We start from the raw sequence: 122,095 nt of genomic DNA on the forward strand, positions 1-122,095 counted from the left end.
TACATAATGTTTTTTTCTTAATGAGATGAGATGGGTGTCTGATATCTGAAGTTGGAAATTATATATTTGTATTTAAGTTACATAATTTAATTCATATCACATACAGGTATACGTTTTAGATTTCCTTAGACCATATTTTGAACTATATCATGAAAATATTACACAAAGTACAGTATACTAAAACTGTGCTAACAGTAAACTGGTAATATTATAGTTGTGTGGTATATTTTAAATGCTACATATAAGCCCTGTTGAATGAGTTATAATTTAAACTCCAACTATTTTTTTTTCTCTATAGATAACAATTTAAATATGAATCATAAAAAGCAATTTTCAAAGGATATATTATTATAGTGATGGGTACAAAAATATTAATGTAATTTAGCATACACAGTGTTACTGACATAATGTTAATTACAATATGTTTCTATAATACCACAATGATGGCTGCTTTTTATTTCAGTGATAAACTAACACACCCAGGTCAAACAAGCTGAATCTTCCATTCGAAGTGAAACCTTGCTGACTGTGTAATATCCTAGCATTAGTATGAATTGTAATCTTATTTAAAATGTGATGAGAAAAAAATGGCTTATTTTAGATTTTTTCTTAATTCTGGGGGGTTTGGGATATATAATTAAGCAAAATTACATCCCACCAGTGTTTTCCAAGTGTTTTCCAACCACATTCTTGAAATAAATCCTGCTTTAACTACATCAATCTCAATCCAAATGTATTTTCTATGTACATAGCAGAACCATACTAAAGGGAATGTGGTCCTAGAACAAGGTGTAAAGGATAGCACACATGCAGGTGTAATGCTTTTCTGTAAGGTTGAATTAATCCAGTCAGTTCCTTGAACAGCATGATTGGATATGATACATGTTCATAGGACTTTATGTTGCATCACAGGTGGGGAGTTTATTTCTCAGTTGATTTGATTTCTTTCTTGATTTCCTTATTGATTATAATGGAGATTGAAGAGCAGGCACAGTATGTGAATGAGGAGAGAGAGAAGCCTGAAAAGATCTCAGAATATAGTGGACGGGTGAATCTGTATTAGATAATCTTACCATTTAAATGCCACCCAGAATTCTGCATTATTTCTAAATATCAATGACTGCAACAGCCATAGGCACTTACCTACCAAAGGAAGTTATATTTACTGGCACTATGGTAGGTAACATTGTAAATACAACAGATGTAGAAATGTATTTTACATCCTTGATTGCTTCCAACAGTGAATGTCACAGGTGATCGATGCAAATGTGATTAGGAACACTATTTTAATACAATCGTTCCTGCTTCCAAGAAAGAGCCTTTTTGTAGCATAAACTGTGGCTGATGAAATAGAAGGTGTTCAGTGTTTACAGTAGGTTTTCCGTTTCATGCAGCTTGTGTTCCAAAAGATGTGACATATTTTTAAATGAGAACGGAAACCCAAACTTCTTCTCAAATTCCCTTGCTGTTTTTTTTTTTTTTTTAAATGATAACATCCTTACACCGCAGTAATTGTGATCCATTGTGAAATATGCAGGGTTATTCAAAAGTCAGTAAGACCAGGATGTAATATAACCCTTCAAAATTTTTGTTGGCTCGGGTTCAAAGGGAGCTATCCCAGTAACTGCAAGTGTCAGCACTGTGGAGTACTTCTAGTGAGATTATTGCACATGCTTCCCTGATGTTAGTCCTTTTCAATTGTCATGGGCAGGTTTTTGGTATATATTTGACATAAACTAAACCAGAGGTGTCCGATCTGCTGATCAAAGCACGGAGGAAATAAAACAATACTGGTCTTGTGGTAAATGGATCAGAGGGTGCCTGGAAACTACCAAAAGAAATCACTGCAATCACTTTCTATATATGTGCATACAAATTCCACTGGTATCTATTACTTTCATTAATGTTCTTGACTTATACCAGTATTGGCTATTGTAACCACTGTGCACATGCCTCTGTGGCTAGTGTCACACTTGTGGTATTTTTTATTTTATTTTTTTCTCTAGGTCCTCTTCATCCTATTTGCAGTTGCAAGCTTAATTTAACTAAAACCAATCAACATCCAATCTACTGTGTACCTATTTGAATGGACTAGTTATCCATCTTAAAACGACAAACACATATACAGTCCCAACTGCCTAGAACCACCTAATCTTTGTCTAGTCTTTGAGATTTTGCTGTGCTGCATGTGGTAATGCACAACTTGCAGCACAGCCAAGCTGTAACAGGGCTGTTTTAGACACTAAAGCTGTAACAATAAAGAAATACTGTACATGCACTGACAAACCTTCACAATAAGCCAAAAAATTGGGAATATGATTTGCTGCATATACATTTGCCTTGGTTGCAATGCCTGTGGATATTTTGTATTTTTATTTATTTTTCTACTGTGGCATCTGACAAGAAAAAATATGACAACTGCACAGTATGTTGCTTGGCTTTTGGCAAATAACAATACTTTAAATAGAATGTGTTTATTGAGTATTGTATCTTACTCAGCATTTGAAGAAAAACACTTCAAATGTAATTCTGTTTTATAGAATGCAATTATTCTGATGTGCAGTAATGTTAATGCCCTTTTTAACATTTGTAGTGTCCTTGTGCCTGGGATTGTGATTTTTTGTGTCTGAGACTTTGAATATTTTCAGGCAGTAGTTTCTGGCCCGGTCTGCGCAGGTCAGTGTGTTTGTTTTCCTCATCCAGCTGGGAGTGGGATCCTGGCTTGAGCTCCTGTACCTGTGAACTTTTCCCTGTCATGTTTAATAAAAGAGCTCAGCTGATTGTATTATTTAACATTTTTAAAAATAAAGGATGGTAAAAGTACTAGATAGTACAGTATTTTAGTTCTATAAAGCAGTTTTTTTTTAATTAGTACTATTGTTAGTTTAATAAAACAGTGGTGTTCTTCAATTGCAGCGTGTGAAAGTGGTGCACTGTTGTGCCATCAGTTGGTCCAAATTCACAATTCCAAAAATCTTTTTTTTTTTTTAAAGGGCGTGGTGTGGTTTACAAATGCTTTGTATGAAACATGGGGGCCTATTAACAAAGCTTTAATTAATGAGTTACTTAAAGTCTGATTTGATAGTGTACAGTTTGATCTCTGATTTGGTAGTGTACAGTTTGATCTCTGATTTGATAGTGTACAGTTCGATCTCTGATTTGATAGTGTACAGTTCGATCTCTGATTTGATAGTGTACAGTTTGATCTCTGATTTGGTAGTTTGATCTCTGATTTGATAGTGTGCAGTTTGACCTCTGATTTGATAGTGTACAGTTTGATCTCTGATTTGGTAGTTTGATCTCTGATTTGATAGTGTACAGTTTGATCTCTGATTTGGTAGTTTGATCTCTGATTTGATAGTGTGCAGTTTGATCTCTGATTTGGTAGTTTGATCTCTGATTTGATAGTGTGCAGTTTGATCTCTGATTTGGTAGTTTGATCTCTGATTTGATAGTGTGCAGTTTGACCTCTGATTTGATAGTGTACAGTTTGATATCCGATTTGGTAGTTTGATCTCTGATTTGATAGTGTACAGTTTGATCTCTGATTTGGTAGTTTGATCTCTGATTTGATAGTGTGCAGTTTGACCTCTGATTTGATAGTGTACAGTTTGATATCCGATTTGAAAGTGTACAGTTTGATCTCTGATAAGCTGTTCTGGGTTTGTGTTTCTTTAGTAAAAATGAAGTTTGACTGATAAGTACTGAAGCTTTAAAAATCAATTAAAGCTGTGTAAATAAGGCTCATAGCATGTAATGTGCCCACTATCTACAATAATGTTTAAAGACAATTGTTCTGTTTTAATGAAAGTAAGGGAGTGAAGCTGAAGGTACAAGAGGAAGTGTTTTATTTAGACTGTTTAATGTCAAAACTTCTGTTCTAGTTTCATTTATCTTTTTCATCTGTCAGTACATAGGGTATAAAACTAGTTCATGTAACATCTACCAGCAATGAAAAGAGAACAACCAGCCATCCACCTTATTTGGTGTTCTGAAATACGTCCAGACTATTTTTTTCTAGGCTGAGGGAGTATTGTTTGAGTTGAAAATATTTAAAGATAGTCGTATATATTGTATGTATATCATTTTATTCATGCTTGTGTTATCTTACTGAGCAGGGGACAACATGTGGAGTTTATTTGGTTGTTTCTTTGGGGGTGATTTTTCTCATAGAAGAAGCTGGATCTTATTAAAACACATACTTCAGCTGCACCCACTATGCATTGTCTACAGAAAAAGCATTGGCCCCTGGCTTTCTGGCCAGATGCAGGTGGTCCAACGATTGATACACCAACACAGCTGTAGTTTTTACAAAGAAGTTACCACAGGCTGCAGCTATCAACGTCTTAACAGTAGTATCACTTCCAGAAAGTTATTCAGTTATGAAATTAAAAAAAATAATGGTCAAGGATTCTCACATGATTTCAGCAGATCAAAATGTTCTATTCAGTTTGAAAGCAAATCAGCTATAGCAACAGAATCACAAAATGACATGCCCGATCCTCTGTGAGCCGCAGGACAGCAGGGAGTGAACTGCTAGGCTGCTCTGCTCAGCTGCACTGTTTTTAATCAGACGCTGGCACATTTGCTGCAACTAATTGGAACTCCATTTCCTGCTGTAATTATTCCATCACAAGTTTGCTGTGAGAAGCCGAAAATGAAGCAGCTCACTAAGGAAAGAATGAATTGTTAATGAATAATCATTCATAGGAAGTCAGTTTCATTATCTTCAAATATGTAATCAGGGAGTAACCACAAACCTCTACATGTTGTGCATGTCAGTACATTAATCACAAATAACCAAACTCACTAACTTCATCAATTATTTTCCATTGTGGAGGACTGTAACCCATGTTTGCCTGTGCTGTTTAATGATGGTGGTAATGTTCATACTTGGTTGTGTTAATTGCAAGGTGTTACATTTGGAGGGCTGTGGGTTATGGTTAGAAGTTCTTCATTAGCACATGATCCTGTGAATGAGATGACATGGAGTGTGCACCATGGTGAGACTTGCTCAGTATGTTTCACGACCCTTTATGTTTCTTTTATCCGTATGGCAATAATGATGATCATTGTCATGCATTAAAAAAATAAAAAAATAGACATTTGAATTACCAGTAATATGTTGTACACAATTGTGTATAACATCCACCCAATAGACTTCCTCTTACATGACTGATTTGTGATACAAATGGCATCCTTGACATGTATTCTGCTCTATAAATAAAGTTTCACCCCAAGTTGCAAATCAGTTTCAGTCCAATACATTTTAGAGGGCTGATAGTAGGTGCTGTGCTGGCAGGTGCTTCTGTATGCACAACAAGCTATGCCACTGAATGGTAAGAAACTGACTTCAGTGCAGATTATAACCACCCCAACTTCCCAGAACAATTGAAACAACTTGCAGACATGTCACATTAAAGCAGGGCCACCCTGTCTCTCCATTCAGACCCTCACCCAATTGACAGTGTTCTGACAGGGGATTCTAATTGTCTTATCCAATCCCTTTAATTGCTTTCTGTTTCTTTCTTTTGCTATCTTTTGAATTTATAGTTGTTGTTTTTTTTTATAGCCAGGACAGACACTGAATGTCACTGCAGCAAAACTTCTGAAGGTATCATAAAGCTTGTCCTCTGTAATTCTATTTATATACCTCTATTTTATTTGCCATGACACACGCTCTGAAAAACTAAAGAGAAAGATGTTGTAAATGCATCCGTGGGAGAGCTAACATTTAATCTTTCGTATGGTACGTGTACTTTCACTACTCAGTTAGCATTCAACCAGAGAATGAAACTTAATGATATATTATTAATAATGGGCGTATGCGCAGCTTACCATATGACTTATATTAATAATAGCCTTGGGTATCCCCTAATTTACTTTAGCAGACGAATGAAAGTGCTTGATGCTTGTTTATAGGTTAGCTTCATCAGTCCCTGTTAACATTTTCACCTAGTTAAGATGCACTGCTGTTTCTTTCTTACAAACTAATTGCAATATCTTTGGCACATTTTTTCCTTTTTTCCTTATGTTAACAGCACAAATAGTCTCACTAACAAATTCTGATAATATGAGTCAGTCACACTGATTTGTTTGCCTGTATCAGAAAGGTTGCTATTCATTGGAAATTACAGTGATGTTCTTGACTGAAGAATAATTTTATACAAGAGGAAAACATTGTTTCTTTGGTTAAGTGAAACTTTTGTTTTTCTCCTTTAATTTTGTAATTAAAATAGGAGGCTGTGTGGTCCAGTGGTTAAACAAAAGGGCTTGTAACCAGGAGGTCCCCAGTTCAAATCCCACCTCAGCCACTGACTCATTGTGTGACCCTGAGCAAGTCACTTAACCTCCTTGTGCTCCGTCTTTCAGGTGAGACGTAGTTGTAAGTGACTCTGCAGCTGATGCATAGTTCACACACCCTAGTCTCTGTAAGTCGCCTTGGATAAAGGCGTCTGCTAAATAAACAAATAATAATAATAATTAAAAACAGCCCTAATTATTAACAAAAGTTATATCTTTACTATATATATATATATATATATATATATATATATATATATATATATATATATATATATATATATATATATATATATATAGTCAACCTCGGTTAACTCGACATCCCACGCCATTAGTGCTGACTTATCCGAAGTGTCGTGTTAACCACAGGTGCACATGAACCATGGCATAAACGTGCATATAAGTAACAGAACTCACACGTTTACAGTATAACAGTATTTACAAGTTTATTTTTAGTTAAATGTCCTTATGAAAAAGGTTGAAAGAACTGCAGTGAATGAACCAATTACAGTATACCCTACTGTTCAAATGCAGTTCAACTCGTATAGTTCGATTAAAATAAGAATTAATAAAATAACTACAGCAATATTTTTACTAAAACAATCGAACCACAAACTGTTCACAAACTGCTGACTATACCTTTAGTTATTGACTTGTATTGTCTAATTTGATGGCTTTAATAGCAAAAGTTAACAAAGGAACATTATACAGAATTAACTCGGTGAACAAAAACAATAAGAAACTTACAGTTTCACACAGAAATCAAGCATTGGGGATTGTTTTGCATGCAAAAACACACGCTTTGAAAGTTCTGCTGATAAAGATCCGAGAGTCTTTGGAATATCTTCAATGTCCTCTTGAGCCAAAAACATTTGAACTGTGTCCAGGGTGGAGATGGCTTTATCCAGTTTGATAGGGGGCTCTGGAAGTTCAGGTGTTGAGTTATCCTCTAGTCTTTTTAATAGTTTATACATTGTGTATGTATATATATATATATATATATATATATATATATATATATATATATATATATATATATATATACACATACACAAATAAATAAAACAAGATAAATAAAACACCTTGTTTACACCATGTTGATTTTAAAAAACACTAACATTTCTTATTTTCTTGGAAACATTTCTATTTCTTGGAAACACATGATATATGAGCAATAGGATGGAGAAAGAGAACAATGGCAGATTCCATTCAAATCTCTCCTTTATATGAGTGGTTTCATTAAACTTTAACTGCAAAGCCCTTCTGTTTCAAAATCTGTTTCGTTTTGCCCCAAACCTTCCTCCTTTCCCTGTCTATGACACCACATGGAATTTGTGAACATGGCTAAGTCACACAAACATATTTGCCCTAGAGAATTGGCCTCTTTTAACATACAAACCTTCACTAACATTATTTTTTCATTAAGGTTTTCAATTTGGAAACCTTCCAAATTACCCCCCTATTCCAATCAAAACCCTTAGTAATTACACCCATGTCTTGATCTAAATTGGAAAAACACAATTACATATCGTATGGTGTCCTTAGGAAGGTAGCTCAGTTTTGAATAGCTATTTCAAAATATAATACCAGCAATTAATAATGTTGCTTACCTTCCATTGTTCCTTACTAATCGGGTTAAGCCCATTGTGACTGTTTTAAGTCTGGTATAACTGATATCACTATCAGAAATATAAAGATGCATACAAATCTGAGAACACATGTTCTTTAGACAAATGATGAGAACAAACAACCAAGTAATCTTCAGCCACCTAGTATATGCATTTAACAAAAGCATTTCAAGCATTAGGTGGCTATATATTTTATGTTTATATGAATGCGTTGGTGTACGTGTTTGTGCACAGATTTGATTTGATCGGATGCAAAAGATTACATTGTGACATTAAAAAGCTTTAACACTTTTAGTATGAATTTCATTACGAAGGTTACGCAGAATTCAGGGTGAATCTTTGCATTCTAAATAGTTGTAAACCTCAAACAAAAACAACATACAGGGAAACTGAATGAAAAGCTCTCTTATGATACAAAATAATTTGGCCATCGTGGTTGCACTTGTTTGTTTTAAAAATACATTTTCTGTAGACTTTTTCTAATAATATTGAATCAAGTGAAATACATTGTGTTTAAGTATCTTCTATGTATTTTATCCTTTGTTGCTGAGATTCCCAGCTACTTGCTCAGAATGAACTGGAATTTGGTAATTCAGCATACTTTCATTTATAAAAGCATTGGCATAGCTTGTGCAAAACAAGTCCTTCTTGGATTTTAAAGAAGAAATACTGCATTTGTGGTTTTAATGTAGTATCCAGATACCCTATTTTCTCATTTGGAAGGTTATGTTTTTGTTTTTGTCTTATTATTTATTTTTATTATTTATTTTTATTACACTTAAGACAGCGAGGCCTACCGATATATTACTGAAATATTGAAAGGCCTAAGCTGTACGTTGCCTCACTAATTTATCTGCAAGCTAGCTGTGTTTAGTCTCCTGGTGTGCTGTATTCATGGGAGTGTTTTGTTTAAAAAAGCACAAAGGTACCTTATTAAATAATGTCACAAACATGAAGTTCATTATTATGCAAATAGTATCTTCTGAACAGATTAGTTAATTGCAACTCATTTGCATAATTAATGAACTCTCAGATGAATAATGCCTTTGCAAATGTGTGCAGCGTTGTTTTAAAATAAATTATAAAATACTTGTCAAACTGAGAGCTCTTTGGTTTCCCACTGCATTGTTTGAAAATTAATTACCAAGCACTAGTCAAATCCAAACAAGTTTGTAATGTGTACAATATTATTTGGAAATCAATCATAAAATAAATGTCAGTCTACCTTAATAAACAGATCACGGACTGCTTTATGAGAGTAATACATACTGGAGCCCAGCTTTTACATGTTACTACATTTGTTTCAAGTGTCTGCAATATTTTGTTAATTGTATTATCATACACTGGCATTATAAAGTTGGCAGTTGTTAGTATGATAATCCTTAAATAAATTGAGATTAATTTTAAATGTAGATTAGTGAATGAAGATTAATGTAAATGCATGCAAGCAAGGCACAAAGATGCCAGCCGTGTCTTTGAGATGGGTGTGCCCAAGTTTGATACCCAGTTTTGTACTTTTGGCTTAGCGTGATTTAAGCATGTTGTTTTTCCTCTTGTAATACATTCACACACCAAAACATTACATTGAAAAGGAAGTATGGTTAATTATACTCCACTAAATGTCTCCTCTATTTCAGCATCCGGTGAAACAAACTTTCTTACAGAAGTACCAAGTGGTGCAGTCACATGTGCCTGTGGCAATCGCAGAAACAGTTTACCCCCCTTTTAATAGGCGCCAGCTCTATTATGCTATAGGACAGCAGGAAAGAGTGAGGATTATTTTTAAGATATGCACATTGTAAAATATGTGAATGAAAAAGAACAGAGAAGTATGGTGAAGGATGGTTACAAGATTTATTTTGTATATTTATCATGTTTTTTTTTGCCTTGTTTAATTTACAATTGAACAACTTTATTGTGTGTCTGTGAGTGTATATATATTTAAAAAGTTTACCTAGTACAAGACTGTTTGGATAAAAAAGAAACATTTATGAAAGAGATGCAAAACCTTAGTTTTACCCAGATTAACAGCAAAAGTAAAAAAAAAAGATATAAATAGAAAATGTAATGAAATGCCTCTCTGACCATTTCTTAATCACTGCCAATATTAATCTTCCCGCACCTTCAGCTACTACTGATTCTGTTATTTCCTTCTGTCTCAAAAATCTGCAAATTCCTATAATACTCTCAGAATGTGTCTCTTCTTCCCCTGACTGGCACTCTTCCGTCTTCTGTCGATGAGGTGGTGTCCCTCTAAAACGCCACCCTTACTCAGTTCATCTACACAGTTGCCCCGCTTACAACTAGAACAGTGAAGAAACATCGCAACTGTCCATGGTATACCCTCGAACTTCGACTGCTTAAGTCTGCTTGTCGCAAGTCTGAGTGCAAATGGAGGACCGATCACCTCAGCAGCTACAGGCGTGTGCTTGCTGCTGCCAGGTTGAAGTACTACTCTGAAATCATATAGATGGGTCATGATAAACTAAATATTCTCTTCAAAACCATTGATCAAATCCTGCATCCAGCCATCGATAAATCCATTTCCCATTCATCCTCCTCTCTTACCTTCCATGATTTCTTTCGGAAAAAAATCGACACCATTTATTCTATGCCCTCCTGCCATAAACCCAGTATAGTACCTGACCACCTTGCCCCTCCTGCTCTCTCATCCTTCTCTCCTCTCTACATTACTGATGTCTCCAGGCTATTGTTGAAATCAACTACTGCAACGTGCCCCTTGGACACCTGGCCAACAAATCTCGTCCGTCTCTGTGCTTCTGACCTTGCTCCTTCCATTATGCACACTCTCAACCTATCCCTGGTTTCAGGCCTGGTTCTTGCTGTCCTCAAGACTGCCTGAGTAACGCCAGTGCTCAAAAAACCCTCCCTTGACCCGGCTGTCTTATCTAACTTCTGACCCATATCCAATCTTCCTTTTCTCTCCAAAACTCTTGAAAAGGCTATAGCCTGCCAGCTGATGAAACATCCCACAGATAACAATCTGATTTAATCTCTGCAGTTTGGCTTCTGGCCGCATCACAGTACCGAAACTGCTCTGCTCTGGATTGTAAATGATCTTCTGCTTAATGCTGATGCTGCTGCTCCCTCTGTCCTTGTCCTCCTTGACCTAACTGCTGCTTTTGATCATAGCACTCTTCTTGACTGCCTTCAGAAGTATACTGGGATCTCTGGAACCTGACTGTCCTCTTACCTATCTGGACGAATGCAGTCCGTTTTCTATGATGGAAGCAGTGCTGAGGCAAACCCGGTCACTTGCGGTGTCCCTCAAGGATCTGTTCCTGGGCCTCTTCTCTTTAACATCTACCTGCTTCCCTTGGGTCACCTCATCCGCCAACATAGCCTCATGTTTCACTCCTATGCAGATGACACCCAGCTCTACCTAAAACTAGACCCTGGATGTCCCTCTGCCATGGTCCGGCTCTCAGCTTACATCCAAGACATCGAGGCCTGGATGTCTGCCAATTTTCTTCAGCTCAACACTAAGAAATCTGAACTTCTTCTAGTAGGATCGAAAACTCAACTCAAGAATCTCAATATTGCTTCCTTGAACCTTGGAAACTGTCTGCTGCTGCCTTCCCCCACTGTACGAAGCCTTGGTGTACTTCTGGATAGTAACCTTTCCTTTGATGCCCAAATCTCCTCTGTAGTCAAATCTACCACCTCCGAAACATCTCAAAGTTCCGTCCCTACCTTTCCCTCCCTTTACCTCCAGAGATACTCTGTCGTATTCATCTCCTCTCGACTTGACTACTGCAACTCTCTCTATGGTGGTCTTCCATCACGAGCCATAACCCGATTGCAGCAGGTTGAAAATGACGCTGCTGGAATTCTTACCAGATGTAAAAAACATGATCACGTTCCCCCCTGGCTTGCCCAGCTGCACTGGCTACCTGTAAAGTTCAGATTACTTTCAAAATTCTCCTCCTTGCCTACAAGGCCCGTCATCACACAGGTCCAGAGTAACTCTCCAACCTGCTGACCTGCTATGTCTCTGCACGCAAGCTGAGGTCCTCTGACTCTGGCCTGCTTGTTATACCCAAGCAAAAGTGCACCACACTCAGAGAGCTCTCTTTTAGCTTTATGGCTCTGACTCTCTGGAACTCTCTCCCAGCTTCAGTGCATGTAGCTCCCACAGTTGTGCGCTTCAAATCAACTCTCAAGACCCACTTGTTCTCTCTTGCTTTCAATGCTCTTTAAGTCTGATATCTGTTATTAGCTGTTGTTTAAATTGCTATTTCAGGTTTTTCAATCCATCTTATTCGTATGATTCTGTATGACACATGCATTCACAATGTATAGAATTCACATCCTAGCCCTGTATTCAATGTAATATGCTTGTAGTTAATGTATTTGCATTGTAATATGCCTGTATTTAATGTATTTGCATTGTTTTTTACTGTTTGTATTTAATGTACTATGCCCTGTATTTCACTGTATTTAATGTATTATGCATTGTTCCTCACTATCTTGTAAAGCGCTTTGTGATGGTCTACTATGAAAGGCGCTATATAAAATAAACACTGATTGATTGAAAATACAAGCTTTGAAAATTAGAAGTCAATTTATAAATTGAATGGAAATATCCCTCAGCTAAAGTCGACCACAGAGGGATTACTGTAGACTTAGTTATACTATAATCTTCAATTTACTGTCGCTTTAGATTTCTTAGGTATTAATTCCACTCTATTTCATTAACCTGTAGCAAGGATTTATATTTCAATGCATGTTATCCTTGCATCTAATTTACTCTGTCCGGATTCCAAAAAGAGTAATCTCAGATATTTCTTATTGTGACCTACACATCAAAGGCACTTAAAACCATTAAGTTAATCTCAAACTATTTTTAAATCTTTTTTTATGAACATAAATCAGTAGAACAGGCATAATGCATTTACAATGTCATGTGTTACTGCTGTTGCTAAGCAATCTGGAATATTTTAAATAGCTGAGTTTATATCATATAGCAAAAGCAGTATTTTAATATGCATGGGGTAAACTTGTGAATACAATTTCTCAATCTGTTATGGATGTAAAACTGCAGAGGTCATCACCTTTGACAGCACACAACACATGCAGGCTTTTGCTATGTTCTGTCATCTCAAAGATGGATTTTTAGTTGAATAGCTGACTTAGAAATAGCATAGTCCTCAATGCAAATGTCTCTGGTTAACATCAAATGAGACTACAGAGATGAACAACGGGTGGCATTAGTTGCAGCTGAAACCAAAAAAGATTAAATGGTTCATGTGAGGTTGAACAAAAAACAGTGTGCAGACCTCTGTATATGTAAATTCTGTAGGAAAGGCCTGCAAATGAGCCCAACAATTCTTGATTACCACTTAAATTTGCTTGGAAATTAGTGTGGCGATTAATAAATTGCATGCGTTGGGGAGTGAAACTTACACTTGGAAAGCTGTGCACTGATACGTGCATTTAAATGAGGTCCCGTAAGTTTGTCAGTGTCTGCTCCACACAAATTGCTGATAGAATGCCATTACAGGCTGCGTCGGAAATGATGTGCGTGTTAATAAGCTGGGACATCTGGTAACCAGCTTTTTTTTCTGATTCATTAACTGCTGTGGCCAGAGGGGGTGATAAGGAAAATCTGTGAGGCTTTTTACAGCCCAAAAGATGGACCCAATGTATGCCTCACTGACTCAACACTGCTTTAGCCCTGAAAGCGTGCCCCTGATTCATGCTGTTCAAATTAACAGTATTCAATACGATGAAAACCAACTGAAAAGACATTATCACCTCATAAGCTTGAAGTTGCAGATGAATGATAAAGCTTTGCCTCAGTCCCCTTTAGTTTTTGACAAAATGATCAGACGAAGGCAAGCTTAAGGTGAAAATTCTTCTTCCTAAAGCAGCTCACTTAGATATATTGTTGTAAAGTAGAAACTGTTAAATACACATAGGGTTTCTACCAAACCAAGTACATTCTGGAAGCAGAAAAGGGCATTAAAAGTTTTAAGAAATTGAAAAACAGTAAAATACCTCTGGAATTAATGAGCTCTGAAGCTAGTTTAAAATACAATTATTATGCAACCCCATAAAGTGCTGTTTGTGCTTATCTCACACAAATGAAACTGCTCTAAATGCTCCTGAGAGAATGATTGAGCAAAAGAAATCTGACTTGATAGTACATGTTGAGGGATGAAATGGACAATGAAGTTTCCATATGTTGTTTTTGCACAGTAATTAGAAGCTGTCACACTGTTTTTGTTTTGTTTTGTTTCCTTGTGCTTATTTGCATGTACAATCTTTCCTTAGAACAAAATTGTGGGCATCAGACTGGCACCTTATCGGAAGCCAAGGCAAGAGCACCTGGGCTGCTTCCACTTACTGGACAAGAAAGCAGAGGAGGGTACTATTAACACACTAATCAATCACACAGACATGGACAGTCACCAGGGCAGCAATAGCTCCAAAATTACTTCACTGTTCATTCCAACTTTGCCAAAAGACTCTCAGAAGTAGGGGCCTGAATGCTGTTTGGAACGTATGAGTTAAAGCTCTAAATTGGAATGGCCAAAAAGACTGGATGGCTGCTGTGAATTGTAGCCTGTTCTTAATATTAAGGTCAGACATTGACACTGGCCATATGATGGCCTTATACTCTTAGAAACTACCCTTTATTGGCCTACATTGACTTGAGTATGGGCATAGGCCTTTGAAGACCTCCATAGTATAAACAGTAAAGTTCAAAACAGTTTATGTTTAATCCATTGCCTGCTTACGAAACAAACTAGACTGTCTAGACTGTCCATGGTTCCTGATGCCATTCAATCATCCCCATAACAACCTTTGAGCTGCTTCTCTGCAAGTGCCAGGATGTGTCTGACACCCATCACAGATGCTGTTAATGTGCATTCACTAGATATGCAAATTTGCATGTGCCTGCTAATTAATATTCACAAAATCACTTATTCTGTGAGATTCAGTGATTTAATTCAGTATGTTTCCATATGTTTATTTAAAGAATAAGATCAACTTTAAATCAGGTTTGCCATAATGTTAAAGGATATTTAAATGAACTGAAATGTTTACAACAGAGAACATCAATTAAAATGGTTAAAAAAATATATGTAAAAATAAATCATACACAACTATTTCCTCTTCAGTGAGCTGGGGGCCCATGGAGAGAAGGCGCTGGGCTGTGAGACTGGCAGGAAAGTCATTGGTCTGTGCAGTTGACAGGATGTCAGTGGTGGTGGCACAGCTGTTGGAAGAGACTGTTGGTATCTACGGCATGTTGATGTGTGAAGTACAAAACTGAATCCTATTCCTCAGGAGAGTCCTGCATATGTCAAGTACATTGTCCCATTAAGCCAATCCATTTACCAACCCACTGAATGCCAATTAAATTGCACAGGATGGTGCAGGTATATGGTGGGCTGTTTGGTGCCAAACTTTATGACAGCTGAGCTTTTCTGGCTCAGTACATTTTACACATTTGCTTAAAACAACAGACAAGTAATAACCACTTTTCTCTCGTTTGCAGAGGCTGCAGTGATATAAATTGCCCTTCGATAAAGGACATGTATCAGAGATTGGCAGTGCCCATGCTGATATGTTATGAGGTTTCTTTTTATACAATTTGTCCTTCAATAAAGATGTCAGGGCTTGGGTCCAAGTGGCACCAAATGTCTTCACAGCATGGAAATTAAATCAGTGTAATGTCATCAGAATGATAAAACAAGCTCTACTGCAGTTTCAGCTGGATTCACTGCCACTGCTGACTGCCATCCTCAAAATAAATGACAGGGAGGAAAAATGTAAAAAACAATTTGACTTCCAATCATTCCCGTTCTGCCACCATTGAATACTAGCAGTCCCAATTTGTAAATAGGGATGAATCAGGTTCAGCCATCGATCATGTGGACACCGGTACAGCTTGAGATGTTTGCACACCTGAAAGATCAGGAATGTGCTCACTGTAACCACATTCACTGTATGTAGTATACAGGGTTCAAAACAGACTTTATCTGTTTTTTAATCTAAATTAATTTAACAAAACTGTGACAAATAGTCCTTTAAAAACATTTGATTCTAGCCTTTGAAAAGAGTAATCTGCTGAGGAAATTGCTTAGCCCCTCCTCCCTTTGTATTTTGATCCTTGCTTACATGTAGGTATTTTAAAAGTGCTCCAGTGTAAATATTAGAGCACATACACGTTCAAAGGGAGGCTATGTGGCATCGGAGTATAAGCACACTACACTCACATGCCTGAGTTAAAATCTGGCTCAGGTCATGAAGTGAAATTAATTTAGTAACCCCTTGTTCTCATTTGGCCACAACACCATATTGTAGCAATCCTGGGGGAGGGAGGGGCAGTAGCCCCACTATACTACATGGATCATTTTAAGGGTCATAGGTCACAGTGGTTCCTGTAGTTCCGGCACTAGTTTCTATCTGGATTACTGAAGAATCCACAGCCAGCTGGAGGTGTTCGATGGACTTGCAATTAGAAGAGACCCTTGCTAAATGAATCCATTTGCTTGGTTTTGTGTTATTCGGAACGGGTTGTGAACAAACACTGCATGAGCTCCATTATGCAGCCCGCTTGTGTGGTCGTGTAGGGAATCATGTTTTAAGAAAAGCTCAGCGTTTGGGGCGTGGTGCTCCACGGTGGGGTTTTCTAACAAGCCTTGGCCTCAGATTTCTTTGTTTTTCTGTGTGCGCGGGTCTGCAACCGATCGTGTTTCGTGACGGTATAATTCCTGACGATTAGACAGTCTCTACCTGTAAGAAGCCCAGCAATAATTGGCAGGGAGGGTTCAGGTCACGTCTGCTGGCACCGTACCTGATTTTTGTCCCCTATTCTCCACATTCATCTAGGTCTCTGTGATAAATGTTTAGATGCAATCATAAGAAATTTGCAAAAGAGTCACAGCTTTCTAGGACCGACAGTATGTGCCAGTTCCAATTGGACCAGCATGCCATCCTAAAACTCTGTGAGGAATTGAAGGAAGATTTTAATCTCCAACCTTAGGGATTTGCGCATTGCCAGTTTATATTAAAGTAACATCTGTTCTTTATTTTACGGGGTAGAACTGGCAATTAACATTCTGCCGCCATTTTATTTATGATTTATTCTCAGATGATAGAAGCATAATTAATCAGTGTATGTATTGCATGAAGTAATATACAGTATTTTGTTAACACTTAATGCACTTCGTACAACCAGTCATTTTATTTCCAAAACTAATTAAATGTGTTGTAAAGGTCATCAATAATTTATTTGAAATGCAGTATATTAATATATATATATATATATATATATATATATATATATATATATATATATATATATATATATATATATATATATATATATTGGTCTGACCATTTCTCTGGAAATGGCAAGTTTAAAATGGCCCTGCAGTTCAGCCACATGCTTTTGAAGTGCACAAGTAGTTTAGGAGAATTAAAAATAAAATATGCTATTCTCATGTCTAATGGAAAAGGAGGTATTTGGTTTACGATCTGATCTTCTTTTTAAATGTACCACCTATTTGTAACATCACTATAGTAATAGACTCCAGTGGGTGAGTACCTTGAAATAACCACCGACCTGGGGATTATGAGGTAAGCGGGTGATCTCATTATCTCTTCTAACCTTGGGGAAATGCTTACCTTATGGTAACCCACCCCCTATGGTGCCTTACTGCTATTATAAAAGGGTTTAAAATCCACTTGAATTTTTAAATGTACCCTTTTAGTGAGTGGACAGTTAAGTTACTTGGGGGTATATTTTTATTGAGGTATTTAACGTGCTAAAAACAGTATGAAACTCTTGACAAAACAAAAAAAAAATTCAAATTTTCTATTTTCATGTTTAATGGCTCACTACTATAATGACCTGAGGCAGCATGAACAACATCTCATAATTCAAAAATCTTGCATAGCTGCACTGAATTATCTTGGCAAAGTTACATATATCTTATCCTCAATAAAGAAACAAGAAATGTTAACTGGAAAAGAAACTTCTAATCAATTCACAACTGAATTATTATTTGTGTTAAAAATTAACACTGAAGGTAATGATATCTTTTTTTTTAATATGTGTATTCATTTTAACAAATACATCTTATTGTCTCCAAAGTAAATTTATCATGGCTTAGAAACAGTGGTCACAACCGCCAAGTATAGATTGCAATAATGAAAGTGTTGGGTTTATGTTGGTGATAATGTAATGACACAGACCTAGAGTAGTGTGAGTTTTTATAAAAAAAAAAAAATGAATTAAAAAACCCTGTTAGAACATCATAAGTTCAAACCAAAACAATTAAATAAACACAATTTGCTACTGATCCATATGTTCTGGTACTTGTGAAAGGGTAATCTAGAAGGGTACACTAGTTTCAGTATTTAAACAGCTAATAGTTTATGTACATTGACACAGTGCCAGTCTGGAGGACTTTGCTAAAACACCTCTGGTATAGATTAAGCCTGTCTGATTGCTGTCACATATCAGTCACTTTGCAGTGTGACTGCAGTGTCACTTTCCACCTTCCAAGTTCTTCACCTTGTTTCACTGTCAATTAGACCCTGGCATTTTCTCTCCTTATTATACAACATCCCAAAGGTGTTTTTTTTTATGTTTCTTTTTAAATGTTAAAACTGTAGTGTAAAATTGGGTGCAAATAAATAAAAGATGCAGCTTGTCTCTAACTCCAGAAGTGAATGCTCCTGAAACATCCACAATTCTGGGAGCATCTAGAAATATACTTAATCCTAATGTTTACCCCATAACTTAATAAAAACCTTGAATTTAGATTTCAAAATTGCTATTCAGTGTCTCAATAGATGATTAAAATATGGCTCAGCTGAAATGTGCAGTTTCTAAAACCCTGGAGATCTAAACCAGGCTCCGGTTGATCTTCAAGGCCTGGCTCATGTGTCATTCCAGGCTGGGGGAGGCATCCCTGTGAACTTTCTTATGGTTCATTGAGATTTCTCTAAATTGTCCCTTTCCAGAGTATGGGTCCATTCCAGCCATTATTGGGAATCGCCCTCAGTCAGTATTCTAATTGAGACAAGAAGGTTCTATGTCTGTTTTTGCCATTTAAGGTGGCAGGAAGGACTTGTGTGTAAACAACTGTTTTATTTTGTTTTCCTAAAGATGTAACCTAATTCTGATGGGTCTCCATTTGCCTGGCAATAAACTGACTCCCCTAGTGCCAATAAAAACAGGATGGAAAGAGGATACGGTACGGGCAGACGGGTTGACAAAGAAAGATAGACTTGCTCGGAAGAGCAAAAGTACTCATTAACTGATGACTGACTCCAGGAATTGAAATATGCAGTGCTGACACACATTCATCCCACAAATAGCTGGAGATGATCCAAAATAAGGTGCTGCTCACATGCATGAACCCCTGCTGAACTTGACAATATGCAGATTTCCGACTGCTAATGCAAAAACCAAGTCAAGCCCACTGTAATCTGTAAGCAATGGATACGTCTAGTTCTAGATATGATCAATATGATAATGATCTAGTCTAGAATTACTTTGTTATAGACTAAAAATCCATGGTAAAACCAGTACAGAGGGCGATGTTTGATCTCATCTGGCATGTATGTCTTCTTTATTGTACTTCCTCATTGGCAGATATTTGCTAAATACATTTGCTTCACAATACACGAATATACACAAGTCTTTATTTCTTCTGCATTGTAGCTTTAAACAGCTGTTTTACTTGAGAGGCCACTCATCCTGTTTATTATTTTTATTTAAATGAAAGATAAACTGGGTGTTTCATTGGATACAATAAAGAGTGTTCAGCTTATCTGATGCATTATGTTATCTTAGTCTGGCAATAAGATGTTGGGCTTTATTTCCTGTTTATAACTTTTAAAGTTAATTAACAAGATCCTGGGAAAACATATATTGTGAATAAAAGTCTCTACAAAACCATAGTAAAACCTCAACTACGTAGTTTATTTGCATGGTTAAAGTACTACAAACTGCAGGAGACTTCTTCGACTTGGTATTTAGTAGAATCATTTTCCTTGAATGGCGCTCAATTTGCTGCAAATTACTCATGAGGTTGTTGACTCACGTGAAATGCAACATCTGAATATCAAGTAGCATGTGTTTTGTTAAATGTTGTTAAATGGCAATACAATATTGTAATACAAATGGAATGCATTGTTTGTTTAAGAGCAGTATTGTATTGTCTTGTTACAAAAATAATAAAATGCGATGCCATATAACCAAAAAATTCTCATCTCATGAGGTAGTGGGGTTATGCTAATCTAGATATACTGCATTTTTGCAAAAGGTATGACTTGGGACTTCCACAATATTCTTTCCTTACTGAAAACAGTCAATTATTTCCTGGTGCTCTCTATCAAGCAAACAACAGCTCATTCCACGAAATTCATAATACCAAATGAATCCAGTCAGGGTGGACTGTTGGAATTGGAGCTTCTATTCCTTATATGTCTTCTGTATTAGGGTTATATTTACTTACAGGAGTTTGTGAAAAGTGAAAGTGATTTTAATTTGTATAATATGTCCATTCAAAATTCCCAACTCCCAATGATAAAGGGTCGTTTATATATTGCCCACATCCGGGACAGTAAAAAAAACAAACCAAAAAAAACAGGGCTGCATTTGCGACATCAACAGAGAAATTATATGTTGTCGCTCAGCAGTCTGTGAGAATGACAACAAACAAACGAAAAGCGGTTAGCATTCAAAATAAAATTAAAATAATAAACAATATTTCAAATGGGGAAAAAAAAAATCAAGCATCGAAAGAATGGAACTTACCGAAAACCACAGTAAACACAATAATGAAGAACAGAGACAAGATTGGCAGGCAGTTTGAGCAAGGTGGGAGCAAAGGCGCCAAACGAATTCGAACTTCTACTTTTGCCGAACTAGACAAAGCACTGCTTCAGTGGTTTAAATCAGCACATACCAGAAACTTACCAATGAGCGGTCCTATACTTCACGAAAAAGCCCAACAACTTGCTGATGCTTTGGGCTGTGAAAACTTCTCCAACAGCAGCAGCTGGCTCCATGAGTGCTTCCGACAACGATAGCCGATTGGGAACCAAAAGATATTTTTAATGCAGACAAAAGCTTCCTTTTCTATCGCCTTTTGCCCCACAAAACATTGACCTTTTCTGGTGAAAATTACAGTGGAGAGAAGAAAAGTAAGGAAGGGCTTACAGTTATGTTTTGTGCAAACAGCGACGGTAGTGAAAAACAAAAATTAATGGTCATTAGCAAATCTCAAAACCCTCGCTGCATGAAAGGAGTGAAATCCCTGCCTGTTATTTACAAAGCTAACAAAAATACACACATTGCAGGATACACACGATACTCCAGAGACTTTGATACGTTTGTGGACATTGACAAAAACGTTGACATAACGAGTCTACGATCGAGGAGAAGTCAGACATCAGCACTCTACTGCGGACGATGATAATGATGTCGATGATACTGATGAAGAACAGCAAGATCCAGCACCCACAGTTATTTCAAGTTGTTCTGCACTTCAGTACCTCGCTGCGCTGCGATCTTACTTTCAGCAAAAATAGGGTTGTGATGTGCTACCGGGTTTAAATGATTTGGAAACTAAAATACTGAAGAAAATCTCAAAATCAAAATCTCAGAAGAAAATAACTGATTATTTAGTCTAAGATGTTAACCTTTTTTTTTTGGGGGGGGGGCAGTCAGGAAAAGGAATATATATATTTATTTGTACTCTGTTGTTGATGACGTTGTACAAATTAAAACTAATGGTTACAATGTACTTCGTTTGTAATATACTGATTTTTAGTGGTCCCTTGGGGTACGTTATAAGTGGAGTGTCAGAGCCTGTCACGTAACTTAGGCTAATTCTCACCCCCACGAATTTTAGCTTGGGCTAATTCTCATCCCCATCGAGAGAATTAGCCTAGGGATGAGAATGAACCCGGGCTAAAATTCATCATACTGCCCCTTCCTATCGCCAATCCCTTGTGTCTCCTTATATTCCCTCTCATCCTCTCCATCATCCTCTACTGGCCGACTTGTTCTCTTCCCTTGTCCCCCTGTGGTGGAAGCAGCTACTGGTTAATCTCAGGACTGTTCAATCTTTTACTGCTTTCGGTCGACTTCTCAAAACCCACTTATTCAATCTTTATTTGTAAATTCCTGTGTATTTTCCTTTATTTAAATTTATTTTGTAGATATTGTATATTCGTGTTTGTTTTTGCATTTTTATTGCCTGTAATTTATATACCTTTATATTTTGTTTAATTTTCTGTAAATTGAATAAAAGTGTCTGCTAAATAATTAAGTAATAATAATTTAAAAAAATAATAATAATAACTCAGCGCGAGAGCATCCAGAGAGTTACGTCTTCAGAATGTAGATAAATAAATTAACAAGACACAACAGTAAGAATTCATATACATCAGTTTACTTTCATGGGTTTGATTTGATCAGGTTCGTGTTCGTGTGCTTTTTATATATTCATTTACATTTCGTTTAAATAAGTAGCTTATCCAGTATTGCCAACCGCACCTCTGCAGAAATCATGAGACAAACTCTTAGAAATCAAGAGATTTGGGGTTCGATTCGCGAATTTTTTTTTTTCAAAACATAAACTAATATTTCAGTGCTGAGACAACCAATATTTTCAGTTGTTTTTTAAACCTTGTTAACAACAGCTTATATTAACTCTATAACACTTCAAATCTCTTACAAACCTCTTAGTGCTTCTCAAAATGCATAACAAAAACATACAATCCGTTCAACATTACAAACAACATGATCTGTTATTGTACCTGTTACTGCTGTGATGACAGCTACTGGAGTGTTGCATGTTTAGCAATATGAAGGAGCTGGAAAGCAACTGCTCCAGTCTGGATTGAATTTGCATCTACAGTGTTTGCGCTTCTTTGAGTTTTCTGCCATGACTACCGTATATCTTTCGAAAAGCGAAAAATCTCGAGATCCAACAGTACTGTCGCGAGATCGCGAGCAGGTGTTAATCTAATTTAGAAATCGCGTGTCTCGCAATGAATTTGCAAGAGTTGGCAATACTGCTAATCAGATATGTAACCAATATGTGTGTAATGCATTTTACTGGTAGATAGCCGTTTAACGATGTAGGCAAGTCATGTAAAGCTATTTCATGTTTTAACTATTTCAACAAAGCAGACCTGAATACAGGTCTAGGAAAATAACACAGCAGTAAACTGATCTCATATACGATGTGTATATCTATGGCTGTTTTCATTTTTTTCCAGTATGGATACTGTTTATTTAATTATCCTAGGGTAGTGTAACTCCTTAGTGCTGAAAGACTTACTGAAATTGTACCTTAAGTTTTTGGCAGTATTAGTGGACAGTTATTGCAGAAATGTTCTGAAAACTAATTTTAAGAATGGATGTTTTGCCCAAAGCTTATGCGTATGTTTTATTGTTCTGCATAGCCTACACCCAATTGTTTGTTTTTAATTAAGTTTTTTCAATCAACACTCTTAAAATAAGGCACCAGGGAGATTCTTTTTTTTTCATTTTGTTAACTGGAAAGTTGAACAAAACAGTTCATACGCAATTTTGCACAGTGAAAAATCTTGTACAAATTTTTAAACACAGCAAATGTGTTTTGTTCATCTAATTTTAGTTTAATAGGGTAATATAATGCATTTACTTGTAGGAATTATGTCTGGAGCCGCCCCTGGCTCATGGTTCCTGTATTATAACATTGATATAATTGCAGGATGTTATTATTATTATTTGTTGTTAATCTAAGTGTCCATTCCAACCTGAACAACGGTCCCTTGCTTGCTTGAATAAAAATAAGCTACATTGATATGGAACGTGTGTGTATCTGTGGGGTGGAGGGCGAGGGGACCGGGCGGCGGGTGGGTAAATGAGTCAAGGATAAAAAAATAAACCTCATAGCAGCCATTCATTACTAATGGTATACAGCAGTGTGGAGTAGTGGTTAGGGCTCTGGACTCTTGACCGGAGGGTTGTGGGTTCAATCCCCAGTGGGGGACACTGCTGTTGTACCCTTGAGCAAGGTACTTTACCTAGATTGCTCCAGTAAAAACCCAACTGTATAAATGGGTAATTGTATGTAAAAATAATGTGATATCTGTATAATGTGAAATAATGTATAATGTGATATCTTGTAACAATTGTAAGTCGCCCTGGATAAGGGCGCCTGCTAAGAAATAAATAATAATAATAATAATAATATACTGCCAAAAAGTTTTACGCATCTGCAGTGCAAACTGCAGCTGTGTGCCCTGAGCGCGAGTGCCTGGATGGTCATGCTCCCTCTAACGGGGTTTGTGTGGCTCTATTCTCACGTGACAGTCTTCAACAGTCCAAGTCGCCCCGTTGATGAGGGTAGAATAAAAGCAACAGGGGAAAGCACTGTAACTTTAAAGCTGCTGTAACATTTGAGCAGTGTAGTGTAAAAATAGCACATTGGATTCCTTTTTTTTTCTTTTTTTTGTTTTCTTTTACTGTTGGATTGTTTTCTTGCAGCAAATATTCCAGAAGGACACCTGGCGACAGTTTAAAATATGGCACAGATTTTTTTAAATACACGTTTTAGGTGGACTGATATCTTGAGGTTGGCGTGCGTTTTTTGTTTCGTTGGATGTGCGGGTTGCTACAATTTGGATGTGGAACATTCTATGGCTTTTCGCGGGCCAAATGGTTCTTTATTTGGATATTCAGTTTCATTGCACAGCCATGGAAATCAAAAATGGTAAGTTTAAACCTGAACATTGCTGCAAAATGAATGAGTGACAAAACTATTCTCAACTCTTCCATTCAAAACATGCGACCACAGCACAGCAAGAGACTTAAAAAAAAGTTTTCCTGTGCCATGTGCCTTAGACGTTACATTTACTAATTTCAGATTGACCTACAGTCTGCGAATATAGGGTAGCGTTTTATTACACATTGTGTCTTGCTTTTAAATTTGATTTATATGGAACATTGTGACTAAAAATGATAATGTCAATATATGGAACTTTTTGTAACGCTTATGTCTAGCATACTCAGCCATTTAATTGTTTCTATCGCGATTATAATTTAATATATGAATAGAAAGAACAACAGCTTCCCCATTAAAACAGACGGTAGTATGAATCAAATAAAATACATTAACTGCAGTAGCGAGTGTACAATAATTCTACAGTTTAGTAAATTGGGTATTCTGTATAGCAATGTCACCTTGCATTCAATTTGCAATTTATTTGCGTAAACTCAAGTCTGTCACGACTCACAAGCATCATTCTATGTGTTTTAGGGTCTTAGTGGGAGCTCCAGTGGCAAATTCAACTTTCAACCCTTCCATCGCAAACCCCGGTGCGGTTTACAAATGCAACATCAAAAACACGTTTAAGGATTGTGAGCAGCTATCAATGGGTTGGTATTGGGCTTTGAAACTTTTGTATTAAAACTTCATATTGCTGTTGCTATTGATTTTAACAAATTGTATCGATTTAAACATCATGGAGTACCCTAATCTACCCTCTTATCGAAGCTTGCATTTCAACCAGAAATACTGAAACTATTTTTTCTGCACTTCAAAGTCGCAGGTAGTTACAGTGCATCATTTTTGGACCTACCAAGCCAAATGTGCAAGAAAACACAATGTGATGTTCTCACTTTGGCCTTTTTATGAACACAACACAAATGATTGCATTGCCCTATATGTGTTAACTTGCGCAAACCCTGATAAACTTGGAAACTTGGATTTCCCAGTCTTTGTTGTTTCTGTAGTAGGGTAAACAAAAATCTAGTAGCCTATTGTACATTGAGAGAGAGAGAGAGAGAGAGACAGAGAGAGAGAGAGAGAGAGAGAGAGAGAGAGAGAGAGAGAGAGAGAGAGAGAGAGAGAGAGAGAGAGATTGTACAAAATATGTCAGTTCTTAGCTGGTAAATGGACCCCAGTTACAAAACCCTACACACAGGAATGAACCCTGAGACCTGAGGACGTTTACAGTATTTGAGGCTGAGGCTTATAGGGAATGAATCATCAAAGTTACATGTCAGTAGTAGCTATTGCTTAATATAGTAGTCAATCATCTGATCTTTGATCAACCCTATTGTCTAATCAACCGAACGCACCTGTAATCACGTGATGAATTACATTAGCACACAACTTCTGCTGCTAAAACAGCTTGGAGATTTAGCTGCCATAAAAGTGCCAGCAGACTGAGGCAAATGAAAGTTACAGAATTATTCACCAAAACCTTAGATGGAGCAATGTGTGCTTTAAATTGTTGCAGTTAAGCAACAGTCACCTCGTTCTTGATTGTATTCTTTGATGATTTTCAAAGTTTGGTATATGGTACATTTTATTATTTCATTACCTTAACTGTAAGTTTTACTGAATTGCATTAATTTAATGATTTGTAAAGCTATGTAATTTTGTATGCTTAATGTGATAGAATTACTCTATACATTATTAAAGGTACAGTAATTGTTATTAATACCTGTTCGATTATCCATACAAATCGATTATGCAAACTAGTATCAGTCCCAATTAGTTTGGATAATTGACTCTCTACTGTATTATACATTTTTATCTTAATATAAACTTTTGAATTATTATTTTTTTTTTTAAAACATATGTGCAAGTACTGTATGTGCATTTTTTTCCTTTCATATAGCCTATACATATACTGTATATCTGAAAGCCCCACAAGTTCTATTAGAAGCCAATGTATAATTAAACTGACATGCAAAATTATTCCTCAAGAGGAAAATATGCTGAAATCTTACACAACAAAAGTTGTATGTCCGTTTTGTATGCCCTTGCTTTCCAGACAGGAATATAATGTCACACCAATTCCCTTTATTTCATTCCAAAAGGAAATGCACGATCAATATTTAGGGTCAGGGATGTCAAACACAGCCCTTTTAAAACTACAAGAAGTAATATATATATATATATATATATATATATATATATATATATATATATATATATATATATATATATATATATATATATATTATTGTGCACAAAAATAAATGACAAGGATGATTCTAAGTATCTCTGAAAAATGTAAAATATGTGACTCTTGCTGTGTGTATTACCCCAACTTTTCCAAATGTGAAGCTTTGGAGCTTCAAAAAGAAAGTAGATGGTAACTTTACAAGTAAAGTTGTAAGGCTTGCTTTAGCTCTTTGAAAGTATTTTTGTGGTAGTGGAAGAAGTTTAAATAGTTTTACTTTTTAAAGCAAAGCAGTTACATACAGTCAAAGTTAAATTTAGTAAAATAATTGGTCTGATTACTTTGATAGACTACTATATCAACCTTATTACTTTGGACTGTGGGGCTGTTAGATCACACATTTCATCAGACATGTACCGTTTGATTGGTAGAAGATATTTTTGAACTGTTTTCAGATTTGAATAACAGAGAAGTAGAGGAAGATGTCATACACTAACTTTTTGTCTAAAAGTCAAAAGTCACATTGTATACTAATTGTCACATACTTAGAATGTGTTATAATTAGAAATATCAAAGTTCTATGACAGTTAATTCAACAGTTGGAAGTAGACTACTGAAAGAAGTTGGTACGGTTACTAAAACAGGTGTACCTCTTGATTGGTAAAAGTTATTTCTGTTTTGATTTCAGATTTGAATAGCAGAGTAGAGGAAGATTCCATATACTCTTTTTGTCTTACTTGTTGGGAAAGTAGTCAAATAGAATGTTGGAAGTGGGAGTTTTTAAACAATGGGGAGCTTTAGAATGTTGAAAAAAGTCCCATTAAAGTGAATGAAAATTGACAAAAAAAGGACAAAAAGCTTAATAGTTTAAAAAGTATAAAAGATATAAAAAAAGTTGTGTACAAGCACACCATTCCAGACCGGTCTACAGGTTTTGAAGTTTGAACGGCGTTTCTAGCTTAAACGGTGTAAGAGGAGTAGCGTGCCGAAGAAGAAGAAGAAGAAGATTTAAAGTGGGGACTCTTGCTTTGCAAGCCCCACTAATTACTGCTTTGAAAAAGATGTCAAGTCAGATAGTAGTGACTGCCAGCTAGGAAGGAGAAAATGAATGGCAGCCAGACTAAACAGTCACTAGTTCAGGGTTTTTTAGGTGTCAGTCTCTATTCTGTGCAGCTTCAACTTCCTCTACAGATTTCTCCTTTGAAGTACTGTATTATATACTCTCTACAGAACATATTTAATATTAAGTTCTCTCAGGAGGTTTTTGCAGTTGTTCTGCTTTTTCCTATTGTTTTTTTTTCAGAAGCCAGCAGTGCAGTGCATTCATTGAAATCTATTTGAACATTCAGACTGGGAGTAAACAGAATTAATGGTTGGCTTGTGGCAAGATTGGCATGTGTGCCAGGGCTGGCATGATTTGCAAAATGATAATCTTTTCTATTTTACAAAATCCTATACTCAAACAACCCCTTAGAAAAGTTTACCATGGTCAATTTGCACAGTAATGTTGCTGTTTTCCCATGCTTTTGCAATGGCTTGCCATGTTTTTTTAAGATCCCTTACCATACCTCTCTAGGCTTTACAATGCTTTCTGCTTCATGACACTATGCTAGCATAAAACTGCATCACAACTAGGTACCAGTGTTACCTTAAGGCTTCATTCACAACTTTGTGTGAAAGTAACATGTTGTTTAATGGACACACGTTTAAACAAAAACAGATTGTGAAGTGTGATTGTCTTGTTTGGTGCACTTTTCTTATGCTACATATTGACACACCAAAAGGGTGGTCATTGCAAGCTATTAACTGCTGGTATGTTCCAGACAAATGAATTTGCATATCAAATGGCAGGTCTAAATTAAAATGCAAAGCTGGGATGAGTTTTAAAGAGCTTAAATCTTTCCTCTGACTTGTTAATTGCTGCCTTTTTAACATCAAATTAGAATAAAGTAAACTGTTAATGTGAAAGACTGAATATTATTATTAAGCATCACTGTGAGGGGAGCTTTAATGTTTTTGTAAACCCACCTCGGGTGTCACCACTATTTAAACCAATTGAGATGTGGACTTCATCCTTAAAATGTTATGGAAGAATCTAATTGTTTGCTTTGACATGTGACCGATATGCATCCTACAATGACCTTCTATTGCATATGTTATGGTCATGTGACTTTTCAGGGTTTCCAGGTGCTGTAGACCTAACACTGTTTAATATTTGCTTCACATACATAGTCAAGTTCGATCATGGGTATTTTATATATATATATATATATATATATATATATATATATATATATAGTTTCTTCTGTAGTGTTGCTTCCAGATCATATAACAAACATCACTAATTATATTTTAGGAAGTGAAAAGGAAGTCCAGTGTGGAAAGACATGCCAAGCAGAGAGAGATAACCAGTGGTTTGGTGTTAGTTTATCCAGACAACCCCAAACTGATGGGTATATTGTGGTATGTAACTCTAAAGTGAAAAAAAATATTCTGCCTAATTTGTGTATAAAATAGTGTTTTTCTTCTGTACAGGCTATACATACATCCATAACTATTAAACACTGAATTAAGAAAAACTACAATAACTTAATAAATTCAATGACAATTGTTTTGACTAAGTCTTTCAATATCATCGCATTTTAAAAGGCTGTATATAGAGTGAACTCTTTTTTCTTCAATAGGCATGTGGACATCGCTGGAAAAACATTTTTTACACGCATAGAGATCAGCAAAATAAACTACCCAATGGTGTTTGCTACAAGATTCAACCAGACTTAAACTCCAGCAGTCAGCCAATGACTCCATGTTATATAGGTAAGCATGACACTTTATGTATGGCAGTACTTACAAACCTGGTGTCACAGAGATGGAACGAAAAGATCAAGAAGAAAGCAATTGGCTTCTCACTTTTATTTTCTCAAAAATAAAACAGGTTTTGCAGCTCAGGAACTCCCAAGTCTGACACCACAGTGGTGCATGATACATCTGTTCAATCCTAGCATTGCAGGCAATTGAAACATTTATCAAGTAATCAATGTCCAGGTGGTTGTATTAATCTAAACAATTAGATTGGTTACACTGGCTGAACTATCCACATTCTCAGGGGCATAGTTTGGGTCTGTACATTCAAGATTCTGGGCAGGGAATAAGCCAAATAAAACACATCATAGCTTTTGCTTTTAATGTGTTACATACAACAGATGAATACATCCCTGTACTTGTTGTCTAGCCTGTTTATTGCTCAATACAATGATACTGTGTAACATACAGATTTACATAGACACAGCAGTGTAGTGAGGTCCACTTGTTGTATATTTAAAGGTACACTAAATTATTCCTAAAATATATGAATTGTCCTGCTTACATTGTTAGGTGTGGATGTCAGTTTATTTTTTGTCTGTTTTATTTTCAGATCACCAACGAAAATTTGGTGACAGGTATGGCTCTTGTCAAGCTGGGATGTCTAATTTCCTAATGGAGGTATCATGCTATTTCCTATTGTCTCCTTGTAGAAAAAGGGTCATATAGACCACAGTGTCTATTTTAATGAGCTATACAGCAGCATCCCCTTTATTAACATCACTAAATGGTGGTAATACTTACAATTAATATGTTTAGATCACTCATGTAACTAGGGGTTCTGAATTTTATGTTTTATTTAAAAAAAGCATACTCAGTGATTAAGAACAAGTCTAACATTTCTGGTTAAATCTTTTAAAAATAACAAAATAACCAATAAAATCAGAAGCTCTTTGTGACGCGGTACACTCCGCCCCTGTGTGCATATGTATTATTTTGTATTTGTGTTGTGTTATTATTATTTTGTTGTATAGTTTAGTGTGTAAAAACACAATGTTTTGTTATTATTGTTTACAGCCTGGATGTGGTTAAAATGCCCCATCCAGATAAAATCGTGAGAATGTGTGGTTAACAGCAAGTGATTATTGACAAACTGGCTGCGGACCACGCATATGAGAAAACCTGTGCCGAATGTGGTTGAGGGATAAACTAAGTAATTGATAGCCAGTTAATCCCTCAGCCACAATATAAAAACAAGCAGCTTTGGCTGGACGGGGTTAGTGTGTTCAGAGGCGGAACGAGAGTCGGGAGGTAAAACAAAACAAAAAAACAGAAATACACCAGTGTTACACCAGCATGATACTTGTTTTATTTTACACCAGCACGACACTTGTTCTGTTTTACACCAGCACGATACTTGTTCTGTTTTACACCAGCACGATACTTGTTCTGTTTTACACTAGCACGATACTTGTTTTGTTTTACACCAGCACGATACTTGTTCTGTTTTACACTAGCACGATACTTGTTCTGTTTTACACTAGCACGATACTTGTTTTGTTTTACACCAGCATGATACTTGTTCTGTTTTACACCAGCACGACACTTGTTTTGTTTTACACCAGCACGATACTTGTTCTGTTTTACACTAGCACGATACTTGTTCTGTTTTACACCAGCATGATACTTGTTCTGTTTTACACCAGCACGACACTTGTTCTGTTTTACACTAGCACGATACTTGTTCTGTTTTACACCAGCATGATACTTGTTCTGTTTTACACTAGCACGATACTTGTTCTGTTTTACACCAGCATGATACTTGTTTTGTTTTACACCAGCATGATACTTGTTCTGTTTTACACCAGCATGATACTAGTTCTGTTTTACACCAGCATGATACTTGTTCTGTTTTATACCAGCACGACACTTGTTCTGTTTTACACCAGCACGACACTTGTTCTGTTTTACACCAGCATGATACTAGTTCTGTTTTACACCAGCATGATACTTGTTTTGTTCTGTGTCTGTTTGTCTGTTTGTTTGTACCAATGTTTGGTGTTAGTTTAAATCTTTGTTTTATTCCATAACCCAAGTACTGTGTCTGTCTCCTCCCTGGTCTGACATCTCCCACAAGCCATCTTGCCACACCCTTACATATCATTTAGTAGTTGAACATTATTTATTCGTAACTACAAACACGAAATCTGAATAAACTTTAAAGACATGTCTTAGCCATGCTTGAACTTTCTGCCTTCCACAGTGTTAAACATGCAGATTTTTCTAACATTTAATGCATATTGTTTTGTAGGACTTGATTGTTATTGGAGCCCCTGGATCTTTTTACTGGACAGGTTCTGTTTTAGTGTATAACACATCCGACAACACATTATGTGCGTACGTCGATGATGAAAACGAAGTCCTTTATGGAAGCTACCTAGGTAAGAATCTCTTGGATTTACTTAAGTTAAAGCGGTCCTCCTGCAAAAATACACCACACAATGTAGCACAATTCAGCTGGCAATGGAGCTCTCTTGAGAGTGGAGTGGGGCTTTTAGGGCAGGACAGGTCTGATCACAGAGCTATGAGGGAAAGCTGAAAGCTTCTACGCTATGGGACCTAGTACATATGCTTGTCCCTTTCTATCTATCCGTCTGTCTGTCTATAAATAATACTTGCATATTTCCAGATATTTAGATTTTCAGTTCCCCTAGAGCATGTGAAATACTGTTTGTGTATTCTTTGGACTCAAAGAAGCAATTTAAATCATCCTTTGTACAAGCTATATAATAACAGGATGTGGATTTGTAGCTGTGTAGCTTGCTATCACAGTTTGAACATATCTTGTTTTTATTTTTTATTTATTTATTTTTTTAGGATATTCTGTTGGTGCTGGACACTTCATTAACCCACAGGGCACTGAAGTTGTAGGAGGGGCACCCCAGCATGGGCAGACTGGTAAAGTAAGAATTCATTGTAATAGTTAAACTTTTTTGGTAAGAATTGTTGAAAAAATGAATGTACTCCACTTCCTTAGATTACAGTAATTTTGCTATGTTAACGTTGACAAACATAGCAGAGACTCATTCAAGAATGTTAGCATTTGGCTGCAGTGCTTTGTGGCTTGTAATACTGATCTAAATAGAGCAATGTCTCAGGTTTAATTGAAATTCACTGGGCGTGAGCTGGGGGGGAAAGATAAGCAGAAGAAGCAGCAAGGAGCAGTTAGTAGGACAGAATGTGGTCACCGACTGGGGCCGACGCTGTCGACATCACAGGGGCGTAGGACCCGGCAACCGGAAAGGATAGAAAAGAGGTCGTCGACTGGGGCCGACGCTGACGACATCCCAGGGGCGGAGGACCCGGCAACCGGAAACGGGATAGAAAAGAGGTCACCGACTGGGGCCGACGCTGTCGACATCCCAGGGGCGGAGGACCCGGCAACTGGAAACGGGATAGAAAAGAGGTCGTCGACTGGGGCCGACGCTGTCGACATCCCAGGGGCGGAGGACCCGGCAACCTGAAACGGGATAGAAAAGAGGTCGTCGACTGGGGCCGACGCTGTCGACATCCCAGGGGCGGAGGACCCGGCAACCTGAAAACACATATGAGGGTTAGACTTGAAAAGCCACCCCTCGGGAGGAGATGAGAGAGGTACCCAGCATTTGAGGCTTATGTAAGGGGCGCTCGTAAAACCCCTGATTGGCCGAGACATCACGCTGCCTGGGACCTGAAAATAAGGACAGAGCATTGAGGTTAGTATAGGACTCGGCCCGAGTGACCACGTCCTGAAGAGAGGCAGAATAGAAGAGAGCCTCGAGTGAGATGAGCGCAGGAGCTGCGACAGGACAGAGTTTGGCCGGGGGTCCGCTCTGACTCACGCGGTGAGAACCCCTGAAGGTAAGGGAGGCGGCTGCCTAGCCCTGAGGTCGGGGAAGTGAGCCTCACTTGCCCCCCAGAGATGAATTAACTGGAGATTAGAAAATTGAAAGATTAGAGATTAGCAGCCCCCCCAGCTTCACGCCCCCCGAACCTCGCAAGCTAACATTTAATTTCACATTGATTTGTTGCATACAATGTTGCTCTACAAAGTAACATTTGACAGGAACTTGTTATGTTCATATATATATCGTGTGAATTTGGTTATCAGCTGTTAGCTGTCCTTTACACCTGTATAAACAATTGTGCTCCTTTATAACTGTATACAACAATAAACAGCAGTGATCCTTTTATGGAGAGTCTAACTTTATACAGTTAGTGCTTCTATATTGTGAATACCACTTTTGAAAGCAAATGGAATCATACTTTGTACATGCTGGATAATAGTGAACCTGACTGTGTGTCTCAAGTATTCAAGTATGCTGGATGTACTGGAATATTTGTTGATTACTGTGCTAGTCCCATGTACAGTAGGCTGGAAACCCCTTTCAAATGTACTGACAAATAAAAATGTGCTCTTTTTCAGGCCTATATCTTCAAATATGAGTCCAATTATTTGTCAATAGTTTTTAAAGCAAGCGGCAAGAAGGTAAGAACCGTATATGTTTAATTTAATGCAGTTGGTTTTATTTTTATTAAAAATGTTAACCAAGGAGTATTTTTTCTTCTATGCAGCTCGGTTCCTATTTTGGTTCTTCTGTCTGTGCTGTTGACCTCAATTCAGATGGGCTGTCTGACTTACTGGTTGGGGCTCCAATGTACAGCACTGTAAGGGAGGAAGGAAGAGTTTACATTTATATGAACCTGGGCAATGTAAGTAAAACACTTTTGTAGTGCTTTGTCTGTTCATTTTACAATAGCCAGTGCATGAAATATGTATGTGAGTTTAAAAAAAAGAATAAAAATAACTAAAACCCAACAGAAAACCACAGAAAATGTATAATTTTGCATTGATTATGAAGGTTTAAATAATGGGTTTCCTGTAATAAAGGGTTTACTGTAAGGTAGAATACCATGCAGTGTAACAGGCAAAGATCTAAGCCTCAGAAGCCATACTTTAATGTAATGTACTGTATGTCCAGTGTTGTTAAAATACCCATTAACTTTGTACAGAGTTCTCAGCCTACCACAATTTGAGGGTCATTCTGAGTATTAAATGCTTGTTTTTAAAAAAAAGAAGCATAAAAGGCAATGGTGTAAGAGCATAATTATCCAGAACATGTTTTCATTAACATTTTCATTCATTTTAGTGTGTAGGTCACATCATAAATTTTAATGTAGATCATATATGGTATAATTTACAGCAGCATTTTTTTAGTAATTTGGCTGGAGACAGCTTGATCCTATAAATAAATATATATATATATATATATATATATATATATATATATATATATATATATATATATATATATATATATATATTTTAGGAAACAATAAATGTTATTCTTTAAAATTACAACATTTATGACAAATTTATGTTTGTGTTTTTCAAGGCTGATATGAAGGAGCTAGATTTTGAATTAGCGGGGAGCGACTCGTATTCAGGAAGGTTTGGAGAAACTATCACAAATCTAGGAGACATCGATGATGATGGTTTTCCAGGTAAGAAGCAGGCCTATACTGTACGCCATATTGCATCTAAGAAATATTTAACACTCTCAAGCCATTTCATTGGAGGAATCAAGAAAAACAAGGAATTCCAGCATTATATTATTTTGTTATATTAATTAAGCAATCTACTAAAAACAAACAAATAACTGGATGTAGTTGTATAATGAAAACATTAAACTACAGGTATCATATTTTAAGTGACTTTTTTACCATTACCATTGAAGCTAGAAGTTGTTTTTAATATATATTTCATGGTTCCTTTAGGTTTAAGTTTGGCCATTTTGTGTTTTGAACTTCAATTTGCCTAAAGTGCTAACTAGCACCTGTATGACAAAGGCATGCAGCTTAGTGAGAAGGGTTCTATGCCTTTTTAAAATTCCAATTTAAATAAGCATTTTTATACAAGATTTCACATGTTTACTTGAAATCAGGGTGGTGATTTATTTTTATCTAAATCCCTTGCAGATGTTGCTATTGGGGCTCCACAGGAAGAAGATCTACAGGGAGCTATTTACATCTACAATGGCAGGAAGAAAGGGATATCTCAGTCATATTCCCAAGTAAGTTTAAAGATGCCATATGTGCACTGAACAGTAAAAAGCCTTGATGGGAATTTGCAGGGTTTTGTGCATGACATTCTGAGGTCAGGACTTCCTCTGTGTGTCATAATATCTTCCATCCTGTGACAATCAGAGCATTATGTAGGTTTTCTGTCACTGAATGGTTGACTTGTACAGTGCTTAGAAAGAAAATCACAGACTGAATTGCTGCTACAGCATTTTAGCAGTATTCTTTTAACACAATGGGATCTTAAGTGTGTAACAGTCAGTAAAACTGGGCCTATGTCATTTGGCTACATCCTAAATATGTGCCCACCATGCATACTGTGTTGTTGGTAGTGTGAACATGTAGGCTTTGTGAACAGATTGATATGGATTTAGATTATGGCATAGCAATTTAAATCATTTTTTTATTACATTTGAAATACTATGCAAATAATACCTTTGTAAGAAATATATTAAGGTGTAGTAAAATCACATAAAGTTTGGAAATATAATGGGGAAAATGTAAAAAGAATACAGTGTGACATGCAAATTAACTTAACCCCCACGACACAGAATGATAATGAATGATATTTATTTGATTTTGGAGTATGATACAAGATGAAACAGCACTTTGTCAATTGAATTTTTTTTACGATTGACTGAAAGGTGACGTAATATATTTGTGTTTGTGTGTGTGTGTGTGTGTGTGTTTGTGTGTGTCCTCCTTCCCGAACTAAAGTTAGAAACTTACATTTAGGGGCAGCTCAGATATTGGTATCAAACTTAGTAGAATATGTCTGCGTTTTTTTCAGTGATTTACTCGGAAACATATCCTGTCCATAAAAGTATACCCCAGTTGTAATGCGCTTTAACTATGACTACTAATTGTTGTTTAGGACTTGAAATACAAAATGTTGCGTATAGTAAGGGCAATATACAGTGCTATAATATAAACAGCAGTATTTTCTTTTGCATTTCAGAGAATAAGTGGATACATAAATGGCAATGTCTTCAAGATGTTTGGCCAGTCCGTGTCTGGAGGCATTGATGTGGATGGCAATGGTTACCCAGGTAACATAAGTGCTCTTTTAACCTTTAAAACTGTTAAAGAAACAGTAAACATGACGTACAGTACCCTAGATCATGGCTTATGTACACTAGTGAATTATTGATGTCTATCACTATTGGTAGATTACCTGCAGTTAAGGAAGTGTTCCTCTAATCCCAGTGCTGCCAGTGGGAGGGGAGGGGGCACATCAGGGGAGGTGGTATGATAAGCTTATTAATTCATTTTCAAAAGCTTTTTATTTTTCTTAATTATGCACTCATGTTGTTTGGGGTTCTGTTCAGCCTGTGGGCTTTCAACCTCCCCTTACTCCTCTTCCAGTAAGAATATTAAAAGCAAAATAGGTTGCAATTTGGGAAAGAAAATCAAAGCAGTAGTAATATGAAACCAGTTAAAAAAAAAAAAAAAAGTGGACTTCGGATATGAAATTCTTGACCTGTTTGTGATTACTTGTTTTGTAAACATTATCAGTATTATTTTCTATTGAGTCATATTAAGTGGGTTTTCAGCTACCCAGGGTTTAAGTGACCAATATCAGTGTCCACACAGAGATAAAAGACCACATACATGAATTCAGTGATGCCTTTTGTTACAGGTTGGAAGATTTGCTAAAAGTAATCCATATTAAAAGGTGAATCCATATTAAGGGGCTTATGACTGAAAGTGATATCTGGATAATCGCGATTTTGTATTTTTCTACACAGATGTAGCAGTTGGTGCCTTTATGTCTGATTCTGCTGTAGTACTGAGGTAAGACTGATTCATTAAACTCAACTAACAACTAATTAAAATAATTCTATACAGTATGAGGCTTGGCAATGACCTTTGTGTGCTTGATACTGTTTGAGCATCACATACAAACAACATTCTGGTTACTTTGTAGAAAAAAAAACCTGTGTATATAAACAGCCTAGAGCTTTGCAATAAAATCGCATAACTGAACCTGTTTTGGATAGAGAACAATTTATCAATGCATTTCATGACATTGCTTGCAGCAGATTACAGAACCTGTAATGTGCAAAGTGGTAAACTGGTTCTTTTTTTAGAATGATGCCTTTAAGAACAATGATGCACAGTAGTTTACTAGATAAGCATGCTTCATTAAATGAACCTTTGTACATTTCTTTTCAATTCACTCAAGGACACGGGTCGTGGTGATTGTAGAGGCCGCCTTGATTCTTCCTCCTTCTGTCAATCGCACCAAGCTTGAGTGTGTTGAAAATGGACAGCCCGCTGTCTGTATGAATATCACTCTATGCTTTAAGATCAAAGGCAGGGACATTCCAGGACACATAGGTAAGCTACTTAGACTTCATATAATACAATTTTTTTCATCAGTTTTCTTTATGCCTCAATAATTTCATGATATAAGAATTGTGTTTTATTTTACGTTGGAAGTGTCTGAACTTAAATTCTTCCTGAGATGCCAGTTAGTTGTACTTGCTACCTTAGACATTCTGGAATTAAATAAGGGACTGTGAAAGGGTGGAAAAACCCTGCCCAGGAACTGGCAGATACAGGGCTCATTCTGTTCTTCTAACAGCCTAATCCCCTCATGAGAATGTGCGGAATTCTGTTAACGATTGGGTCTTCAATCATTTGCATAGCCACTCCCAGTATAAATGCAGGTAAATGTATGTGACTGGAGTGTATGTTTGGCTGGGAGCAACAAAGCATTGGGTTGTGTCTGCGAACAGTATAAAACACAGAGAAACACTGTCTGCTAGCCACCAAATACAGCAATACCTTTCATAAAGCCTGACAGAATGAAGTTTATGTTTAAAAGGTTTTTCTTTTGGCAGTTTAAGGCAATGTTATGCATTGAGGCAGGGCAAATCTAATTGATGTGGATTCCACCAGTCATTGTATTATTATTATTATTATTATTATTATTATTATTATTATTATTATTATTATTATTATTATTATTATTATTATTTTATTAGCAGACACCCTTACCCAGGGCGACTTACAGTTGTTACAAAATATCACAGTACAAAATATTACATTATAGAATATCACATTACAAATAAGAGCAGTTATAAGATACAGTACAGTCAGTAGGAAATAAGATCATATTCAAATAAGAGCAAAATAAAGAATACAGAGTAAATAATTACATTTAAGAGCGAGTTTGACTATACGAGTCAAGTCCATTAAGAGCACGTAGTAAGTATGATAAACAGATAAGAATGATTTCAAAGTATTGTTAGTATATGATTACTTTACAGAGGGGAAATCTGTCAAACACTGCACAGCCATCTGTACCAGCCCTTTATTGTATTCTATACTGTTATGATTGAAGGAGCAGACTAAAAAGACTGAAAAGACTGACGTTTAAAAAGAACACATTTGGTTAACAACGTGATGACGAGTTAATTGTTCGTTTATTGTTACAACTCTTCCTAACTCAGAATCCTTGCAGCTAGCACCAGAATGCAGGTAGTTGTGCCTTTAATAGTTGATATTTATTTTTCAGGGAACCATGGTTACAGAAAGTAACCTAACGTTATCTACTGAGAACATACTGTCTTGTGGGGGAATTCAGTTGAAACCTGGCTGAGTGTTCTGCTTCTTTTCTTAGTAAACAAGGGTAGTTTCCAACTGAACATTACACAGAGCATGCTTATTGAGAAGGAGTTTGATACTCAAGAAGTTATCTTGTGTTTGTGTCGTTGGGTTACTACTGGGAATCGTAGTAACTATAGAGAGGCGACTATTGGTCAACAAGCTTTGGGAGATAGGTGTTGTGGTTTACAGGAGCAACTCATGGCTTACTAATGGTATACAATGCTTGTGTGCAATATGTCTGTAAACGGTTTCAACTGTGTGGCATACTACACATGGCAAGCAAATTTAGTTAGTGCGAAAATAAAACAAATAAAGACACAGCAGATACAAGATGTATAATTTACTGTGGTAGTTTTATCAGTTAGTTTGAGGATTAAGGTTAAATATGATATTTAAAGACAGATTAGTTAGAGACATAGGAAAATCCATTAATAGTCCTTCTGTTCTGATTACTGCATATTGAAAGCCAAAAGAGAAAATAAAAGCACATTCCCCATCTGTAAGTACTTTAAAATGGTCGAACTGGCGAAGAGGAATATAACCACAGAATAAAGATAAAGCAAAAACAATGAATTGGGTATGCTTTTTTTTCTCTTGCTATTAAATTGATAACACGTGTATCTCAAAGTTCTGCAGTGCATTTGGCGTCCCCCTGTTTTTCACTCCAATATATCTGTTTCCATCCTGCAGGCCTCCTGTACAATCTGACTGCCGATGTCCACAGAGAGGCTGGCTTTCCTTCTCGGTTTTATTTCATTGGAAATGGAACCTCCAACTGCACATCAGGAAAGGTTGAGGTGTCCCACAATCATGTAAACTGTGTGACTCACCAGGCCTTTATGAGAGTAAGTTCATTTCAGTTATTTTACTCATTTTGAAGTCAATTACAGAATTTAAGAATACTAAATTACAAAGAATAATCAGTAAAGCTATTTATTATGTTTATTTAAAATGTTTAGCAGACATCCATAGTTGAACTGTTTTCATTATTATTATTATTATTATTATTATTATTATTATTATTATTATTATTATTATTATTATTATTATTATTATATAAGTTATCAAATAATTACACCACAGAGTATTTGACAATGGTGTTGTTCATAAAGTACACATGGATATCGGTTGGAGCTCTGTTTATCGAAGAAATTGAATACAATTTGTTTTAGAATTAAAAAGTTAGGTTGTATTGTTTCTGGATTACAAATGACACACTCTGGAACTGGACTGGAAACTGGAAGCTGAACTCATTATCATAAATCATTATTCTGGTAAAGTACAAAAGACTCCTTAATTTTCTCTGTTGGTTTGCCGTGTAACGTAGATTTGCAGATTGAATAGTAAATACCAAGCAGTCATATAAATACTGTCAGCTATAGCTTGAAATCTAAGTTTGACCTCGGTAGAATGTCAGCTCTGGTTACGTTGCTGATTGTAAGCACTGTTATAATCATAAATGTAATCTTAAAAGAAACAGGAACAATCCTGGTAACACCCAAAGAGAGAAACTGTAGGACGGGCTGTTCTGTCATAACTCACCAGTAGCAGGCAGGATACATTTTGTTCCCTGATAATGTTTCCCCACAGGCATTCATACAGTATTGATTTCAGAAGCAGTGGGCCATATTTTTAAAGCATTTACTACAGTGTCCAAGTTAATCTTACAGAATGAGAGAACAAACCACTGGAGACAGTTTAGGAAACCTTGAATTATATTACTCCTCTCCTTTTTAAAATAGTATTACAAAATCTAAACTACACACTGCAAAGACTACATATGCAATGAAAAAAACATGCAATTAGCATTTAAAGTTTAAATACTCAAATCATGAGACATGCTCAGATCTTAAAAAAAAACAAAACAAAAGGTTATTGTGCTGAGCCAGCAATCCAAATCCAATACAAGTAAGGAAGTTGTTAGAGATAAGTATGGTTATATCGTTCAGAAACAATCCCTACAACGCTACGGGAACATTTTTATATATTTTTAGAATTGAATAATTAACATGTAATTAGAGTAATGAATGTAATGCACAACAGATGCAGCAAAGACCTGGTGGAAAATTAGAATGAATTAGATAACATGTGATTCGGTCAAAGCGAGCTTGTAGCTGTGAATTGAAACAGTGGACATGTGGAAGGACAATCAGTGGCTGTCTATCTCCCACACATGGGGAATCATGTAATCAAGTATGCTATTGTAATAGTAAAGGCTTCAAGCTGTTCAGTTTTCACATGCCGACAACTTGGGATTTGAGCTGGGGAGCTGCAGAATTCCTGTACTGTGTGGAGATGGGTTGTCACCAAAACTGTTTACAGCAAACCTTGTCTCTGAACATCACTAGCAAATCCTTTTTTTTTTTTTTAAAGGCCTGAGGCAGGGGCACAGTACATTTATTCCCATACAAATTAAACAATGTTAAGTAATACAGTATAAAATAATATAACTGTGTAGGGTTAATTCAGAACCAGTTAATTACAGCCTGTGGCAGGGCAAAAGCCCTGCTTGTATAAATAGTGTGTGTGGGAATTTAAGGATGACAGGGATGGGGTTCATTTTATCCCTGCCAACAATTATAGGTGTGGCCATTCCCCAATTAGGTAATTGAGTGCTAATTGTGGAGTGGCTTCCTGTATAAAGGGGAGCAGAACTGTCTTTGTTTGGAGAGGCAGTTTTGAATTATAGTGGTGAATGCCTGGCCTATAGTATGCATTTTTGTTTTTATTTAGTTTTGATTAAATCTTTATTTTGGCCCTTGCCCTGTCGATTTGTTCCTTTGTTTTGTTTGCTCGATTTGTGTCTTAAGCGTGCCCAACAGTGCTTCGCTACAGTTTCTTGACTCTGTGTCTTGTTCCTGCCGGTAACAGCTTGTGGCGTGACGCTACCCTGTCACACAGCCATTTACAGTTCTTTTGAAATAAGGTTAGAAATGTGTTAAACACTACCAGATTTATTTGTACACCTCCCTTAACTGCATTCACAACTTGAAACACAAATCCTCAATCCTGTACAGGGGCAGACCCTTCTTTGTAAACATTACAAAACCTGGCTTAAGATCTCGGCAGGTGTTTCCTATGCACTTTGACATAAGAGAACATTTTTATAATATTCCTGTGTCTGCTCAGAAAGATCATTTAAGGTACAGTGTTCAGTGCATTCTGAGGTTTCATTCTTATACATGTATTGTCTTGTTGTGATGTCGTTGTATAGATGGTACATAAGACTGTTTCTGCTACTATTCTAAAATACAAATATTACAACCCTGAAAGGCTGTTTGTTAGCTTCAGCCATACAGCAGTATTCATGTCTTTCCTTTACTGCACCAGGTATATTTATAGATTTAGTTTTCATTGTACTTTCACTTCCCTCTTTAAAAATAAAATAAGCGCATACCGTGCACACGGTAGCAAAAGAGATGGCCAGTATCAAACAGAAACCGTCATTGATTTCCAAAAATTGATGATACTAAAAATGAGCCAAACGAATCAATTACAATGAAAAATGTATGTGGGGTACAGTACTTAAAAAAAATAAAAAAAATAATAATAAATAAATAATAAAAAAAACGATAACATTACTGCTGTAGGCCATTGAAATGTCTTTATTTAAGGTTGCCTGTGTCAATTTATTTATTTATTTATTTATTTAATTTTATTTTTAGAAAGAAATACGTGATATTTTCACCCCCATCCGTTTTGAGGCAGCGTATCAGCTTGGAGAGCATGTTGTGAAAAGAGACGCCCTAAGCCCATTTCCACCGCTTCGACCCATCCTACAACAGAGAGAAGGGGAGGCGAATCATGTCAGAAACAAGGTCTGTCTGCACACACTTGCATTTCTCTCGAGTCTTAAGTGTACAGTAGATAATCTGGTGCTATTATTCATTATCCCACATATCATAGGTGGGGAGGGGTGTTGATACGTATGTCGCGTATCTTGAGAACAACTTTTTATATTGGGATTAAACTATTATTGCACAGTACTGAATGTATCATAATCTCTGGGTATATGGAGACTGTTTGTGGTGTCTATCCATCCGACTTTCTTTATGCCCTGCTTACATTTCTACATATATCTAGAGAAGCTCTTAATTTATTATGATGAAGCTTGATCTGGACATATTTTAACAAAGCTATTGAGAATATCAGAATCTGGGGGTATGTGAAATTATAGTGTAAATGTACCCTTAGTAACCAGCCACTGCCACTTCATTATTCCATATGCATCTGTCCCTTTTTTACATTGTGCATACAATGGGTGCAGGTAATGGTTGTCAACATTTCCATATTACTGATGGCTCTAATTTAGAATGTACAGCCATGGCAGATGATGAATATCACTGACATGCTTGTATGTGTTGTATCTGTGATCTTTGACAGTCACAGTATCTGCTAGCAGCTCAACACAAACATAAAACAACACTTAATACAATATAATTAGCTTTTTTATTGCAGTTCATTTTTATATATTTTTATATTATATATTTTTTATTAGGATTCTATGGGGAAATTGGTGAAATATATTTTGACCTTTCTTTTTATTTTGTTTTATTTTTTCACAGACACAGTTTGCCCGGTACTGTGCTTGGGAAAACTGCTCTGCCAATTTGCAGGTTACTGCAAAGCTTGGCTTGCCACAGTAAGTTGATGTTTATGTCACTCTTTTGTCACTGTACATCCTCATTATTAAAACTATTTTACAATGTTTTCTTCATATTGTGTTCAGTTCTGGTCACCTCGCTACAAAAAGGATATTGCTGCTCTAGAAAGAGTGCAAAGAAGAGCGACCAGAATTTTTCCGGGTTTAAAAGGCATGTCATATGCAGACAGGTTTAAATAATTGAATTATTAGTCTTGAACAACAGCGATCTGATTCAAGTATTCAAAATTCTAAAAGGTATTGACAGTGTTGACCCAGGGGACTTTTTCGACCTGAAAAAAGAAACAAGGACCAGGGGTCATAAATGGAGATTAGATAAAAGGGCATTCAGAACAGAAAATAGGAGGCACTTTTTTACACAGAGAATTGTGAGGGTCTGGAACCAACTCCCCTGTAATGTTGTTGAAGCTGACACCCTGGCATCCTTCAAGAAGCTGCTTGATGAGATTCTGGAATAAATAAGCAACTAACAACCAGACAAGCAAGATGGGCTGAATTGCCGCCTCTTATTTGTAAACTTTCTTATGTTCTTCTTATGGTCTTAACCCTTTGCGGTCCATTTATTAATCGCGCGTCAGGCACGCCAGGAATAATTAATTTTCACACGCGCAGTTAATTTTATACGCGCTGTTTAAAAGTATTTTTTTTCACAGTCAAACGGGTTTAAATGGCCCTGCATATCAACAAAGCACACACTAGGCATCTCCAGCCCCTCCCCAGCCTTTTGTTTGCTATAGCGTTCAGCTGTGTAAGAAATAAATAATAATAATAATAATAGTCGTACATACCGATCGATCATCTCCAGATCACTCGTTTTATCACCAAACTCCTCAATAATGCGATCAAAGTCATTATTTTATTACTATAACATCTGAAAAAAGCTCTGCAAATATCCATGATAGTCTCAGTGCGCTGACGCACTTAGCCAGCTTGTTTATTATGGACGCCCATTATCTGATACCTGATACCATGTATGACTATTCATGAAATACGCCTTTTTTTTTTTTTTTTTTTTTTTTTTCCGACTTGTCTCGGCTCCTGTCGCTACCACTCGGCAATTGAATGGTTTTCTCGGCTTTTTCCGGAGAAAAAACGACTAAACACCCGTTTATTGCGTTGCTATAATGATGTCGGACCCAGTCCGACAAAGGACCTGTGAGGAATAATTGCAATGTCGGACCCAGTCCGACAATGGACCGCAAAGGGTTAATATTGTTGTCATTTTTATGCTCAGTACATACAGTCTTGTGTTAAAGATATCTTATAGCTTTTGTTAAGTTTATACATAACAAACATATTTGCAGTAGCAACTGTAAAATCGTGCTCATAGCTGCATATAAACGCGTAGGCATTGACCTGAAAGTTGGTTTGTGAGCCTAGAGCTACATTAGATACTGTGTTGCAATTAATATAATGCTTACAAACATAAGGGAAATGAGAATCCTAACCACAGTTATGGGCACAAATAACTTGATATAATTTAGTTTATTGTTGAGTTTAGGTTGCAAATAATGAAGAAAATCACATTACTGGAAGTAATCTGTTTTTAACAAATCAGAATTTTATACATGTCTGTACTGGTTTGCACAAAGTATGCCACTGTCAGAGAGATGCTTAGCTTGGTTGTAACAACAAACTGTTTCAAAGTGACATTTCATCCCAGTTGCCATGCAACTCAACTGTGTTGCTTCATATCTGATTTAAATCATGCCCATTTCTTTTCATACTGTAGTTGCTAGATTTGAAGAGAGTTGCACAGAAACACAATTACACCAAAACATTATAGAAATATCTATGATCCATAAGGCCACAAAACTTTTGTTTAGTTTCTCCTGTTCAGCAGGCTTTTTTACAGGGCTATATAGTTAATAACCCACAGAGGTTGAAGAGGCATGGGGGCTGAATCCACTTGTGGAATAAATCTGTTATTTGTAACTGTTATTTTTATATCAGTTGTAGTGTGCAATATATTTTCATTGAAAAAGTGCAATGGGTGTTTTTTGACAACAAAACCTTTTTTTGTGATGGATCTTAATATAAATAGAAATGCTTCAACAAATTCTGGCAACAGTTTTTCTGTTATTAATAATGCATTTCTTTCAATAATATGCATAATTGAATGCACTTCATAAGCTTAATTTCCATTACGGGTGAGTTGGGGTCAAGTAACCTTGATGGGATTTATTTAGTCAAAATAATTATAGAGAAATGAACACAGAGCACTCATTAAATAGCATACAAATAATTTTCATCTAAAAGATGACCTTTTAGCATTTCCGTTGCCCTTTAATTGGTCATTGGAGATTAGCTATGTATGTATTGATTACTCTCTTGGACTGTGGGTGATTCCATTGATTTTAGGCATGGCAAAGGTTATGGTAACCAATAATGACAATACACCACTGTATGTATATTGCTTCTTGCCAGTTGCCTGGACTCAGGTGTTGTTGCAGTACAAAGGGTTGAGTATTTGTGTTCTAGCAATTTCTAATGGACAAAAGTTAATGTAGAGGACAATTATGGAATACTTAATTGCTGTTCTTTAAATGATGGTAACCCTATATGTTCTTAAAAGAAAGAAGAAAGCATTCTGCTATTTATGAGTGCTGAATCTGTCTTTTTTTGTAAGATGAAATATGGTTATTTATAAGACAAAAAAAAAAAAAAAAGCTTTTGTCGCCCTCCCAGATGCGCACCTGGTGCTCTGCTCCCTCCATTGCACTTAGCTGGTGAGCATCTCATCAGCGGCGCCATGGAAACATCACCACCAGCTAGAAAGCACAGACAAACCACTGGAAAAAAAACAAAAAAAAACACCCATCAGATTAAAAAAAAAACAAAACCAAAAAAAAAGTTTGCACAATTTAAACTGTAAACTCTATTTTCATTGGGTATTTTTGCTGTTTTTTTCCTGTTAATTAACCGTTACACCTCACTGTTTATGCTGTCTTTTTTCACCTTCTGCTGCTGTCAAAATGCCAGCTTCCTTCCTGAAGGTGTTCAGTGACTAATGGTTTGGTTAAAAGCCAGAAAATCATAATACATATATATATATATATATATATATATATATATATATATATATATATATATATATATATATATATATTAAAGTAGGGCGGAAAGGTTCAAATCATCATACTTTACTTCTCCTGAAATGTTCTGTATTAAATAAAGCTTTTCACATTTTAAGTCATCATATTTCTACCTGTATATTTTCTAGGATTCATGAAAACAAGCCTTACTTTGCTCTTGGGAATGGAAAGACTGTGATGTTGAATGTGACTTTATACAATGCAGGGGATGATGCATTCCAAGCTGCTCTGCACGTCAGATTCCCTGAAACTCTGTACTTCGTTAAAGTTTTAGACTCGGTAAGATGGGTGACATGCACACTCTGTATTATATTGTTTGCACGTAGCTTCTATGCACCGTTTTTTGTAAGGTTCCATGCTATTAATAGGTGTGTTTACACTGCCGTTCCGGAACCCTTCCGATATGATTCTGGTACAAAATATTCCAAAACAGTGCGTTCACACATGCATAATACAGCAGGGGGTAGTTGTGCCATAATGATGACATCATCAAGCACCATATTTTGGATATCTTCAATGAAAGCCACGGACACTGGGTGACCATTTGAAGAACTTTCGGAAAGGTGAGCAACAATACAGCTGAAATATATATATATATATATATATATATATATATATATATATATATATATATATATATATATATACACTACTGGTCAAAAGTTTTAGAACACCTCAATTTTTCCAGTTTTTATTGAAATTTACGCAGTTTAATGTCTCAATGTACTCTGAAATTAAAGCATAGAACAAATAAACAATTGGAGATAAAAAAGAAATCATGGAATCGTTTTGTTTAACAAAATTTAATCTAAATTTTTGACTCATCAAAGTAGCCACCTTTTGCAGATATAACAGCCAAACACACTCGTGGCATTCTTTCTACAATGGAAATCAAATATTGTTCGGAAAGTTCTTCCCAACACTGTTGCAGAAGTTCCCACAAATGTGTTGCACTTGTGGGTTGCTTTGCTTTCACCCTTCTGTCCAGTTCATCCCAAACCAGCTTGATGGGGTTTAAGTCTGGAGACTCTGCTGGCCATTCCATGATTTGAAGCCTACCGTCTTGTTCTTTTCTTCTAAGGTAGTTCTGACATAGCCTGGAGGTATGTTTTGGGTCATTATCTTGCTGTAGGATGAACCCCTGACCAACTAGGCGTATACCAGAGGCTATTGCATGACGCTGCAAACTGCTGTGGTAGCAGTTTTGGTTCAGGGTGCCAGTCACTATGTGCATGTTGCCGACTTTGGATCCAGCAAAAGAGCCCCAGACCATCACGCTTCCTCCTCCATGTTTGATGAACCGAAGATTTCAGATTTTGATTCATCGGTCCATAAGACCTTCTTCCAGTCTTCAGTAGTCCACTGGCGGTGCTTCATGGCCCAGGCAAGCCTCTTTTTCTTATTTTGCCATCTTAGCAATGGCTTTCTTACTGCCACTCGACCTGTCAAACCTGCAGCTCGAAGTCTTCTCTTCACAGTTGAAACTGATACTTGCTTACTTCGACCAGTGTTAAGCTGTGCTTGAAGCTGTTGTCCTGTGAGCCGCCTATCACACAAGCTGTTGGCTCTCAGAAACTTGTCTTCTGATTCTGTTGTGGCTTTGGGTCTGCCAGACCTCTTCCTGTCAGAGTTTCCTCCAGTTTCCAAGTGCCTTTTGATGGTGTAGGAAACTGTACTCACTGACACGTTGGCTTTCTTTGCAATTTCTCTAAAGGAAAGACCTACACTTTTAAGGGTTATAATGGTCTGTCTGTCTTCCTTTGTTAATTGCCTTTTTCTCGCCATTATGAGAGCAATAGACTACTTCCTGCAGTACAATACTGTCCAAATAATGCTTAAGAGGGTGTAGTAACACAGTCTGTTCCAACACTGCTTTTATACAGACAGAGGGTTTGTAAGTAATCAACAAAAGTTGGGACACCTGTAGGAATTGTTAGCATCAACTTTCAAGGCTTAATTTACTTCCATTGCTGCAGAACAGCTGTAAGTTGTTAACCCATTACTTGTTCCCTGAAAAAGGCCTTTTTGTATAACTCTGAAATGTACATTATTTTTCAGTTTTTGGTAACCTAAACTTTTTTTTTTAACCTCTGGCAGTTTACCGCTTACCTTTGTACCATTTCAGGTTATTCACTGGACTTGAACTGCTTAAATTTCAATAAAAACTAGAAAAATGGGGGAGTTCTAAAACTTTTGACCGGTAGTGTGTATAGATATAGATATAGATATAGATATATATATATATCTATACAAATATATGAATAAGTTGCACTTTATTTAGATGGTTCGTGTCGAAAATGTTGTTGTGTTTCCTCTTCAGATTCAAAAGCAGCACAGTGATGATGTTACAGGTAGGCATGCAGTGCATGCTGGGTGTTTTCTTCAATTTTACAACGCTCGTTGTGGAATATATGTGCTAGTGTAAACACACCTAGTGTGTGTGAGCTGTACCTTTTCAAGATAAAACAAAGAGTACCGGTCTTATACACTTACAGTACTGCATTATTTAAACCTTACATTTATTATACATGTTTGTTATTAAACATGATGCTACAGCACTTTTTTGTTTCCTACCATTGCAGTTACCAACTAAGCCCTTTTGTTAAATGTAATGTTTGTAAATATTTTTTTTTATTTACAGGAAGAGAAATACATTAGCTGTGATATAGCAGAAGATGATCAGTCGGTTGTAGAGTTGGATTGTAGTGTTGGCCATTTATATATGAACTCTTTGACAAAGGTAGACTACATTTTTTAATTATTGTACAAACCTTATGCATTACTGTACTCATCCTAATTAATTTTCATTGTCCAAGGTCTGTTTTTGTTAATCTAATGTTAAAGTATAATGATGCATTTAAGAAAATGTATAATACTAATACAGCAAGGGTTTGTTCAACATAACATCAAATCGGGATTAGGGTCAATTTGTAAGAATGTACTTCTGTACACTAAATATAATAATAATAATCTTTATTTTAAAAAGCACCTTTCACGTGCATCTCAAAGCACTGAACAATAAAAATAAATAAATAAATAAATCATAACAATTTGTTCATACAATAAAAGCCATTGAATAAAAATGTGTTTTCAACTTAGATTTAAAAGTGGTTACAGAGTCACTCGGGAGGTCGTTCCACAGCCTTGGGGCTCGACATGAAAAGGCTCTGTCACCGAAAGATCGCCGCTTAGTTATTGGTACCTTAAGTAGACTGGAATCATAGGATCGAAGACTGCGCATTCGGGTATATGGTACCAGAAGCTCACAGATATAGCTTGCCGCTAACCCATGCAGAGCCTTAAAAGTCAGCAATAGGATTTTAAATTTTACTCTGAACTCCACTAACTTTGGTTTTAGTTAATTCTAGCCGCTGACTTTTGGACATATTGTAATTTTTTAAGAGAGTTTTTTGAGACACCAGCAAGCAAAGCATTACAATAGTCTATACGAGAAAAAACAAAGACAGGAGCATATGCACAATATTACGTAGATGGTAAAAAGAAACTTTAGTAATATTACGAATGTGCTCATCAAAAGCCAAGTTTTGGTCAAAAATAATACCAAGATTCTTTAGACTAGTGCTAGGCTGGGTCTCAAGTCCGTCTACAAGTAGTTTAAAATGTCCACATTTATTTAATTGATGTGAGGAGCCGTCCAGCATTACCTCAGTCTTGTCTGGATTCAACTTTAAAAAATGTAGCTGGATCCAAGCTGGATGTCACTTAGACACAGCGTAAGACAAGATATTGATAACTCCAGGTCTGGAGAAGTGTGCATGTAAACCTGGGTGTCGTCTGCATAACAGTGAAATTTTATGCCATATTTATGAAAAATCTGTCCCAACAGAAGCATGTAAATACAGAACAAAATCGGCCCCAGAACAGATCCCTGTGGAACAACAGATGTGACTGTAAATTTTGATTATGAACATTGGCCAGTTTTTACGTACTGCTCTCTACCAGTTAGGTAGGATTTAAACCAGCTGAGCGCAGAACCCGTTACTCCTATAACCTTTTCCAGTCTCCTCAAGAGAATCATGTGATTAATGGTATCAAAAGCAACGCTAAGGTCTAACAAGACAAGAATGGAAACAGAACCGGAGTCAGCATTCATGAGTAAATCATTGACTACCCTAATAAGAGCTGTCTCCATGCTGTGCAAGGATCTCAAACCAGACTGACCAAAACAAGTAGAAGTGTATTCAAAAACTTCAAGTCTTGTGGAACTAAAATGTTAAACTCTTTGCTCCACAGACAGATGTCACTTTCCTTCTGGATGTGAACAAAGACAGTGTTGCAGAGGACCTCAACATCACAATTAATGCAACCTGGTAAACACTGTTTCATCAAAAATTACATTGTTTGGAAAATAAATACTCATAGCTTTGTGAAACTGGGAGCACAGAGAGCTGCATCCTCAAGTTTTGCAACAAAGCACATTTAGTATATGATATATTGAGTAACTAAAGCACAAGAAAAGCAGATAACGGCTTAAATAATGAGTGGAAATAATGAGGTGCCTTCTTGCTGCTGTATGTGCAGGTTTATAAAATGCTGTTTAAACCACTAGACCTGCAGACATGTAATTACCTGCCTGAGAGATATATGCTTTGTGTTTCTGTTGTAGTTAAATATATGTTTTGACATTCTCTGTTTTTACCTTCACAGTGAAAGTGAAGAAGGAGCAGATCTTCTGTATGATAATATTGCAACTTTAATATTGCCTTTGAGATATGGGGTTGACTTAAATGTCCATGGGTAAACTATCATTTTATCTCAGGAGAAAAAATGAATGTAGTATAATGTAGTAGTGTTGTCTAGTCTATGTTTTAATGAATAATCTGTCACATGAGTTTCCTGACTGAACCAATATACACACACTAGGGACTATTCAATTGATCTAAATAGTTGCAAATCAAAATACAGTCATCCATTAAATAAGTAAAACAGGAAACCTCCCTGATGTTTAACTCATTTTTACAAATAGTTTTGCAGAACCTTGATAGACACTGTCACTGTTTTTATCTATATGCAATGAAATAGACCCACTACCCTTCTGCAAGCATTGGTGTACAGCAATATGAGTGTACCAGTTATAAAAGCACTGTTGGAGAAATGTGCTTTTTTTCCTAAGAAAAAAAGCGGTTGGATTTTCATTAGTTACAGTTGGATAAAAAAAAAATGCAAACACATAAAAGTGTCCATTTTAGCACCCTAACTATTTCATTTTCCTGCTGCTATCCTTTTTGCTGTGTATACTATTCTTAGGACATTTTGTTTACAGAAGTGCAACTGCACGTGAAATATAGGACACTCAGCTCCAGTTCATTTGAGCTGATTTAGAAAAAACTGAAGTACTGTGTACAGTGGTTCACGCATTTAAAAAAAAAAAAACTCAGAATAATGTATATTGTTTAAAATGGTAGAACATTTCACAGCTGTTAATATTGTGAAATACAGTAAATGTATATAAGTAGTGTATATTGTATCAGTTACAACATCATACAAAAAAAGGCATAAAGTTGTTTCTTTTCCTTTTGATTTTAAAACAGGCTTGTGTCACCCTCTTCATTTGTATTTGAAGAGATGCAGAATGAGTCTGATTGTTTTACTCATAAGTTTAATTACACTTTCACCGTAAGTTAATCTTCTGTTTGAACTTTTCCCTTTTATACTGGCCCTGTTAACCATTTATATGATTGCTACTGTGATTACTAGAATATGTAACTCGTAACTTGGTGAGGGTCATATCAACAAAAAACAGTATTAGTTATTGAAACTGCTTTGGTGTAATTGGACCTATAAATGGGGCACAGTGAGGTGGGTTCTGGGGTCTGTGGCTTTGTACTGTTAAAAGGATAAACCCCCCTAACGAGACACATATTATAAATACTGTACAGTACCTGTTTTATGGGCTCAGTGGTTTTACTAAAAATTATGTGATCATTTTATTTTGTTTAATATGTACATTGTTAAGTAGATACTGCAGAAATCAATATCAGAAACACAAAGACATATTTCTTTGAAAGTATAAAATTGAAAGTATATTTTTAATTACATGCTCTAAAATACTATGTTGTACTATTTGGAGAAGAGGGTAAATGTTTTTTTGCCAATCATAATCTTAAAAATATTGAACCAATATGTTTACAGTGTATGACCTGTTAAAAAAGAATAACTAAATAAATAAATATATTTTCGATAAAATGTACTGCGTGCTTAGCTAAGTCATTCCTCATTCATTTCCAGGTAGTTAATATTGGCGTTAGCAAGGCCCCTGGCTCTAGACTGGAGATCAATATTCCTAATTCCATTGCACCGTGCCCATTCAAACTGTTCAACGTTTTGGATATTAAGGTATATTGATTACATTCTGAAAATTATATGATAAATTATGATATTAAATGACAATTGTTTAACCATGGATTAGGCTTATAGTTTAATATTCATATAAAAAATACTGTATTATAATAATTATATTCTATTTTTTTTTTTTAGACTTCCCTTGGAGAATGTTATCTTCCGAACAATACAAAAGACTGTGACATACCAGATACATCACTTATTCAGGACTTGGTGTTTTTCTTTTCAAAAACAACAACCAGGCGATTGGTAAATAAATATTCACTACCTGAATGCGTAGGACATTGTTATGGAACACAGACACAAATAAAAAACAAAACTGCAAACAATTACAACAGTGACTTAAAAACACCAAGTGTTACAGAGCATCTGCAGGGATGTTATTACCTTTGCTCTACATTTTTTTTTATTTTATTTTTACTCCATTATGGATTGTAAATCACTTGGAATACATTTGAACTCGATCATACAGCAGGGGATAGAATTTCTCTTGTATAACTATCAATGGATACACTGATTCTCCTAAGAAAAATCATTTTTCCCAGCCTGAGTCATTCCTATTAAACAATTATTATTATTATACCTTGTAAACTATAAGTTTCCTATAAACTCCTGAGTTTTACAGTCTTCTTATTATTTAGCAGGTACGATACTACTTACCAATAATAAGATTGCACACGCCCTCCCCCCCAGTAATTAGTAAGACTAAATGTCCAGTTGACTGATGTCCGCTTTTTAAAACGAATTCTGTTACTACCAAAATAAACAACAATTGCCTGTTGATTTAAAGTTGTATCTGAAAAACAAAACAGGAGGAAATTAACGCAGGCAAAAACAATAAATGACATAACATGAATAAGAAATTGCCTCAGAGAAGTCTGTGGAATTTGGTTAGACCCACTTGACACTTTTTAACTACTCTTATGTCATCATGTATTATAACAATGTAATTGTATCTTGGGTTTCTCGTGACATTGATTTTATACAGCTGAGTGTGTATTATTCTTTATAGTGTTATTATTGTTGTTATCACTGTATATTGTTAGTTACTAGTTTAGTTTGTCATGTATTCATTTTTCCCCGTAGTACTGTACGAAGGATGACGCTTCTTGTTTAAATATATTTTGTGACTTTGGAGAAATGGAAACCGGGAAGGAAGCCACTGTTCAGCTACAGCTGGAGCTAACCCCTTTAGTTTTGGCACTAGTAAGTTATTTATTTGATTGTGTAATAATAGATTGTAGATAGTGCTATATGCAGTGTTGGGGATTACTTTTAAAAACGTAATTTATTACAGTTATTTCAACAAAATTGTTAGTTACATTAACTTACTTTGCAGTTCCTGTCTTGTCCTATCGCAGGAACCGCCCCCAGACTTTACTTGGCTGATTTAAGGCTTTCTGATTTCCACATTATGCATTAGCTGTAGTCCTTTTTTATTTAACAATAAGTAACAATGTTATTTTTCCACATAAAATGTAATACATTACCACATTTCATCAGAAAAAGGAACGATTACAGTTGTAATTTACTGAAAAATGTAATCAGATTACAGTAATGCGTTGCATGTAATGTGTTACTCCTCAACACTGGCTATATGGCCTGAGTCAATATTGGTAAATTTTGTTTTCAGGAATACTGTGTATGTTGTACACAAATATTTCCTACTGATTCAAGATATGGTCATGGGTATCTGCCACCACCAGACCACATCTGCCACCACCAGACCAAAATTATAGTGGACAAAAGTCTAACAAGACAGATCTTGTTAGGATTTGGGATCTTAGTTTTTTTACTTGTCATGGTAGTTTTTAATTTATGTGGATGTTGTCAGTGAACTGATAGGAGTCAGTCTAGTGGATCGAGCGATCCACCATGTCTGAGTTGAAACATGTACAATATGTTGTGTCACGGCGCATAATCTGAGCCTATAGAACATCTTTTTGACCAGTAGCAGCAAATGAGGTTCTAATCTATGATGACCTACACTGCAGGAAAGAGTGTCATTGACAGGGCACACTGACAGGCTTACAGAACTGGAAAGTGAAAATGAAAAAAACAAACATACCTGTATTAGTTTGAATCACAGCTGATGTTATGGCTGACATCTACCGTCTGATAGAAGCCTTTGAGCTGGAAGCTTATTGTCTGATGGTACTGAATTGTTTTTATAATAAATACTGATATCATATTTTATTTCTTTAAAGGGTAGAACTTCCATTTTTTATATTGAAACAATAGCTGAAGCATTTCCCAAGCAGGACACATATGTTATTGAACTACAAAAATACCAGTTTGCAAGTGTAAGTAATTTATCCCTTTTGAAACTGATTTGCATATGAAATGTCTGAACACACAAAAACATTTGATATCTGTTACTAGCTGTTGGCTATTTCAGGTTTTTTACTCCATCTTATCTGTATGATTCTGCTTGACACACGCATCCACATTCACATCCTAGCCTTTTATTTAATGTATTATGGCTATATTTAATGTATTTGCATTTTTGTTTTTTTTAATGTTATTTAATGTATTATGCCCTGTATTTCACTGTATTTAATGTATTATGCATTGTTCCTCACTATCTTTGTAAAGCACTTTGTGATGGTGGTCCACTATGAAAGACGCTATATAAAATAAATATTGATTGATTGTAACAGTGATAAATGTCACTGGCCATTAGCAAAGTCATCATTAAATCCCAGACCCCATTGGCTGAACTATTGGTCTCTATCAATATGCAGAATGAGGCTCGGAAACACTTTTGTTTCTTCCCTGCTGATGTAAGATTGAAACGATCACCACTTGTTTTGCCTGACTTGTATCAATGCCTTCGCTAAATCTGGAACAGTAGTCTGCATTTTATTGAACAGCAGAGATTGTTTAGAGTACATTGGTAAAACATGTAGCAGGAAAATTGTAACATGCTATGTAAGTTCTAAGGGAAATGGCTGGCAGCTGTTGGCAACTGTACCCTTATATATCATTTCTTGTAAATGTTTTGTAGATTATTTTGGAAGCCCATCACGATCAGAAGCCAATGAGGAGAGTAGAAATATCCATTGTTGTAGTCAGTCTCTTTGTGGGGCTCTTTATACTCTTGCTGCTTATATACTTCCTTTGGAAGGTAGGTGTAAAACTTAGAGTTTATAAGTAACTTCATTTAAAAAGGAGAGAGTTAAGGCTCTTTTTTTTACTCCCCTGTGTTATCTTATTATTAAGCTGTTAATTCCTGTTTTTGTTATTATAATTTAAAATACATTTTTTGCATATTATGTAAAGACTAAGCTTTACTATTTTTCTGGGAAATACAAAAAGCAATCTGAAGGGTTACGTGCACTGAAAATTAGATTTCAGGTTATTTCCAAAGCTTTTTGAAGATTTTTTTTTTAATGTTAAATATGAGTAAGAACCAACCATTGTTTTAGTGGCAGTTTTGTCGTTTTCACAACAAAATGGTGGCAATTACACTATAGTAAAAAAAAAAAAAAAAAGGCTGCTCTGTTGATTGTAGCCATTTCTGTGTAAATCAAAAGAAATGCCTACTGTCACTGAATATAGTCGCAGCTGTAAAGGGGAATTCAGTTATGGCACCCAGAGGTCCCAACACCGATCTGCATCCTTTAATAAAAAATACCTGTTTTTAATATATAATGAATAGATGCATTTTCGTTCAATTTTTAAACAAAGTTTAAAACTGGCAATTGTTTTCTACAGAATCTCATTAGTGCCACAAAGAAATTTGCAGTTTTGTATTAATAAAACACATTAAGGGAAACGTTTTATACATAACATTACTCCATCACAGCTTTTAACTGTTAAAATAAACACCTTTATTTATTTATTTATTTTTACAAAGAAAACAAAACATTAATGCTAATAAGCTTCAAACATTAATTCAGGAGGTTAATTTAAGAGCCCCAATATGCACCATGGTTGTTTCTAGCTAGTTCTGTAACCTTTTTTCTTTTATTATTATTATTATTTTTTTTTAAATAATGGTGCATACTTAGCATGGTGGTAAATTCTTTCTAGATATGACCACCCATGTCTACTGAGCACAGAGGTAAAGACATAGAGCCTGTAAAGATAAAAAGTAGCATGAAATATTTAAAAACTGCATAACTTGTTTAATCCTCAAATGTTTTTTATTCACAGGTTGGCTTTTTTAAAAGAACTTTTCAAACGAAAGAACAGGACCGTCGAAAAAGCAGTGACTACGTAAATAAGACTAAAGATGTCTATTGACAACAGAACCACCAATGGTAGAGAACATCAGGATATTTAAAAATAAGAAAAAAGACTTGTACAAACTCAAGGAAGAACAAACAAAATATTGTTATAGAATGTTTTTTCAAACCAAACAGTATTTTTTAAAGCAGCATTAATACTTCAAACAAGCATATGTATTTCAAAGCTAAAGGAGAACTGGTTTCTATCAAAGAGACAGTGTTACATGTTACTGTCAAGTACAGTATTTTGTCAGCAGAGTTCTTTCAAAGGTGATACAATTGAAAGAATGAACTCACTTTTAATATCGCCTTGTTTTGAAATTACACTGATTTTATGAAACATTTTTTGAATACATTGTCAAATGAAATGCACTTTATCTTTTAACTCTGATAAGCTGGAATGTATTCACTGAGTGCCTCTCTGAACCACAATTATACATGTTCACATCTGCAAAGATACTCCATCTATTGTGGCCACAGACATCTCATTTTATTAGTTTACAATCGTGAGTTTTTTTAACTCGAGACATTTACACAAGAAAAATGTCTTGTGTAAAATGCTTTTTTGGGTTTCCATTCACTCAGTTTATTTTACTCTAGTAAACCAGGCTTTTCACCCGACGTCATGCAAATGAATGGGAAAGGTGGGGGTTGATATATAAATTAACTATGCGTAAAGTACTCGTGCTGTTTTTGAAGATTACTCATGACGTATTCTGAAAATAACTGCCACACGAGTGAATCTAAGCTGCTGTAATAAAGCAAAATACCCTGTGCCTGCTTGGTTAATAATGTGCTTTACTGCTCTTCACCAAATTGTTTTTCAATTTGAGGAGGCTCGTGCTGTCAGAGATGCTCTCCTTTCTTTTCAGTTGTGTTGGATTTACTGCCGTGTTAAATATTAACCACACAATTTGAATAGTTTGACTGAATGCTGGCACTTAATCAAATGTGTGAATTGTGTCTTAATGAATACGGGACTCTAACTCAGAAGCCAGATAATGAATTAATTAATTACAAACTCCCTTACCTCTTGCTACACAGTGTTTGCATTGCTTGGTAACTTATCTTAAGTAAAACTCTTACAATAAAATTCTGGGACCTAAAAAAAAAAAAAAAAATCCACAGTGTGCTTATATACATATTCAACATACTGAGCAACACCAGACAAACATGTTGAAACACAACTCAAAGCACTTTTTATACTTTTATAATGAAAATCGTAACATTTCATACCACTTACTGAAAATCCATGCAGCACATTTTGAAAATAACCCCCTCACGTGTACACGTTTCTTTATATGAATTATGAAAGAATAACACACACCAAAAAAATTACTTAAATGTATTAAATACATATAGGCCTGTGTAAAACAGCTACCTTTGTGTTATTCAGGAAATCAGGCTGTCTGCAGAGTTTATAGTGGTGCTCAAATGGTGTTTGGCAATAAAAAAAACAGAGTATTATCAAGGCTTGCAATGGTGTACTTCATCAGTTTAAATAAGTGTAAAATATTGATACTGTTGCTTGTGTAATGTAAAAATGCATTTATATAAAAAAACATGAATTATTACAATACATTGGTATGTGTTTATATACACTGATAATGTAATGTTCTGTGATTTTCTTTATTAAAGTGCTTTGTATTTTTGTTATATTCTATAGACAATAAGTTAAGAGCTCTACATCTTTTTCAAGTCTATATATATATATATATATATATATATATATATATATATATATATATATATATATATATATATATATATATAATTAGAGATCTGCACGGGTACCCAAAAACCCAGGTACCCGTTGGGTCTTAAATTACCCTACCCGAACCAGGTTTCTTTTTACTACCCGGGTTCGATTATTAATTTGAAAATAAATTATGGCCAGCGTAACAAAAGACAACGTAATAAAACAAGCTTTGTAGTAAGCCTTTTCTTAACTGACAGGATATCAAGGTTTTACAGAAAACAATAACACACAGCGAGTGGCAAGTACACCTCAATAATAACAACTGTGCCGACTATTCTTCTCAGGATCAAAAATGGGAAAGAAAACAACATAACATCCTGTTGGGTTTATGTTATCACTGACATAAACCCAACAGGATGTTATGTTGTTTTCTTTCCCATTTTTGATCCTGAGAAGAATAGTCGGCACAGCTTCAATACCAACCCCTTAGTCACCTATGAGGCACGGGCCTCGGATAAAATCATACTAATAATGATTTATTAGGCTCTTTTACACATTGTTTTACCGCAAAATAAAATCCATTTCATCCCTCGTGTGCATACATTAATTCCCAAGTCCTGCTTATATCTATACCACTGCTGTGTGCTTCAAAAATGTTTACTGGCATTGCAGACGACACCTTACTACTCAGTTCATACCACCATAGCTAGTTAAACGTTCAAATGGCTTCGATACAACCAAGGATTATTTACTTTTTTTTTTACAAGGTGAGGCAAAGTACTGTAATAATGTTGATTAAAGAAGTAGATATCAGCCTAATAATAAGGAATAATATATGTCGGTAGCCCGCAGTTTAATGAACCCAGCTGCTTATTCCAATGCTAAATCGCTAGTGGGAGTGGCTTGTTAACTGCAGCTTAAGGGACCCAGTTTATGCAAATTTGAACAATTCTAAAAGTTTAATTGTGAATATTATTACTTTATTTTTGGTAGGGGGTTGGGGGCTTGCTCGGGATAAAAACTGTAACTTACTATACAAGGGCTTCGTGATTGTTCATGGCTGGCTATGGCCCCGGAATGCTTTATCTGCAGTGATTGCGCAGATATAGTTTCTTCCCAAAAAGATCAAATAGCCTTTATTAAAAAAAATATATATAAACAAATACATACAGTATTGTGAGCTGTGTTAATGAAGTAGATTAACAAGAAAAAGCATGCACTCCAAAATGCGTAGGTACAAAATTAAATCAGTAAAAACATTATTCACACTTACGAAACGTTTACCAATTTTGTTTTGGGTTAAATAAAAAATATATATATTTGTGCTTCCTCCTTTGGAGGCCATGTTTTAAAACAACAGTGGAATATGGTAGTAGATGTTGCAAAGAATCACAGAGCATGCAGTGAGTGCATTTAACATTAATAACTCTATTCAAACTGAGACGTTTTATTATTATTATTATTATTATTATTATTATTATTATTATTATTATTTCGGTGTTTCCAGTACTTAAAAAGGCTACACAAGTCTACACATCCAAAGGGACTAAATGTATGTGTACTATATAGTATTTAAATATGTATGATGCACTTAAAACATTAATGTATGTGTTTTTTTTTGTTGTTTTTTTTTAATCACTACCCTGAAAAAGAACCGGGTACCCAGGTATTTTTCACGGCAGGTACTCGGTTCTGGATTTTCTACCCGTGCCAACCTCTAATATATATATATATATATATATATATATACATATACATACATGTAGTGGACAAAAAAATGGAAACACCAATGTAAAGTCACTTGGTAGGGCGTTGGGCCACTATGGTATCCTTCTCTGTGGAGTTCTCGGCGGACCGTTTTTAATGAAACTGGCCGCTCGCGCCCCAGGTTGAAATTTGCAGTCAATTGATCTGCAGTTGCTCGCCTGTTTTGCCTTGCACTTCAAATTAATGCACGGATATCACGATCCTGGAGCATGTGCTTCCGCCCACTGTTGCCCTTTGCTGATGATGTCTTTCCCTCGGAGTTCCATGCCGAAATCACCTTAGACACCGTTACTCGTGAAACATCGGCAAGTTGAGCTGTCTTGGTCACTGAAGCTCCTGCCAAACGCGCCTCAACAATCACCCCTCTTTCAAAGTCACTGAGGTCTCCTCTTGCAGCCATGCTAGCCATAATTATAGGCAACCAGGCCTGTCCAGCATTTTTATACGTGACCTTAAGCATGCTGGGATGTTATTAGTTTAATTAACGCATGAGCCACACCTGTGTGGAAGCCCTTGCTTTCAATACACTTGGTGTTCCTCATTTACCCAGGTGTTTCCATTTTTTTGTCCAATACCTTTATATAATTATTTGTGTGTGTGTGTGTGTATATATATATATATATATATATATATATATATATATATATATAATTGTCAATCATGTGCATTTAGTAGATGAGGTATTATTTTAGGGATTACATAACATACATTCTAAGTTGTATCTATGATGGCTTTTTATATACAGCTGCATTTCACTGTGGAATCATCAGACTCTTCTGTAGTCACCCCAAACAAAGTGATGAGCCGTGGGTGCACTCTGTCAAAAGAGAAAGACAAACATGTGTTTTACATCAGGCAAAAGGAGATTTTCTTAGTAACATTTCAAATGCAATTGTTGATTAAATAAACCTAACATACCCACGTTAAAAAAAAAAGGATTAGATAGTGTATTGGTTGGATGGAACATGTGTTGCAAAAATTCCAAATACCTTAACTATCAATATGGGATGTTGTTGTTGTTTGTAGGTACAACCGTTGTAGTGCAGTCAAGCACTAGAAGTTAAGCCCAAGAGGTCAATTTTAATGATATAAAGATATAATGGCTGATCTGAATGTCATGTTAGAATCAAGTTTGTGACTGAAATTCAACCTGTGGTATTGTTTTTTTAAACTCATGTAAGCTTTAAATTTCCAAGCAATATACAATTCGCAATGTAGTGTACAGTAGTACCAAAGCAATGTGACTCTAAAGCAAGACTGAAACACTCATAATGAGTAGAAAACAAGTCATTATTACCTACGTTACAGCAGGTCTAAACCAGGGGGGAATATAATAAAAAATATAATGGATTGTAATACCGAAAATACTGGACATAAGAAAAAGTTGATAGTAACTGGTATTTAATGTTAAATGGGCTTATTTTTCTTTTTTTCTACCTTATATAGACTTCTGATGATGCCTCCATTAGATCTCCATCAATGTTCCAAGGGTAGTTTTTTTCACTGGAAATCATGGGTGTGCGTTTTGTATCAAACTCCACATTTTCTTCAGACGAATCATCAGCCCATCCACTTCGTGGTTTAAGTTTTACTTCCTGTACCGTGTAAGTCTCAACAAATGGAAAGCTGAACTGTGGGGTAACAGCAGTAATAATAATAATTAGAAAAATGACTTCTCAAAGTCAGTTACATAAAATTCAGTATCATTTATGTGATACTGAATACCCAGTGTTGGCTTATTAACTTCAAAGTATATCTCAAGGGTACTTTTAGCCTATCAGCTCTACAAAATTGGAAAGTAATACCAAAAATTATAAGACAAGCACCATATAACTTATAATTATGAACTTGAATCACAATTCAAGCGTGTTGTATTTTATATATATGTGTGTGTGTGCGCGTATGTGTGTGTGTTTGTGTTTTAATCATTTACATTTACATCACAAAATATACTTTTATATTTGAGTCCTAAAGTCATTGGGTCAGTCTGACTTAATTTTGGATAATGCCTTTACTATATGTTGCATACTGCAAAATCAAAACAGCAAATCTGATAAAAATTGGTCAAGCCTAAAATTAGCCCTTCTTTTTCAGTTATTTAATCCAAAATAATGTTAAAAAATTGGCTAGATTCTCAAAGCTATTTACTTCAAATTGTCATTCTCCGAGCTATTAAATCTAAATGATCAAATTTTTGTTTTTTTAAAGAAACATACTGTATAATTAGATGATTATCATCAAAATAATTAAAGCATGTCTTACGTTCAACACATTTAAATCTTATTATGGAAAAATAATTACACCGTCTCGACCACTTAATTGATTGTCCAGTACACTGGATCAATTGCTTTTTGTATGTTTTACCACAAAATTATATTGTTACTGATTAAATCACATTTTCTTTAGTGGTTAAAAGTGGAGTCACAAATATTTAAAAAACTGTTTTCTTTAATGTGAAAACAGCTATGCCAAATACAATTGTTCTACATTTTTTGTGTGTAAGATGTCTTAATAAATACACACATTATTACATATATATCAAAATATGTTTACACACTTTAATTAGTAGACACTGAAGAAACAAGACAGACTAAAATGGGCTAATCTGCATTAGTCTAAAAAGTGTTTTACTGAAATCCGACAAACAGTGACTCATTTGTTCTGAGACTTTAATTCTTCTTAAGAGGGGGATGATGTTAACTCTATTACAGAATGTCTACAGGATTTCCTTTACTGGGAAACTAGTTCACTAGGTCGTGTTCCACCTTGGAATAACCTCCCTTACTTGATTCTTTAAACTGCCGTATCTTTTCAGGTGTTTAATGAAGTCTGCCCTAGAAGTGTTTCTCACTGCGATGAGAGACATACTCCCATTATCCAACCTGAAAAATAAGAGCACACGAGTATTAGGTTTCATTTCAGTTCACAACACAAGTGCTGTAGAGAAGACTGAGTGAGATCCCAGGTAGCAATTAGGGGTGATCACAGCATGGGGGGAGGTTCTGGATAAATCAAGTCAAATTTCTCACAGTAGATCATGTTTTCACTGATTTTTTTAAGAAATAATATATACATCTAACTGGTTCTGTTTTCACTCCAGGGAAGTCTTAATATATTTAGATATCACTGTAGTACAGGGACTGGTATGATGTGTGTATATTTACAATGAGGAATCAATGCTAATGGACACCCTTGAGGACCAGGGACAGATGCTCTGTTCTTAAATCTGACTTACCACCAAATTTAATCAGAGTAATTAACCACTGATTATTCCAGTTAGACACCTTGACCTCAGCAGACTGATCCAACAACCAATTACAATCCCTGCTATTACAGAGTCAACTAGACCATATCCCCAAGAGGGCCAGACTGCCCAAGGCGAAAGGATTTCTGAGAAATAAGTCCATTTATCGACTTTAAAACTAATTCTCCTAAACCCACACTGACCTGGTATCGGGTGCCAGTCCCCTAGGTGCCATAGAACAGAGACACGGAATGGCCATAATGCTGATGTTCAGAAATAGACCCTGGATGCTTTGCCATTGGTCTTCATTATCTACACAGAACAACATAAGAACAAACCTTTAGTGATCATTCAAATTGAGTTAAAGTTTAGCTAAGTACGAAGTTATGTATTTAAGTTTTTATACTTACCAAAATGGTTACTGCTGTCCCTTTTCAGCTTACTTCTGAAAGGTAATTTGTGTTGTTCAAAACATTACAATAAGCATAAAGGGATCAAATACACAGGGCTCTTTTTATTGGTATAAATAGTTGCTGATCATTGAAATACATACCTTTGCGTTCCTGTATCAAGCTAATGAAAAACAATATCCCTGATGGTACATTTGAGTCTTTTTTATTGTTATAAACATGTAAAATGCCAAGAAGAGTCCTTTTCAATCATTAAAACAGTGTCATTTAAATCAGCTTCACTGCATGAAATATACATAACAACATGCTAAGGCATTTGACACTAGCACTGTACTGTATATTAATGTACGACAGTCAAACTGCGTTTCCTTGAACAATAATTATTTCAGTAAATTAAGGCAGCAATCCTTGACAGTTTTTTTTTTTTACCACCTGCAAATATCTTTTCTCTTCATGTGTTGTTTTCAATGTTACTGAACTACACAGTACATTATGATAAACAGTTTTATTCTCATGAGTGATAACTGCCATAACCTGTGGGGTCCCTCTGTTCTTACCTTGTCTCTACCTACCATTCTACAGACAAACAAAAGTAGGAATACTTTGGACCATGTTAATACCAGTGAAACCAGCCACACCATTACTTTTTTATTGTAGTTTGAAAGAGAGTGATCTGGCAGTAATAACAAACATACAGTAGCTGCAGGAGAGCTCAACTGAATTGGTGTGGGGTTCGCGTGGATGCAATGGAAGGGCAACTCTTTGTTGCAAATACTTTATGTATGTTATGGAACAGGCGTGTAAAGTTAACTTCAGTTTTAAAGAAATGGACATACTGTACATGTAACAAAGGGTTAAAAAAACAAAATACAATGGCAGGAAAATAATCGTATCCCGAATATTAACAATACATTCAAACACGCTAATAAAAGGTAGGTGCTTTAATTTAAAGTTGATAATATAAAAAACTCTCTGAAAAAGACTAATAATAGTACCCTAAAAGGACAGCTAGTATCTTAATTTTAAACGTTGTTTGTTATTTTATGCTGTTTTGTTAAATAAGAAACTATTATATTTTACCTGTTTTTTAGTGGGAAATGTATTTATCAGTATTTGTTTACTTTAGTTTCTTAAATCATTACAAGTCAAATGAGATTTTCATGAAGATAAACAAGACTTGAAAGTTACCCGAGTCACCTACCTAGTGGTTTTCTGGGCTTCTTGCTTGGGATTTTTCAGAGGTAAAAATGATAACTCACATTCTTCAGGCCTGAAAAAAGGATAAAAAAAAATGGCAATTACCATATCTAATACATTTATTAAAAAATGCTGGTCTCAGTAGATCTATCTGTGATAAATCTTCAGTAAATATACCAACTTTGATAACAAACTGGTGAAATTCCCCCAGAAGGAACAGACAGATTTTAAGATACAGAGGAGATTTCCATCTGTGTCATTCTGTTTCCAAAAAAAGAGAGTGGCAGACCTTGTGGATGATACAACCCTGCTTACTTTAGATTTGTCAGTGTTTTGATTACTGCAAATTCCCTCCGCTGGCTGGAAGGCATCCAGCGATGCTTTTCTGCCAAGGCCAGAGTCCTCCCACCAAAGCCAAACATAGCTGAGAAGCCAAAACGAAGCAGCCTGCTGTGAGTACTAAATGTACAAACATCCACTGACTGATAATGGCCTGTAGATTAAAAGAAAGGGCACATTTATTGTGATTTACTGCACATAGACTTTATTAGGAACAGTTAGAGAAAAATAACAAGGCGGCACACAGAAGGTAAAGTAAAGCAAAGAAAAAGTGAAAACCCATTTATGTATACATATTTCTGTATAAGGAATTAAAGTCTAAACACGATTTTATTGACTCAAAACTGATGTATTTTTAAATTGCAGCAACACAATAAAATTACTGTAGACTTCAACTGAGCACACGTTGTTACTTCAGATTTTTGTGCATGGATGTGTTACTGGTAGTTTTATAAGTGCTCTACGGAAGTCTGATGGAACAAAAAGCAAAAATGCCAATATTACTAATTTACAGATTATAGAATACTGACATTGTGAACTCTCCTTTTGTTACAAGTGCATTTCAGCATTCTGCCATTTTACTTCAGCAATTATGATCTGTACTCATTGCAAATGCAGATTCCTGACCTTCTTTTGTCTCATGTGGCTCACAGCACTTATCCATAATATACTGGAAATTACGGCAGTTGGTGGTTTTTACACACATAAAGTTTCCTTAATTAAAATGAAAAGGGTCCTCAATTGGTCCCCTTAAATTAACATTCCAACCCTACTACTGTCAGGTTTTGGTTTCTAAGAGCCAATATGATGACAAGAATAAATCCTTTCATATGAAAATATATTTCTTTATCTTTTCTTCTTTTTATGAATCCTCTGCAAGAAAGTCATTTTTTTTAACTTATCCCCAACAACTTTGTAACCAAGGAAAACTTTGTAAATGAAATGGGACATCTTTACAGTTCTATCCAGGTTAACAATCTCAATACATTTAAAATAGAAAGCTGAGGGCCTTTGGTGCATGGACATTGGCTTGACCAGATCCTAAAGTGATGAAATACTATAATTGACTTACTGGTCAACCAACTGTCCTCAAACTGTGCCATACAGCCTACCCTGATGCTCCATTCTTACAGGTGAATCTTTCCAAGTGCTAACCATGGACTCATATCATGAAAGTGACAGACTTAAATGTGACCTGAAATTCTTGCACATGAAGCAGACAAAGCATTCCTCTTATCCAACAGAAAACCCATTTTGATGTCTGTGACATAAACAGCTGTAAATCCCAAATTAAAGCTATCAGTATCATGCAAAACTAGATTCTGGTTCTCTAGATAGCATAATCAATTGTAAGGTATGTAGTATAACTAAAAGAAACATTTCAACTATGAATGTTTTCAGCTGGTTCTCTAGCTTATATCCTCATCTTTGAGGATATGAAGATGATACAAAAAGCCCAATTGAACCACTGTGGGTTGTGTAGCACCTGCTGAAGATGATTAGAATATGAATATCAAAGTTAAAGTTTGTATGCTGGTTCCTCAGGACACAGCCGAGAGTCATGTTGATGTTTATGCTAAATATATAGACATGAAAACTGCACAAGGCAGGAATATCAGAAACTTACTACAGTATGTAGAATGTGTTGTTCATGAAAAATAAGTAATATAAACAGTATACTGTGATTTATTTGTACAGCTGTCTGGTCTTTTCTTTGGAATGGAAACACAGTTGTATATTACGTGCAGTAGGCAAATTAAAAGACGATTATTATAACAAATAAATTAATAAATGTAGAAACCGTAGTGCAGATATGCACATCTGACACATGTTCCCCTGGGGATTATCAATGTGTAATAGCTTAGTTCCCAGGGGCTTGTTACTATATCCAGTCATCAAAAACAACAAAAAAGCTTTTACAATAAAGCGATGGCTTTAATTATGCGGCAGATTGTACCCAACAAAAGCTATATGAATCTTTCTACGTTCAGAAAACATTTCTGTAATTGATATTCATACCTGCTGAAATATATGCATGTACAATATAAAAACTTTAAATATTCATAAGTTCATTTTTCTTTACTAGCCTATAGCTTTACTAACAACATTCTGTAAAATTTATGTTTTCAATGCAGTCCTGAATTCCTACCAATGTATGAGTAAAGTCGCACCGTATATGTTTTTACAACAACAATCTAATTTACTTGTATGTAGATATATACCCATAATGATGTGCATTGCTGCAGTTACAGGGTGTCTGATTCCTTGAACAGAACATGCCACAATATCAGTAGATCCTGCAACGAGAAAAAGAAAACATGTAAGAATCACTACACTTCAGCCCAAGGTACAGCCTATATGTTATACATTGAGTCAGAAATACGGCACAGTTTCTGACACCTACTGGCTGCATTCATCTATTACATACCGTACTGTATTATTAAAATAGGAACCAGACCCTAGTGAATAAGTATACTGCACTGTTTTGCTCTGTTAAGTATATTAAATATATACCTTTGTGTGGCCTTGATACACTATAGTCCAAAATCATATCCTCTAATACATACCAAAGATCAGTAAGAATCCCAGTATCCAACCTAAATATGCTTGTGATGCTACTAATTCAAGTCAGACTTAGAAGCTAATTTTGTAAGATTATTTTGATATGCTTTACTTGTCACATGATGGCTTTATATTAGCTATTTTTGGATTCCAAAAACATGTTAAAACCTGAATTAGGAATCTGAACTAGAGTAGTCAATAAATAAAGCCAATACAGGTGGCCATTTCCTTGACAGCCCCAATTTCACAGAAACGGGGAAGGGTTTACAGTTGACATGACCTTACAGGTTGTAGACACTCTGTGCCCAAATTAAACAGCTCTGTGGATTACGGATAATTGTCAGTTGGCTGCTTCTCTGGGAATTTCCATATGCCACATAAATGTTTGAAACTGAACATTAAACTCTACCTTTACATACAAGACATTTGGCTACAGAGACTGAACAGCTTGGGTAATGGTGGAGATAGATATCTAATTCTGATGCCTTGCTGCTTTAGATGCCTACATACCCACCATGAAGAAAAAATAAATAAAATATATATATATATACACACACACACACACACACACAGACACAGACACATTATTACATGTATATCAACATGTTTTCTCACTTTAATTAGTAGACACTGAAGAACAAACAGACAGACTAAAAAATATGTTGTTATAATCCACAACCAAAGCCATTTTCATTTTTGTTAATAATAATAGTGCTCTAATTAAATAAATGTATTATTATTATTATTATTATTATTATTATTATTATTATTATTATTATTATTATTATACTTCCATATGAATGACACATTCCAGATGTTATGGAAGTATAAGAATATATCAGTCTGACATGTATAGAACTAAAGAAAAATGTCTTCCTTTCAGTCTCTTAAAATGTTGACATGCCCATTTCTATTGCTTTGCTAGCATGCACCAAGGATAGGTCTTTTAGGTTAGATCTTCAAGACAGTGATAATCTAATCGTCTCTATTCATTTTCTTGAATGCCACCCTATTTTTAAACTGTGCCAACAGCACTAGAGTGAGAACAAAAGTATTAGCAGTTCTGTAAAGCATGACTGATGAAGGTATCATGCAGAAATTGTAATATATATATATATATATATATATATATATATATATATATATATATATACACACAGTATATATGTCCTTTGAAGTGCAAGCACTTCTGCAGAACAATTAACTTAATTAACCAGACCACATGAATATTCATAAGGCTGTTAATGTCTCCCACATTCAAGCAGATAAATGTGATGCAATGACTTGCTAGTCAAGCATATCTAAAACTCTCCTGAAAACTGCACCAACATTTTGGTTCTTTGCCTGAAATATGAAAGAAATGAATTGTCCCCTGGAAAGAGTTTAGCCCTTGCAAATTAATTGGAAGCCATGATTTTTTTATAAATGACAGAATTATACATGTAAAAAGAACATTTAATTTGAAACAGCTTCTGTTATCCACATGACATAAAAGTGTGTTGATTATATTCTCTACATTTTAATAACAGTTTCCATATTATATTCTTCTTCAAAAAAGGCAAAAATCCCACACAATTTTATCATGTCATTTTTACTGTGAAAATAATAAATATACAGCACAGTTTGGTTTGGTACAGTTATTGTTCTGATAGTACTATGCCATTGTCAACGGAATATGAATACATACATTAAATAAATAAATAAATACAATTAATAAATAATGGACTTTATACAAATAAAAAAAAATGTTATCAAAGGAAGAAAAATGTTACCTGTCAAATGCAGCCATGCAGTTTGACCTAATGGCAGTATTATAAACATATTCCTTTGGGTGCACCCATCTTTCTTGTTTATGACGAACAACTGTTTACCAATAATCCCTGGGGAGCCAGTGCTAATGAAGAGAAACAGTGACCTAAGCATGTCCAATCTGCATGGAGTGCAGTGTTGGAGAGTTTCCATCTCTCATAACAACAACACTCCATTTACAGCAACTCAGATGACAAGTGAAGGTCAAACTGTTGGCCCAGAATGTAGTTGTTGCTTTCATATCCTGACACATGATTCTTTTGGCTTATGAACAGGCATGTACAGCTTTATATTCAAATGAATTTGCATGTGAAATGCTCTGCAGCTTAATTGTTTTTATAAATAAAGTCTAAATATGAAATATGTATTGTCTATTATAGAAGCAACCTGTTTTCCATTGACAACAGTGTCAATTATGTCATTTATATCATGATTTATTATATTTTTCAATAACCTTTACTTGTTATGATCCAGTTTGAATAAAACATCATGCAGTATAAAAGTTGATGAAGGACTAAACTTATATTATTCATTAAATGTTGTTAAATGAATGCTGCATACAAAAATGCTTTATAACTATAAATATGGACTAATTTCACCATACCCCCCCACCTGCACCTACAAAAAAGGAGAAAAGTGCCTTGTGTTTTAAGGGGTTAGGAGGGATTAAGGACAGATGCAGAACCAAATGAGTCAGCATCCCTTCACTCACCTGCTGGTATTATGCCGAGAGGAAGTGGTGCTCTGACAGGCGTGAAGATGGAGTCTGTATCTCTCCCAGCATCCATCTGGGCTCGAAGAAGTAAACCATAAGCCACCTCATTGGCAAAACCATCTCCACCAACACAGATTACACTATGGGACAACAAGCAAAACCTTGTGAGTCAAGCTCAATAAAAAAATATAATGAGTAATGAGTGTGCATTTACTAGAAGTAGAAGGTAAACAGAAAAAATAAACTAATCACAGTCTCTAATTAATCATTTACCAGTAAATAAACAAGAGTGCCCACTAATTATGGTAGAAGCAACACAATTGAATGCACCACTGTTTAATTGGTTACAGACAAAAATACACTGCATTCTGATAAAATAACCCTGGCTTTAAACCTGCAGTCAGTGTGGTGAAGACCCCACAAGATGTCTTGCAGGTTTGTGGGCAGAAGATTGGGACATGAATGTAACATTATTCCCACATATGTTTAAATGGATTGGGATCAAGGGCTTTGGCTGGCCTAGGAAGATGAGTGAAGTGTCTCTTGCGTCTCAATCACAATAAAAGTGAAGTTGATGGGAGTATTATATTTCTTCAGGTTCCCTGTCAGTCAGGGTAGACATTCAACATTGAGCAAAAGGACTTAATCAGCAACAATGTTTATGTATATATGATATGTTATTCATCCCTCCAAGGGAATCAAAGGACCCAGTTTAGTTTGTGGTCCTAATTAAGTGACCAGGGAGTATAGCAGCTCAGGTTAGGATTAATTGGGGAAAAAAATCAGGTAGGGCTCCTGTGGTGAATTCAATTTGCTTAGCCACTTAACAGAATCTTTGTGAAAACATAAAATCGCAAAACCTAAACAAGGCAATTTTTAAACTACCCCAATAGGCTGAATTAAAGTTTGTTATGGTTAGAAACACTTCCAGTTGGATTTATTAATTTACATATTAGTACATCAGTATACAATGGAGTTATAGGACCAGGTACAGTATATTGGTAGACTTCCATTTTACATATAATCATGCAGATACGTCCCTATACACAGACATTTGCCATCCTATAACCCTAAAATAAAGCATATCAATCATCATTATGCTCGAGTAAGACTTGTTGTTTTAGCTGTATGTACCATACCACACTAATCAGCTTAAAGTTTAATTAACAATGACAAAAAAAAAAGTTAAAAAGCAATTTTCGAAATAATTTTTAACAACTAGGTCACTACTGGATTAGGTATAGGGTTTGACTCTCAGAGTAGAGCATGAACGAACTAATATGGATTTTGTATTTTGGAAGTAAAAAAATGATCTACTCTTAAAGGGTCCAACTCTAGAATGATTATATTAGCATAATTCACTGCAGCAAAGCCAGCTTGCAATTCATTAATATTTAAAGAGATTTACACTATAGTAGCATCACTATACATGATTGGGTGCCTAATACAGCAACTACAGCTGGCCCCATTCTCATTGTTAGTTTGTGATTTTCCATGTTTACATGGTTCCTTCCCTAAACTGACTGTCATATATTTTAATGTTTCAATTAGATTAGTATACTGTATATTATTTACATCTAGTTTTTACAGTTTGCTTGGGGAAATAAATAATTGTGTACACTCTTATCAGAATGGACATGCATGGTGGCCATCATAAGTTGATAGCCATCATATTCCTAATATATTTATTTAATTTTCTAAATTAATTTAAATATATTGCATATTGTTACAGCCTGGCTATACCTTTACATATATCAGTGTGGATCTGGTGTGTGATGTGTCTCAAAGATAAGTTACTCTTATATTTTATTTCTACAGCTACAGAATCTACTGTAATCAACGGTATACCATGAAAGTAAAGTAAATGGGCTGATAAGTAAGAGAAAAGAGAAGTGTGCAGCTTGTGTGTGACCTACACAGGATGAACATCATGTTTCAGTGATGTCTGGAAGCATATCATTCTCATTCTGCTTATGCTAATGTTCCGTAACTCACAAACCATTCCACTAACAAGAGCCGAAGCCATAAAATAATGCTAATTTCCCACATATCATCAAGATTTCTGAAGGCAGTAAAAATCATGTCGAAATAAGAGGTCTTAATTTAAGGTGCTGATAACTAACATTAATGTGTGACTGCAGTACTTGCTATCAAAGCAGTGGTGCCACCTCTAACATTCTTACTAGTTCACACATGTTATTAGTGGGTAAGGCCTTTGTCATAAGTTATTAACAAATAAAGATGATAACAAGCTGTGGTATTTTATAAACAGGCAAATTAGTTGAACTCTTAGAAGAAGAAAAAAAAAGACAGTAGGTATAGTTGCAGCAAAGAAAACATATTTATTTATTATGTCAATATCATTATGTCAGTTAAAATAAATCTGTGTTGACATTTTTTGCAGACTACATAAAGAGGGCATTGTTTGTTAAGTAGCTTTTGCTAAAACCTGTCAAAGGATAAACACGAGCTTTGGCTACAAAGTAAAAAGCCAACAGTTTAGTGTCAATTTAGAAATCATTTTATACACTCGGGTAGATGTACTAAAGTGTTGTGCCTGTCGCAATAGTCACAAACCAGCTGCAAACGAGTCAGAAGTCTAGGGTGAAATGTACTAAACAAGTGCAATGCTATTAGCGACTTTTTTGGGGAATGCTTTGCGGCAGCGGTTTTTCTTTGCAGTTCAACCTTAGATGAATATGTAATTATGGACGTCCCTGCATAAATTCGAAAAAATGGTAGTATTCTCAAATATTATAATGTTATAATTATAACATTAATTTGTTAACAACTTCTGAAAGCACATTTTAACAGTTGTTGCTGGCATTTCCCAGTCCACTTTTTCTCGTGCTTTGCCAGTTGTGATCAATGTATTTTTTAAAAAAATCTGGAATTGCCAATTATTTTTCTGATTTGCTTCCCAATTTGAAGTGCCCAATTATTTTTTTATTTGAACCCGGCCCACCGCTGCCACCCCGGCGCTGACTCAGGAGAGACGAAGACAGGCACGCGTGTCCTCAGTAACGTGTGCCGTCAGCCGTCTGCTGCTTTTCACTCTGCAGGCCCGCCATGTAGCCACCTCAGGTCTACAGCATCGGAGGACCACGCAGTTCTGGACAACTTACAGGCAGGCCTGCAGGCGCTCGGCCAGTCCAGATGGGTCGCTGGTGCACGGCTTTAGCACCGGGTCAGTACAAGCACGACACACGGTATGGTACCGGTGTTCCCGGTTCAGTGCGGTACCGGGTTGGGAACGGAGCGGGTCAGTGACCTTGGTACCGGTACGGTACTGGTCCACTGGTTCGCAGTTACCGCGAGTAGCAATTTACAGGGATGCCCACCTGTACAAGCCACTGACAAAACCACTCACAGACTGAGGGAAGCTTGCTTGTTAGAGGTACTAACAGCTTTCGCATTGCTGATGCAAAAGCAGTCACCAAAATGGCAGCAAGCTACTGTGGGACAGACTGCAAGCAATCTCAACCGAAGCATGTATCTTGGTCCAGCGCAGCGCTGCTGAGCCCAGCAGCTGTGCTGAGCCCAGACGCTGTGCGTGTATTTCTGTAAAAAAACAAAAAAACACAGAAAATACAACAGGAGAAAAATATTTCTCCACAAAAAACAGTAATAACACAATTACAGTTCACAAAATAAACATCTTGTAATTTTAAATGAAAATTTAATTTAACGCCAGCCGGAGTTATGCAGCCTGGGGGGAGCACAAAGTCAGCCAACTTATGTTGCTTGATCCTTGGGAAGGAGCGACTCAAGTCGCTGGCTTCACGCTGGACACAAGGCCGCTGCAGGGCGTAACAAACAACAGGCTGCAGTGCACAATATAAACATAATTATTTTTTTTTTTTAACTATTACAGTGTAATAAAATATTGCACAAATTATGTAATACACAAGAATTAGCGAAAATTATACAGTGATAAGCAACAAGTACTTATCTCATACCAGGCTCCCCTGTCAGGTCGGTCTTGAAAAAACACATGGCGTTGAGGTCTGTCTTTTTATGTCCTCGGGGGCAGGCCATGACTACATCACAGGCTTTTCAAGCATCTTTCATATATCTTATTCAGATTTCGGTCTTTAAAAGGTAAATACCCATGCGGTAATGGTTATATTTCGTACTTGAAAGGGAACCAGACTGCCCCCCATATCAATACAATTCAATTATATCAAAATTTTTGATATTTAATTATATCAACCTTTATTAAAAATGTTTGCTCTCCAGGATATACTGTAAAGTCATAAATATTTGCAAACCTTTTATTGTGTGTTTTTCACATATGAAAAAAAAAACGCAAACATTTCTGGCACAAATATCGAATTCCACTAACAACATATACTTTGTATATCGCAACTGGAGCAAAATAGGTTTTATGGGTGTGATTCGCCAAATATTTTGGTTGCAAATATTTATGGCTTTACAGTAACCTTTGAGCTGCACGTCTCGTATACAAGGGGGTCCTGGGGACAGAAGCCACACGCAACCCATTTTCACCTTTCATACTAAACATTACAAATACATTTAGTCTCACACTATAAAAGCAGCAGATATAAAAACACATGTCATAGAATTCAGTACTTTGTGTCATTCTCAGGTATTTAATCTGTTTTAATATGCGTTCGTTATTTGAAGGACTTTCTGCCTTTTGTTTCTTAACATTCACAACTGCAGTCAATGCCTCCCTTTTAATCAAAGACTATGATATACACATGCCACCAGCCAGCTTTACCCCCCAGATCTTGCATTAGAGGAGGGCAGGTTGCGTTTTAATGTGAGCATCACTGCTGGACTTGATGGTGTCACAACAATCCACTGTAAACAAGGGCAGGAAATATTTAACAAGAGATCATTCAGACTCTAATGTAGACACTTGGGAGCTATATCATGGCATAAAACCCTAATACTAGTTCAGTCCTTTGGAAGAAGGTGCTTTATCATTGCTTCCAAAATAGGTAATTAAAGTTCCACCTGCTGTGGTCATAGAAGAGAATGTTGTTTTTGTCTGAAAATGTACTGCTGTGGTAAACACTTTAATATTTTGATCAAAGCATTATTAATCACTTTTTATTTTGTAGTTTTAGCTAGGTTGCTCAATTTATTATGCATTTAATAAGAATAAATCTTGTGATTCTTATTAATCCAAATTGTATTAAAATGGCCCAATAGTTTATTTTAAAGATGTCAATTTGAGATTACCCTTACCCAAAATAAAACAGCCAATACTATTATAAAAAAACAATCAACAGTGGCATTTTCGTCAGTCTTAACAACGGAGAGCGTGTAAACTGTAAACAGTATAAAAAGCATGCTTTTAATGATAGTGACATGGTGAGAATCTGTTGTGTAACTGGTATATTTGTGAATTAAGTTGGCTTTTATTGAAAAATGATGTTTACATATATATGGTACATAAGTTCAACTAAAATACATTAGCAATCTAGAGAAAAAAGATGTAGCTCTCAACCTACCCATCAAATTCTTTCAGATCACATTCTTTAAGAGCTGAAAGTGCATGTCCTTTATACTCTGTAACTGCAAAAAATATAGACAGTATTATTAAACAGAAACAGACTAACAACAACTGCCTTCAGCACCTTTAAACGTATGCTTAGACCTACAGTTTAAATTAACACATGGTACAGGCCTTGAAGCAGAATCTATACAAGAATGTTTGCATTTTTAATCAAGAAAAAGAACTAGTACAAACGCCTGCTTGGTGAATTGAGTGTTTCCCCTCATTTAAGGAAAACAAGGTCAGAAATGCATTCAATTATGTTAATTACTTGGTTGTATATTGTAACCCATATTTAGTTGGCTTATAGTTTAAAATTAGTGCTCTTGCTTTCACACAGACACACGCACTCACGCACGCACACGCGTACACACACAACACACACACTCAACTGTTTTGTTTGCAGGCCTCAATTTTTTCCTGACTTGGCCCTGAAGATCAAATGGATTGTGACTGCATGATCAGCAGAAAGAATAGCTAAGAGTGGATATTGGATGGGAATAATTAAAAAGGTTGCAGTTATTTAGACACATGAAACACTGCCAAATACCAGTGACAAAAGAGAAGGATGCAGGAGGGATGGTGGCACGTCTAAAACACCAGAGTCGGCAGCCTCTAGAGGGTCTGAATCTGTCACTCTGCATTCTCGTCTCGGCTGCTGTTTATGCCCTGCATGGCATTGTAAATGCCAGTAAAGATGGGATGAGCTGGCATGCTGCAGATGGGACTCAGCATCATAACCACATTTAGCATTTTCAAGGGCAGCTCTTCCAGAAGAGACAGCCCAGCTGCACCCACCCATCAAAGCTTTCTGCTGACTGACATGACATTTGCAGATGGATTTTTTGTGTAAGAATGTGCATCATTATCTGCAAGATTACATTCATCTTTCATGCTTGTCTGTCCCGGGTACCAGTGTGTTTTTGATTTTAATTTTTTTTTTATATATATATATAAAAAATGAACTGAAGGACAGACACACAAAAAGATTAACCACCTCACTACTGATGACATAGGAGAGAAAACAGTTATTTATTTGAAGGTTTATTAAATAGTGCTATAACACCAAAATGATTTTAGGAATAAAAAAAAGCTAACTTTGAATCCTCTATTGTAAAACAGTATTAGATTCCTCCTCTATTTGTATGCATTTGTTGTATATTCTACATCTTGCATTCCATTTGCTTCACATAGTGCTAAAACTTAACAAGTCCATTAAACATTAATTGATGCTGACACTTTCTGATATTTTCTCACATTTGTCTTTTAATGCGTGAGAAAAAAAAATGGAATAAATAATGTACTTATATACGAAATAGTTATGCAAAATGTGCTATAATAATGTACAGGCAATTTATGCAGTTCACCTGTAGGGGGAGTATTTGCTAACTTCAAAATTACTCAACCACTGGAGACCCTCATCTAAATTTGCAGTTATTGACAGCATTAAAGCATGCATTAATCAGTTAAAATAATTATCACTATTGTAATTAACTAATCTATTGCCCAGCTAACATTGGTGGAGTTTCCATGCGTGTTTTTTTTTTTTAATTTTTTTTTCTCAACCAAATATCTTGTGTAAATGCTTTTTTGGGTTTCCATTCGCTCAGTTTATTTTACTCGAGTAAACCGGTCTTTTCACCTGATGTCATGTAAATGAAGGGGAAAGGTGGGGGTTGAAATGTAAATTAGCTCTGGGTAAAGTACTCGTGCTGTTTTTGAAGATTACAACATTCAGCATTATAGTGGAACAGGTATATACACTGCTGTGCGGAAGTCTTAGACATTTTTTTTGGGGGGTGGTGGGGGTTATACAACCATAGAATCAACCCATGCCATATACAGAACGTCATGTCACGTATACATTGTAAATAAAATAAAAGTTTAACTTTTATTGTTTTGTTTTTGGATACTTCTCGTGCTCCCCCTTGGATTGGTTTGCGCCCCTCCCTCCCCCCCCCCCCCATGTTGAGAACCACTGGGTAAATGTGATGGATTAGCTGCACATGTATAGTTTACTTTGAGTTGTTGTGATCACAAGTTTTTGAAGATTCTGATCAATGTGAATTAAAGATTGCTAAATGACAAGCTTGGTTTCTTCTCACCCGAACTAAGCTGTAATAATAACAGTCAAAGTTGTTATAATAGTGAAAAACACAAGTGGAATTGAGTAAATTGTTGATGCTCTTGACATATATGTAACTCCTGAATGTGTCTAAGACTTTTGCACAGCAGTGTGTACATACATCTATCTATCTATCTATCTATCTATCTATCTATCTATCTATCTATCTATCTATATATATCTATCTATATATATCTATATATATATATATATATATATATATATATATATATATATATATATAATGCAGATAAAACCATAAACCCATATGTGCTGCTGTTATAATGTGGAAAACATAACTGTGAGGATGAACTGATATGGTAACCTAAAGATTTGCATTACTGTGTTTGATTTATTGTTGAGTTAAAGGCTGTTATGGTAATGACAATGCATTTCACAGGAAAATGACCCCCAATTCAATAATGTGTGAATTCCTTCAACTATTAGTAATCTAAATCTGCCAAAATGTATGAACTCATTGTCAACAATTCATCAAAGCTGATGTAATTTCTAGAAACCCTAAACTGAAAAGAGATCCTTAATTTCTATTAAACAGGAAGCCCTTAGACTGTTCTATCTAGACAATCCATCCTGTCCTTGGAGGACTGGATTATTAGAAACCATATTCTATTAGTGTTTAAATAGCTTTTGGAATCAGGTACCAAAGTTCATTAGCCTTAGAACTGTGGCATCTATTTTACTACTTAAAGACACAGCCCACTATGAATTGTCTGTAGCACAGAACAGATGGAGGAAGCTTCTCCCTTTGGGTTAGGTTTCATGGTGGGGGTGTAACGTCCTATGATGATGTACCTCAAACGCATATGCCCACCACATGCCAAGAATCACCAGCGTTTGGTGGCTAAACATTGAATTTGGAAATCTTATATTAAAGTATGTAGAAAGAAAATGTTATTTTAAATGCAGCACTATTCCAGTTGACAACATAAAACGACTGTGATTCAAGCTGACATTTACAAAGCTTAGCTAGAGTGTGAAATTGTGTAGTTTAAAATGATTAAATTATAGAACGGAAATACATTTTAAAAAGCACCAGCAAGTACTTTTTTCCCCCTGAGGTGTTTAGTCAAGCTACAAAGGGATTTGGTAACAATAAAATATTACATTTCACGATTGGCAAGGAAAGTTACTTTCTAAATGGTAGAAGTTTAACGTCAAGCCATTTTATTGGATACAGCCTTAGGGTAAAATACACATTAGAGGTAATGTATCATCTTACTAAAGACAACATACATAGGGATAATACAATTCTGTTTATTTCCATATATCTAAATTGAAATTACCTAGACATTAACCTGCACTGAATCTCAAGGGTACATGCTTAGAGTAACTTACTAGTGGTGGCAGTCTTGATGTCTGCAAGTTTAAACAGAGGTGCAATCTGCTCACTGTAGATCTGATTTGCTTCTTTTCTGTGGCTGTTTGGATTTACAAACACTTTCAAGGACTTTGGTCTGTTTTGAAATCCTAAAAAAAAGGAGAAAAAAGAAAAACAACTGAAGAGCATACTCAGTTCCATGCTGTTCTATACCATGTCTGGTTTGTCATCAGTTTAATGTTGTTATACCATACCATGCACATTACATTTAGCATGTTTGTTTGCATTAACACAGCTGTTTATAGAGGCTACAGAACCCTTACCACATACTTATTTTATTTTTTCATGAATTCATCTTTTCACGTGCAGAAAAAATAACTCACAATGATGGGATTTAGTTTCACCCAGTGGAAAAGCAGTGTTTACAAGCACTTGTTTAGCAAAACTTGAATTACTGCCAAGATTTAAGAAGTGTTTTGAATAAAGAGGCCCAGAAGTCCCTTTTATTTTCTTGCCATTTTATACCATCCTTTACCCAGTAATTATATATTTGTTTAATTAATTGGCTTCTGCAATTGGAAATGCTGTTGTTTAAAATGTAACAATTAGTTGGGTTCACTGTGGAAGATGATTCATTCACTTCAGTTGGGGCTATTTTTGTTCAGCTGGTGAAAAAGTGCACTGTAATAATCCATTTACCATTAATTCCCATTTGAACATTCTCATTATTTGAATCTGACACCTAAACGACCCTTGGGCCAGTGCAACCGTGACCTGCTAATGAGTCAAGGGATAAGTGTACAGAGTCCGCACAGCCTTGTCAACCTCACAACATCCAGTGAACTGAGCTGAGGAGAAGGTCTGAGGTTCAGAAGTAAGCGGGAACCAGGGGAAAACAGGAACGTCTCTGGGGAACTTACAAGGGGGAACACCTCTCAGCAGGGATTTGACAGTAGTGCTGGCTGCACAGTTGGCGCTGAGATTTGATACTACAATTTTCTCCATTCATAGGCTGCCTAACACTTAGGCCACAGCAGGAGCAGGTGCAAAGGGGTTTCACTGCTGTTAGTTAGGGTCAGGAGGCAAGGAAGTGTAAGGAAGACAAATAGAAAAATTATTAAATAACTTCAAACTGCCCATTATGAATCATGCTTCTCTTGAATTCTAGATTGAGTTGTGACACCAACCAAAATGAACATGAATAAAGAGGCAACGCCTATTTCTAAATCTGTTTTTGTTTTACTACCAGAAAATATTATTATGTCTATTCTTAATGAAAACATAACATATTATTCACCATTGTACAATTTTCTGATTATGTGAGTGATGAAAGATTACATTAAAAGCAAAATCACAACCTTTTATACACAATAAATACATAATCACAACAGGTTATTTCAACCTAATGTAACAATTGTTTCAGAATTGAATATGCAAACCACATTTTCATCTGAAAACCTGAATTACTATGGTGCATCAATGAAAGCTGACAAACACTCCCCTAAGGCCTGTAACAGTTATAAACTTTGCTTTTCATTTTAATGGACTATTCATCATGCTCATATTTCCAATAAATCAAGGCTGAATGATATACATTCAATAACGACAAAAAAAATCCCATCTGCCTACTTCAGCCTCCATACCAAACCATACCATATTAGTAAAACTATTTCACTTTTTTTTTTAATTATTATCAAAGAATAAATATCTACGGCACTGAGATACTGACAACTCTTTGTCTCCAAATTAGAGGGGGTGGCACCTCATTATGGTAGTCATTGTCGGCCTATTCAGAACCTACATTTTGATCTGAAGGATCATTAGGCTAGCTTGGTGTCATTGTGAGATGTAAATAAATCTGTCTATGCCCTGCCTTGTGAAATGAAAGCCTTTTACAGTAGCACTGTGGTTAACAACTATTTGTTTTACTTATGAAATCGGCCATTATATTCAACAGTCCCAAGGGAAAGGATGATTTTTTTTTTTTTCCAAGGGGCTCCTCATCCTCCTCATCATCTAAAAATAAAGGTGTTGCTAAAATGTTTTAAAATTAAATGCAGCTGCGACCCATGTCAGTAAAAATACACAAAATGTTTGGATTATTTTAAATATTTTACCTTCATCTTTTCTTACATTCTCTTCAAGGTGTTTAGTTTTTAGAAGCTGGCAAATACAGGTTTGTGGGAATTCAAAAGAGTACAAAAGCAGAAAATCATACTAATAATGTTGGTTAAAACTTACAATAAACTAAGGCAACATTAGTGCCCTCATCATGCTGTATGCGATATTGTTTTTTAACCATGATTTCAAAAAGAAGCAAACATAAATTGCAAAGGCACATTGCTAAAAACATCAAGTAGACAAACTAGTGCCTTCACCAGTAAAGTAGAGGCTTTCTTTCCACTTACTCAGTATTGTGGGTGGGATATTGTTGAGTACGGTGACATTGTATGTGTACTGTATAGAAAATATAATGTTAAAGCATTGGCTGAGGCCAGTAAGTGCTTGTTAGTGGAGCCCTGACCTCTTCATGGGAAGGTTCAAGGTTATGATGAGTTCTCATCCCAATGTTTCAAATAAAACTGGGACTAGAAAGACACCCTAGAAATAGATAGTGTTCAGCATGGAACACAAATGGCAGAGTGTCTCTTTCTTCATTGATACTATTAGTGATTTACCTCGAGGAGGAGAAAACTGAGACATTTTCTTAGATCCTCTGCCAACAAGTACATCTGGCTGTAGATCAGAAACAGGCATTAGCAAGCATTAGCTTTAGGGGGGCTAAAAGCTACTCCAGCACTGTCCCCTCAAGCAGGGGCACTGAGAATTATCTGATAGATGGGACAAAAGGGTATTAGTGATGAAATCTTATACGAACAGTAAAGAATGCCTCTGACAAATATGTGGGCTGCAAGAAATATGCATACACAGCTTTAAGGTTTTTGCTTTTTTTACACACTTTTCTTCCCAGTTATTTGTTTTATGAGTGTGTGTTTAAGCCAAGAACATTGAGATGTCGATCGTCGATTGTCAACACTTTGTGCTTATGCATTTGTTTATTTCTTTCTAAATAAAACCCGATTTCTACCCGAATATTTTTCTCTCTTGATTATAATTAAAAAATCCACCCGATTTCACCTGATTTTTTCATTAAATAATTCTACCCGATTTTTAAAAAAAACATTCACCTGAGTTTGAAAAAAAAATTCACCCGAAAATCAGACGCCCTCGATATAAAGCATACGAAAGTGTGTAATAGTAACAGGAGGACTGCACTGGTACAGGGTTGCCTGCTACTGCTACCCCAGTGGGGGACACTGCTGTTGTACCCTTGAGCAAGGTACTTTACCTAGATTGCTCCAGTAAAAACCCAACTGTGTAAATGGGTAATTGTATGTAAAAATAATGTGATATCTGTATAATGTGAAATAATGTATAATGTGATATCTTGTAACAATTGTAAGTCGCCCTGGATAAGGGTGTCTGCTAATAAAAAAAAAAAAATACTGACAACGTGCTCCCAGAGTTAATGTGGTGTCTTATGATATAATATTCTAGCTGTGAAACATATGTATTGTGCTTGTATAATGGCATTGAGGGGCATGGTTGAAAAGCTTTGCATGACAAACAGAAAAAATGAGTTGTGCCTTCAGGGAATATGACAAGAGCAAAGGCTCTGCATTCAGTGAAAAGTGATCACAATGGCACTGCCTAGATTTCTAGACCTGCATCTGCCAAGCTGCACTTCACTTCAACTGAGAGGTCTTCAATCGGGATCAGCGCTTCGTAGCTTATTCAGTATCCCTCACAAGTGGATGCACAATAAACACTTATTTTCTTTCTTGGTAAAAAAAAAGAAACTGTTTCATTTTATGCGATGTGCATAACTTGACTTCAGGTCCTGAAGTGACTGTTTACTTTCTATTCTATAGCCAGATTCCTCCCTTTAGTCAACGGGTTACAAAGAATGACCAACTGTTCCTCTAATGGTAACAAATGTGCTAATATGTGCCAATTTAAACTTGATCTATCAGACAGCTAGTGAACCATGAAGACAGACGGGTTAATCTAAGTGCTGAGGAAACAAAGGCTGTCAGGCTAGCAGAGACTCCACTTTCAGACTCACATCTGTGCTAGTTTTACGCTTACTGCTACACCTGTAAACCCGTTGATTACAAAATAATAATAAGACAAGTTATCATATTTATTTTGAAAAGCGTCTCATCTGCAATATGAACGCATTCAACATGAACGCTGTCCACAACAATAAAAGTTCATTTAAGACAATAAGGAAATGTAACTATGGGTACATGTTAATGCAAAACTAGCCTCTGTTAATGTGTAACATAATGCACTCACTTTAGCTGTAAAGCATCTGTCATAAGAAATCACTGTGTGGGTGTATAGTATTTATTATACTATAAAAAGTAATGCTAAGAGATTAAATTGTGACAGCGTTTGCATGAAGCAACATGTACATGAAAATGAGCTGTGAGAGTGTAATTAATAATGACTTTTTTTGTAAGTTAAACATGTATATAGGCAACATTTGCTATATTACATGAGTATACAGGGTACTAAGGTTCCAGAATACACAAGTGCTTACACACAGTTCATCTAACATGTTGGTAATTTAAAAGGACAGTTGGCTATTACAAGTAACAGTGTAATCGTGTTGCATTGCATCGTGTTGCATTGTTGCACTGTTAAAATAATCACATTTAGAATCACAATCAACATGAAAATAATCAATTACAGCCTAAATGAGAGGTGAACATCCCATTACCAACCAGCATTGTATTCTGTGGGAAATTCAATTGAGTATCTTGTGTAACACATCTACATGGATTTGTCTCCAGAATATAATCTTGTATACTACCTACTGCATTCTGGATACTGCAAATGAGGATTTGAATGCTACATTAAAACTCAGTTATAGTCTGGATAATAATCAAACACAACAACTATTCATAAGACCAACTTTTTCTCATTGCATGTAAACTAATGGAGATTTTTTTTTTTTTTAATACCATTTTTTAATATATTTTGCACTCGCTTTAAAATAAAATCCTAAAGGTTTCTTCTCATAACAAATATCTTTTTGTCTTATAGAAAGACACATTTAACTTTATGATTGAGTGTTAAAGTTTTGGATGAATAATTTTAGCTCTATAGCCACTATATATAGACTTCAGTAACATGCCAAGCACACCTAAATAGATTCAGAAATGGCTTATGTTAAATAAGCAGTCAGTTGTCCATTGTTAATAATTGCTATAAACATGTATTTTGTAAAATTAAAATCAGAAAGAAACATTCACATAAGTTAAGCCTCATAACAACTACCAATAGAAGAGAACAATGCCTAAGGTTTACAAGGTCTTTTTTTTATATAACATAAAATAAATGTATGTACATTTCCTTACAACGACAGTAAAAGATTCAATATTTAATGGACTACGTTAGTTTATCATCACACAACATACAGCATTTCCATGATTATGGACCTTTCTAACATTTAGGTTGTGGTTAACTGAACACCAGTCCAAATACAGATTTTAGTGGAGTTATGGGAATGGCAATTGATCTCACTTGCAAAATGTTACTACAGCAACATCATCAAACGTGCCTTTAAAATGTTGCTGTAGTAACTGACTTTATCTGCAAAACATTCAGCAGAAACCTCACAACTTCTCTCAAGCTTACTAAATGCTGTAACTTGGATTTAACAATTGTAAAATATATTTTTTCCTTTGCCAAAAAAAAACAGTTCCACAGCAACATTTCAAGGTAAATGAGGTTAAAAAACATGAATCTGTGCACACGAAAAACATTTAAGGCGGTTAATCGAAAAAGAAAAGAAAAAAGGAATTATATTTTATAATGATTACAGATCTTATGAGAATAAGGATCAGAACATTTCACTGTGAATATAAGCTTTGGGAAGCATGCCAATGAAGGCTATATTTCCCAGAAGTAGAATTTACCAGCAAGGCTGTATGGTAAGTAAGCCATTGGGTCTAACCCTGAAGGAGCATTATTGGCATGCCACACAGAAGCTGCATTTATAATCCTAGTGAAGAGTTCGGGCAACTCTCCAAGGCAATCTACATACTGTCATCTGAGAATATCAGATACAGGCTGACATACACATTACACAGGTGCCACTACTGTCAATGGGGCTCTGGAAACTTGCTGATTATGGCTCTGACACGGCCACATACTAGGTTTAATCTTGGCCCTGTTTACCTCAGCTGGGCTTTTGCACCTCATGTGTCATAGTGCATCACGTGTTTTGTCTGTGTGATATAACAAAGAGCAGTATCATCTTGCCTCATTCTGAATTCATCTTAGCAGGACCTTTTTAATATGTACCCTTGTACCACATGATTTCTGGCTAGTCCCTCTATTATATTCAGTAATGTAAGGCTCCAATGGAACCGTGTGGATGTCAAGAATACACACGGTAGATGTAGGCAGTGGAAAAATAACTGCTGTAACAGGTGAGGGAACATTTAGCTTCTTTAATCCAGCTCAGAGCTTCCCTCTAGGGAGCAAGATTCAGCAGCAGTGATTTAATAGTGTATGAAACAACAGAGATTATCCCCCTACAGAAACAAAGCAATCTTTTATTTACCATTGTGAGAGGCTATCAATGTGTAATTTTGTTGATCATTCATGCATACTAGCATGTGGCACAGCCAATGTTTTTTCCAGGTGTCATAATGTGAGAACCTAGTTTACTGCAAGATACCTGTACGACTTTGCTGATCACTGCTTGGTAACTGCTTTTAAAGATAATGATGAGAAAAAAGCAAGCTGAAAAGAAGTGTGGGTTTGTGCCACCCACTATAACTAAACCATGTGCTATTATTAATCAACCACAAAACCCACAGAATATTTTTCACTGCTTGGGTTTTTTTCTAAAAAAAAGGTTGGGTTAAACCATTACAAAGAAAAAGGCAGCTTTAGGACTTTTTTTATATTCAGGAAATTACATTGATTACCTAATAAAAAGTGTGACTACTGTTTGCAAATTAAATCAAATTAAAATTGGTGGTATGAAGTGGTATAGAATCAGACCTGCATTATTTTTTTTTATCAGAAATAAAAAATAAACTCTTTTCTCTGTCACATCACTGATCCCCCTTCAAGGTGTATAATAATGATCATGTTAATATATTCATGTCAACTATGAAGTCAGATACAGCCTTCCATTGCAGTCTAAAAACCATAAAGGGCACTTAATCTGATCTTTAAAGAACAGGATTGTTCTGGTCTTGAACCTATCCAGAGCTCTGCTGGTTTTGCAGGAACTATGATTCTCGACAGACAGACAAGACAGCAATAGAGAACCACCTTCATTTCCCTGATGTGAATGTTAAGCAGTTCTGTTAAGTATGAATGTGACAGTTACATCATGCAGTATTAACATGTACAACTCTAATTCAAAGGATTAACCAATGTAATAACATAATCACTTTATAAAATAGTGGTTGAGGATTTACTGGAGTATTGGTTTTAACTCTGTAAAACCACAAAAAAAAACATATGTTTTATATTTTACTCTACTATATAATAGTCCAAGCGAAGCTCACCACTGAGAAGTTACATACACCTATAGCAATAAGGGGTAACCTAAGGGGTGTGTGAATACTGAGATTAATATGGATTATAGATCTTTATTAAAACCATACTACACTGCAAATTGTAATATAGTCTTAGTGTTAGCATTTTATCATATTTCCTGATGATGCTGTATATTTTGGTTATCATGCTGATGTAACAGTTGTTTTTTTTTTATTTTATTATTTTTTTTTTTTTAATTAAAACAGCAATGATGTGCTCTTATTCATCTAAGGGCACAGGACTGCCACTGTTCAGAACTGTAAAATAAGGGTAATTTAGGTTGTAAATTAGTAAACTTTTTTTTCATAACTGTACAAAGTGCTTGTACATTTTTTGTCAATGTTAATATTAGATCAAATATATTCTAAAACATTTGTGTGTGTGTGATGATTTTCATTGGCAGTTGAAATCAGTAATTGAACTGTACCTTTTTTCCTTGAAATAAACACCAGATGCAGATAATACATAAGTGTATACTATTTCCCTTTTCTCTAACACCTTTCATAGTACAAAAGATCAATCAGTCAAACCTTTTCAGTGATTAGTCTTTATTAGAAATAATTTTACTATGTTGTAGTCTTGACTGAGTGTTTAAAGTTACATTACATTTTTATATAATTAATGTAAGCAAAGCATATAGTATTTAGTCTACAGCTTTAGCCAGACTAATGATACATTTCATTTTCTATATTACCGTATATAGATCCACTAAAGCGCATGTTTTGTTTTTTTTTGTTTTGTTTTCTTCCCCACAGGCTTTTTAATATGTTGGTAGTGATTTTTGTCAGGTTTTGGTGCCAAGTCCAATAGACCACTTGCACATGGTCCAGAAGGCAAAGCCACACCTTTACTAAGCACACAGCTTGCTATTGGACTCTAAAGCTGTTTCATTCTCCATTATTATTATTATTATTATTATTATTATTATTATTATTATTATTATTATTATTGTTCTTATTATTGTTCTTATTATTGTATTTTTTTAATTATTTGAATTATTTAAAACATTTGCCTTATCACACACTTGATATAAAGCTTAAAGTTCATACCATACACTGTTTTGTACAACTGTAGAACACAAACTGCATATTGTGCCATTTTACAACTTCATGAAAGCCATGCACTTTTCCATGTTTAGAATATATTTCTAAAATGTAACATTTAATTATTATTATTATTTTTTTTTCACAGCACCTAAGCCATTCTCCATGGACATGAGGTAAGGGAACATTATTACCAATTTACAGCTGCTTTGTTATCCTAAGAGTAATAATTCACACTCTAAGCGTAATAAATCACATATCATAAATATTTTATCTACTAATTGTGGTTTGTAGATTCCGTGGATCCTATTCAAGTTAATGAGAGACTTGAACAATGGGAATACATTCTAAAACCTCTTACGAAATCCATTGACATTGTGTTTAATTCATCAAAACAGATTTATTTTTTGTTTAAACACGACTTTTATGAAGACAAGGGCACAATTAATTTTGTTTTTCAAAATAATTATTGTGTGATAACATTTGTAAAGTACAGGAATATAAATAATAACTTGTAATGCTTATTTTAAACCCAGACTTACCATTTAATATATCTTTGAAGTGTCTGAACCAAACTTCACAGTGGTCCTCACTCATGTTGCTGAGGTGGATGGCATGGTCCTTTAGTTTCTTCCCTTTCTTCACACAGTGAAAGAGGGTTATGCCTAGCAGAGTCCCTCCTTTCTGCTGGCCCACAGAACGGCGACGTTTCAGCTTGACAGCGAAAACCTCCTTCAATTCAACATATTCTTCATTTAACAGCATTCCTGCCTTGGATCCTCCTGTTTACATGAGAAAGACAAAAAGCACGGAATAAACAAGAATGTAAAAGCAAAAGCATTTGCAGAAGTATGCCATTTAATTACACACACACACACACACACACACACACACACACACACATATATAGTTAACATATATATAGTATTTGATCTATGTTAATACTTTTTTTTTTCTTAGATTATGTCTTATATTATTCTAGCCAATGCCTTTGTTCGAATCTATCACAAGTGGAATGTGTTTGGTTGTGGTATGATATCCCCATTCCAAGTTTCTAGTGTTGCTAGACCAACACCCTGAAAACAAGAATCAATACAGATTCAATTTCATATATGGGAATACAGTGTTGACAATTCAGTTTATTTTTCAGAATCATTCTTTTCCCTTTCCTTGTACAGTATGAATAGTCTTCTGTTCTATAAGAGGTTGCCAATTTCTGCTTCTGATCAGTCTCAAGAAGCAGCATACTGTACAAAGTATAATGAAGACTTGTTGTTCTTTCTTTGGGCTTCAACTGTAACCTTAAACCACATTAGTAAAGAAAATGACTTCCAAATTATGGAAACAAGTCACTGTTTTATGAAATTAAAGGCAAGGCTTAACAGTGCATTATTTTTGAAATGCAGGAAGATTTGTGCAGGCCTAAACCAAATTGACTTTTAATTATTATTATTATTTTTAAGATGAAAAAGTTCAGGACTATTATTTGTGTCTGCTATGCTACAGTACCCAGAACCATGCAACATATCAACTCTAGAGATAATTTGCAGTATGTGGTGCTGAGCTTTTACATTCCCACTTTCACTCCCAGCTGTACGTTAGTACCATTTGGTAAAGTCTGACAATTAAACTGTATTTAAATATGTTTTTGAATGCAATAAACATTAAGTAGATGTACAATCATATTTCTAAGTATGCCTGCATCTTCTCATTTAGAACTACTGCTTCATTAGGAGCCTGTTGGCTGTAACTGTTTCAGAACATTAACTGTCCTCTCACATTACTTAGTAAGACACTGGGCACCATCTGTTCCTGCAAGGGCTTTAGATATACACCTCTTGGATATCATGCTTTTTATTCAAGTCACAACCTCTTCTTGTTGTTGTACTCTTTTAATTGTCAATTTAATTACAGGGAATATATATAATCTCTTCAGACAGGGCATTCTGTGAACAGGGACAAGGACAAACTGTCATGTGTTAACTTGGTGAACACAACTACCAGTTTGCAGTGGGACAAACAGTAACACACATTTAGACTTATTTAGCATTGCTTTTACAGAAATGAAATAGTCTAGAGCATTAAAAAAAAACAGTACTGTAAACTGTGGCCTTGTCTAAATCAATCCTGGCACATCTGTCTGATGCAGACTGCAAACAGGATTAGAGTTGGATTTATCTGCTTGACACTAATTGTGTCCGCAGTTTCTGCACATGTCCACTTTTTAAATACGGCCTAGAAAATAAGCCTGCCTGATATATGAAACTCAATGACAACCATTTCTCTACGTAGATTTGTGTTAGGCCTAGCAACATTTTACGTGAATATTCATCCTTGGCACTTGGATCTACTTATTTAGCTAATTCCCCAATTAAGAATAATACAATTCTGTTTGAATACACCACACACTGTGCTAAAACAGTAGGATGCAGAAAGCAATACATCTGAATACACTTTAATTTTAAACCAAACCTGTTACCTAAATCTTTATAACTGCATTAACCTGCTTACAGCCAGCAGGATGAAAACACATCAGGACTGCTGCTTTCATTCTGCACAGAAATGCAACATCAATAGATTTTAACGAGGCACAGTACAATGTAATCATTTCAATAGTGTTAAGATCTGTGGTCAAAGCCAATTTACAGTAGTTCAGCATGTTATTAATTTGCGGTTCAGGTTACTTATCAATTGTTATAGCTAACTTGAAATATGCAACTGTTCCAGAGCTGAAAACAAGTAAAAAGGTTGAATTAAGCAAATTATCAGTTCAATTAAGGATCTAGTTAAATAATTGAGAGCTTGGTTAGAATGAAAACCAGCAGCCACAGGGGGTCCCAGGACCAAGTTTGAGAAGCCCTGCTTTACACAGATGTGAGCAAATTGTCAGCTAATCAGAGTATGGGAATAGGTACACAGGAGTGCAGGCTGCTGTTGGCACTAATGTAAAGTTAAGGAATTCTGATTGCAAATCAAAAACATAAGAAAAGACAGAAGACGCACCAGAGGAGCTAAAACAGTAAAGGTTGTTTTTATACCTTTTTAAGCAGAAAACAATTCCCATAGCATGCTGTAGAGCGGCAGGTTGGAGTCAATGCCTTACATGTTAACGGGGAAAATGAGAGCAAGCCTTTCTATTTTCTTTATTGTTTAGCTGAGATATATAAAGCACATTTTTTTGCTGATTTCAGGACGCCATGATATGCTTGTTTTGTTCAAAAAAAAACAAACAATACAGTCCTTTCAGAAACTTGCTGTCTAACAATGCCACTCTGAAAGCACACTTCTGTTAGGATATAAAAAGAAAATCCACCATCAAACAGGCTGCTCCAGGCTTTAATCCTTTGATACTCATTCTTTATAATCCAGAACGCTGTCTGTCTTTGTTGTTCTAGAAATGTATTTGTCTTTCTCAGCCAAAACAGAGGCAAGCCTGTCAAATCTGCATGTTTTATTAATTTGATTTATTTACAAGCTTTGAAAAGTAAAATGTTGTCTTTTTTATTCAAATAGACTTGTACCTGCAAAGTCCATTGGTGTAAAGACATAGGATATAGTCTTCATTAACTTCTAAAACCCTGACTTGCAGGACCTTTTAAAGCAATTGTGCAGTTTTATACAGGCGAAACTGATTAAAAGTAAATGGCAAAGCAGAAATATCTCTTAAAATGTAAGTCTGAGATCTATTTTTTGTTTTAATAAATTCAGACTTTTGTTTTAAAGTGTTACTGAAAATAAATGTAAAGCATTCTCACTTACCACTTCTGCAAGACAAAAGTATGAGCAATATGATGTTTAGAAGACACTCTGTGGACAGTGAAATGACATAAAATACAGAATTCACTCTTTTTGTAAGGTGTGCACCCATTTATTTTAGCAATAAATGTTAGGATGTTTGTTATAAAAAATATATATATATACTTATTCCATAACTTCAGAACACTAAATATAAGGTACAAAGGTAAAAAACAATTCACCTAAAAGTTGGAGCCTGCAAGTATTTTACTTGATTGACCTTATATTACTTGATATACAAAAATAATACTTTGCACTTTAAATTGTGTATATTGTTCTCAGAATGTGTTCGGGTTCTCCTCTATAAATGTGTGTTTTAATACGGGCATAACTAAACTTATTAAACAAAAAAACTGATAATTTGGCTAGAACTCCTTTATCCTTGGTATCTGCAGTGCAGGTAAAATTAGATTTCTGGTTTTCCTTGTTAACAACAGATAAAATATACATTATATCACACATACTGTGTACAGAAAATTGGTTATTTTTTAAATAGAAGGCAACTATATAATAAACTTCCTTTCTCATTCTGGTTTTAAAATAAAATGAATATATTGCAAGTCAAACTGTGTTTCACTATGCTGTCACTGTCAGTTCTTGGCATTTATGAGACTGATTTAAAATGACATGATCGGAACAACCCTTAATTTTATTCACAGTGAGAAGTCCTAAGATTAAATAAAACTGTGCAGTCTCCTAGAAAAGTTTATTGCTTCCAGATGGATACAAGCTTCCTCCCAGCACTAATCTTGCTCAATGTGTACACGGGGTGCCATTTGCATATTATAATATTATTAATGATTTTTAAATTATCAGTTTTTGTAAAAGATTAAAATGATTGGACTTATCTAATAATACAGTTAAAAAGTAGTAATTGGGTATTTTAAACTTGGAGAATTCAACTGTAAGGATTAAATCATATCACCAATTCTGTATTAGTTAGTCTGTCTATTGCATTAAAGCAGTTTTAATGTTTTAGAATAGTTTCCTTGATTTGGTATTTTTGGTGTTGTTTTAATACAGTTAGACCAGCTTCAAGACATTAATATACTGTAAGGGCTCCAAATATTTCTTAATGCTTAATGTGTTTACAAACAAAACTAATACTGTTTATTGAAACCTGTCCAAATAAAAGATGTGTTGCCAGGTCAGATTGCATGCTCTTTGCCCCATGTTGTGTTGTGCCATGTGTTGCCCTGCATGTTGTCTAATACCATATTTCCCACCTGTGCCTGTAGAGTTTTGTATGCCCAGACTGACAAAAATTCAGAATTTATATTTTTAAATTGTTACTGGAAGCAAGATGTAATTAATATAGAATATACAGCAACTTTAGTTTACTCAATGTGTTTTTTTTTATTTTATTTTATTATTATTATTATTGTTTTGAGTTTACTAAAACATATTTACATTTTTTTAATATTAATGAAGTTTATAATAGAGTTCTCCTTTTTAAAATTGTTAAAGTAAATTGTTAAATTAATTTTGAAATACATTTGCATTGTTAAATAGCACCATATCCAAAACTACTTTGGCTTATGTTTAAGGCATTTCTATAGCTTAACTTAAATGCACATGAAGTACAATATAACAAATTCCCTAGAATATTGAACTTATTCCCTAGAACATTTAATTCCATCTATATGTCTCAATGTGTACCTCTAGTGGAGCAGGAGTGTGGAGTAGTGGTTAGGGCTCTGGACTCTTGACCAAAGGGTCATGGGTTCACTCCCCGGTGGGGACACTGCTGCTGTACCCTTGAGCAAGGTACTTTACCTAGATTGCTCCAGTAATAACCCAACTGTATAAATGGGTAATTGTATGTAAAAATAATGTGATATTTTGAAACAATTGTAAGTTGCCCTGGATAAGAAATAAATAATAATAATAAATGAGACACAAGGACATGCCAGTAATTCAGGTTGTGTGTTTGCCATGTTTTTTTCTACCAATGAACCTGCACTCTACAAATGTTTGTTTCTAGGAGACATATCATTGTGCAAAGTTTAACATCTGTTGCTTTAATTTTCTGATTATATTAGAAGTTGTCATCTTTAGATTGTCTGATTCTATTAGAAGTTGTCATCCTGCAACTGCCTTGGTTATTTTATTTCTCTTAAATCGTGGACTACCTTACCAAAGGTAACATTAGGTAAGATTAGTGCTAATGAGGGTTTGTGGAACCTGAGATATATGTGCTGTAATAGTTCTGTGTTCTTTCATCCTTTGTTTCTATATCAAGCCCTAGCTGGAAAATCAGAACAACACCTACGGTATCATTATATTTAGCCTACCACTGAAAAGATCAATCTGACCTACATCTGATTATTTTACATAATGCTGGCATTCTCCATGAACATTTCCAGCCACTTATAACTTATGTATTAATGAACTTTGAAAAAGAACCAAGTCTGTAATTAACATTTCAATTGCATTAAAGATCTCTAGTGTTTATTACAGAATAATGGAAACTAAGCCATTAATGATTGAAACATGTTTGTCACTTTGTCTTCTCCCTGGACACTATAAACTAGACTCAAGTAACCTCAGAGGTACAATTAGTTCCTGAAAATTGAAGGCATGTTCAGAGAAGCAGGCAAATACATTTATAAAGCATTGGATTTAATGGTCAATTAAATTCCTCCAAGCCATATTAACCAGGCTTACAACTACCTGTTTCTTTCATACCTTTCTATAAAATCACGTTGCCAGTGCTGAATTTCTAATGAAAGTGCTACACCTTTATAGCGTTGTATGTGTAGTTAAGGGACTGTCTATCTATCTATCTATCTATCTATCTATCTATCTATCTATCTATCTATCTATGTTCTAACTTGTTATGAGAATGCAAAATTGTATTTTTATTAATTCTTATAAGTGTCACAAAGCACTATTTAATAATGGTCTCAGAAACCTAGTTTCAAAAGACAACAGTCTTAAACATTAAGCGTGTTCTGACCCAAGTGGCAGTGAAATGGCATTATGGGGCAAATAGGAGGCATGACCATACTGCCATACTGCTATGTATCATAAGTGTTTTTAATGTAGAACATGTTTTTAAAATATTGTTTTCTTACAAAATTGTTTTCCATATTTGGGGTACCACTACACTGGGATGTATTGCTTATTAAAATATATATTTATTGCAACACCACTAGCAATGTGTTTTGAAGCAAATATACAAGGATGTAATAGTCAAATTAGTGTTATACTGTAAAATAAATAAATAAATAAATAAATAAATAAATAAATAAATAAAACACTGGGTTTTACATAAAGAAAATATACACACACACACACACACACACACACACAGTAGAACCTAATTTATCCGCAACCCATTCATCCATGACTTAAATTATCCGTGGCTCCCTGACGAGTTTTATCTCTGAAATACAGTATATTATTGCCAATGTAAACTTAATGCCCACGGTGCACATACATACACATAATGAAGCATGCGTCAGTCTACAACATATTGCATTTAACGCCAAATTGTATAACAGCAACGTGATGATGACAGCAGGCTTGTTTATTTCGTTTTAAAGTAAAACATATTTTTATAGAAATGTATTTTTTGTTTGAAATTCACTTAGCTACCATTATTTAATATTCATGCGTGGAATACATTAGCAATAATACCTTGTGATATGTCTAGCTGTTAGACACACAACTTAATGTATATGAAAATTGTGAGTTCTGGTGGGCTGAATAGCTTATTCCTGTCATAAAGTGTCTTATGATCTTGTAGTTTTGTAGTATTTTTATTGATTTTTTATTATTATAAAAAAAAAATGGTAACAGAAAAAGCTATGGAAATGGGGTTGGAGGTGTATTGCATTTTGAAGATTTAGGAGTAACACTGTCAAAGTAAACTAATTTTAAAACATTCTTCTTTGTAATATATTGTATTGCATACATCTTCAGTAAACACTACATTACTAGCTTTTGTATTTTATTCATGCATTCTAGCAACACGCAAACACACCTAATTTATCTGCGGATTTCACACATCCGTGGACCTATGTCCCCCGAGCACACGGATAAACAGATTTCCACTGCATCCCATTAGCAGTTTCTAAAAAAAAACCCCATAAAATAATGGTGTTGACTAAATCAAGGTGATACAGGATATTCAACAATAGTTACATTAATCTAGCTAAATAAGAATAACAAGATTCTAGGCTCCATCTGTGAAGAAAATATTAGCTGTCAGAATCTGGTACTGTTGTTTATCCTGGTTATAGATCATTAACTTAGCTAACAAAGGAGACTGGAACATTAATCCCAGGATTAATTGACTTCTCCAACTGAAATGGACCATTTTATTTGTTTAATAATAATATAGCATCTACTGATGGAATATTGCAGTCTACATGCAGACAGGATAGTGCTGGTCAGTGTGATATGACATTACAGTAATTTCCATGTTCAATCAAACACAGGTATTTTAAAGAACACTTTCAGCTAGTCCCTTAAGTAGTCACTGTAAGCAGATTGGACTGTATTACTGACAAGGGACATATTTAGTTCATTTGTTCCTAGGCTTGTATTTAGCATCTGTTACATCCATAAAATATATGATCATAAGTGCTTAATAATCATATTTCAAGCCATTTCCCTAGGATTACATTTTAATTATGCCTCTGCTATTCTTATATAGTCATTTTTAAAAGTACCAAATGATACATTTAATCCAAGGGTAAGACATGATGTAAAATGATCCTATTGTGTTGTGGGGCAAGTGTAAAATAATTTAAAAGTAAGGACCACCAAGAAACTACACAGGATTGTAATTTAACTGCACCATCCAGCAAAGTTGTATCTTGCTAGTTTTATGCCCTTACAATTGTTCTACTCCTCTCTGAAAATGACCAGACATGGAAGAAGTATAGTTCACACTAAGCCTACTTAATAATAACAATGTAAAGCTGAATTAGGATAAATGTACAAGTCATAGTTTTTTTTTTTCATAAATAGATACAGTATAGTTGTCATATTCTGTATACTGAAACAAAAAATAGCTTTGCATTACTATAGTATGCTATAACAGCACATTATCTTGATTATTTATTAAAAAAATCATGGATAACATCTGCTAAAATATTTTATTAGAAAAATCTTAATATTTTCAATAACAATATGCTAAATGTCAGATTTCGACTTTTTAAAGCTTTTAATTTCAACTCTCTACAACTTTACCTACTGGGGTTAATTTGTCCAAATGTGCCAGACCTTACCTTCCTAAAGAACAGAGGACACTACTAGGATAAAATATCCCAAGGCAAAATAAATTCACATTACCATAAAATAGAGAAACCTAGCTTATGAGTGCTTTTTCTGCATTTTTTTTTTGGCAGTTTTGTGATAGCATTTGGTAAAGGCCATAGGGGGTGATTAGATGCTTTCTTTGTAATGAGAGTTCTGGCTTAACAGCACTGGCGTGTATTATTACAGACACAAATGCAACCTATGCTTTACATAAACAAATCAAAACATAAGACCAGCTCTAGGAAGCTGCAAAATTGTATGATTTTCAGTTTTACTGAACGTCAGTGCTCACACCACGTTTAATGTTTAAGACTTTCATCTTTTGAAACAAGGTTCATGAGACCTTTTTTTTATTGAGTGCTTCATGACTCTTAAAAGAATTAATGAGAATACCATTTTCCTCCAGTTAATTTTGTCTAAATAAACTGTATAAAACTTCAATTTCCTCCTGTCAACTACTGTATGTATACACAGTAGCTGATAGGAGGAAATTGAAGAAGCTGCCGTTCACTTGGTGGATACAATCCGCATAACATTAACACAATATTTCCATAATCTAAAGAGTGAAAACATGAAAATGTGAGGGAATATGTAAATATACATATTCATCTTTACTGAACAGAAGTTCTTTTTTTCTGGGTATCATTTACTTGAACATTTGCTGACTGTCCATTAGACTGACAGATGCCTTACTTGGTGGTCGTAACATATGACTGGTGTCTATTACAAGCACATCTGTTCCACATGACTTTTTTGGCACCATATTGCATTTTATTATGTGGCATTGTTACAAAAGTACATTTGTTTTTATTAAATTGTTATAAATATCAGTTATTTCTTCATAGCTAAAAAAAGAAAGACAATCCATAATTAAAACAACATATTTAGCTCCTGATTGAAACAACAAATCTGGGCATGGTACTTAAAGACCAGATTATAAAAAAAATCTAGCGACAAACTGATTACTTTACCATGTTAAGTAAAGCATTTAAGCCCCAAAGGCAGGTAAGTTCTATGATTAAGAAAGGCTGGGTTTACATGCACATGAAAATCGACTCTACAGTCTTGACTCTGTAACGTTGTCACGCGAATAGGTGATGTTGTCATGCAAAACAGCAAAAGAACGTCCTTTGGTCAGCGCGACTTTAAGGGCAGGGTCAATCGCTTTCTCACGATACAAATAGCTGTAAAAAGTGTGTGTGTGTGTGTGTGTGTGTGTGTGTGTGTGTGTGTATGTGAAAGGTAACCAGACAAACAAGTAGCTGATGCGTGGCGTAATGCAGAATGTGCACGACAACACGTGAATTTATTTCCCTTGTTAAATGTTTTTATCTTCATGGCAACGCATGAAGCTCTCCTCACGATATTCAGAGTCGTTCTTTTCCTACTTAGTAAGCAGACACGGACACTGAAATATCCCTTCCCCTAAATGACTATGAATTGAGTAATCTTCATTGGTACGGCTGATATTTTCACCTAAATCAGAACTGCATAGCAACACATTTCCTGAAAAGTATGGCAAACAGGTTGTGAGGAAAACTGTCATGACTTGTACATGTAAACGCCGCCTAAGATGCAAGATTTATGTCATCACTAAAGGTTCAAATATCAGACTCAGTATAGGCAATCACATTAAACTTCAACATGCTTTTTTACTAAAAGGTTTCACCCAGGCTTTCAATCATAGGCCATTGCTCTACTGGGAATAAGGACCCGATGTAATCTTGTTAAAAAATGTACTACATTGAGTTGAATGAACAGTATTTTTGCACTGCACAATACGTCAACTAGAGGCAACACTGACAACACCAAATTAATTTCCCAGATGACCAAGAAAGAGGTTGAACTGTATATATTTTTTTCAGGATTTGTAGCAAAATAATTCCATATATATATTTGTCATTTTGCACATCCATTAGCTACATGGGTCTCAAATGTGCAGTTTTAAAAGAAAAACATGTAGGTTAATTTTAAAACATGATAGCTGGTACTACTTTAGGTTAAATTAAGCTCTAGCTTCCTATGCCTTACTCTTGGGTTGTCTGTTTGCACTTGCACTTCTTGGGTCATTTCACCCTAGAAGTGTCTTCTGGGTCAAAGTATGCTACTGGCTGAAAGCAACAGGGGAAGCAAGTGATTGGTTATTGTCAGGAAAGAAAGATAGTAAAGGGGTGGGGACAATTTTACTCTCCAGGTGAAATGACCCAGGAAGTACAAGACAGTCTAAAAGCATTGTTTATAAGAGTTGTCTTTAACCTAGTGTAGTATGAAATATCATGTTTTGAAATATAAATACATGTTTACTATAACAAGTGTTTCTTTCAAAACTTTATATTTGAGACCAATATACTGAATGGATGTTCACGGCAGATACATTTTATGGAACTATTTTTTTTTTAGCTACAATTACTTTAATGCTTTTTAGGATTCAAATTTTCTATAATAACTGACACACCATTTCTATGTATGTCATTTCTAGATATCTCACAGAAGCAAAAGCCTTTAAAACCAGTCATATTGTTCAGTGTTGAAATAGCATCTTAAGGCTACCTTCCAAGGATATGTTGATCAAGTTCATCCTACAGGGTCTTGATTAGCCTGAGATCCTGTGATTGGGCAGGCCAATGGATGAAGTATTTGAAGTCCCTGCTGTGCTCGTCAAATCAGTCCCTGACCCCTCTATTTCTAGCACTGTTATCTTGGCACTGTCCACCCCGGTCAGGAAGGAAATGGTGCATTGAAGGCAGAACTGCATCTGCCATCATATTCTGCTACAAGCAGTGCATCTTCATTATTATACAGGCTTTTGTTTCATATAAGACAGATCAGTGCAAGGCTTTGTTGGCAATCATGGTGTTTGGTTTTGAATCAGATTGCTCAAAATGCTGCAGCTAGGGTCTTCACTTCCTTGCCTCCCATTCATTTTAGAACTGGTTTTAAAGGTCTGTTTTAACTTATCAGGCTCCAGGTTAACTTGGTCCCACTTATCTGCATTGCTTTCTGTATCCTTTATCCCATGATCTGACCCCATGATAGGGGAAGCAACTTTTTTTTCACAATGCTCTGAAACTAAAAGCCTACCTCTTGAACAAGCTTAATTCGTTTTATATTAGGAATTTCTAGTCATAATTTGACTATGAACCAATTAATCAAAAACATAATAATATTAATATTAATATTTACTTATACATGTTCTAGGTGTGAAGAATTTCACTCCATTAGGTACTTCTTTAGTGAAATGGAAACCTGTCCAGAGTAGTAAGGTCACTGTAGGTCAGCTGTTGTACACAGACTGTCCCGTTACCCTTTATAAAGAGTATGTAACTTAATCTGTACAGTACATCAACCTTTACTTTAAATGACTGGTACCAGTAATAAAGAATTAGAAATAAAAAGATGCAACAATTGTCTGTTTATACTGATGCACTAGCCAAAAACATTTCCCTACTTGACTTTTCTTTACCTTTAAATATCTGGTGTATAAAATATTTTTTTAAATTTTTTTTTATAAAAAGTAATAGGGTCATTCCAGCTCACGTGGACCATATACGGGCGATGTGTTTCTTCCATTTGTGTTTGATGATGAACCACATGTCATGGAGAAGAGATCCAAAGTAGGTGTTGTGTACAAAAGATGATGCCCATGGTGAAAATGTGTCTGAAGTTATACTTGCCCATTTTGATGACCTTTACCTATTTTTTTTAATGTGGACAGTGCCCTACATAAACAACGTTGGTATCATGATAAAGCTTGTTTCAAGGGCTTTCTAACAAAGTGTTGATAATTAGTAATTGACAAGGGTCGAGCAACTTTTCTTGTCCACTTGAGCTGGAATAAACTTCAATACATTTTAATTGATGCACATTTACCCAAAACACTGTGGTAATCTGAAGCCATTATTATTTTAAAGCACTGTCTCCTACTTCACCTCTACTGTTAAATTGTGTAAGGCTTGTAAACGTGTCATCAAACTGCAGCACCCTGAACATGGCATTTGGCGGGATTAATTGCAGAATTTATAAAACTTTGCAAAGACATGAGAACATGCCAAACATAAATTAACCTAAAACTAAATGTAAGCTTTCTGAATAAGGCCCAATTGTGTCATCTGAGATTCAAAGCGATCAATACTCTAACACCCAGTATGTGCATGTAGAGTACCCATCTTGTAATACTAAAAAGAGATATACTTAGTCACAACTTTCTAAACTAAAGACAAAGCACAGGTAAATATAACTGTATGCAGTGCATATGTTTTTGTAGTTACAGCATCTGACACGTCTACATGTTTTAAATATATTATTTATTTAAGCAAGTAGGATGACTGAAAAACCATACATAGTTGGCATCCTGCTTGTGTCCATAATTATATATGGGTTACTAATTTCAAATTTCCATTCGCATGCTACTGCACTTTAGTATTTATAAATGTTAAACGGTGAAGAAACTGTAAAATGCATGCTATACCTGCACCTATATTTTCTATGGCTTCACTATCATTACTACTCTAGTCATGTATACACATCAGTCACCTACATTGTCATGGAAACCGTGCAAACACATCACAACCCACCTGTAGGGGTCTCGGGCTGGATTGGAGTCCATACCAATCTACTCGCTCTTAATTCTACGTCGCAGCTCTTTTTTTCTATTTTAAATATACCCCTAAGGATCGACTCCTCGGCGTCTCTTTCTGTTTGGCATTTCTCTCCAGTTCGCCTTTCCTCGGCCTCCGAGTCTGCAGCATCTTCCAAGGCGAACAGCTGTGGGACCGAGACAGAGCGTTGCGGCGGTTTCATTTTCTTCTTTTTCTTGCCTGTGTTGTCTGTGCTGACTGGAGACACCAGTTGCGCCTGCTGCTGCAAGTCTTCCGAGCTCCCAGACCAGGCATTTAAAACGGTAGCAGATCTGCGAGGCGTCTCAAACATGACAAATCTTTATATTTTAAGCAATTCTCCTGAAAGGTTGTTTTCCAGTTCAGTGCGGCACCTTGGCTTAATGTTACGCTATGAACTTCCTTTTTAGATTCTTTGGTTACATGCTGAGCGCGCTCGCTTGGGCGTCCTCTGTTTAGGTCACGCGCATGCTCGTCCGTGCTACACTGTGATTTTCATGTCATTATAATGAAAACAAAGAGTCCCTTGCTATACTACAGCAGCGACAAAATATGAATAAATAAATACTACATTACAGTACCTTGCAGCAAAAAGACAGCATTGGTTGCATGTACTGTGTGCATGACTGATTTCGTTGCCCCTAATTTATAATATTGCACTACAATGTTGCTATTCAAACAGTGAATAATGGTGCCACTTTATCATATGTCCCATAAATAGAGCTGAATTGTTATGCGCATAAACTGCCATTTATGGAACTAAATAGGAATATGTGACTGAAGGGTAGGGAGGGCTGAAGTGTTGATGATATGTAATGGGTCAGTCACACAAAACCAATACAACCTAACAGCAAGGCGTTTACTTTGATCACATGACCCCAGTGTTATAATATATATTTTAAATAGAAATCAACATTTATTCCATGCTACTCATGTGAATAATACTGAAATTAATAGAGGGGTCAATTTGTATGGGTACCACTGTAGCTATGAGCAGTGATAACACTATAAGATTTCACTTACTGTGACCAAGCTGATAAAAATAAAGAAATTATAATTGGAATTCGGTAACAGTACTTCTAATTAAGACTTCTTTACTGTATCTCAACATCTGATTATTCTAAAGTTTATTACAGTCTAATTTCCATGTCTTCTTCTTCTTCTTCTTCTTCTTCTTCTTCTTCTTCTTCTTCTTCTTCTTCTTCAACCCTCTTTTTATGCAGACCTGAGATATAACACATCTGAAAATACAAATCGATGATATTGCAATAGCATTTGTGTTCTCTTACATTTTTAATTATTGCCATATTTGTTTTTGTTAATTAGATTTTACGAAATGTAGTTGTTTTGTGTACCGTGCAGTTTGATGGGTTTGATCTTAATGAAGTCCATGATTAAAGTGAGACCAAGTTCTTTTTTTAAAAATGAACAAATAGGTTTATGTCTTTATAGAAATAAACTTTGCATACTAATTTTAAAATGTAATTATTCGTTAATTTACAAAATCTACCCTTTTGTGATCCAACTTAAACTGTTATAAATCTCAACATTCTTTTGTAGGTTAATGTTGCCTTTACATTTTAGAGTAAATCAGATTTATTGCAAAGTGACAGGTGGTAATCCTAATGTGAAAAAAAATCAGGTAATTGAAAAGGTTAGTTGTGATATGACAAAGCTTTATAAATAGTCATTAGACATTAAAGAGAATATGTGCTTGACATTGGCATTGGATCTGTGGTATTTTCCCCATCAGAAAAATGTCCTGTGTTATGCAGAGTGCATTCATGCATAAACAAAATCATTTTCATAAATTAAAACCTACCCTGCAGAAGGAACATCTGTGACTGCCTTGGTTTGAATAAAAGATGGTGGCATGTGTGCTGCCCCTTGACAGACTAAAGAAATGCCTTATGTTATTCTTTGAGTAATCAATTGACTGAAATGTTAAAAAAAGTACTAATACAAGCTTTGTAGTATCTTCTTTAGGTTATCCATTTTTCAATATAGGCTGTTGTTACATTTTAACTGCTTACTGTTTACTATTATTATTATTATTATTATTATTATTATTATTATTATTATTATTATTATTATTATTATTATTAGTTTAGTTCACCAGGTGATTGCAAGCCAGACAAATGGAACACATTCAACTTCAGCTTTATGAAATTGAATTGCTGCAATGCATGTACCCATCTAAAGATGAATTTAGGATTCAAGACATGACAGTGCTTGCAGATATGTACCGGTACGTAAATAGTGAAGTTGACACCCCTCCTAGAAACTTGGCGTTTATGGTGCAGTTTGTTTTAGAAAGGGAATGTGGTGGTAATTTGGTCTTTCATGTAGATGCCTTTTTCCCCTTAGATTATCCAAAATGCCATTCAGGTCTGTCTGTAAAATGTGGGCAGCTATTAAGAGACCAAAATAAAGAGCTAAACAGAGACTTAAAATAATATGCTTGCACTCTGGAAAATGGGGAGATTTGCATGATAAATGTTCAATGATGGTTTCAGGACTATGGCCTTAAATATACACAGAAATCAGACTATGCTAATAGGGATGAAACAACTGCCAAGGGGAAAATAAATGATGCCAAGTACATATTCTCAAGATACACAGCCACCACATATATGGCAAAGACAAGCACTATAACATTTTAGCGTGGGCAGGAGAATTGTCTTTTAGTTCCTTCTGCCTTCTAGGGAAACCGGGCTGTATCTGTGTCGAGGGTCAGAGAGCTGACTGTGAGGAATTCTAGTCAAGGATGAGGTAAGACATGGTTTTACTGTATGTGGTTCCTAATATAGATTTTCTTTTTTAAATGTAATTAAAACTTATAACATTTTTACAATATAGATATTAAATTGCAATGACTTCTTAATAAATAAAGGGATATTGTCATACATAGACATAGACATATGTTTTAATGTATTATCATTACTGTTGTCTACTAAACTGGCGCAAAATTATTCTCCGTCACCAAGAAGAATTCCATATGGAAGATGAAGCAGAAATAGAAAAGCTACAATGTTTTTCAAAGTTTGAAGAAATTAACTTTGATCCTCACACCTGCCGTGGAAGAGAAAATATCATGAACAACGGGAAGATTGTACTAGTTTCAGGTAGCCTACGCATGCCAAAATATATTTTCTTACTTTTTCAATATTGAAGGCCAAATTTCCAAACAGGAGATTTAAGAAACAAAGCTTGAGAAGTGCCTAATTTTAATTTATCTGTAACCAAGTGTAGTGATGAAATACAAACTTTAAAATGCACACACACACACACACAAACACACACACACACACACACACACACACACACACACACACACATATTAATAACCAATTGTGATAATTTCCTTTATTCTACAAATAATACATTTTGCACCTTTTATGAGCTATCAAAATAAAACAATAATCGCATAGTAATTACATACACTAAGAAAATCACAATAAAGGAGAAATACAACATTTTACCAAATGTTCAATACTATTTGAATATAAGTGGTTCGGAGATGTATATTATAAATCCCCAATGCGTTGTGGCAATACATCATAATAATACACAAGATTGCAAATAAAATTAGAGTACAAATTGATTCAAGTTGAACCAGCATTATACACTTCAAACATCACGTTATGTGGACTGCATTGTGCATGCAATATATCTATTGATCTATATTTATGGAATAAGTAGTGTGAATAGTGTATCTACTGCACTAATTACCTACTACAGGAATACATCTGAATATTGATAACCTGATCAACTGCAGGCTCCACGTGATAAGCCACTGATTATCCATTTATAGAATCAATGAGTTAAATTTATGAGGCAAGAGCTTCCTAGAATTTTAAAAGAATGACTATATAGAGTATTAAGAAAAAAAACAGTGCACATTTTATGTGATAGTCAAGCAACGTCTTGATATGCTTTTAAAAGATTTTATATTGTACACCCACTCAAGTATTTTGCTTCTGAATATCGTCAAAAGAATTGTCAAGATTGTGCAACCTTGCATGATTATTCCTTAAGGAAGTGCTAACATAACAGAATAAATGTCTAAGCACTTGTCTGCTGGTTAAATTGTTAAAATTACTTATTTTTTATTTTTTTTATTTTTTTTAATAAAATATTGATGGAGTTGTATGGGTTAAAATATGAAATCGACCTTATAAAAGTTCATTAAAAATTCTGTACAAAATAATTCCTTATGGTAAAGATAAGTAGTAAAATGTTGGTTGAAAAAAATATATATATAGTTTAAATTGGCCCATTATTACTTTAAAAATTGCATAGATTCCTAATTATTGCTTGTGATTTTGTCAAATGGATCAGATAATTAACACAATCAGAATATAGCCACGGCAATTCTTAGAGTGGCTTTTTTTTTTTTTTTTTTTTAAATAGAAGCACTATTAGAGTATAATACAAGGTGAATGGGAATTTGCATCCTCATTTCTCCTAAAGGCAGTAATAACAATAAATACATACATTATTTTAAGTATGTAATATTTGCACTTTGCAGTGATATAGCAACCCAATGCATTGACGCCTTAAACAAGACATTCATTGAGTACATTTGATTGGATTCTGCAATGCATTTTGACTTTTTGTCTAGTTAGTCATGAAAAATAGCATTCAGTTGGGCACTCATGACTCTTTCGTGGTGGGAATGTCCATCATATGACATGATGTTGTCAATGGGGATTTCGCAGCGAGGTGCAGTGTTTGAGTAAAGAGAAGCATGACCCTGTGGTCCCGCCAGACTTGCTGCTGGATAGTGCATGGTAAAGGCATAATTCTTTTCAAACTCTGAAGAAGGCTCATGTTTAAAGGAGAAGTTTCCATTAACGCTTAATGGTGGGCTCAAGGGTCCATCAAATGAAGGGCTAGCACAGTCTGTAAGAGTGCTTTCAAAAAATGGCTCCAATGCGCTTCCATACGAATGCGGTTTAACATGAAAAATGTGGGAGCTGTCCATGGTACCATATGGTGGACTGGGAAGACCAGGGGAATGATATGAGTATGGATGAACAGGGAAGGAAGAACTTGCTGTTTGCATATGTGAGGGTATTTCCTGGCTCTGCTCTGGAAGGAAGGTTCTTGGGTTCAGCTGAAGGCAGCCTGCTACCAGATTAGTGGTGGGCTGGGACAAGCCTTTGCAGAGGGCCTGTACGAAGGACATCAAATCTGGGCTTTTGCCCGATCGCAGGGTTTCAGAAAGAGCCCAGATGTAATTTTTTGCCAGCCTAAGGGTTTCAATCTTGGATAACTTTTGAGTTTTTGAGTAGCATGGCACAACTTTACGCAAGCTGTCAAGTGCATCGTTGAGCCCATGCATGCGGTTCCTTTCCCGGGTATTGGCTTTTGTGCGTCTCATTTTAAACCTCTGCAGTCTCGCTTTTGTCATTTTCTTTTTCTTGGGTCCCCGCCTTTTAGGTTTTTGATCATCGCCTTCCTCTTCTTCCTCATCTTCCTCATCATCATCACCTTCTAGTCTGTTCAATTCATCATCATCTTCATAATCCTCTCCTTTGCTCATCCTGTCATGCTCCCTATTGTTCTTCTCCATGTCATGCTCGTCTTGAGAACTTAGACATTCATCAGTCCAGTTTGAAGTGCTTTGGGACTCTGGCATCATGCTATTCTCTGTGAATGATTTTGTCATATCCCTGAATTAAAGAGAATTAACACAATATATTAAAAGGCGTTGCCAAAAAATAAAAATAAAGAAATATAAAAGGTTAAATTTAAATATATAAAATTAAAAAATATTTGTAAATGGTTTTACAAACTAAATATAACAGAAATAATCATTACTTAGAATTAATCATAACCATGTTCTGTACCTGTGAAATTAAGTAAAAGTGGAATTAATATTTTAAACAAAAATATATTTATATGATTTTATTAAAACTGTACCAACATATAGATTGAACTATAGTGTTGAAAAAAAACCTTAAAAACACATTAAGATTATTTCTGTAATAAACAGCCCATAAGCAAATTGATTGGTTTGAATTATTAATATATGTTTTTTTGTTTTGTTTTTTTAAGCAATGCAACACATTTTCTGTTGTCTCCCGGTGCTGTAACAGGTAGCATATGTTCCTATGTTTCATGCTGCTCTACGTTACTCACATATTCATAATGTATACTTCAGCATGTTTAATGCAAGTTTTTGCAGCATTCCAAAACTACATACTTCATACAAAACGGCTTCTATGTCTATATAGAAAATGAAGCATTATAACAAAAAAGATTACACTCAACAGAGTTTTCACACTTTAAAAGATGTTACAATGCTTAAAATTGGAAAATTTGCATTGACAATGAAAATATGTATTTTAGTTGTGTAAGAATATATAAAATACTATTTTGTAAACCATATGATAATTAGCTGATAATTACCTTTTCAATAATTCACGTTATGACAGTCTCATAACCCTTCCAGCAGTTTGAGCGTTTCCCGTATATTCTGGTTGCTTGTGCAATGGATGCTCAGTTTATATAGCAGTGCTGCTGATGCTGAGAGATGAGCATGTATATCTGTCGCTGCTGTTAATACCCTTACACCAACGACTGGCAGCAGACTCCACCTCTTTTCCCGGCACGCGCCATATGGTCAAACACGTCACACAAACTGCCCCTAGGATCACGTGACATCTTCCATTCGTATTCAACAGAGCTCTCTTTTCCATTCTTTTGTGGCCAAAAGAAAGTGGCCATCTGTCGCCAGTTAGAGACCACGAACCTTTTTGTACCCGCAGGAAGAAATAACCCTTTCTAATCGTAAATATATGTATATATTTTTAAAAAGACCAATTGCCACTAATAATAATAATAATAATAATAATAATAATAATAATAATAATAATAATAATAATAATAATAATAATAATATTTGCTGTACACAGACTGGGTTAGTAGCTGGACTTGGAATGCAGTTAGGTGAAGAAAATAACATACGTTTATTATAATGCTATAATAAACGTACATACGTTTATTATAACATACGTTTATGATAATATTATATTGAAATACTATTATATGCAGTTAATTGTTTGATCTGTATATGCAGTTGTGTTTAAGATACATATTTAATAAAACTCGCCGGCTTTTAATACTAACCTTTAAATTTCAATTTGCTGGTGTAATTGGGTTGAGATTGTTCATCTGCTATATGACTTTTTTTGTTTGTTTGTTTTTTAATCAGTCTTAGCCCGCCGGACAGTAATCGGGTGATGTCTGGATTGAGTCACAAAATAGATTCTCTTTTCAGACTGAAGGGTCTGCACGCGAGCAGCACGCGTATTAACAAAAACGTGTTTCATGGCTCACTTACATTATCCGACATTCAAAATCTGCTCTTTTCTATTCAATTTAATATAATCCGCCAGAAATCGACATACTGACCATTGGGCAGACATCGAAGTAAGTGGGGAAAAAAACAGCCACTCAGAAAGAAAATAAATCGATTTCAGATTAATATTTCAAAGGGACAGTTGTGTTTAATTGCTGAATATTGCTTGCGTTTTGCATCCTAAATGAGTATCTTAAAAATTAAATATGCAACTTTAATAGACACCCGCATTATTTTAATCGAAAAATAAACTGCTCGTGACAATTTAAATAATTGTTAGATAAACTTTAAACCATGGAAGCAGTCAGATGTATTAAACACAGTTGTCCACATTACAAAATCCTTCCGATTTAAATCCCTCTTGGACATGCGGCATTGTCTTAATTAAGATAATTGATTTGTATAAATAAAACCTGATAGAAAGGGATAAAACAGAATCGACCCCGAATTGCTGTCAGCAGCCTATTTCTAAACGACACAGAACACATACTGCCAACTGGATGTATGCAACGTGTTTTTTTTAAATATTTTAATATTGTAACAGCTGCACTGACACTATCCTATAGGCCCTACCTGTTAATTAGTGTATATTTTTATAATCATGTTTCTTTTTCTCTTTCTTTAAAGACGCCTGCAAGTCAAGTTTAAATGGAATTTAATATCAGGCATTATATGCCCTATATTTATTCTACGGTGAACTGAAAGAGCTTTTATTCGGGTCTGGCCAGGCTTGTAAAATTCTGCACATTTGCGATGTTTGACTAGCACTAACATATCTGTATTTAACATCTGTTTATGGCCGAGGTTTAGGTACAGGATGTAAGACCAAATATAAAAATCCAAGCAACCGTGGAGTGCTCCCAGAAACGCGGGGTCTAATAGCAGAGTTGAAGGAAAGACCAATCTTTTGCGTTTTCGAAATTATCAGATTAGCTGGTCAAACTCGGTGTTCCTGATCCAACAGAAACGTTAAGCTGTTTGTCTGCCTTTGTCTGACTGCTTCCAAGCAAATCAATACGCAGCGTCTATATTGAACAGATGTAGCCGGAAATTCAGCACCACTGACAGCTCAATCCTGAGTTACCGATACTATATCGTGTGTTGATGTGACTCTGTCGTTGAACTTTTAGTTGTGTTTAAGCTATTTCATCATCAGCACCCCAACACATAACCTATATGACATTTCATTGGATATTAAATAAGGGCTTGAAACGGAGTCTGTTATGAACTGACATGTTAGTCCCGCCGACTAAATATTGAGAGTCTTCACGGGTTGGTTTTAGGCATGGTAACCATAAACTGTACAAACATGAGTGATGCACAGATACAATAAGTCACATACACTTCAAATGGTATGAAATGGCATTTGAATCTTACTCAACATTTTATTAAATGCATTACTGAGTTGTTTCTTTTACCATTTCTCTTTTTTCCCACTTCTACCAAAACCGTTAAATTATTATATTTCTAACAAGCACACGCATCCTCAGGTGACACCAGGTTAAATAACCCAGTTTTAAAATGTACAGATTACGATTTAAGCATGCATATCGATATATAGCTGACAACTATTTATGTTTGGTGTTTGCATTTTGGCTAGGGAGTGGGGAATGTTATAATATTGAGATATTGGCAACTTAAAGCAAGGACAAAAAAATTAATTAAAAAAAAGGAAAAAAAGGTTAGAGGTAAAAGTAGCCTGGTAATTAAATCACTGCCGTCTTGTAAATATAAATTGGGAACAGACAATGTATCGAATTGGTTTGGATAACGTTAAATCAAGTTACTAATTTAAACTAATATCTCTTGACTAGAGGTCATAAAAAAAAGTTCCGAACGTAAACTTTTGGATTAAAAGGCTACTGCGCGACACTTTAACAAATAAAAGACAACAACGATAATTAAAAACAAAAACAGCAAAGCAGGAGATGGGCCTGAATTGCAGCAACGGCCTCGTCTATTTCTAACATTTCAGTTCTTATAAATTACTCCGACTTTTGAAGCTCCAGGCACATTATTCTGCATATTGTGTCAAAATGAAGCAGTTTCGTTGAATTGCACTTCTTTATTCAATTCCGTATCACACGTATTAAGGTTAAGGTATGTATGTAGTTGTATTAACTGGATAACTTTAGGAAGGACTTGTTTTGTGTCAGCTTCAATCAGAGCGATTCAGGCAGTAACGCTTCTTCTTTGTTGTTGTTCTTTGTTGTTTTTTTGTGTTATTCGTGGTTTGCTTCTACTACATTGCATTGTAAATTCGACTGTTTTGTTACAAAAATACGTTTTGATGCGATTTTAATATTGTTAATCTGACCTTTTCTTTGCACCTAATACGTACATCCTGTGCCTCGGATTAAACGAATCAAAGTTCCCATTTCATTGCACTTTCCTCGCACTAATTGTTTATGCAAAAATGCAGATTCGTATTAATTAGTTACTCTGCTGATTAGTTCTCTGGCATTTTTGCGCGATAAATCATGCTGGAAGAGAGGTGCAGACATGCATTTTTGGCTCATCACATAACTGCGGCACAGGATGGAATACGGATTCCATAAGAAAATATCAGGCTATACTTTCCACTGCAGGTATATGCCACCTGCTGCATACACCTGTCTCGTTTCTTTGTTTTCCTGTGTCAGCGACTGTACACAAATTTCACACGAATACTGAAAAGATGTGTAGTAGAAGAGAAATATGAGGTCATAAAATATCAAGCTTCAATTCCTTTATCACAGAAACATCTAAGGCAAATAAGTAATAACATTTAAATTACGTCTTAACATAATTTGTTTCTATAGGTGTAGAAATCCATAATAAACGTTCTTGACGTATCATCGTTATGGCAGATCTAAAAATATATAGCTACAAGTACTAAAAATATACTAATAGTTAAAAACTGTACATATTCAAATTATTTTTAATGCTTTAAATATTGTAAATGATACTACACGCAAATAACTGTCAGTGTAATTTATTTGAAATATTATTATTATTTCGTCACACACAGAAAAGGGATATTGAGCTTCTGTTTTTGTAGCCACTGCGTAGTGCCCCCTTGTGGGAATATTGTATTTTTTGCACCAAATAAGTATACCACAAGAGTACAGAGGGGTCGACAACGATATTCTTATTCTAGAGTAATACATGTGTACAAACGTCTGTATATACTGCTACTGTAATTAAAAAAAAAGAAATGATCACATAAAAAGTAAACTTAAAAATAAAGTAAAACTAGGTAAATATATATGAATGAAGGTCATATGTGCATCCTGAGACATTCGAAAAAAAGGCATGATAGCACAAATAACTAAGACAGAATAACAAAAACAGAGGTCAGAGAACCATTGGCAAACTCAGACCACAACATGGTCTCATTTGAAGTGATTTTTAAAATCCAAAAAGTAATGACTAAAGCTGAGGTTTACAATTTTAGAAAAGCAAACTATGAAGGTATGAAACAGAGACTAACAGAAGTAGATTGGAATAAAATAGAGAAAACATCCACAGAAAAAGGATGGCTGTTTTTTAAAAAAATGTAGTACTAGAGGCGCAAAACAATTACATCACACTTCTGCCTCTGTTATGCTTAATTATATCGTAGACAAATCTAAATCTAAAACAAAATGGCCAAAATGGTTTAATAGATCAATTTAAAAAATAAATATTGAGCGAAAAAAGCACGTACAGAGCATTTAAAAGGGACCAAAAACAAAGTACACAGAAAGAGTACCTGGAACTGCAAACACAAGTCAAAAAGGAAGTTAGAAAGGCCAGGGGAGAGATAGAAATGAACATTGTTAAGGGGGCTAAAACCAATTCCAAAATGTTTTTCCAATATTATAACAGCAAGAGAACATTCAAAGAGGAGGTTAAATGTCTACAAATGGCAAAATCATAGATGATGAAAAAAATAGCAAATATATTAAATGATTATTTTTCACAAGTTTTTACAAAGGAGGATACGGACAACATGCCCCACATGTCGACCTGTTCCTATCCAGTTTTAAATAACTTAAGCATAACAGAGGCAGAAGTGTTAAAGGGACTAGCAGCTCTTAAAATAAACAAATCCCCTGGGCTGGATGAGATCCTCCCAATAGTACTCAAAGAAATGAAAGAAGTTATTTATAAACCGCTAACCAAGATAATGCAACAGTCTCTTGACAAAGGGGTTGTACCGACAGACTGGAGAATTGCAAACGTAATACCGATCCACAAAAAGGGAGACAAAACCGAACTAGGTAACTACAGACCAATAAGCCTGACTTCTATTATATGTAAACTTATGGAAACTATAATAAGATCCAAAATGGAAATTACCTATATGGTAACAGTATCCTGGGAGACAGTCAGCATGGTTTTAGGAAAGGGAGATCGTGTCTATCTTGATTGATTGGCTTGATTTTTCTGAGGATGCAACATCGACAATGGATCATTGCAAAGCATATGACATGGTTTATTTAGATTTCCAGAAAGCTTTTGACAATGTCCTGCATAAAAGATTAATTCTCAAACTAAATGTAGTAGGGATTCAAGGAAATGCATGCACATGGATTAGGGAGTGGTTAATATGTAGAAAACAGAAAGTACTGATTAGAGGAGAAACCTCAAAATGGAGCCAGGTAACCAGTGGTGTACCACAGGGATCAGTACTAGGTCCTCTGCTATTCCTAATCTACATTAATGATTTAGATTCTGGTATAGTAAGAAAATTTGTTAAATTTGCAGACGTCACAAAAATAGGAGGAGTGGCAAACACTGTTGCAGCAGCAAAGGCCATTCAAAATGATCTAGACAGCATTCAGAACTGGGCAGACACATGGCAAATTACATGGCAAATTTAATAGAGAAAAATAAGGTACTGCACATAGGCAATATAAATGTGCATTATAAATAGCATATGGGAGATACTGAAATTGAAGAAGGAATCTATGAAAAAGACCTAGGAGTTTATGTTGATTCAGAAATGTCTTCATCTAGACAATGTGGGGAAGCTATACAAAGGCCAACAAGATGCTCAGATATATTGTGAAAAGTGTTGAATTTAAATCAACGGAAGTAATGTTAAAACTTTACAATGCATTAGTAAGACCTCATCTAGAATATTGTGTTCAGTTCTGGTCCCCTCGTTACAAAAAAGATATTGCTGCTCTAGAAAGAGTGCAACGAAGAGTGACCAGAATTATCCTGGGTTTAAAAGGCATGTCATATGGTGACCAGAATCATCCCGAGTTTAAAAGGCATGTCATATGCAGACAGGCTAAAATAATTGAATCTATTCAGTCTTGAACAAAGAAGACTACTTGGTGATCTGATTCAAGCATTAAAAATTCTAAAAGGTATTGACAATGTCGACCCAGGGGACTTTTTCTACCTGAAAAAAGAAACAAGGACCAGGGGTCACAAATGGAGATTAGATAAAGGGGCATTCAGAACAGAAAATAGGAGGCATTTTTTTACACATTGAATTGTGAGGGTCTGGAACCAACTCCCCAGTAATTTTGTTGAAGCTGACACTTCAAGAAGCTGCTTGATGAGATTCTGGGATCAATAAGCTACTAACAACCAAACAAGCAAGATGGGCCGATTGGTCTCTTCTCGTTTGTAAACTTTCTTATGTTCTTATGTTCTTATGTATTATAACAAATAATAGATGGGCCTGTTTTTGTGACAGTTTATAAATTACTCAACCTTCAGTCTCGTAATTTATGATGTCACAGAAACCCTAGATGGAATTATTTTCCTGTAACTCACTAAAGCCCATCTATTATTTCATATTTTTTTTGCATATTGACTATACCTTCTATTGAAAGACAGCCAGTCTTGTGAAACCAATTGACAGGAATAAATAAGATATTGCACCTCAAAGTCAAAAAACATACTGTGGAACTCAATTAATCATGTAGCTTAGACAGCACAGAGGTAAACTTTCTGACTCAAAACTAAAAGCAAGTACAGTTAACAGTTATGTTCTAAAAATTATAGATTTCTGTGTATGTGCATGGTAAATTGAAATAAATTCGGGGAGAAAAACACCCTTGTATGTATTGTCAGTATGTGTTGTATAATTATGGTAACCAAGGGGAAATCTTAAGGGGAAATAACAATACATGTTATGTTCCTTTTAAACCATGTACAACCCCATCTGCTTTGAATGTGAACTAAACATTTGAATGCAAATTCAGCAGATACCCAGAAGAAATTAACTGTAGCCTACTGTGCCCATAACTTTTTCCTGTACATGTATTACATAAAAATACATTCAAGGAATGGTGCTGTATTTGATATTTTTTGTTCCCTGGCATTATAATGGAAAGCTAATTAAGTATTGCATATTCAGACATCAAAATGATTTATTTAGTTTGTGAAATGAAAAGGCACCAGTGATCAGTATATTATAAATTGTTCAACATTTATTGTATATTGGTTGTCACGTTTCTAGAAATCTGTTACTACAGATCCATTCTGAAACTCGGCCCTGGTTTTCATTCCAACTAATTACTTAACTATACCCTTAATTGATCTAATAATTTTTTATTAGACATTTTTACTTGTTTTTAGCTCTTAAACATTTGCAGTTCAAGTTACTTATCAAATGTTATAGCTAACTTGCAACTGTTCAAGAGCTGAAAACAAGTAAAAAGGTTGAATTAAGCAAATTATCAGTTCAATTAAGGGTCTAGTTAAGTAATTGAGAGCTTGGTTAGAATGAAATCCAGCAGCCACAGGGGGTCCCCAGGACTGAGTTTGAGAAGCCCTTATTTTTACATACTCAGGCTAAGAAAAATCTATGCAATGTCGTCTCCTACTGGTGAAACAAAATAATGTATAAACTGATTTATAATTCATGTTTGTGCTTGCTTTTTATGGGTCGTTGCTTGACAGATTCATTACGGACAGTGGGTCTTTATGTTTGCAAATACAAATTAATTATTAAAGAACCTGTAGTGTATTTCAAATTGTAAAGACAGCAACGCATGTTCATGGAGGTTTGAGTACAGATTCAAAAATTAAACTAAAGAAATAAAATCATATTAACATATTGAGGATGCAAAATGGGGCAGGTATGGAGGATAGAAAGAACCCCCTTTCCCAGAATAGACTACTGCTGGATATTTGAATATTACCATTAACTTGTAACACTTGCATTATAATAGATGGGGTATTTGGCATTGTTTTATTATAGATTTGTGGATTTACCTGTCTTAAATGGAGCAGTACATATAGAACCATTGGTTCCTTTCGGCTTTCTCAAGAACCATATATACTGAACAGCAAGGGTTCTGTTTTGGAAGTTCGGTTTGTAGAATCACATGAATTGTTGGTCTACATACGAGAAGTTCCACTTGTCACATAAAGAAGTGATCTTTGTGGTTTCGAAAGCTAATGTGTTCTATATGCATATTCAGATGATCCTATTAAAGGTATATAAAAAAAGTGGTTGTATTTGAATTATTCTGAATAGAACCACAAGGGTTCCACAATGCAATTTAGTTGTTTTATACATCACTGTGTAGTTCCTTATTATACAGAACCCTCTGTTGTTCAGTATATAAAAATAATGGATTTATATATAAAATAATACATAAGATAATGGATTCATATAAAACCATTAGCAACTCTCTGTAATCAATGAGCTGACCTATTCTAAGTGTCTGTTTATTAAGCTACAGGTTACTTTCTCGGTGGTAAGATTATTCTGTTTGCATTTCACCAGGTGGAGCTCTGATACAATGTATTTTAAGAAATGGAGATAATAACATCAGACATCAAATGTATTCTGCATTAAAACATCAATCTGTCAAAAAAAATGAATACAGTATTTATCAAGAATGAAAATATTACATTGATACTGTCTATTCAGGAAGGAAAAAAAATCATACTGGCTTAGAAATACTGGAGAAAAATATCAGAGAGCACAAGCGCTAATTGATACCAGGAATTCAGTTCTCATGGTTACATCATATTAAACATAATACAGTGTTATAATACAATATGCAGTAACAGTAATGTATTGTCACACACCAAGGTATGTTCTTCTCAATTAGGATGTTATTGTTCATTTGTTTTAATGTCATATTTTTTCCATCTTGTTTTACTAAATGCATTGTGATGGCTGGGTGTAAATAGGGATACCTTGCCCACCATACCTTGTTTAATGGGAAAGGTATTGTGGTTTTAAGTGTTCAGGGAGAAATTCTGCAGACTGTGCAGCAGCTGAGTAAATATTTATTAGATCTGGGGAATCTAAAGTGATGAGGCTCATGAGGCACCACAACCAGAAACTCACAGAGAATGGGAAACCAGGAAACAATCATAATGTATGTCTTGAATGTATGTATTTATCTTGCTTTTAATTGTATTATTACTTGTACTGTGATACTTGTAATGTATTTGCTTATGATTGTAAGTCACCCTGGATAAGGGCGTCTGCTAAGAAATAAATAATAATAATAATAATAATAATAACAATACCAATGAGTATAAAACCTGCAGTCTGTCAGACTTGAAGACCTAGCTACCAAAGAGGTGCTCAGTTGATACTGATATAAATGTAGATCCCTGTTTAGTATTTCTGTCATATTCTGTTGCATTTTGACTGTACCTTCTATTAAATGACAACCTCCCTGTAGTCTTGTCAAATCAATTGACAGCCTTAAATAAGATATTGCACCTCAAAGTCAAAAGAGAAATACTGGAGCTCAATTAACCATGTAGCTTGAGCAGCCCAAAGGTAAACTTTCTGACTCAGAACTAAAATCAAGTAAATTCAACAGTTATGTTCTAAAAATTATAGATTTCTTTGTATGTACATAGTAAATTGAATTAGATTCAAGGCAATATAATAAATTATGCTCAAACTATGAAAAGGCCTAAATAAAAATACAGGTTGAAAGGAATACTAAAAGTAAAGGCCAGTTTTGCTCTCAATAAAATATATTAATACTCATAGCTCTTCAACCCCATGATTAAAAAACACATCTACAAGTAGATGTACCTAGGTTTAATTACATTTTAGTGAGGTCACCCTTAAAGATAAGGTAAGCTTAACATACATGTAGTAATCTAGCAAGTAACATTAAATTACATGCACCTTTCTGTCCTTCATCACAATTATTTTTAAATTACATTTTTAGATATAACATTTTTTTTGTGAACCCTATGGAGTACGAGAAGTTGCCTTTTTATAACATACATGCATGTTAAAGTTTAGCATATATAGGAAACGTAATTATGCACACAGTGAGCAAAGGAGATAGAGACCAAAATGTCAGGGTCTGCTTGTGTCTGCTAATAGATATTACAATTTAGCATGGTCAAACTGACTAGTGACCATCAGAAATCTAAATAAAACTACCACCATCCTGCTACAATGGGTCTGTATATATATAAGATTACTATAGTAAAAGTATAGTAAAGTGTAATAAAGTATAGTTAAAGCATAGTAAAGTATAGGTAATGTGGCTTGGTAGTGTCACATCCCAGATGGTAATGGCAGGGAGAGACTCAGACACAGAAAGCTGCAAGGTTAAATGCACTCTTTTAATTAACAAATATACAAAAAGCCCAATTTTTACACAGTGGCTGTGCCTTACTTAGAGGCTGATGAGTAAAATAGGTGTGAAGTTTGCATACAACCCCGACCAAGTTTCACTCATTCCTTGCAGTAATAAAACATGGTCCTTCAGCTTCATGTAGCAGCAGCAGGTTATCAGTATCACTTGTAAGCGCCACTAATCAGGGAACAGAACATTCTCACATGAGCCCTTTTATCCTAGTTAACAAAAAAACAAATCCACAAGCTTCATTAAGTCAGGGAAGCAAAACAAAAATGTAACAAAGAAAATGTGACCATTTCCTTTTTTTTAATGGCATTTTATTTTATACTCGTAAACATTTTAGAGGGAATGCCTAGAGAGGTTAAATGGTATAGCTAATTAAAAAAAACAAAAACAGAAATGCTGTGAAACACTAGACCCTGAAAAGTAAGGGTCCAAGTTAGCTTTGAATGTTGGCTATCTTGTTTAACTTGTTTAACCACATGTTTTGGTTTGCTCTAACCTTCACTTGTAAAACGACATCCCTCTATTGCTGATTGTATGATTTGCCTTGTTGTGTTACTAACTTTTCCACTGAACTTACATTTTAACTACAGAAACTGGAATCGGCAGTTCCACATTATGGAATGCAGTTCATGTTTATCTGGTTGGAATGGCAATGCCTTCCAAACTCCTGAATGTATGGGACCCTATTGGATGTCACCAGAGTAAACTACAGTCCTACGTGTGCCCTTTGTGTGGTCATTAAAGATGTTTTTTTGACTAGATTTAGAGACTTACACTGTTCTCTTTGTACCTCTAGGCAGTGCCTGTCTTTCACTGAAACTGGATTAAGACACTAAGTACTCCCAACAGTTGTGAAATCAAGCCACTGGGATTCATTCTGGGGCTACTAGACATTCACTGTAAACAAATGAATATAAATTCTACCACCCTTAAAGTGATTAAAACAGTTCCATACATATTCTTACAAAACAGTTCCATACATTTCTCCTGCCATGCACGTCCCTTGTCAATGTGCAGTTTTAAAAGCAACACATGTTTTAACAAGTATTTTCATTTTCATGATATCTGGTACTACACTGGGTTAAAGATGTCTGTTTTTGCAAGGCATGTTTTCAGACTGTCTTACACTTCTTGGTTAATTTCACCTGGGCAATGAAATTGTCCCCACCAGTAAGATGCTTTTACCTAGAAGACACTGTTGTGGTGAAATGACCTAGGGAGTAAAGCAATACAGACTGTCTGGTACCAAATAAAATAGTTCCATGAAATTTCTTTGCCATTCATTATATAGGTGTCACTCTCAAATGGGCAGTTTTGAAAGAAACACAAGTTTTTAGCAAACATGTCACAAAATGATTTCTGGTACTAACCAACTGCATCCCCCTTTAACAGACATGCTTTGTAACAAGCAACATGTTTTCAACAACAAGTCGTTGCTGAGGTTAACTGAAGTGAAAAAGCAACACACTCTGTGAAAGCAAGATAAAAAAAAATACGAGAACCTTTTTTAACCTTGCATAGTGCTAGATATGTAACAGCCTTCAGTGCGTCTCAGCTTGTTTAGTGTTTAGGTTTCAATTCTGATGATGTGTCTGTTGCTTCAGCCTACACAGAGGCAATTGTACACTGTCAAGTTTCCATGTGAAGACATTTCATGCTGAAACACACCTGACACAGCAATTAATTATTACAATGTTGATGTATCTGGCATTTATTACAGGAACAATCATTTCCACAATATACCAGACCATTAAACATCAGACTAATTTAACACTGCAGGAAACTATTTTAGATCTAATAATAGCTTGTCTACACTGCTGTAAGGTTGTACAGTTTGCATTGGTAATAGTCTGATATGGCTTAAAACCTCAGCACTGCTTGAATAGAGACTGAATGAACCAGACCTGTGTGCGTGTTGGCTACCACACAGGATAGTCACTACTTGGAGTGCAGTGTATACCCATAGGATTATTGACAAGTGTTTTAAGTACTTTTAATTGAAAGAAAAAATGTTGTGACTGATATATTTTGAAAATGGTAACTTAATTTTCTGTAGCAATAAATTCATTGGATGCATGCTCTGCCGTGTTTATGGTTTGTGCTGCAAGTGGTGGGTCATTTGAAACATTGAAGACACTAAAGGCAAGTACACAAACGTTTTGGTTAGTGTATTTTACTACAGTGACAGAAGCTCTAATCGAAATGCTTGCCTACTTTAAGTTTCATTTAAGTTTTCCCTAGATAAAGGGACATTAACGTCTCCCCACCTCAAGTCTGTGTTTT

The 122,095-nt window shown here is 35.3% G+C and overlaps 3 protein-coding genes across 7 annotated transcripts; 1 reads left to right on the forward strand and 2 right to left on the reverse strand.

Moving 5' to 3' along the window:
* Nucleotides 1-24,318: 24,318 nt before the first annotated feature.
* On the forward strand, nucleotides 24,319-59,439 carry itga4 (integrin alpha 4). Of its 4 annotated transcripts, XM_034014173.3 has the most exons (28): nucleotides 24,321-24,694; nucleotides 25,241-25,359; nucleotides 29,254-29,360; nucleotides 29,582-29,714; nucleotides 30,313-30,380; nucleotides 32,011-32,140; nucleotides 32,577-32,662; nucleotides 34,165-34,227; nucleotides 34,314-34,451; nucleotides 35,135-35,243; nucleotides 35,718-35,812; nucleotides 36,778-36,868; nucleotides 37,568-37,613; nucleotides 38,005-38,159; nucleotides 40,125-40,279; nucleotides 43,100-43,252; nucleotides 44,000-44,076; nucleotides 47,321-47,471; nucleotides 49,834-49,932; nucleotides 51,447-51,523; nucleotides 51,861-51,950; nucleotides 52,745-52,829; nucleotides 53,442-53,549; nucleotides 53,691-53,804; nucleotides 54,642-54,761; nucleotides 55,763-55,858; nucleotides 56,563-56,682; nucleotides 57,714-59,439. In XM_034014173.3, exons 1-28 carry the CDS (start codon nucleotides 24,507-24,509, stop codon nucleotides 57,801-57,803), a joined length of 3,063 nt encoding a protein of 1,020 aa, XP_033870064.3. In that variant the 5' UTR covers nucleotides 24,321-24,506; the 3' UTR covers nucleotides 57,804-59,439. The 4 variants fall into 4 exon arrangements, with proteins under 4 accessions (XP_058888187.1, XP_033870071.3, XP_033870064.3 ...); XM_034014180.3 differs by lacking the exon at nucleotides 55,763-55,858 and having other exon boundaries at nucleotides 24,320-24,694; XM_059032203.1 differs by lacking the exon at nucleotides 51,861-51,950.
* On the reverse strand, nucleotides 58,615-103,344 carry LOC117405841 (ceramide kinase-like protein). 2 transcript variants are annotated; one of them, XM_059032206.1, is made up of 13 exons: nucleotides 102,833-103,344; nucleotides 89,735-89,974; nucleotides 80,538-80,669; nucleotides 77,013-77,076; nucleotides 71,527-71,669; nucleotides 68,666-68,740; nucleotides 66,420-66,597; nucleotides 66,109-66,177; nucleotides 64,908-64,939; nucleotides 64,701-64,809; nucleotides 64,039-64,135; nucleotides 62,691-62,884; nucleotides 58,615-62,070 (listed from the first exon to the last, which is right to left on the reverse strand). In XM_059032206.1, the coding sequence occupies exons 1-13, from the start codon at nucleotides 103,185-103,187 to the stop codon at nucleotides 61,989-61,991; spliced, it is 1,770 nt and encodes a 589-aa protein (XP_058888189.1). In that variant the 5' UTR covers nucleotides 103,188-103,344; the 3' UTR covers nucleotides 58,615-61,988. The 2 variants fall into 2 exon arrangements, with proteins under 2 accessions (XP_058888189.1, XP_058888188.1); XM_059032205.1 differs by having other exon boundaries at nucleotides 64,908-64,942; nucleotides 102,833-103,343.
* A 2,881-nt stretch (nucleotides 103,345-106,225) lies between these two features.
* Nucleotides 106,226-109,444, reverse strand: LOC117404954 (neurogenic differentiation factor 1-like). The gene is made up of 2 exons (XM_034007797.3): nucleotides 109,292-109,444; nucleotides 106,226-108,552 (listed from the first exon to the last, which is right to left on the reverse strand). Exon 2 carries the CDS (start codon nucleotides 108,546-108,548, stop codon nucleotides 107,499-107,501), a length of 1,050 nt encoding a protein of 349 aa, XP_033863688.3. The 5' UTR covers nucleotides 108,549-108,552; nucleotides 109,292-109,444; the 3' UTR covers nucleotides 106,226-107,498.
* Between the last annotated feature and the right edge of the window lie 12,651 nt (nucleotides 109,445-122,095).

The sequence above is a fragment of the Acipenser ruthenus genome, chromosome 10 (genome assembly GCF_902713425.1).
Source record: "Acipenser ruthenus chromosome 10, fAciRut3.2 maternal haplotype, whole genome shotgun sequence".
NCBI classification, from domain to species: domain Eukaryota; kingdom Metazoa; phylum Chordata; class Actinopteri; order Acipenseriformes; family Acipenseridae; genus Acipenser; species Acipenser ruthenus.

Excerpts from the sequence above, each read along its gene's own strand:
- itga4 (XM_034014173.3), top strand. The coding sequence starts at position 24,507 with ATGGCACAGATTTTTTTAAATACACGTTTTAGGTGGACTGATATCTTG. Across the intron at positions 30,381-32,010 it reads TGTCTAATTTCCTAATGGAG|GACTTGATTGTTATTGGAGC; the intron begins GTATCATGCTAT and ends ATTGTTTTGTAG. Across the intron at positions 37,614-38,004 it reads GATTCTGCTGTAGTACTGAG|GACACGGGTCGTGGTGATTG; the intron begins GTAAGACTGATT and ends AATTCACTCAAG.
- LOC117405841 (XM_059032205.1), bottom strand. The coding sequence starts at position 103,187 with ATGTTTGAGACGCCTCGCAGATCTGCTACCGTTTTAAATGCCTGGTCT. Across the intron at positions 64,943-66,108 it reads GAAGCCCAGAAAACCACTAG|AAGTAAGCTGAAAAGGGACA; the intron begins GTAGGTGACTCG and ends ATTACCTTTCAG. Across the intron at positions 62,885-64,038 it reads ACGGCAGTTTAAAGAATCAA|TTCAGCTTTCCATTTGTTGA; the intron begins GTAAGGGAGGTT and ends GTTACCCCACAG.
- LOC117404954 (XM_034007797.3), bottom strand. The coding sequence starts at position 108,548 with ATGACAAAATCATTCACAGAGAATAGCATGATGCCAGAGTCCCAAAGC.